This window comes from Gossypium raimondii, chromosome 6 (genome assembly GCF_025698545.1).
Source record: "Gossypium raimondii isolate GPD5lz chromosome 6, ASM2569854v1, whole genome shotgun sequence".
Lineage (NCBI taxonomy): Eukaryota > Viridiplantae > Streptophyta > Magnoliopsida > Malvales > Malvaceae > Gossypium > Gossypium raimondii.
Window position 1 is genome coordinate 57,238,431 of NC_068570.1, and position 118,306 is coordinate 57,356,736.

A 118,306-nucleotide genomic window follows, 5' to 3' on the forward strand; every position below is an offset into this window, starting at 1 on the left:
ACAAAGAGTTACCAAAACATCATCAACACAACCATGATTTTTAATGACTTGATCTTTTGCGAACATGGAAATAAGTTGGTCATAATAAGGAAAATTGCAATGCTTGAATTGATCGCTTCTTTATAACTCTATAAAAAAAAAAAGAAATTTACATTAGATATAAGTTTGGTCAAAACGAGATAATAAAGACAGGAAATAATTCTTACACTTATATATGAGTTATACACATTATTAACTTCTTCTTCTTCTTTGGGAAGAGGCTACTCCTTTAACCATGAAAGTAGAAAGAAAAAGAAAAAAACAAGAGTAACAATCCTCAGCTTTTCCATGGATCTTCAGGCACTAATCACAAGTGGTGCGATCTCTGGTCAACAATCCTCTATATACATACTTGGAAATATTCATAACAATCATATATGAACTACAGAACATGTGTGCCTGTAATGAAAGCAATTGTTTCCCCAAGAGCTATAACATCACCAGGCAAAATGTTCAACAATGTGAACAACAAACCTAGTGCAAATTCATTAGTCACTAATAATGTAACATTCAGTGCAACAACAGTTGTGCACTAATAACTACTAAAAGAGGAAAAAACGTAAAAGCAGAATTTATGGGGGATTAAACAGATTAGACCAGATTTTATTTTGCTCAAATACTCTCAATTTCGTTTAAAAACTTTGAAAGAGACCCTATCGTTGAATGAAATATACAAGTGAAATGCTAAAAGAAGAGAAAAGACTCATTTCATAAGAATATCATAGTATTGGGGATATAAAGAACGGATCATTCCTTCAACATCTTTTATAGTCATTAATGCTTTATGCACACCTATCCAATTCACATACTACAAATGTCAATATCCATATTAAAATGAAAAAAAAGGGACAAAAAACTTTTTCTTTTTAGGGTACTAAATCTTGCATCGTTTGTCTTGGGGAGGAAAACCCTCAAGTGCAGTTTTAATAACTTCAATGAGTTTATACTTGAGAAAGAAACAAACCAATCCTATAGAATTAAGGTTTTTTTTTTCCTTTCAAAACTTTTAAATGGGAAACTTGAATTCGTATTAGAAATTTCAATTGTTTAATTAAGCTCTCAATCTTCTGAGATTTGTTTTCTATTTTTGTTCGTATATCCTTGGCGTTATCAGATCCCACAGATTTCTCTGCTTTTGCCATTATCACTAATTCACCCGCTCTCTCTGATCAATCACCTGCCAAACAAAAATTTTTATTGTTTCATTCAAGACTCTTCGTTAGAGTTAGAGGGATGGACTTGATATATAAAGAAGCTTAGATTTCTAAGCAGAGAAGCAAAGTGATGAAATTGTAACAACGAAAGTGAGATTGATGGGAATAATAACCTTACCAGGATCAACTTTAGGGAAGCTTCGAGGATCAACTCTATCGAGTATCTATATTGAATTTGTTAATCATGTTGAATTTTTATCAAATTCTGTTAAAATTGAATTATTGATGATGCCATAAAATATTCGTGTTGAAATTTTCTGTTAGCATCAATTTCACATTTTATCATTAAAATAACTTTTATTAAAAAATCATATTTTTACATTTAATATATTTTTAATTTCAAAAGACATGGTGGCAAGAATCATAAGATAATTGAAGCAACTATAAGCAAGCAAAGAAGCTAACCCTTATATAAAAAACCAATAAATAAATTATGAGGGATGATAGTTGATAAAAAATTGATAATGGTGGGTGGAAATGGTTACAAGGACCCAAAGTCATTTTTTAATTTACTTGAACAAATATATTTGATTCGATTCGAATTCCATCTCACTCGACTCAATTCGAGAAAATTTCAAATCGAATTAGGATGATAAAATTATATTCATGAACTCGATTAACTCAAAATTTTTTTTATTCAATTTGATTCGATCGAACGCTCACCCCTACTTGTATCACATTTTTTTTAGTCTTGTTTATGCATGTAGTCTTGCTTTTACAAGCGGTTTTATGGATGGTTTTCTCTTCGCCCTCTCCAGTTTAGTGGATGCTTGATTTTTTTACCAATTTTCGCCTGCCGTTTGGACCATCCGAGACTAATTTCCTTATCGCATTAAGTGCTTGCAATCACTCCAGATATGTCGTTTTTGAGTCATGACAAATTCAATTATCAACATGTTATAATGTTCTATTGATGCGGAGGGTGAAACTTTTGTGGTGTTGATGGAATTTGTCCCTCACCACCTACTACAGATATTTGTTGTAACGCCCCTAACCCGAATCTGTTGCTGAAACATGGTTACGGAGCATTATTGGAGTTTACAAATTAATTATCAAACATTTTATTTCATCTAGCATTCATATTTGAAACCAATCAAAATCAAAACATTAATGAACCAACGTTGGCCAATTTAACTTATACATGTCATTATAACTAGAATCAAATCATCCAAAATTATCGATAAAACCAATAGATAGTGTGATATATCTCTGACAAGCTTCCAACCCAATCGAGCTTCTGATAATCTAAAAAGTAAAGAAAAACAAATATGTAAGCAATAAATGCTTAGTAAGCTCGTATAAACTTTAATCAGGTCTGTTGACACCATTTTTTGGATGAAAACGGAGTCGACTTGGGTTTTGACGAAAACGAAAAAAAACGGGAGTCGCCACCAATCCTTTTCGATGAGGTGTGATTGGGTCACCTCGTAAAAGTGGTTGTTTTTAATAAACGGTTTAATTAAAACAACAAGTTTGGTCCACGAAATTCAGAAAAATGGGTTCGGGAGTCTGTTACGTACGAGGAAGGATTAGCACCCTCGATACGCCCAAAATTGGTACCTAGTTGATTACTTAATGTCTTAGTGTTGAAAAAACTGAAAATTTTAAAGAAATTTAAAAATACGATCCTTGTATTAAAATAAAATTTTTTGGGAAAAGTAGCATATTTCACGTTAATCGAGAAAAAATCATATCCAAGAAGTTAAGACACAATGTCGGAATTCCAAACGCGAATAAAATGCTTATTTAAAAGATATTTAACTATCTTGGATTAAAAGGGATCACGACCAGAAGTTAGGACACGATCCTTTTAATTCCGATATCGTTAAAACACGAGTTTGAAAAGATTCGTGTTTTAAATTTATTGTGAAAATCGAGACCCAGAAGTTAGGGTACGACATTCTCAAATCTAAACACGAGATTTTACTTATTCAAAATCGTAATTTATGCGTTGAAATAAATTAATCTAACATGAAATAATAAAACACGATGTTAATACTGTAACAAGACAATATTGAACACAATAGTGCAAAAATAATACGAACAATTGCAACAAAAATAAGATAAATAAAAAGCACAAATCAATATTATACGAAATAGCAATGTATATGAGCAAATAAAATTAAGACATTCATTCAAATTAATAACGAAAATGAAATAAATAAATAAATGAATAAGATTATAAAAAGTAAAAAGACATATGTGTATTTGTAAAAATTAAACGTATATTGATATATGCATTAAAAATATGTGTATGAATTATAAAATATAGAAAATACATAAAAGAAATAGATTTTAAAATATAACGAATATGTATAAATATGTGTATGTACATATATAAATGAATTATAAAAATATGTGAGTGTGCGTAGATATTATAAAATAATAATGCAAATATATAGGTACGTACATATATAAATGAATTAAAAAACATATGTATATATACTTTAAGCTTATAAAGTATAAGAGTATGTAAATATCTATATATATATATATATATATATAAAGCTCAAATAAAAAAGGTAATTAATATATTAACAATAGTAATGAAGAAATAAAAGGGAAACAAAATTGATAATAATAATAAATAGTAAAAATAATAACATTATTAAAATAATTAATTAAACAATAAAACAGCTAAAAACAGACTAAATTGAAATAAAAACGAAGATATCGGGTAAATTCGGAAATAAAGAAAAAGCGAAAAGGACTGAAGTAAAATGTGCGTCAAAAGGAAGGGACCAAGGGGGGAAATATCCCTACGTTGACCAAACGACGCCGTTCCAGTCTAATGCCTGCACATGATCTATGGACCACATTGAAACAGACGCGAAAATTCATGGCCGAAATTGAAAATGGTAAAGGAACCAAAGTGAATACACTGCAAAGGCTGAGGGATTTATTGCGCAAATAAACCATCTCATAAAAACGCGCGGATCCCCCTGGAGCGGGTCGGGTCACGCGCGGGTCATGGGGGCTAAAACGGCGCCGTTTTTCATTTGATATAAATGTAAAAAAACCTAAAAAAAAAAACAGATTCATCTCCCATTTTTAAAAAAAAATTCAGAGAGCTTCGGGCTCTTTCTCTCTCAAACCCCAACTCCGACCATGGTCTCTGCCTTAGTGCCACCGTACACGGTGGCCGGTGTCGCGAAATGGCCTGTATGCCCCTTTCGCACGGTGTCCTTGAGATCCCAGATCTCTCAACCCACGAAAACAACAAAGAAAAGAGGGGAAATCTCAGCCCCTTTTGGATCCGAATCGGCGACGGAGGAGAAACCCTCCGACGACGCAGCCACGTTCGTCCTCGGTAAGCCCCTTTCTCCCTTTTTCTCATTTTTTTATGTAAAAGATAAAATAAAATAAACAAGCAGAAACCCAAATATGAAAAAAAAGGAAAAAGTCACCTTCAAAAATCTATTTTGGTTTTTTTATTTTCCTTAATGTTCATAGCCAAATGAAAGAAGAGAAAACTCTTCTTCTTTTACAGTAAACTCGGCTCTTGCCGAAAAGGAAAAAGAAAAATCAAAGAAAAAAACCCCTGCTTTCGGTTTACAAATTGATTTTTATACCCAAAAGAAAATAAAATAAAAAATCAATCTTTGCTATTATCCTTTAGGTCTTTGCTTGTTTCTCTCTGTTTGGCCTCTGTTTTTGCAGGAGTAGGTGCGGCGTCAGAGGCAGGAGCGTACGGCACACATGGCCCTGGCATGCGGCGCTGGAGAAGGCAGGGAACCCTAGGGTTCCTTGATTTTTAATTTTTGGGCCTAATTGGGCCAATTTAGTTTTTTTTTGGGCCTGCTGTTTTTGGGTTAATGGGCCCCGGGCAAATTTGGGCTTGTACAAGGTCCATTCATTTCAAATATGAAATTTATAAATATCAAGAATAATTTAATATTGTTACCACAATACTCATGTGGCTATATTCATTAACTCACAAGGTAAATAAATCCACATCATCACTTGTACATATTATCCCTAGCATAATAGGATTTTAAACAACTTTATACTCTTCCGAATTTCTTTATTTTCACTTGCATTTCTTTACTTTCTACACTCATTCCATATGCATAACACACCAGTCATAAACATATCATTCAACCATAGCCACAAGCTAATGCATTTAAACATAGTCTTTTTCGAATTAATCATATAATAAGTCTTTTCATAAGAAATTACATAACTTTAAACTTACTACTCTTTCATGAACACAAACATATTTTCATTTGAGCACTTACCATTTTAATGCATCTTATAATTAAACAAATTACATTCAACCAATAGCTTGGCATTTGCCTAAGCATCAAACAACAACACTTGTTAGCGTACTTAAACATATTTCATATAATTTCAACATCGATAACCTTACTATCTCAACATGTTACACTTGAGTTTTTTACTTGTCTCCACTTACATAATTTCCATATATCAATATATCAAGATATTGATATAAATACATATCATTTTCTTACCATTTCTTCATATACATATATATATATCATTCAAGATGACTCCTGATATTTTACCTTTTGAAAAACGACTTATGGATATGAGTACATCGTTTTCAGAAGCCCGAAGGCTGACCAGAAGCTCATGAGAGCTAAACAGATAGTAAACACGAAAGTCCGCAACAAATTTTGAACCTCGGTTTACTTGGGTGATTTGCCGTCAATTCATCCTTTACATTCGTAGTGTCATAACCCAGTTATGCTCTTATCATCAGAATGCCATAGCCCAGCTATGGTCTTACATATAAACACAGCCATGGTCCAACCATGGTCTTACGTTCATAGTGCCATAACCCAATTATGGTCTTATCCGCCAATTCATCATTTGCCACAGAACGATTGTACTCAATCCCACATTCAATCCAAACTGAGTATTAAATTCAATAATATATTTCCAATAATAATTCAATTCTAACAATAAAACACATTTTATATAATATTCATCACCAAATAACATTCACTTTAATCAAAATTATACGAATATAGTTCATATGAACTTACCAGGCTAAATTACAGAAATATCAAAATTTAGGGACATTTTGGTAATTTTCATTTTCCTCAATTTCCACCCAATTTTGATCTAAATTAATATTTCATTCAATTTATTAATTTAAATAATAAAACAATTCATTTAATGCAATTTGGTCTTTTGACATTTTACAAAATTACCCTTAAAATTTTATTTTTATTCAATTTAGTCTGAACCTAAAACATGCAAATTAGCCATTTTAATGAAAACTCATGCTAGTTGAATATTCATATATTTTCCTCCTCTTCCTCTCCATTCCACATCCTTAATGTATATAACATGCTTATATGTAACATTATCTATAATTTCACTATTTATTTATATGTTCATTCAAAGCTGTCCACTTGAGTCATAGTTACTAAATTATTTATATCTTGAGCTACGGAACTCCAAATTAAGATCCGCTAAATTTATTTGAAGCTAGACTCACATATATTCTTACATAAAATTTTAAAAATTTATGGTTTAGCCAATAAGTATAGTTTATTCTTTAAAGTCATCCCTGTTCTGCTGTCTGACAGTTTCGACCCTTCTTCACTAAAAATTAATTATCATGTCGTACGGTATTCAGATGATGTTCTCATTTATTTATATTGAAAATAGACTCATTAATAATTTTAAACATATAAATTCTAACCCATAATTATTTTTATACAATTTTTAATGATTTTCCAAAGTCAGAACAGGGGAACCCAAATTCATTTTGACATTATCTCACAAAATTTATTATATCTCATGATTTACAATTTCATTACTTACACGTTTCTTCTATAAGAAAATATACTCAATAAGCTTTAATTAAATATTTTTTCATCCTCTAATTCGATTTCCACAATTTATGGTGATTTTTCAAAATTAGTCTACTGATGCTGTCTAAAACTGTTTTAGTGCAAGATGTTGATAATCAAATTTATAACACCCTCATTTCCTTTCTCTACAATATTTCTCATTACTTCCTCCTTATTTCCTTCACTAACATATTAAGAACATAGAACCTTATATAATAAAACTCTACATTAACATCAATTTCATACTTTTTCAATAATATCAAACTCAAAAATATATTAAAATCTTGATGTTCTTACCTTGCCCTACTAATTTCAATCTTTAACTTGATTTTCTTTCTCCCCCAGCTTCTATTTCTTGAATCTAACTTGATATCTAGCTCCCCATAGTCTCATTGTGGCTATGGAAATTTTTTTTATTTCTAAGTGAAAATGGTGGATTTTTTGTGAAAGAACTAAATTATAAAGAAAAGAAATTTTCTTTCTTTCTTTTTCTTCTCACATTGGAGGCATGAAAGATGATAAATTCTCTTCATCTTTCCTCCCTTTTATATTAATCATTTAATAATAAAATAATACTAAAATCTTAATAAAATATTAATTAAATAACATTTATCTCATTAATTAATTAAAATATCACCAACATCATTATTACCTTCTAGAGTTCTCTCTCTTTTTAATTGACCATTTTGCCCTTTATGATCTTTTAAAATTTCATCATTGAGTCATCACTTAATTTGGTAAAATTATGATTTAGTCCCTCATAATTCTTCACATTTTCAATTTGGTCCCAATTCACCCATTTTCCTTAAAATATTTACACTATTGGTCCTTCACCTTTTTCATATTTATACTTTAACCCTCAAATTTTGAGCATTTACTCTTGAGCAACAAAACTTTTCTCATTTTTGCGATTTAATCTTTTCTTGAATTAATATGTCATAATATACTTTTCAATGTTGACATAACTCAAAATTTCCTTTTGTCACTTTATTTCCTTATTTTACTATATCAAAATAATTACTTTCTTCTGTAATAATTTTCGGGTATTACGTTTGTGATTTTTTCTCTAGATTGTATAATCCATTCATGAAATGATTTAATGAATTTCCTTTAAAAAATTGTAGACTTGTTCTATAAAAAAACTCAAACATAATCTAGAACAATCTAACTTATGAAAGTGAATTTACAAAAAGAAATTAAACTATGATTAATATTAAAATGATCTAAATTAAAATATTTATTCAAGAACTCCATTTGAGTCCCAAAATCTTGCATGGTTTTATAATTAAGCTATGATTTATATTAAAACGAAAAATTCCATCCAATAGAGGGGAAAATAAAATAAATAAAATTCATTTTTCTTGGGTGAAGCAACTAAACGACATCCTTTACAAAATTTTCTCAGTCTTTTCTCTTGGGTTTAGAAAAAAATCAAATTGAAACCCGAATCGAAATATTTAGACGGTTTATAAATTACAAGTTTAGAAATCGTGGTTATTGGAGTTGAATCAAAATTTTTATTTAATATATAATTAATTTTATTTTTTATGATATAAAAATAATTTATATTTAAAATGTTGAAAAATTTAAAAGTTTTATTGGTTTTAAGAATTATTTAAAAAGTAGTTGAAATTTTATTAAATAATATTTAAAATTCTAAAATAAAGTTTATTTTATTAAAAATTTTAAAAATAAAAATAAAAATAAAACTGAATGGAACCAAATTATAATTAAGAATTCGGAAAATTTAAAAAATGGAGATGAACCGAATGGATATAACCCTAATTTGTTACATAATTTTTTCTTTCCTAGAAGAAGAAAGCTAAAGAAAATTAAAATTTAAAACAGTAAAGCTCTTTTTCATTTTACTCACATTTTATTCTATCTTTGAGATCCCAAATCTAACAAAAGGAACACCAAAATGCAGTATCCTCCGCTTTTAAACCCGAACCCGCTGCCACCCATTCCCTCCAAACCCAATGCATCATCCACCACCCAAACGGCGTTGTTTTTCCCCAACTCTACCCCATTCTGTGGCTCCCACCACAGGCGAGCCCATTCCGAAGTCCAATTCCGGATTCCGGACGAATTGGATCTCGGCTCCGACACTTTCGAAGGGTTGGGATCCGAGGATGACTTGTTTTTCAATTACGTGGATATCGAGAAGCTGGGAGGATCATCGAAGGGACCGGAGGAAGGAGGAGGTTCCGGGTCTTCGAGTGGTGGGTCGGGTCAGAATCAGAAAGGAGAGGAAATCAGTGGTGGGTCCGGGAAGGGAGAGAAGAATGATGGGAAAGGAAGGCATAGGTATAGTAATTCAGTTGATGGGTGCTCGACAATGGAGTTGATTGAAGCTAAGAAAGCTATGCCTCCCGATAAGCTTGCTGAATTGTGGAATATTGACCCAAAGAGAGCCAAAAGGTTTGAGAATTACTTAATAGTTTACTCCAACTTTTTTGGGTTTTTTTTTTTTAAAGTGAATTTGGGATTCGGGTCATTTGGAGTTGTAGAAAGAAGTTTGAAATTTATGGCTTTTAGTGGGAAGTTTGTGTTTTTTGTTTGATTTCGATAGATTATTCCGTGAAGTTATTAGAAGAAAGTAATAGCAACTTGTATTCTAGTTTATAAAGTTTGCGGCTTTTTGTGGTTGGTTTTATCCTTATTTTTTCATGGCATTATGATTGTCTTGTTGAATTGTTCTTTTTTATATCTCACTAGTGAAGTTGAACTTTTTCTCTTTTCTTGGGTGCGCATGCATGGGGGTATCGAGCACTTTAGGAAGCAAGTTCAGAGTTGGAACTTGAAAATAACATTTCCTTATGTGGGGAGGGTAGTGTTTGAATGAAATTCAGAGTTGGTAAAATTAATGAAAAATATGAATTTTTTTATGATCTAATTGATGTCAATAATATGAACTTTTATGATCTAATTGATGTCAATAATATGAACTTTTATGATCTAATTGATGAAATATATGAGTTTTATGATATAATTGATATCAATATTAAGTGTTTTTTCCTTCCAATTCTAGGTGCATTTGTATGGATCATGCATGCTTTTTAGCTCATCCCTTGTTATATGAGTTAGTATTGAGTAGAATGAATGAAATATATAAATTTTTAAGATCTAATTGATGTCAATAATATGAATTTTTATGATCTGATTAATGAAAGATATGAGTCTTTATGATATAATTGATATCAATTGTAAGTGTTTTTCCCTTCCAATTCTAGGTGCATTTGTATGTATTGTGCATGCTTTTTAGTTCATCCCTTGTTATATGAGTTAGTATTTAGTAGAATGAATGAAATATATGAATTTTTTATGATCTAATTGATGAAATATATGAGTTTTTATGATACAATTGATGTCAATTATATAGACTTTTCTCCCTTCCCATTCTAGGTGCATTTGTGAGGATGATGCATGCTTTTAGCTCATCCCTTGTTATATGAGTTAGTACCTAGTAGAATTAATGAAATATATGGATTTTTTATGATCTAAGTGATGTCAATTATATGGGGGTTTTCCCCTTCCAATTGTAGGTTCTCTCGTATGGATCATGCATGCTTTCTTTTTGGTACTGTACAATTAGCGGGTTAGTACTCACGGACACACAGTAGGGACATACTCACACCACACATGCACGCACTATGTCCAAAGGGAGCTTCCCTAATATAGGCTTACCGCTTGCTCCCCTGGAGGCTTGAACCCGGATGGGTTTTTTGGGTGAATAGCCCTTGTCCATATAGTTGTTTCATTGACGATCTTTCTTAGCATCGTAGTGCTTCAGTTGATTTTTCACACCCCATGGTGAAGCGAGTTTTTGTTATTTTAGGAAGTTCAGTTTTGCGGAACTTCCTAAAAGTTTGCATTTTTAAGAATAAATTCAAGTGAATTACATTGTGTCATCTATATTTATGTTGCTTTTTTATAGAGTATGTTTTTGGCTTTTTTTGGGTTAAAATATGCTCCTAGTCCCTATGCTTCACACATTTGGAATTTAGTATCTCTATTTTTATTTTTAGAAATTTAGTCCCCTACTTTCGAATTTAAAATTTTAGGTCCAATCGTTAACACTATTAAAATTTTTCTGTTAAACGTGTTGGTGTGATATTTTGAAATGAAAAAGCATTCACTTGGTAGCCATGTAACCAATAAAATGGCGTTATAATTTACATGAATTTGACAGAAGAATTCTTACAATGTTAACAATTAGACTTGCATTTTTAAATCCAAAAAGTAAGACTAAATTCCTAAAAATTGAAGTAGGGGACTAAATTGCAAATGCATGAAGAGTACGGGGACTTGGAGCATATTTTAACCCTTTTTTTTCATTTCATTTATGAGGAAGTTTGCTGCATAAAAATTCTTTTTCCCGAAATTTGATGCTTGTTTTGTACTATGATTAGGAGATGTGGCTTAAATGTCCCATGAAAGATATAATTAACCGTAAGTACCAAATTGCATAATTGTATTAGTAAAGCACATCAAAATTTGTATTGCATTATCTCTATAGAAAATTGCTAGCTATACTTTTGTGTGTCTAGTGAATTTTAGCATGTTATGGACTGTTTCACCATCCAATTTTGTGCTGGTACGGTCTTGAGTAGGACATATCTCGTGTCAGTATTACCCAACATTTGCTTCATAAATACTCTCAATTCATCTTTGTTATTTTTTCTCTGTCTAAATTATTGTTTAATTGTTTTTCCCAATGGTTTTATCTTATTAAAATTTGGTAATCAGTTTTATAATATATATTTTATCATTGCAAACTTGCCTTTTTAGAAGTTTTTGTTTGTAAGGCCCGTTTTGTCACCATATTTCATGCCCTGGCATACTGTAATCAGAGCATAGCTAAAAATATTGGCGTGTAGAATATCACTTAAACCATCAACAAAATGACTTATGGACAGTTATGGATTTTGTTGAAATATTTCTCTTTTTCTGCACATTTGACCGCCGTTAGTTTTGTTTGAGTTTTGGGCAAATCAGCTGTTCTTTCCGAACTCTGGAACTTGCAATAGCGGGTCTAGTAAGGTCATGTGTGCAAATGTTATAACCTTTCCTGGTTCATATTTCTTAGTGTATAAAGCTTCTAAACTCTTTTTGTTCATATATTAATGCTAAGGTGTATCTTGTCTTAAATGAATAAGCATTTAGTGATGTGGCTGAGCTAGAGCAATCTGATCTCTCCACTCAACGCCCCTCAACCCCTCTCATAGATTTGACAATGTTGGATTGTGTGGTGAGCGTGGGTTCACACTCAGGATTCTGCTAAGAAATTACATAAATTTTGTAGGATCATGGCAAATAGGCAGTCAGCTGCTCGCTCTAAGGAGAGGAAAGCTCGATATATAACTGAACTGGAGAGAAAAGTCCAAACACTTCAAACGGAAGCAACTACTCTTTCTGCCCAACTAACCCTATTCCAGGTTTTTCTTGAACACTTACCTCTCTCATTGCACAGGTTTGGAGCCCGTTTGTGGTTACTATTTGCATTCATTCCTATGAGAATGTCATATCTACATATTAAACAATCAAGGAAAAGTATGTTAACATCCCTTAGTTCCGATACGAAAATACATTTACTTTAAACTAAACGAACTGTATTTTCTATCAACCTACGGGGGGCGAGTGTCTTTTACAATATTTGGGGGTTCTACTTTGTAAGCAAATAAATTGCTTTTTCACAATTGGGGTTTTAGTTCCTTCTTATGTTGTGAATGAGGATACATTCCATCTTATGTTACTCTCATCTTTTGTTTTTTAAACTAAAATCTGAATTTTAATAGTTCATGTTTAATTCCAGAGAGATGTAACAGGCTTGACAACTGAGAACACCGAACTTAAGCTTCGGTTACAGGCTATGGATCAACAGGCTCGACTACGTGATGGTATATCTCATCCTGACTCTTTTATTTACCCAATTCTCTCTAAGATTGCATGCTTTTTGTAAGTGTATACTCGGCACATCTTGGAAATGCCAATTTGTTACACAAGTTAAAGCAGTTTATTATACCATATTTACTCAATGATAGGATACAATACAAACCGGAATCGAACTAGTTTATTTGGATCGAGATATTTAGTCATGTTTTCCCGTTATCTGTTTCCGATTACAGCTCTGAACGAAGCACTGAAGAAGGAAGTAGAGGGGCTGAAGATTGCTACCGGAGAAGCAACGACACCCACAAACACATTCAATTTGGGAATGCACCATATACCATACACCCAATCTTCATTTCTCCCTCCCCAGCCTCAGCATATGCAAATCGACACCCAAAACATACAAATGCCACCATTTCAGCCCTTACAATCTAACACATTGACAACTAATCCGTCCGTGGTAGGTGCCACCAATTCATATGCCTTTGCCGATATGATGCAACAGGATCCTCTAGGCCAATTGCAGGGGCTTGATATCAGTAGCGGTGGTTCCCACTCAGTGAAATCCGAAGGACCCTCGATTTCCACCAGTGAAAGCAGTGGAACATTATGATACAGAAAGTGTTTCTCGTCTGCAACTTGCTCTGCCTTATTTGTTGGATTGTTTATAGGCTCACCAACCTTTATTGACATCAAAAGGTACTATTCGTTTGAATTCAGTTCTTTTAATGAATTCATATTCATTGTAGGATTAGAATTTTTTGATCCATAGGAAGTAATGGGTTAATGCAGCATCTTGGACCAGCTGCTCTGATTGTATTATTTGTTAAAAGTTCTGTTTAAAAAAGTTGTATTGCTGGTGAATTTCTTCAAATGGCTTTTGTTTGTTTTCAGTTCCTGAAGCTTACTTACTGTTCCTTTATTAAAGTTCTCAAATTTTCGTATTGAATGGTTGAATCGAGAATTAATGATTCGACAGTGATATATAATTGGAATTAGCTAAAACCATTTTGAACTGTGGTGAAAAAACTCAAATTTGGGAATTGAAAAATCGGATTTTTTGTTTTTATTATTTTTATTTTTAATAAAAAAATTTAATTTTTGTCAATTGAGTCTTTTAACTCGATTGGCATGGGTGTTGTCAATGCAAAATGGTGTGGGTTTGAGTGCGTTGAAGCGCATTATTTTTCTATTTTTGAGTTAAGGAGGAGTTATAAGTTGATATGATCATAACTTATAATGAGATTATTAAAAAATTAATTTTTAATTTATTTATGATTTTTATTTTATTTTTACAGTATTGAAAACTAATTTCATCAATTCAAACTCGAATTTAGTAATAAAATTCACTTAATTTACAATTTAAAATGAAAATAACTTCAATTTAAAATAATTATATGATTTTTAAAAATAATTCAATAAAATTTAAGTTCATATTATGCAGATCCAAATTGACTTAATTTGAAACAAACTCGAGTTGCTTAATTGATAAGTCAAACTTTAATTCATGGGATAATATAATTTTGACTCTTAAACTTAACAACTAGGTTCACTGTGGTATTTGCACTTTTTTTTAGTATTTATTTTGACACCTAAACTTAACAATTAGATTCATTTTGGTCCTTAGACTTAAAAAATATAAAAGTTTGATAACATGATAGTCTAATTTATATAAATTTTTAGGTGATGACGTGGTATAATCTTAGAATGTCACATACAATGTTCTAATAATCAAACCAATGGTTGAACCATTTAGACCACTGGTTTCCAATTCAATCAGTTTGATCGATTCAATAGATGACCAACAATAATTAAAAATAAATAAAAAATATTAAATCGGTTCAACATGTTCAACCTAGTTTTTGTCTCAGATTCTTATTTTTAGGTTTTGAGTAGTTTTCGATTCAATTGGTTTAACCATTTTGTTTGGACTAATTTACCGGTTTGTTCTTGGTCCAATCAGTTTGATCGATGGATCCAATCATGTTCTGAGAACACTAGTCATATTATTAAATTTTGATAGAATCCAAGTTTAGGTACTAAAATAGATTAAGTTGTCAAGTTAAGCTACAAAAGTGAACCAAAAAAGGTACAGCACCAAAGTGGACTAGTTGCCAGTTCAGGGACAAATTTATATTATCCTTTTGGGTACAATTCAAAACAACAAAAACGTACAAAGGACTAAATAAGAATTTAGGGTTTTGAGACTTCGGTGGAGTGATTCTTCGCCTATAAAAGCAACATTTTCTTGTCCAAAAGTCTAACTTTGGTCAGCCGGCAGAAGCAGAGAGCCTACACTTAAATCTCAAGCAATGGTTAGATTTCGTTTCATCATTATTTTCTGCATCTGGGTTTTTTACCAAAGCTTAAATCTTTTTCACAATACTGATCTCTCTAATTGAATCCTTTTTTTTATAGACATTCAAGCGTAGGAATGGTGGCCGCAACAAGCACGGCCGTGGCCACGTCAAGTTCATCCGCTGCTCTAACTGTGGAAAATGCTGTCCCAAGGTACTTCACATCTGGTTTTCTTGTTTGGCTCCCTAGGTTTTCCCATGTATATGTTTCTATTGAAGTTCTTTTCGGGGTTTGAAATGTAATAGGATAAGTCGATCAAGAGATTTCTTGTGAGGAACATTGTGGAGCAAGCTGCTGTCCGAGATGTCCAGGAAGCTTGCGTCTATGACAGTAATATTTTTATTTCATTTCATTTTCTTAATTATATTTGAACTTAGCTTCTTATTCTATGCATATATTTGGATTTTTATTATTTGGTGATTAATTGGTTAATGTTATGTAGCCTACACTCTGCCCAAGCTGTATGTGAAGATGCAATACTGTGTTTCGTGTGCGATCCACTCGCATGTTGTGAGGGTCCGATCCCGTACCAACAGGAGGAACCGTGACCCTCCTCAGCGCTTCATTAGACGCAGGGTATGTCTTTTTATAACCAATTATTTGATGCTTTTTACAATGATCTATATTGATGTGAATAGAATTTCCCCATTGCTTGCCTTGTTTGTTCATCATTTTCTTGTATCCTATGATAAAAGCTTAGTAAGCATACAATTTAAGGGTATGCTTTTGTTATTGCGTGGTGTAGGGATGTCAGTGGAATATGTGCTATTGAAATCCTTTGTGTATATATATCAACCTATGACCATTGTTAAAGTAGTGTGATAGGAGGGTATTTTTTGCAATTCCTCAGGGACGTATGCCTCTGCCCCTTGGAAGTTTTCAGTGGTTTATGGATGAACTAGTTGGATGTCAGTGGAATGCTGTTGAAATCCTTTGTATATATATCGACCTATGACCATCGTTAGAGTAGTATTATAGGAGGGTATTTTTGGCAATTCGTCAGGGACATACACATCGGGCCCTTAGAGGTTTTTAGTGATTTATGGATGAACTGGTTCCTGATACCTAATAGCCATTTGAATTACTTAGTCTGTTGCCTCTCTTGGTGACTTATTGATCATTGGGATGGAACACGCCTTGAATCTGGTAATACTGATATATTGGAGTCCTTCATAGGCAGGGTAGAATTGGAAACATTTTGCTGGTTGGCCATCATTTGGAGAACTCTCCGTAGTACTCTATAGCATGCAATTCTTTAAGGACTTAACCCTGCTCGTTCTGCAGATTATTGATCATTCTGGGGCAGAAAATGCCTCAAAACTTAATATAAGAGATACGTGGAAGTCATTGGGAGATATTAGAATTTGGCTACACCCGAAACCTAGAGACTCTTACTTTTCAAATGGTGATCCATGAGCATCTTTATAGTGGTGCTTTGCATTTTATTTAGGGACTGCATGTAATGCCCCTTTAGCTGAAATTTTAAGTGCTTTAGGGATGAACCGGTCCCTCATATGTAATATCCATCTGAATCACTTTGTCAGTTGCCTTTTCCCATGGCATGCTGATCATTATAAGATGGAAAATCTCTTAATTAGATATTATTGTTCTTTTGACTTCGGGTCTTTGAGTGGTTTGCTTCTGTGACACTAATTGCCTGTTCTATGTTAATTTGCTTGTTTTCATTATTTCTTAAATAAGTGATTTTTTTTTACCAGGATGACATGCCAAAGCCTGGACAGCCTGGTCAAGCTTCTCATGGTGCTGCGAATCCACCTCGTGCTTAAGGTTCTTTGAGTTTCGAATGGATTTGTATTTTTGTTTTGTCTCGCTATAAAATGGTTACTTGAGTCATGTGAAACTGGGAGTTGTGTAGGAAGTTTTTGATCAAAATTTAATTGTGTCAGACACATTTTTGTTAAGCTATGAATTGTTGAGAAAACTAGTTGGAATCTCATTGTTTCTGCTTAACTTGTTCTTAAAACATCTCTTACCATTTGACATATTGATCTTTATTTGACATGAAACTGTTTTATCCATGATGGGTTGTTCGGGTATGATTGACCCAAATCAAAGTCGAAGCTTGAGCTTGACTCCACACTCAAAGTTGAATGCTTTGCTTGAACTCAACTTGGTAAGCAACTTGGCTATTTCTTCTCGACTCTTCAGTATGAGCTTGTTTGAGTTTCGGTTTAACTCAATAAATGAGCTCAGCACAATAAGAAAAATGTTTAGCTATTTGAGCTTCTAGCATCTCTCCTCCTACATCCTTAGATTCCCATATCTATGGTTCGGAATTTTCAGCGTTAGTATAATTCCTTGGAAATCTGATGCATCCTTCGACCATGACCATGGAAGTCTGCCTCGATTACATTGGAGACATGGAAGGGTACTTGCAGCATAACCTGACTGCTGGTTTTTAGCAACAACATAAATAAACTTTATTCTTAAATGCAAGTATGGTTCTATATGTATGGGGGCAAAGACCACATACAATTTGATTTATCCAAATGGTAATTTGGGGTTTTCTTTCTAACATCCATTTCAGCACCATTATTTTGCCATTGCAGTGACCAGGGGATGTAAAGTAAATAAACGGAATATGTACATGCATACATGCACACATGATGTAAATAAATGTTATGAAAGCCATATTATGCCTTTGATCAAGTTCACCCCATGAAACTGCTTTAGAGTTTTCCATAATGGGGGCTACAGCCGCAGATGGAACAATAATACCTATCATTTATATGAAAACTGCAGATCAGCACTAAAAAAGAAAAAGAGAAGAGTTTAAGGACAGGTTTTTTTAGTCCAATTGAACTTGTTCTATATCATGTCATTTGTAAAGCAAATTAAAAACCATCTCCAAACGTATAATTCTGCCCCCAGTTCTTCTACTATTTATATTTTTGAAATTTAGTCCAGTTACTTTTAATTTCATGGATTTACCATTCTAATTGTAAATTTTAAGAGTTCAAGTATCATTGGCAACATTGTTAAGTGATTTTGTTAAATTTAAACATGTTTTTTCTATTAAAATTTTAATTTTAGAACACATCGTGGAATATTAAAATGATATAATATTGATAGTTTGAATATGCAACTATAATATTTTGAAGTTTAGAGACCAAATTAGAATGAAAGTTATAATTTGGGGACATCTTATGGAATTAACTCTTTATGGAAAAGAATAGATTACTTAACAAATACAGAGATTGAGAGCATAATTAAACCCTTTTGGTAATCACTCTCTAATTTGGATTTCTAGAGAAGTTAAAATTAACCCTCCTACTTTTCTTATCTAAAAACTCAATCACATCATTAATATTATTAGTATTTTTCGTTAAAATCATCAACTTAGTATGTTGATTAGATTACCTTTGTATAACGTTATATATGATTGACAAAAATAAATATATTAAGTTGATAAGATTTTGATGAAAAATACCAAAAATACTGAGGATTGTACTAGGTTTTTTAATTGAAAAAGTAGGAAGATTGAATTTTTAATTTTTGAAGTACAGGGACTAAATCTTAAATTCTGGATAAGTACAGGGACTAATAGCACATTTTAACCTAAAAGAAAATGTTCTTCGGCTCTAGTTCCTTGAAAGCCTCTTCTTTATTTGGCTTTAGCAACAGCCATCGGCAATTCCCCGCCGCATAAAACGATGAGCACCGCCGCTACCGCCACCACATCCGCACTCACCAACCTCATTTTGAAATCCACCAACAGACAGTCCCTAATCAAGTCTCTCATCTGCCCAACTATCCACTGGACTCCACTTTTAGTAAACACCATCCTTAAACATCTATGGAACCACGGCCCGAAAGCCCTCCAGTTCTTCGACATCCTCCTCCAAAACCACCCCACCTACGTCCACTCCGCTTCCTCCTTCGACCACGCCATCGACGTCGCCGCTCGTCTCCGCGACTACGCCACCGTCTTCACCCTCCTCCACCGTATGCGCTCTCTCCGCCTCCATCCCACTCCCAAAACTTTCGCCATCATCGCCGAAAGGTATGTCGCCGCTGGAAAACCCGATAAAGCACTTAAAATCTTCTTGTCAATGCATCAACATGGTTGTTTTCAGGATTTGCGTTCTTTTAATACAATTCTCGATGTTCTATGTAAAGCTAAACGTGTTGAGAAAGCATGGAACTTTTTTAAAATACTTAGAGGAAGGTTTCAAGCTGATGTTGTTAGTTATAATACAATTGCAAATGGTTGGTGTTTAATTAAGAGAACAAATAAGGCTCTTGATACTTTAAAAGAAATGGTGGAGAAGGGTCTGAGTCCAAATTTGACTAGTTATAACATAATGCTAAAAGGGTATTTTAGAGCTGGTCAAATCGAAGAGGGTTGGAAGTTTTTTCTTGAAATGAAGAAGAGAAGGTGTGAAATCGATGTTGTTACTTATACCACTGTAGTTCATGGTCTTGGTGTTGTCGGCGAGGTTAAAAGGGCTCGAAAAGTTTTCAATGAGATGGTTGATAAAGGCGTATTGCCCTCGGTTGCGACTTACAATGCTTTGATTCAAGTTTTGTGTAAGAAAGACAGTGTAGAGAATGCGGTTTCGGTTTTTGAGGAGATGTTGAGGAAGGGTTATGTGCCGAATTCGATTACTTTTAATGTGGTGATCAGGGGGTTGTGTCATAAAGAACAAATGGAAAAGGCTATGGAATATATGGATATGATGAGGGATAACGATTGTGGACCGAATGTGCAGACTTACAATATTGTGATTCGATATTTTTGTGATGCCGGTGAGATTGGAAAAGGTTTGGAGTTGCTTGAGAAGATGAGTAGTGAGAATTGCTTGCCAAATTTGGATACATACAATATTTTGATAAGTTCAATGTTTGTAAGGAAGAAATCTGATGATATGGTGGTGGCTGGGAAGCTGTTGATTGAGATGGTTGATAGAGGATTTATGCCTCGAAGATTAACTTTCAACCGGATTTTGGATGGACTTTTGTTGACAGGTAATCAAGGTTTTGCAAAGGAGATTTTGAGATTGCAGACCAAATGTAGCCGTCTTCCTCGACAGTTTAAATTGTGAAGCCTATTTCTATCTAAGTTTGGCATATCGATCCTTTGGATTGTTAATGTCATAGTGAAAAAATTCTTGCTGATTTTGTTTCACTTTCAACACCGATTGGAGGACCGTGAACTCGCTGCTCTATCACGTGCATTAGAGCTTTTTAGATAAATTCTTCTGTGGCGCAAAATTCATGGCATCTTTTAACAAAAACCTGTTTCATTTGAAATTTTGAATGCTGTGGGGAGAATATAAGATTGCTTTGAAGCAATATTGCCATTTTTATTAAGGTATGTTCTGGTGACAAATTCATGAAGGTTACAAATCCATTTCTCAACAAGCTTTCGTTCTAGCTCGTTTAGAGATGCTTGAACTGAACATTGATAATGATAAGATTAGTATTTGAACTGTGATGGTTTTTTGTCAGGTTTATGACCAGGTCTAAGTGCCTCGCTCTTGCTTTAGCTTTTACGATGTTTTGCAAGCTTAATAAATTTTTGCCGATTAGAGGTGTTTATTCCATTTATGTGTGAATGTCAGGTACAGGCCTGTGTCCAACACTCTAATTTTTTTTCTGAATTTTTTTTTAGTGACCGTTTATCTTTTGAATATGATTGAGGTTTACTAAAGGTATTATTTTTCAATTTAGCCTTGTGTTGTGTCCATATTGAAAACATTTTCTTGATTTCTTAGGTTGCTGCATCTTCTCTGGTTGCATGCAGCATGGTTAGAAGTTTGAAGGTTGGTCTAGTTATATTACGTTTTGATAACTGTTGTCTGCAAAATATCCTATATATGAATCATACACCACCTTGTTTTTCAGCAGTGTTTCGATTTAGCTACTAACATGTGTTGAAATCTGTTCTTTACATTTTTCCACTGTACAATTTGAATGGAAGGTGTATATTTAGCAGCGGTCAGTCAATAGTGTTGACCGACTATTTACAGACTTGTTAATCAAGGCTGATCTGATTTCTTAAGGCTAAAGTATTGGGATTTTATTTATTCTATTTATTGTGAAGATCGTATTTCCTTGAGTAGTTCAACATAGTTGTATATATATATCCATGTAAATACTTAAGTTAATGGACAAGGAAAAAGAATTCTTATTTTCAACATGGTATCCGTAGAAATTAGGGTTCTATTATAGTTCGTTGTTGGTCATCATGTTCATGCTTTGGAATAAATATATCTTCGATTTTGTTTATCATATTATTGTATTCAATATGCAGGTTAACATGACTGAGAAAGATTACCAAAGAAAAAAGAACCAAGTTCTTATCAAAGATTCATGGTCAGTATGCTCTCTTCCTTTGAGTGTGTTTGTGTAGTGTACCAGAGGTTCAGGTTCACATGTGCTTGTTACATTCTATATAATACCAGGAAATATCAAGACAATGGCCAAACTCATGTCTGTTATTTTCTTTGTGTTTGAGTTAACATGTAATCATTTCTGTTCGTCTTTGTCTTGAAATCTTATCCCCTGAGTTTTGTTCCGATATTTAGGTTGCCTATCGGCTTTTATTGAGGGAAGACAGAAGGGAAACAATGAGAAGCTAAAGATTACACCTAAAATTTGATTAAGGTTAGGATTTAAGCTCATAGCTCTGCATGGATCATTTGATTAACTTGTGAAAACATGCGATCGAAGATGAACTGCAAATTTTAGGATTTAGGCTCATATGCAAGATTGAGAGATGAGATCTTTGCTTGCAGTGTGCTTAAGTCATAGCCTTTGGCCTGATAGTGTGATTAAAGGTTGGATTTAAGTTCATTGCATCTTGAGCTATGGATGATCGTCCATGGTTCATATACAAAGTTTGCATATTACCAGTTATTTAATATGTCAAAAATTTCCTTTTCAATGTCACCATTCTGACCTTGATGCTGAAATTTCATTTTTCCTTTTAACAGGTTTTATCCAATAATAGTGCCATTGTCCGAATAATTCAATCTGTATTTCTCCTATTCTCCAATGAGACCTTGGTTTAATAGCAATGTCAAGGTTTGGGATCTCAAGGTCGAGGCTCTGCGAGGGTTCTCTTTCAAATTTATTTTGGTTTAGTCAGTTATTCAGTTTAGTGCTTGTAATGATGGATTCTATTGGAACTGTTGTGACTTTAAAAAAGATCGGCTTGTGTTCAAGGATGAGTTGAACCATGATCCCAAATTTTGGTTTGATGCCATAGATTGCTGTTTGTGACTTTTCTATTGTTAATGTGATTTTGTTTGTGGATTTGTCTAACTTTTGGAAACTAATTTATTGTCAATCCTAAGAGTAATTTCGAACAAAAGATTTTATCTACTGAAATATAAAAAATTTAAAAATATTAACTTTGTTGATCAGGAAATAATATTTTTTAAATAATAAATATTAATTTTACTCTAGTTTCGCCTTATTTGATAATTTTTTTCTCTAATAACTACAGTAGGAATGATGAAATGATGAAATAACTTGATGACTTTATACAAACCGTAAGTGAAAAAATAATTATGTAATTTTTTTAAAAAAATTTAATAATAATCATAGGTGAGAAATTGTAGTAAATCTTATTAAATTTGTGTTTAACATTTAGATATGTGGTTTTTGTTTTTTTTATTTAAAGATTACATAAAAACATTATAATAATATTAATTATAGTTTAAAAGAAAAAGTATATAAATTTTCTAATTGAGTTGGTACTCGGTTCCGTCCAAAAGGAAGCTGGTTTCACGATGGCAAAAGGAATAGTGTAAGATCTAGGTGGAGCTTTGGATTCTTGAATTTAATAAATAATTGGAGAATTTGCTCCATTTTTACACTGAGTCATGGGGTATTCTAGAAGGAATGTCTCTTCTAATTAAGCGGGGCTACGATAGTGTATTAATTCAGTTTGATTGTCTTGAAACAATTATGAATATCTAGGAGAGTCTTCTGAAGGGTTCCATTAAAATATTTAAGCAGAGAACTGATCATTAGACACATTTCTAGGGAGGATAATCAGGGAACAAATCATTTGGTCAAATTAGTCCAATATAAAACTTATGATAGATGCTTGTTTGAGACCTCCTCGTTGGAGGGGTTAGTTGAGCTTATGTAATTAGTTTATTTATTTTACTTTTTCCCCCCAAAAAATAAAATATTTAAGCAACATATAAAAATTAATGATTTTAAATATAATGAAACAATTTTTATATTCGCTATCTATTAATATTTTAACTAACAATATTTTTAAATATTACAATGTTTAAGCTCATTTCGATTAGATTGAGTTTTGAAAATTAGACTCTGTTTATTTGATTGAAAAATGACTTCTAGAAAATGATTTCTAGACAAATGACTTACTTTTCCGAAAAAATTAATATTTTCGGTGTTTGGATGGATCTGTAAAATATTTTTATTGTTTGATGATTTTTGAAAATATTTCATAAAAGTTGTTTTCAATTAAACAAATATACATTTGAGATTTATTATAAGTAGTGAATTGATTATGAAGTGATATTAAGGTGAAATTATAGTAAATAATGAATCTTCATGATGTTAAGGATTAATTTGTAAACTTTGTGAAATTTATAATTGAAACAAGAGAAGTGATATGCATGAAAATTTGTTATTTGAAATAAGATATTATTATGAATTATTTTATTAAAGTGCTTATATGGTGAAAAATAAATTACATGGCAATAGGGACTAAACTGAAAAATGTACAAACATTTAAGTGTGAAACAATTTAATATGTGAATAAAGAAATTATGATAAAAGTTTAATGAATGTGTTATGAGATGATGAAATATGTATAAAGTATTGTAAAAGTGAAATTATGGAAAATATGGAATTTTATGATGATAATGACCAAATTGTTAAACTTGAGAAAATACATAAAAATTTGATATGTGAAACAAAATATTGAGATAATTTATGTGATTAAAGTGTAACAGAAAGAAAATTGATTTAATATGATTAATTAATTAATATTAAACTTTTACGATAAAAAAGGACTAAATTGAAAAATTATGAAAGTTTATAAGAAAATATTTGATAAATGAAGAATATAGTAGAGAATGTAACATCCTGGTGCTTTGACCCGATGTTCGGGTCAGGTATGAGAGTGAGTGTTAATGTGAACAAAGTCTTATCAATTTAAAAAATATCTTACGGAAAAAATTTAATAAGATATTTTATAGGAATAATGGGGTAATTATATGTTGATTAAAAAATTTTTTATATTGACATTTTAATTTACTTGAAATAAACATCGAAAAAGGCTAAAAATATTTTTGGGAGCCTAAACTTCAAGGTGAAAAGAATTTTTTTTTAAATTATTGTTCAACGATCAACTTCCTTTTGGTTTAATTTTATTTTTTAATTTAATAAAATTTAATTATTTAATAATAATTAAATAAAAAATAAAATAGGATGAACATTCTTTGACAAGTTTTGATCAATTCTTCCTTAGGATTTACTATTATTATACTTACACATGGCACATTTCTTACTATTTGATCTCACAGGATAATGCCACGTCACCATCCCTCCCAATATAGGGGGAGAGTTAGGTGTTGGTTCCTTTTCCATTTCTGTTTTTAGAAAGGATTAGGGTTTTTGATCATTGATTGATTTGTACAAGCATGTGGCTTTTTTAGCTTTAGATTGAGGCAAAGAATCAAAGATGTTGTGCTTCTTATTGTTCTTGTTCTTGCCTGAATCCATTGCTGTAAAAGCAGAAACAGTGTTTACGGAAAGCAATATAGAGAAAGAAAGAACCAATTTGGAAACTTCCTTGAGGTAAATGATTCTCTCTCCCCCCTGAAAACCAATTTGGTAACATACTTTAAATTTGCTCTCGAATTTGTAATAGCTTGATGTTTTTGTATTCAAATTAGTGTTATTGTACCCATAAAAAAACACAAACAAAAATGTCCTTTTGATTTTGATATTCATACTTTGCTTATATGATTAGGTTCCTTAATCCTCATTGCTTTACTGTGCACCGATTTACCTTTCACCATAATGTCATTTGTGTTGGTTAAATTTATTACATTGTTATTGTGTTAATGTAAGATGTAAGGTTCCCTGTTTTAGCTCCTGGAATTGGTATATTAGCTTAGATTTAGTACATTATTACTGTGTTAGCCTGTTGAGTTTTTGGTATGAGCTGAATTTCATAGAGTATTTGAGTAGGAATCTTTGAAAGTTGGTCCAAGCATGGGGTTTAACTTAGTTGTTTATTGTGAGTAGTGAAATTTATGGACCAAAAAGGTAAATAACCCAAGTCTTTGGAATTTGAGGTTTAACTTAGTTGATCTTGTGAGTAGGAATTTTGAAACTTAATGGACCAAAAAAGTAAACAAAACTTGGATTTAACTCGGTTGATTCTCGTGAGTAGGAATGTTGAAACTTAGTGGACCAGAAAAGTAAATAAAACGAGTCTTCGGATTTGGAGTTTAATTTAATAGGTTCCTGTGAGTAAGAATATTGAAATTTAGTGAACCAAAAAATAAATAAAACAAATTTTCAAATTTGGGGTTTAACTTAATTGATTCTGGTTGTTACTTTTAAAATATGATATAAAATCGAAATTCTAGCATATGCTATTAGTAGAAGTATTTACACATGCACATGTATGTAGTGGTGAATGCCTTGTTTGGTAGGGCAACAAATTAGTGTTAAAGTTGTGTTTAGAGTTACTCCATTTGATTTATTAATATGATTATTTGAATACACTCGTATTTCAATTTACGTTAATGCTTTATTTGGGAAGGCAACAATGTATTGTAGCAATTGTGTCTAGGTTTAGTCCATTTGATTTACTAATATGATCATTTGAACACACTAGTATTTCAATTTATATTAATGCCTTATTTGAGAGGGCAACAAAGTATTGTGGCAATTGTGTCTAGGCTTAGCCCATTTAGTTTATTAATATGATTATTTAACACCCTTGTATTTCAATTTATGGTAGTTGTGTCTAGGTTTAGCCCATTTGGTTTATTATTATGATCATTTGAACATGCTCGTATTTTAATTTACGTTAACGTTAAGTCAAGTGACACGTATATTGAACAAATTCTTAGAAATTGTCGGTTATGGATTAAGAAAAATTTAGATACGAAACGTATTTCTCAAATGATTAATATTAAATCGATCGGAAAATTAAGAATATTAAATCGATCGGAAAATTAAGAATAGGATTTTAAAAAATTGAAAGTGGACGAAGTGGTACAATTTTTTTTTCATTTTCCATACACTTGGTCACAAATAAGACAAGTAGTGTTGTTACTATCACCAGAGAATTCCATTGAAATAAATGCACTTTATGGTTATATTTAGTAATAAAAAAGGGTATTTACTTTTATAGTTAACCACGTAATTTGACTTAATTATAATTAAGGACCAAAAATGAAGAAATGGTTAAGAATACTTTAACCGTGCAATTAATATAGGCTATGTTTTTATTCTAATATGGCAATATGCTGACCTATTATTATGACCTGTTAAACATTTTGACGAAGAATACATTTTTTGTTGAGAGAAACTCAGCAACTTGGTAAAAATCCATATGGTGTTTGCTTTATTTTGATACTTTCTATTATACTGCAAGTTGCATTCACCTTTTGTTCCTCCCCTTAATTTTATCCTTTACATTATTTTTCTCTTTTTTTTTCTAATCCCATTTTTGGTGCTTCCTTTAATGGGGGTGGGGGGAGATTTTTTCCTATTTATTTCCATATTTGAAGGGTCTTGGCCATATATTTCTCTTTTTGTGGAAGGGCCTAATATTGTTGACTTTTCGAAATTCTTATTTCTTCAATTATTATATAGATTGATGGTGAGGCTTTTAGCGTATACAAATAGACTAAGATTTTTATCACATTTCTATTGAATTTAATGATTAATTTTACTAATTTGTATAAGCATATCTCTAATGGTACATATATATCTGTTCCTAATCACCCACACAAGGATTAGTCTAATCAGTAAAGAAACTGATATGTTACTCAAATTCAAGCAGATAAGGGTGTATTTAAAATTTTTAAATTTTTTATATATTTGGAAAGTAGCAAAATTTATTAAACACTAATAAAAAATACAATGCTTAAAAAATCAGAACAACATAAAATTTCCTTCTTAGTCAAAATTTAACCTTTTAGGGAGCGCTCTAAGAGTGAATCATGAATGCACCTAAGATTTATATAATTTTATATATGTCAACTCATGATTTTAATATGAAATTTACAACTTTAATTGTGCAAGGGATAGATAAATTTCCTTATTTTTCTCCTATGTCTCTTTTTAATACAAATATCGAATATTTTTTCATGTTACCAAACAAGTCCCAACATTATGCTTAAAATTTCAGTTACACCCCAATTTTGATTCTATATAAACATATTTGTGCTTACCAGAGTCATTCTGAAGACGACAAAAAGATTTCAGGGGTACACACTAGATGTCAAAACCAGTTTGCAACATATGTTTCAACTACGTCTGTGGCTGTTTTTCTTTTCATCTTTGTGCCATCTTTGCACATGCTTCTACTTTGTCAACACTTCTTGATGTCTTTTTTATCATTTAAACGGAAAAACTTGTCTTTGTTCTTCTGCCATTCTTATGTTCTTTGGCTTTCCTTAAAACCCCTTTAATTGTCTCATCATCTCTCTCAACACCATGCCATCAGTTTTTTTTCCCTTCAATTTTTCTCTGTAATTTCAAAGTTTTGTGGATGTCGGTTTTCTCTTTGGTCTGGTTCTGAATTTTGTAGATGGAGCATTTGAAATGGTGAATGTTCCTAGGTTGTTTTAGAGAAAGCTGATCTTTTTTTGTTTCAGAATGGAATATTTTCAAGAGTGTGTGTCACCTTCTTCCTCTTTGTCTTTGTCTTCTACTTCATCTTCTTCCCCTCTCCCGCACCCTTCATCACCTTCATCTTCTTTATCCTTCTCTTCTTCTTTCTCTTCATCTAATCCCCATCCATTGTCAATTGACACTGAATTATGGCTGTTGTCTGAGCAAAGAACCCAGGAGATACTTTGTATCATTCAACCTTCTTTGGTTTCTGAACAAAATCGACAAAATATTATTGCTTACTTTCAGAGGCTAATCAAAGGTTACTATGGAATTGAGGTAAACTTAATTTTCCTTCATATTTTTAGCCCTGGGTGTGTAAAATGGTCTCATTTCTGTGTGTTGGTGTTCCTTGTATAACTGGACAAATTCTAGAAATTGTTGGTTCTTGCTTTGTCAAATGCCTTTTTAGGAGTGAAGACTTTTATGTGAACGTTACACCTAGGGAAATTCAATTCCAAAGTTTTCCACATTGAAGCATAATAAACTAGCCTCTGAAATCGGTGCCTTCATAAAAGATTGCTCTGTCAAATGCCCTTTTAGGAACATCTTTTGGTTTCAATGCTTAATGTTTCTCTTCAAGCTTTTTATTATCTATGTTTTGTTGCTTGATAGGTATGTGTTGTACCCATTTTAATGCTTAGCAGGAATAGAGATGCCAATGGCTGTGAAACCATGTTATGAGTAAATTTTGCTGGTTCTTTTATGCAGTGAGCACTGAGCATGTATATACTCTGCTTGTGAGCATGGATATCAAAGTAGTTTACTTGATACTTTAAAAGGCAGAGAGTATCTGACAAATATTTCTTGTCTCATACAGTTGTAGCCTGACAAGCAACCAAAAGTGAAACCCAAAATCACAGTGATCTTTTAGAAGCATAATAAACTAAGACTTATTTTGTTCAGTCTTTTGAATAAGATTTTACTAGCTTCTTAATGCTAATTAGTGTGTATGTTTTATGGTCTGCCATCTTTTAGTAAGAGAAAGGCAGCTTGCATAGCTTTGGATTCAAGTGCTGGGATCCAATCGTTGTTCTGCCTTGAGGGATTTGATACTGAACCATCTTCTAAGAACTCTTGTATATACACAGGCATCAATGTTTTAAAAAATTGTAGTGTGTCTCAAGATTGTTTTTTGGTTGGACATAGTCATATAGCTATTTGTTTCTTTAACTTTTAACACAATTTGGCATCAGTTCTGGAACCTAATAGGCAGTCCTTTTAGTATCATTCGCGAAGCACATTTGGATTAAAGGTATACACATATGTGCAAGCTTTTTATCAGCCCTGATTAATTTTTAAGTTGCTCCAAAGGCACCATGACCTTGTATGGCTTGAGGTGTAAATAGAAAAGTGCAGATCTAAGTGAAGAAAGGTGCATATTCCTATAAAAATCTAATAAAGACATGGCAAAAGGTAAAGGAAATGCATAACCACTATAGCTTACGGGTGTTAAAGCAGTTGACTCCTGCCACTTGACCGAGCTCAAGTGGTATTGATAAGATTCAAGGTATGAGTTGTAGTAACTTCTATAGGTTCAAAAGAAAATAATCATTGGAGTGGATCAAGGTCAGTTCGTTTCAGTAATTATATACCTTTACATTTTTCATTCCATTGCAGTTCTTTTACTGTCCCACACACTTTTCAGGTGTTCCCATTTGGCTCAGTTCCGTTGAAAACCTTCCTTCCTGATGGAGATATTGATTTGACTGCTCTTAGTCATCAAAATATGGAGGAAAATTTGGCAAGATATATCTGCAGTATCTTACAAGATAACCAGCAGACCTCTGAGGTTCTAGTACAGGATGTTCAATATATTCGTGCACAGGTATAACTGTTTCTGATTGATTGTATTCTTTTTTTTTTTTTTGTGATACCTTGTAATTCAATTAAAGATATAGTTAACTTCCACTTTGTTACTTTGCATCTTTCTTGAATTTGGCACTTATCATTTTTCTTTGCTGTCCAATGGCTGTTTAGTTGCCACCATGATTTATGTTGCTTCAATCTTTCAAGTTTGAAAGATGCCCAGAGGTATGAGAAATTTAAGAATGAGATATGTAGGATTGCTCCTCATAGGTTAGCTAGTTAACGTAAGAGATGACCCCATGCCTTGGATCTAAAACTTGTGTAGTATATTCCATTTATCAGCTTGTTATCGTTTCATGTGTATGAACTAGATAATGGCAGCTGTCATCAAGTACATCTAAAGGATTGTGTTTTTCATCTGATTTGTTTCTTTCCTTAACTTTGCTTTTATTGGACATAGCATCGAATCTGCATCCCAATGCTAATCGATTAAGGTAGCTCCCTTTATAACTTTCTGTCACGTGTAAAAATTTAAAAGACGTTCCTGTAATGTAAATAACGGAAATTAGGGTAGTAAACGACTAGGCGCTTAACTGATATTGAATAAATCCGCATAAGTCATATGCTGTTGGACACTTGGCACCAACTTCTACTTGTGCTATTATGCTGATAGTAAATTTTCAGCTGCATCTTTGTCGTTGTTCCCGTGCAGTTAAATGGTATTTATTGCATATTAGTATTTGTACGTAAGCATCAAATATGGCCTAAAATCATCTTGAGCTCGTTTTGGTTATTTTGGAATTTGATTTCAGGTTAAAATAGTGAAATGCACTGTGAATGACATACCGGTGGACATCTCTTTCAATCAAACGGCTGGTCTATCTGCACTTTGCTTTCTGGAGAAGGTATCATCTAATCCTATCCAACATTGATATGTTTAGAATTTGTTTCCATTCCAAACATTGTAGATGTGGTAATCATAATTTATATAATTCACTTGATGCAAAAGATGATTCAAAAGTATAATTCTAAATGGTACATTGTTTCATTTTCCGGCATTAAATTCTAAGTAGTTTGATGATCTTCGTTTGGCTTGTGGCGTTTTATCCTTTTTGTTTTCCATATCACTACTAACTGACAGAAGTGAATTTTAGCTTTTCCTCTTTTTTCCCCCTTATATTTCATTCATTTCTAAATCCTTTAAGATTTTACCGGATTTAAGAGAAATTAATGTTTCTTTAACAATTATGTTTGTTTGTTTGTTTTCATTTAATAGAAATTAATCTTTGGATTTAGTCTAAAATCTCCCATTTCACCTTTTTCCACACTGTTGCTTAAATTTACTGCTGCAGCTTTGAGGAATCCCCAATCCCATCTCCATCTCTCTCCATGCATTATTTCCTATAGCAATATCAAGGGTGGCAAGTTTAATTGACACATGACTTCTTTTGAACTGTTTGTTTTTCAGGTTGACCAAATAATTGGAAAAGATCATCTTTTCAAACGCAGTATTATTTTGATCAAGGCCTGGTGCTATTACGAGAGCCGGATCCTTGGTGCACACCATGGCTTGATTTCTACATATGCATTAGAAACAATGATTTTATATATCATTAATGTCTTTCATTCATCCTTATTTGGTCCACTAGCGGTAAGTTATTCCCGATTAGCATTTTCCCTTATTGTCTGCAAAAATTTGAACGATGAGATCTTTCTATAATTTGTTTACAGGTCCTTTATAAGTTTTTGGACTACTATAGCACATTTGATTGGGCAAATTACTGCATCAGTTTAACTGGTCCGGTTTTGGTATCTTCCCTTCCAGCAGTTGTGGGTAAGTAGTGCATTATTCTTGGTTCATATAAATCTAATTGGTTCGCTTATCATTTCTGTAATCTTTGCAGCTGAGAGTCCGGAAAATGATGGAGATGAACTTCTGCTTAGTAGGGACTTTTTGAATCATTGCAGAGTAGCATATTCTGGTTCAATGCAACCACTTGAGATTGGGCCCAACGTTTTTCCCGTCAAGTATTTGAACATCATTGATCCTTTGAAAGAAAGCAACAACCTAGGCCGAAGCGTAAGCAAAGGTATTTCCAAAAAGTGAATAGGGTTTTGATAGTTTTGAATTTTTACCAAAATCATTAAGCATGTGTGTTTTTCCCTTTCAGGTAGTTTCCATCGAATTAGATGTGCCCTTTCCTTTGGGGCCCAAAGGCTAAGCGAAATCCTGATGCTACCGGGTGAAAACATGGGTATGGCACTCGAAAAGTTCTTTGTTAATACTTTGGATAGGAACGGGAGAGGACAGAGGCCGGATGTACAAATTCCTGTACATGCCTTTGGTACTGGAAAATCTGAAGTTTGTGATCTTAGTGGAGACTATAACAGTTACTATAACGGACTACTATATAGCCAATGGTATCATAACTATGCATTGAACCTTCCTTACCATCCAACCGCTTTATCATCGTCATCATCTTCTCAGACACATAGATACAGTGCGTGGGATGCCTTACGGCGGCTCGTTAGGTGCAAACGCAACAGTTATTACCGTAAGGGCACGAATGTATTTATCCCAAGACCACCATACTCTCATCCTAGTGCTCTCCAGTTACCAGCTGCTACATATGGTACGACAAAGTCGAGAGGAACGGGCACTTTTTTCCCCGAGATGGTATGTTGTTTTCAAATGAGAGATCTACTTGTTTGCTAATTGATGACATGAACTGAAAAATTAAGATGGTTGAATTTTTTTGCAGAACCATCTGTCTTATAGAAAGATGCAAGCAAACGTCTCTTCTAATCCCGTTCTGGTGCAAAACCCTCTGAAAGAAACTGATCCCACTGGTGACAATGGTGGAAATGGTGACAGTCATGATCTTGACCTTTCGACCGAACAATTCCCTCATCTTCCAACCACCGAAAGGACCATGATAACCCATCAATCTATTCCTCCTGCACCAAAGAATCCACAGGCTAAGAATCCCTCCCAGTGCTTACCGGTTCTCAAATTTGGTAACATTTATGAGTCTTCATCTCCAACGGACACATATTCCCCTCCACCTGTGCTGACAGAATCCAGGTTATGCTTGCCTCCAATTGAAAAGCCAAAGGGCTTCAGTGAGTTCGACAGGTAAAGCATCATAGAAAACTCAAGCCATTCATCAATTTTCATTTTTCCCCTTTGTTAAACTGGTAACCCTGTAGTGCAGGACTATCACAGAACCTTTCCAACTGAAAGATAACAATGATTTCCCTCCTTTAGTAACAATGTGAACCCAGTTTTCAGGGAGACTGCAACTGCAAGTTGATTGAACGAACAATTGACGTATCCGAGCTGTCGGTAGTACCACAGTTTTGTAAGTTAGAGGGACATAACCAAAGATGGGACTTTGTTTTATCATTTAAAAAATCTTTTAGGGTGATTCTAATCAAACAGTTATAAACCCTTCTTATATTTCAATTGCGATATAAATTTAAAGTTTGATTAGCAATTTTGATGGGTGCATGATACTGTGTATGAAGATGAGTTGTGGGTAATGTGGAGCTCCCCATGCATATGCAGTGACGATTACATGCATGATCACATGCATCTTTGGTTATGTGTTTTCATGCTTAAGTGAATTCTCCCACCCCATGTTTGCCATCCATTTTAAACTTTTAATTCGGATCTTAACCTGAATTTAAATATGATTCAATCTAATTTTAGTATAAAAAATCAACCATAACTTGAAATCAAAATAATCTGAACTTTGAAATAATCTAAATTTAGATTGACTTGAAATGATTTTACCAAATAATACAAAATGACTCACTTTGAATGACTATATATCACAAAATGACTCATTTTGAATGGAATTTACAATGAACTCAAAAAGTACATTATTTGAATTTAAAATAATTTAAAATGATTTGAAAACTGTGAAAGCTATTGATATGATCCAAGTACACACTATTAAGGAAATAAATAGCTTGGAATTGTCAATTGTTAGGTCTATTACATTAACAAACAACCCGAACAAAATAATATTTAGTGTAGGTTAGTAGCAAAGTTAACGAGCGTTAAATTTTATCTATGTTCGGGTTATTTAGCAAAAATAAAAATTTAAATATTAAAAGAGATAAAAATTATTAAATATAGAATTAAAATGATTATTTTTACAAAATTGGAAGGCAAAATAATCATTATGTCAATCTTCTATTTTACATTTTCCTTTTCAAAATTAATATTTTATCTCGAATAAAGTTTATGATATTGAATCCAATTTTCATGTAAAATTACTTTGATTTTAAGTAGGGTTAAAAACTAGTTAAAAATAAAATAAAACTAATTCTTTTTAGTAGTACAAATAGTTGCCTTCTACAACATCTAAAGTTTTTGAGGCTAGATAAATTGTGTGGCTCCTTTTCAATTCTTTGTCTAATGACGGCTCTCACACTGAAATCACTTGCATCACACATGATTTCAAATGGAAAGTCTTAATTTGGTGGTTGCACTATAGGAGCGAAAATTAATTTTTGCTTCGAAGTACCAAATGCGCCCTTATATATCTAATCAAACTCAAATCCCTTGCTAAAAAGCGACAGTGATTGTGAAATCTTGGAGAAATCCTTGATAAAACATCTATAAAAACCCACCTTGGCAACTAAAATTTTGCCACATACCTTATTTATTTATTTTAAAAAAATTCATATATAACTTAAAACACATGGCAAAATTTCAACTTTGCTTGTAGAGTTAAAAACTTTCACTGTCGATCTACCAAATAATTATCCACTTTAGTGTATATATATTAAAATAATTTAAAAGGAAAAATAATAATTTTAAAGATGAGCAAAGCGGTAAAAGTACCATAGAGGTTCTTATACTAGGAGTCTGATTGTATTTTGCCGGCTCTACTAAAAAAATTGACAAATTAATTCTTATTTGTTAGATGAAAGAGAGAATCAATCATTCTATTAAAAATTTTATTTATTTCTAATATTAAAAATTGATCATTGTACATCAGCATGAGCTACACATTGCACACCAAATGTAGCTGTTTAATTATTCTGTCAGCCATATTAGTTTTAAACAATAAAATTAGACAATTTTTAACAAAAAGAATCAATTTACTCTATGATCTAATATATATAAGCCAATTTACTTATTTTTTAAGTAGAAAAGACAAAACGTAACCTGACTTTAACTACAAGAATTTTCATGATACTTTTACCAACAAAATATTTAAGAATAATGAATCCTCAAAACTTTAAGTACACCAAGTGTATAATAATGAGGAGAAGGAGAAGGAGAAGTAGAAGAAGCAATCTAAAGGAGTAAGTGGTGAGTAATGATATAATCAAAATAATCCAAACTCGGGTTGGTAGGAAATTTGACTTTAAAAAATAGAAATCGACTCACCGAATTTGTTATAATTCCCTATACAATCCGAGAGTCTTCCAAAGCCTAGTTTCTGTTACCTGCATAATATGAAGAGTAAATCAAACAGCCAAGATTTTGGGATTAAAAAGAAGGATATTACAAATCAAATAATATATATTGTTAGCAACTACAACTTGGTGACAAAAGATTCGATGTTATTTTAATGTGAAACCAGTCACCATAAGAGAAAAAGAATAAAAAAAAATGTACAAAACTTTATATATATATTTTTTCCTTTTTCATCATTTATGTTGTTTAACATGGCTTGTGATTTTATTGCATCCCAGATGAAGATGTTCGGTTTATCCTCTGTGCACCCAATTTGGGCGCAGCAGCTTTAGTTCCTCTCCCTCTTCCGGCCGATAACGGCTTCGCCTTCGTCGTAGGAGGGGGAGCTGCAATGGCTGCCCAAGGATCATCATCCTCAACTGCTCCACTTGTTTTAACTTTCAATGATTTTGAAGCAATTTTCGGAGTAGGAACCGCTATCGAACCCCACAAGTCATCATCTTCATCTTTCGTCGCCACCGCCTTCACTGTACTTTTTGATCTCAAACTTGTAGCTGCTAATTCAAAAAAGAAAAAAAGAAAAAAAAAAGACGAAGATTCAAACCACATACATACATATATAAATCGAACCACATATATCTACACTAATATACATGAGAAATGATGATCAAAGAAAATCCTTCAAGCATTCATGGTTCGGGTAAACTACACCCTAATATCACTAAACAATTTGTAAGTTCACATTTTGGTCACTCAACTTCAAAAAGTTACAAAATGACCATTGAACTATTTGAAAGTTTTTATTTAAGTCACTAAATTATTCGAAAATTTAAGTCATTGGGTTAAGTTTCTTTTTCTACAAAATCCGGCTAGTGAATTCTAAGCGACGATTCAATGATCGGTATGGTTAAACAGTGCCTATCAACAAGTGGAAGAACATATTTTTTATTCAAATTGATCTGACAATCAGTGTTGGAGTTCAAAGAAAACAATTATTTAATTTTTGTTTCACAGATTTGTGACGTTCAAAACTGTTTCATGAAACAATACTAAACTATAGAATAGAAGGGGAAAGTGCAGGCGGTGCGAACGGAAAAAAGCCATACAGTAATGATTTCAACAGTCCAATGACTTAAATGAAAATTTTTGTATGTTTCAATGACAATTTTGTAACTTTTTGAAGCTGAGTGACTAAAAAGTAAACTTATTAATAGTTTAGTGACATTGGTGTAATTTATCCTTACGGTTATTTACACACTACTTGGACTAAATTTAAAATATTTATTATGAAATTCTCAAAGCATAAGATATTTGTATTCATTTCTTGTATTTTTCCAGCCCTGGACCATAAGCATTAAAACTAGAAACTTAACTCCTAAATTCCATAATTGAATGAACAATATTTACCTTGAGGTTTAGGTTGTGACACAGGACGTTTCTGAGCTGCCTGAATGTTTGCAAGGACTGAAGATGGTTTTGGCTCTTCGAGGGGTTCGATATCATCCCATCCGTCTTTGTCACTATATTGTTCTTCATGAATGCCATTCTCGATTTCACCCCACCCATCAGTTGAAGTAGGGGATGGAGGTGCGGGAGCATCGGCAAAGTCCGAACTGGAACTTACACGGACTGGTGCCATACTTGGAGTTTCTATTAGTCCTAAGATTGTCAATGAAATGGGTTTTATCGAAAAAAACACCGCATATAATCAAGCAAAAGTAAAGACCAAAAGTAAATACCTGAGCTGGCTGCAGTAGTGGTAGTCACAGGTCGGACAGAATTGGAAGCGGCAATTGGAGCTTGGTCCGAAGGTTTACCTTTAAGAGTCAAGGAGCTCATGGCCCATCTGCAAAGTCATAATCTTAGTCATCAACAACAAACCTACACCCTTGGTAAAAAGAACAAACGTAACCCAACTACAAGATTTTTAAGACATGCCCTTATAAATGATTTAACTAACAAAGCTAGCTGACAATGCACAATATTCCAATGAAACAAATTGGAATCTAAAAATTTGCATAGTGACTTTCCAGGTTCCTCTTGTGGTAGATTGCAATCAATACGACCCCCCTACGGTAAACATTGTCAACTTACTCCAATAAACCAGCATTTCCCGGCATTGATGCGAGCCCTAAACTTCCAGCGTGAGCAGTATCTCCAGCATTACTCTATAAAGAATCATAGAGAAAAAGCATCACTATAAAATAAAACAAGATAACAAAGACAATAGACCATAGAAAGAATAATAGGAGGATGAGAAATAGACCATAGAAGCACTAGGATATATTTTAAATAAAAAATAAGTATGCGTAACTAACTACTATATGTTGCCTACATGCTTGAAGCACGTCAAATTCGATGTTACCACCCAAACATAGCCATACACTGGTTGCCAGCAAATGGTTTAAACATGAAGACCATAGAATTAAAATTTAATAATTCAAGGATGTAAGCAGCCAAATCAATTAATTGCAGCATCATAGCATGAAGCTTTTGCCAGGTTCAAATCATTGTTTAGTACTAAAAATCTATAAACCAAGAGCTGCAAACTGTTTCATTGAGGATGTAAAATTCAAGTTGATTTCATTAGAATCAGCAATAAAAAGAAGCAGAAGGTAAAGATAAATGCATGATATACGAGTATCATTTAATTTTGTCCTTGATGGCACAGCGTAGTAGTCAGGTCACGTTTGCCTATATTTAAAGGAAAAGAAGTGGAAGAGGAAAAAGCATCTAAAAGCTCACCTTCTCATTAGATTGCTTCAGTATCTGCATAAATTGATCAACTGCTTGAAATACCTTTGACCTTACATCACTATTTAGAATACAAGAGAGCACACTTTTCATGCACACTGATGAATAAAAAGGCAGAAATAAATAAACTGATCAACAATAACATAACCTGTCAGGATCAATGGTAAGTACAACTATATTTGGAAGAATCCGAGTTGCAATCTCAGTTGTATCATAATAAGAACTGGTGGCACAAAGAGCCATAACTCCTGCCATAATGTAGTTTCATATTAGTTTGATGCCACCTAGAAAACCAAGAACATATTGCTTTGAAAATCAAAGAAACCATTTCCAAAACCAAGAATACCAGACATTAGCAATACACATGTATACCTGCTCCTCGGGCAGGAGAGAAGGTATCACGCAATGCACGGACTGTAAATGCATTAATCAAAACTCTCTTCCGTGTCTGCAATTTTAGGGCAAAGGAAGACACTTTTCAACAAGAGGTAGTTAACTAAATTTTAAAAGGAAACAGACACAGTGGAAGAGAAAGAAAGGATCATGCTACCAAATAGTAATATCTCAAATGTAAATGTAAGATAATGAAAACACATGAGGATTGGCCTAGAACCTACTAACCCCGTCATTTAGAAAGCTTGCAATGTTTCCCAGTAATATGGTGGTATTTGTTCTAATTGCAGGCTCTTCATCAACCTGCCCAAAATTGCCATGATGTACAGAACATAATGAAGCAAATGATTTTGTTATGGGAACAATGCTCAAAAAATTAAATGAAAACTTTATGTTAATCACACCTGTAACTTCGAAAGATACTTCAATAGGGAGCCTGACAAATTACGTTGTGAAAGCTGCAATGAGAAGAAAAAGCAACCCTTAGAAAAGGTTGAAATCAGAAATCTACAGTAAAAATAGAAAATTTTCACAAAGCTTCAATAGTATGGAGAATGAAACAAGATTGAAAGATGGAAAGAATACGGAAACATATGGGAATTAAAATCACAAGTTTGTGCAGAACTCAGCCTAGAGTTTTTTTGGGTTTTTTTTGACATAATCTGTTCCGGAGACACTTTCAACATGAATAAAACCATTGGACTTTGCACACAATAAGACCTTCAACACATTGTTGTCCTCCTTTTTTGACATCCAAAAAATAGGTGAGACCAGTGGCATATAACAGGGAGTTTACTTTTAAATTTTTCTGTTCTTGTGTTGACAGCTGACACTCATGTGAAGGTCCTAATTTTAGTAGTGATTAGTTGGGAATGCGTTCCCAAACCACTCTATGGAGCACAATGAGTTATGGAAAGCAATTTCCAAATTGTTTCCAGCAATCTTTTGATTAACTCTAAAGTCAAGCTGTGAAAAGTTTATGAACCCTAAACATTTCCTCGTATACTAAGACTTTGGCTTGGCAGCATGGAAAGAAAATCAGGAAGACAAAAAATTAAAAGATTAGAAAAATAGAAATATTGAAAATATATCTTTCTTTTTATTAGTGTGCTTGGTAGTAAAGATGGAAAAATGAAAACAAAAAGTAACTTTCTTTAAATACATTGCTTGGTAGAGTAGGCAAATGGGAGGAAACAAAATGCAAAATTTTAAAAATAATAATCCTATGAAAATGCACACAACATCAAGAAAGTCATTTTCTTTCCATTTTCACTCTTCTCTTTCCATCCTCCCACTTTTCCATTGAACCAAGCATACCCTAAATGAATAGCATTGCGAGCTTGTAAAGAGCAAAAGAGTAACTTAAATATGTCAACATCAAGAAAATCAACCAGCAGAATTGCACCAATAGCTGGCAATGAGAAAGAATCTCTTCAAAGAGATATAACTCTAGAAAGAATTCACTACCTTCAAGGCTTAGGCTGAACAGTCAAACTCGACAAAAACAAATGACAGAAGTATAAATATCTATTGTAACATTTTGCACTAAGGTACCTCCTTCCATTAGAACAATCACAATTTTCTTCATTGCTAAAAAAAGATTCGTGCCACCCTATGTTAGCCCACTCCTGGGTTCAAGGGTTGAAGCTGGTGTTTGCCCAAGATGACTATATTCGTTTCTTTGTAAGCTCTTCATTGTAATTAGAGGATTATATCCACAAACATGTGTCTACTTTGACTTGTCAAATATATGATTGACAGAGGCACATTAGGAAAATAATAGGATCAAGTAACACAGCTGCTGCCAGCAATAAAATTAATGTACCTTAGGAGCCATTATAAGCATGGACTTAAGAGTTAATTCCCGGAGAATTGATGATGTGTCCACAAATCCGGTAGCAACATGGGGGTAGACCTAGTTATAAAAATTGAAATGAACAGTCAAAGTCTATTATAATATCAGGAGTTCCGAGTTAAGCAACAAGAATCTGCCTAAATGAGGGAGAAACATGAAAATCACTTTGCCATGATTTGCTTACTTGCTCATCAACAACTCGCGCTGATAAAGATTCTCCATATTGATCAATATGCTGTAGGAGAGCAACTCGAATGGCTCGGTCATTAGAAGCAAAAAGTTTTATAATTGTAGGCAGTACCTGGAACGAGAAGCCTAATCCAGTCAGCCAAGGTTACATGATTAAACACACACTGGACTTCTATAAGCATAAAGTAAACAGCAATGAACAGGAGTTTGACCTTCAGGGTATATTCTTCAGCTGAAAGCCAAGAACCAATCTTCAACAGTGCAGTCAAAGCAGGGGCAGCAGCCGAACCATATTCAAGGGCAGAGGTTAATAAAGGAAATAACTGCAGAGAAAATTACGAAATCATAAATTGTCATGAAATTGTGGATGAATTTCTATATTTAAAAAAAAAAGTTATAGAAGATTGGTCTTAATTGACTTATCCCACTTGACTTTCAAAATAAGTACCTTCTTCAACACAATTTGGCGAGGAAGCTGCTCTGTTAAATTGGGAAGCTTGCGAAAGAAAGTATCCTTCTCAACACTATCTTTCAAACTAAGAATTTCCATGAAATGTATTGTATCCACCAACTTATTTTGGAAATATTCTGGGGGAAAAAAGCATTATAGAATGTGGTATTGCCACAAGGCAAAAACAAGACAGAAGAAAGAACTTTAGAAACAAATACTGGTGGTGTGAAAATATACAGAAAATATTATATTCTTAGATGCATAGAAAAAAGTATAAGATGATAAAGCAGGAGAAATGAAAAGAAGTGCCTCATGAAACAGATAGCTCCGTGTGGAACCTTCTGAATAAAAAAACACTATCAAATAATGAGGAACTGCAAGATCCCTGTTTCTAAGCAGAAAGCATCCAACATTACTTTCAAGTGAACCATCTGCCTTCATTACCACAAGTCATACTCAAATCCTTCCATTTGCATCACCTTATTTTGGATGACTTCTCACAACTCAAATTCAGATCTTCATTTGTCTTATTTCTTGGGGTAGATGGATCACTTTAGAACATTTATTTTATCTACTTAATCAACGGGTTGTTTCTCTTTTATCTTCCAATGCATCCCACAAACTCAAAGTAGTAATAACCAAAAATAAAAGGCTAAAAGTGAATAGGAACTTTCAAGTGTCTTTCAAAAAGTAGAATCAAATGTCAACTAAAAAGTACCAAAACCTAGATATAACAAAATGAAGATAACATATCCATTAAAATGGTTTAGATTAACTTAGCAAGGACAATAAATGAACCACCCACTCACCCAAAAAACTGCATTGCATTCAAGAAATAACACATTTACTATGTTGCAAGAATAAGGAACAGTCTATGACACTCCAAAGAGGTAAATAGTTAGGTGTAGTCAGTCAAAGAATTAATGACTAAATCTCATGCTTATAAAGCAAACTGCTTTATTGGACTTCCGAGACTGTTGCCAAAACTACAATAGACTAAAAAAAGGGGGCACTCAGCCACTCACCACTATTCTCTATAAGTTTTGATGCATTCAACCTGCGTGAAGGTGTGGAGCTCAAGAGCCGCTGATAATCTGGAAGCAGAGACTGTGAGACAAGAAAGTAGTCAGATAAATATGAGAAGAAACTTGCAAAGGATCAACACCACCCGACATACACCATGAGTACTCAGGAACACAAACACTAATATTAGACATTAATTTGAAGTATGTTGCAGGCATCTGGGTTCAAATGGTTTATTACATGCATTATCATAACAAGAGCTACAAACCTTTGGTATAGAAGCAGTGTTTCGCAGCTCCTCAGTTTTTCCCAACTTCATGCCAGAGAAAATCTCATAAATAAGACATCCTATCAAATTATAAAAATGTTCAGATTGTATAGAGAATTGCATGGTAAAAGAAACAAAGAAATCAGCAAAATAACTGAAATTGAACCAAATCATGGATTTCTTTCCTTCAGTCACTTTAGACAAGCATATATGACTATACTTTTTTGAATGTCATTGTAATGCACAGTGTATCAATAAGACAATTGAATTTTTTTTTTTTTTTGAAAATTGAAAAGAGAACATAAAGCTAAGCATTCTCGGTCAACACAGGAATCTAAGAGACAAGAATAATAGCCAGTATCAACTCGAACAAAAGTCAAAAGATACCCATGCCAAGAAGTATCCTCTTCTTGAAATGAAACATTACAAGGAAAGTACACCCAAGAGATCAATGTCGCAAGAAATATGATCAAAGAATTAGTGCAAATTAAGTGATCACCCGTTGACCCACCCTCATGTAATTCATTACACCAATATATCAAAAGAAACAATAAAAACTTACCCAAACCCCAAGAATCAATAGCCCATGGTGGAGATTTTCTGATTGCAACCCAGTCAGACTTCGCCAGCTCCACCGACTTATATTGTGATCCAACAAGCCATTCATACGGCTGATTAAAACAAACAAAGAATCAATTACCTATGCACAGGCAGTTTTGACAAAAAAGAATGAAAAAGTTTCTGATAAATATGCACATAACATAATTTTGTACAATAATAGAATGAAACATTTCATTCGTGAAAACTTTAAGCTGAGAAAAGAAATAGATAACCTGCAATTATTCTGAACTTAATACATGAATATACTGCCAATGCCAAAATCTAATGACTACTAAAACTAAATAGGAAGGGCTATGTTTATGAGTTACATCTCTAATGATCTACTCAAAAAAAAACTTGGCTATTTTTTAAAAAGATATTTAGAATTCAAAAGTTATGTTTATAAGTTGCATCTCTAATGATCTATTAAAAAAAACTTGGCTATTGTATAAAAAGATATTTAGAATTCAGCAAATGAAAACCTACACGAATTTTAAGATTGCAATAATATATGTCATATTGAGATTCAAAAATAACTTAAACACTTTGCTGACATCCAAACACAAGCATTACCAGCATTGGTCCTGTAGCAGTTCCACTAGTCCCATCATACTCAGATAAAACATCAAATGCATGTAGCTTCCAGTCCAAGGTCTGCGTTACAACAACACTTTCCAGACAAACATTGCCGTGAACCTGTACCATCCAAAGCTAGTCAAAAAAGTGATCTTGAAAGAGATAAGAGGGGATTAAAAATCCAGACTTATCAGCAGCTTCTACAAAAACACTTTAGATCAATGACCTACACAGCAACAAAAAAAACACTCAAACCCGAGTGCAAGCACATTGAATAAACAAATAAGATTCAAACTTTGCTATCATAGAGGACTAAAGAGAAAAGCTGGCACATTCTTCTCATGCAAACTGGGTGGCATAGTTTCTGTAAATGCATTACATTTCAAAATGATTCCAGTCAACATCTTACTATCGGTGTATGCATGATTGTACTACATTTAGAGTGAAAAGAAAATCCAAAGAAAAATAAAATTAGAAAATAATAGTAATAGAAACAACTTGTCTATCTTAAAATGATGATTGGTTTGATAAATATGATGGGAACAAAAAGCGCAAGCACTCAATATGACTCTTTTATGCTAAATCCACCGAACCATATTCAGTCTATTTTAAATGTAGTAATACAAGAAAAAAATCCTTCGCTTACCTCGGAAATTATGTGTCTATTTGTATAAATGCATGGGTGACAGAATTCATGAATGGCTTATGCAAAGTGTCAATCTCTTAACATATGTTAATGCAACACTGACATTTTTCCAGCAATCACGTCAGATAGATGCTAAATCTAGAGTCACAAATTTGTCACACAGATTATTATTAAGATAACTAAGCATTTTTCAACTTTCAACAACTAAAGATCTAAACTTGCAGCCCTAGTTTGAAATACTTACAAGTTTGCAGTCATTATTTAAAAAGCTCACAGCTTTAGCTATTTGGTGCAGACCCCAGGCGTAATACTCATCTCTACCAACAAAGAAATCACACCCCAAAATTATTAAGGTTTTAAATAACATACAGTGTTTTCAATCTCCCATGTATGATTGCATAAAAAAGGAAAGGAACTTTTCAAATATGGCATAGGTGAATTCCAATGTCAGAAACTAAAACATGTTATGCATTCTCGGAATCAACAAAAAAAGAAGAGCAAAGACGAGCACGGAATTTAGCAAAGTGGATATACCTTTGTGTACCTTCTAAACTTAGTTCCTTGATCTTCTCAGATAATGGCATAGCAGGCTCTGTGACAATATAGATGGTAACTTTTGTACCGGAACCATCAACAGTTTCAACCTCAGTACTGTAAAGAAATGACAAGATATTCGGATGCCTCACCTGTAGAAGGATCAAAAATACCATCTCAATGTCCAGAATCCAGCAACTATTCTAACACAAGTGAGACTAAACTTTTGGCTGTTGTTTTTACTACCCGCTTTTCGCTTCTAAAAAGCAAAAGAGAAAGCCAAAAAGGGTGTGCTTTATATTGAAAGCAAATATAAATTTAGAAGAAATAACACCTTAAAATCTAATCTAGCTCGATCACTAAAATGCACTCTCATATAAAACAAAAACATAGTGATACTAAAAAGCAATAATGGATTATCATCGCAAATGCCATAAACAAGGAGAAAGCAATTTAATTGAGAAAAGAATAGTTACAGTTCGAAGACGCTTGACACCATTCCGACCAGCAGCTAAACGGCCGTCCTGCGGATTACTACCGGAAAGAGAAAATATAGACACAGGAGATCCATCATCCTGGAAGAAAAACGTATTAAAAATAAGTGGATTCAAGTACAAGATCCAATGTGATTATGAGTTAGGCAATGTGATTAAAGATTGAATTTGATTCGATGGTTAACAGTAAATGGAGAATTCAGAAAAAAGAATACCTTGGAAGTGCCGCGAAAGTGAGACCACGAGGACCAAGCGGAAGGGTAAGGATCCCCTATATTGTAAGGTAGATCCTTCTGGCCTCCCCCTGATCCGCCCACCACTCCTTTCAAGAAATTGAACATCTTTTTCTCTTCGATTCTTCTGAATCAGAGATGATGATGATGATCATGGATTGGTCCGGCAAGGAAGAGAGGGAGAAAGGAGTGTGCCAATTTGTTTAAATTTCATTGGAGGGGTAATTTTGACAATTTCTTTTTATTAATATCAATTTTAAATTATAATAATAATGTCCAACAATTTTTGTTCCGATACAAGTACATATAGATGTATCACCAAAAGTGAACATAGGAGGAGAATGTGGTGATGTTGAGAAAGTCAGCGTGGAGACTCGGAGGAGATAAGTGTGCAAGAATGTTAAGGGTGCAAAAGTGAATACTGAAGACAACATAAAGGTTAGACTGCTTGAGGATCCATCATTTCTTCATAGTGTTGTGCGTATTTATAGTAGAGGTTCCATGCTTTGAGATGTTGCCATTATTGCGAAGCGCATGGGGAGAATACTCGTGATGGAACTTATTCTGTTATTCCTTCTAAATGACAGTATAGAGTTGTTACATTCAAGTGAGATTTGGAAGCCTAAGAGTCACGTTCTCAATAGAAGAGTAGTTACCTTAAAGAACGAGTGACTTGTGCACAGAAGTGGGTAGGCGAGACCGTCTTGGAAGGAACAGATAGTTTATTTGCAAAGATGAGCAACCAAGATTTTCCGAGGAGAACCGAAGGTAAGGTGGAAGTAGGCCTCCCGAAACATTGATAACTTGGTGACCTTCCAGACGATAAAGAGCGAAAGAGTCATTTACAGGTTTCTTTCTGACCATTCCTCATGTTACCAAGTGCCAAAAGGAGGAGGGGGTATGAAATATGCATTGCCGACGAAGACTTGAACGAATGGTCTTGACAAGGAAATTTAGGCGTGTTGAAATGGTCCTTGAGTAAACCAATATAGTGATGGCAATATTTGAATCACTCGATAGATTCTAAATCAACTTGTTTCAGATGGAGCAGATTGATTTTGAAAAGTAATACAAGGTAGGGCGGATTTTCTTTTGGATAATGTGTATAGAATGATTATGGTAATTGTTTGCCTCACTACACTCTACCCCGTCTCATTACATGAAATTATCATTTTATCTTTGTGTGAATATATATAACTATTAAAATGATAAAAATGTAATGATGTGTTATAGAAAATACTCATATGTCTTATACTTAAATAATTTTTTGAATAAATATATTTAAATATTTACTTACCTTTAAAAAGATTGAAAATATATATTAAAGATAAATAATAAAAATTAAATTGAAGAAGAACAAGGTGGTGCGACAAAAATAGATACATTCAATATACATGAAGATGGTTGTGGTTGTAACCACATTTAATGAGGAGATAAAAAGGTAACTTCATTTAAAGCACTTTCTCAAAAGCCAAAAGGTACAAATTGTCTTTTAGAATTGGGATAAAATCAAAGTTTAAAATCAAGCTTTGGTTTAAAAGATTGATTATTTACTAATTTTTTTTATGTTTTTAAATCATGGTTTGAGTTGAAAAATATTTGCCAACCTCAACAGTATAAAATAACGGTACGCCCACCGGTATATATTATTTTGATAAAAAAACAAATTATCATATATTATATATACTTGCAAATATATCTCAATTAGATCCATATAAATATATTTATATGTAAATATAAATTTTAAAATTATTAATTAGGTTCAATAATTTAATTCAATAGCTTTTAATTTTAAATATAATTATAGAAAAATTAAAGTGTTTAAGATAAAAAAAATTTAATTTAAAATATCAAAATTTTGTACTGACTGGTATGGATTGGTACAAATCAATAATAGTCGAAACACATTAAAACAGTTGAAATACATTGAATTTTAACCGGAACAAAACAAAAATTATTTGATACTGATTTAAAATCAAAACGGTACAAGAGATGTTGGACCCACAGATAATTTGATTCACAAATTACATAAGTGCATGCACTTAGGGACTGCCTCATAGCTATAGAGACATTGTAATTGGGTGGCATGATAGTGTAGTGATGTTCTTTGAGGAAGTGCATGTCCTTGGAACACATTTTTCCCACCTACAATTTTTCATGTAATTCTAGTGGAGAATAGGATAGCTTTTGAAAACTTTTCCATATTATATTATATATATTTTAGATTTTTTAAATAATTTTTTATAATTTTTTTTTTTAGTTTTTCACTTATCTAAGATGAATTTAGACAAATGGTTACGATCCATTTTATATAAATAAAAAAATATTTGCATACCACGTCAACATACTGTCACGATCAAATCAGTCAACTAACGATTTCCACTAGCAGAAGGGGTCAATTAATTTTTTTTACATCACTAAAGGTTTAATTGGATACACTCTTTTTCATAATGACTAAATTGATTTTTTTTTTAGGGTTCTCTTGACCCTTTAGCATAAATTATATAATATATATAACATAATATAATATATTATAAACATAGAAAATGGATCGGGTCAAGCAGCTCGGACCTTGAATGTTTAAGGTCAAGCCCAATTCATATTTTAAACCAGTTTAATATTTTTTTTGTCCAAATTCATTTTTCGAACCTAATATTTTTATTCATATCTTTTTAAATTTTGGATCAACCTTTAAGTTTAATCTAATAGCCCGGCTCATGAATAAGTTTAACACAAATACATCAAAATTTATAATTAAAAACATTCTAAAAAACTCTAAAGTGCCCTTGCTGCATGCCATCATAGAGTAAATTTTTCCAAAATGTCATTTTTTAATAAAAAAATTTATTGGATTAGTTTGTATTTTCTAAAAATTACGGGATTAGGTCAAAATAACGAAATGTTAGCGGATTTGCAGAAAAACGCTTCTAGCTGAAGAATTTTCAACGTATCGACAGAAAAACGCTTCTAGTTAGAATCGCTTTCTACCACATTAGTCGAAAAAGTTTCCACCTGAAAACTTTTTCTGCCACATGAACAGAAAACGCTTCCAGCTAGAAAAGTTATCTTGTCAATACGCAGAAAACACTTTCGGGTAAAAGCGTTTTCATTATTGAAATCTGATATTATAATTTTTCAAAAAAATAACCTAATCCAATAATTGAAATTCAACCCATCCTATTATATTGTAATTGAAATCCACGTCTGATATATGCAAATTTACTTTTCTTTTGATGATGGAAACTAGTTTTGTCCTTTTATTGCGGCAAAAAATAGCATGTGCTCTATCCTTTTCCATTTATTGTCTCACCCACGTGTCAAATTCTCAGCTTTTGTTTGTTCATTTAATTTGCAAAGAAGTCCCCCAAAAAATTCAATTTCCCCATTAAAAGTTTGAAAGCTCATATTTTTCAGGACCCCATGCTGTTGACGTAACATGCAAACCAAACAAAAGAGCACCTTGCCTTTTTTTCATTAGGGTTGTAATCGAGCCAAACTGTCAAGCATGCTTGAAATTTATTGATTGAAACTTAACTCGAGATTAAATAGATATTATTAGGGAGGAAGTTGGGGTAGGTACTCAACCCAAAAAATGAGTAATTTTTTGTCCAAATATGGTCTAATTTTAAAAAATAAAATAAATATAGACTTAACCCGGCTCGTCTATATTTGAATTTTTAAAATGAATTTTTATTTAAAGTTATTTTTAAAAAATATAATACACTAAATATACTAAAAAGACAAAGATAAAAGTTTTCTTACACATTAAAAATATTTATATTAAAAACACTAACATAAATATAATAAATATTTTATTGTATTAAATATAAATTTTAAAATTTTATATCTTGAGTTGGGTTATTTAGTTGGGTAAGTTTTTTTTAGGTCTTAAGCAATGAGTTTAATTGTTATTGGATTAATGATTTAATATAAATATAAATATAAATATAAATATATAATTATTATTTAACATATATAATTAACATAACATTATTTTATAACATAATATTCGGGCTGGACTAGGCTGAGGTAAAAAAATTTTACCCAAGCCCATTGTTGGGCCTTGTGTTTTGTCCAAACCCTTTCATTTTTTAGTGGGCCTTTAAGCCTGAGCAGGTGGCCCAACCCATGAGCAGGTTTAGGCAGGAGTAGACTTGTTCATGGGCTGGGTTATCGTCCAAGTCTGAAGGCTCACCCAAAATTTAAGAGTGTTTGGAAAAAATATTACACCGGAAAAATGGGCTCAAGCAAACAAATTAAACCAGTTTAAAATATGAGTTGAGCTTGAGCTTGAACATTCAAGGTCCAAACTGGCCCGGCCTAACCTGCTTTTAAGTTTGTAATGTTTTATATTATATTAATTTTTTATATATTATGTAATTTATAACACATAAAAATTAAATCTATAGTAATATATAATACTATAGTGTAAACATTAAAAAATATTAAGATAACTAAATATAACATTTTAACAAATAAAAAAATTTATAAAATCATTCAATATTGAATTAAAAACAATATAAAAATATTTTTTTAAATAATTTGGGCAAGCCTAAAATGGACTTGGATTAGCTATTTACAAACACAAGTGGGCTTAGGCAAAATTTTAAACTCATATTTTGAGACAATTCGGGCTTAGACAATCATAAAGTGTGTTAATATCATGTTTAAGTCCAACTTGAACTCGGCCCACGAACACCTTTAGGTAAGAGTAAGGGAAAGCAATTTTTGGTTAAAATAGAGAAAATCGACTAAACCAACTCAATCGATTTAATCGATTTCAGTTTGGATGATTTTTTTCAGTCAAGAGTTTTGTTTTGTTGATTATTTCGATCAGTTATCAAATTTTGAATTTTCAAACTGACCCTACCAATAAAATCTACTTAATTTAATATATTTTTAATTTATAAAATAAATATTATTCAAGTCCAATAATTAAAGTCAATTAACTAACCAAACAGATTGACCTAAAGTCGATTCGATTATGTTGGTTCTTGAGCTTTAATTTGGGCGGGTCGTTCTTTTGTAGATTATAATAAATTATATCGATTTAATAAAAAAATTTGACCAAACCGATCAAAAAGACCGAATGTTCTCCCGTAGCTAGGAGTTTTGGCTTCCCTTAGTTAAATGGTATAATTTCTCTTTTAATTCCACTTAAAATTAAGAGTTCAATTTTAATCCTTTTTAGATTTGGCCAAATGGAAAACTTTCATTTTTGGTCCACACAAAGAATTATTTATTCAATTTAGACCATTTTAACTCAAAATATCTAATTTTATCTCCATCATTTAATCAACTTTTGAACTTATCCTAGAATTCAATTATAAAAATTCGAGCTTAACCCAAAGTAAAATCCAACTAATACTATTATTTGGATAAGGATGTCTTACAATCACACCCACAAAAAAAAAAGTGTCCACAAACAAAGTTTGAAAGTTATATACTTTTTTTAGGGACCCCTTGGTGTTGATATAACATGTAAACCAAATAAACTAAATAATTACAATGACTTTACTTATTAGCTTACGGGCCATTTAGATGGGCGTTTACTTTCTTTGTGGTGCGCTTAACTTTCTTTTTATCTCACGCTGTAGTATCGTTACAGTATCTAATCTCAATGCTACCGCTATTTTTACACTAACCACAGGTAAACACATTGTTCATTAGTGGCGTATCTAGGGGACTGGCAGGGGCCCTGACCCCCCGTCCATTAGACCATTTAGAAATTTTTAAATTTTAAATTAATAAAGGTAAAATTACACTTTAGCTCCCCTAAAATGATAAAAATTTTATTTAATTCTTTAAAAATTATAAAAATATAAGCTATTAAAAATTAAATTTTAATTTCGGCCTCTCTAAAAAAATTTTTGAGTTCACCTTGCTACCCATCCAAAAAGGTCTTAATAAACCATCTAAGCACCAAGGGAGAAAAAATGAATGGATGGGGTTCCTCATATTTACACGCCTACAAAAGTGGTATTTTTAATGTTTGGCATTACTACGATAAAAAAAAATTTAAGTTATGAAAATAATTTTGAAAATTAACATAAATTAAAAAAATGATTTCACCTTAATAATACTTTAATTTAATAATTTTAGAATTTGTAAATATATTATAAGCTAGTATTTTTATATATAAAATAAAATATGAAATATAATTTTGTAGATATTATGAAAACATGTTAATATGTGATTATTTAATTGATATAAATGTGCTTTTGATTATCATTTAAGGGATGAAATTAAAATTATTAATTTTGAGAGGTTAAAATATAGTTTTCATCATGTATTAATTTATGATTTCGTTGTTTTTAAATGACTAAATAATTTTTTAATTTTTGAGGTCAAAAGTGTAATTTTATTATATATATTAAGTTATATATTATTATTTATAAAGAAATTAGATTGCAAATTTTCCATTTAACAAGATTTCCTTTAGTACATCAATAGCAAAATTCAACAAAAAAAATACTAAAAAAGTAAATAATTAGAAGACTCTTGTGGCGGAGTGTAGTGGAGACAGCCCTTCTAAAATGGTAAACTTCTAATTTAGGCCATTTATAATTTATAAAATTTTAAATTAGTAATAGTAAAATTACACTTTGACCCCCAAAATGATAAAATTTGATTAGTCCTTTAAAAATTTTATAGATATAGGATATTAAATTGATGGAATTGCTTTTTTACTATTGTAAAAATATATAATTTAATTCCGGCCCCCCCAAAAAAATTACTCTCCACCCCTGGAAGACTCGAATTTTTAAATTTAAAAAGGAAAAAATAAAGTTTAATTTTTAAAATAAAAGAACTGAGTCTCAAATTTCATTCAAGTACAGGGACTAACAACATAATTTGCCCGTCGATTACATAATACAAATAGGGAACATGGCTTATAATATTAACTGTACAAAGAAGCCAAAGTTTTACGAAGCAAAATCAGGGTAATCAAACTGCAAACCATTTTCAAGCTCAACAGGTTCTAAATCCAAACAAGTGATTTCAGTGCATGAATACATGTTGGACACCGCATCAGCTTCAAAACCAACACCACCCATCATTACATCCGTCCACATGGTCATCGAATCCAAATCCGTAACATCGCTTGGTGTCGTCGTTTGTTCCTCGGATTCGAGTTTTAATATCGGACTCAGACGGTCGATTCGTGGTGTAGCCATGGATGGGTACTGGCCTCTGCAAGTGTGGGTACCAATGTATGTGATGTGGTACGTTTGGGTATCATCTTCCATTCTTTGAACTTGTTTGATAGCACTACAGCCTTGATCATGCTTGTGACTGCACCTAAAGTAACTCCTGTTGATCACAAATGGACCAAATTATAAGGAATAGTTTCAAGGACGAAGCCAGAAATCTATTTTTAGAGGACCAAAATTAAATTATAGAACTTTAAAAGGGTTAAAGTACAATTTTATCTTTGTATAGGCTTGTTATTTTAGAATTTTATAAAGATTAAACTAATTTTTTTTTCATCTTTTGACAGCCAAAGTGAGTTTTTATCATTAAACTAATGATTTTTTTGGTAATTTTTCATCTTTTGAGAGCCAAAGTGAATTTAAGGAGAAATGTAATTTCCTACCACATCATTCATGATTATTAACACATAATTTTAGTAATTTTTTTTACCCTAAACCCTGAACCCAAAATTCTGAACCCTGAATCTCGAACTCTAACTCAAATCTCGAACCCTAAACTCAAACTCTGAATCCCAAACCCTGAATCCTGAATTCTGATCTCGAAACCAAATTCTGAATTATGAACCCTGAACTTGATTTGGGTTCAAGGTTCAAGTTCTGGGATCAAGGTTTAAAACTCGATATTCAAGTTCGGGATTAAGGTTTGAGTTCAAGTTCAAGTTCAAATACCACATTAAACAAAATATCAAATGTTTGCTTTCATTAACTTGATGAGTAAATGAATTAGTGAAACAAAAAATGAGTTTACCTTGGATGTTTAGAATTTAGGATATTTTTTTGTCCATATTTCCTCCATGCATGCCCATCTTCAATTTTATCAGACACCACTGTGCTTGTTTGAGCAAACCTCCTACAAAAATAACATCCAATTAATACCAAAAATAATTATGGAAGACTTTGTGCTATATTCTCACGAGTAGAAATACAATAATCAATACTGCTCTACCACACCTCATGGTTAATATTTAAAATAATTTACGGTAGAAATTACTCAAGTATGATTTTTTTTATCCAACAATGAAAAGATATAAAATTAACACTTAATTAGTTAAAGTTAATTAGTGACAAAAATACAATATTAAATAAGGGTAAACTATAAAAATAGTCACTTTTATTTGAAATGTTACGTTTTAGTCACTTAGGTTATCGTTTTGTTATGAAGTGATCACTCTACAGTTAAATTCCATTATCTCCTTAACAACAATCTTACGTGGCAGTCCAAACGGGTTTTAAATTCTAACATAGGTGTCCAATTACTGAGATAAAAATAAGTTTTTAATTAAATAAATTTAATTTGGACTGCCACGTAGAACTGCTGTTAGGGAGGTAACGGAGGATCACTTCGTAACAAAATAATAACGTGACTAAAGCATAACATTTTAAATATAAGCCATTAAAATGTAATCTAATACATATAAAAATAAGTATTTTTATAGTTTACCCATCAAATAATTAGGTGACAATTTATTTAATTATTTGGTTATTGGGAAAAAAAAAAGAATCTTTCTTACTTTCTCTTGTAACAGCCCCTCTTGTCCTTAGTGAATGCTGAAAGTGATCTCTTGCTGCTCTCACTAGAATCTTGAGACTTACAATCATCATTGCAAGTAGCCTGATTCTGGGAAATCACTTCATCATGATGACCAGCTTCAGATAGCATAGAAATTGTTTGATTAAATGACCACAGGATCTTTTGCACAAGCTCCTCAGCTTGTTGAGAGGGCTTGTTGTTCTGGAGTACAATAACTTGAAGCTCAGTAGCACACTGTTGACCTTCCGCAAGTTGTTGTATTACCCTTTTCTTGTTGCTTGATAGTGTTTCAGGTTCAGGCCATGGATAAAGAGTATCCATAGTTCTTATCACCCCCCCAGAAAAAACCCCTCTTTGGCTTTTATTTGTTGCCTCACTTCCGGTCTTCGTAAGTGTATGTATATATATATATATATATATATATGTATATGTGTGTATGTAGGTGAAAGGAGCAGAAGAGATAAGATCATAAGACGCCTTTAATAAGGGAGGAGAAAAAAGGTATAAGAGATGAGAAATGAGGAAAGGGGGAAGAATGTCAAGGGAAATTGTAAGGAAAGGGGGTGTAATGCATTGATGAAGTTAATTGCTGACAAAAGCAAAATGACGTTTAATCAATGAGGGAAAGCTGATGTCAAACGTCTTCACTTTTTCCCTATTCTTCTTTTGTTGTATACGCAGGATTATAATTTTGCTATTAGGTCTTGTAATTTATGTAAGTTGTAAATTTAGTATTTACACCTTAATCTGGTCATTTTCAGTTTTTATATTTTTATAATTTTAAAAGGATAAATTATACTTAATGGAATTAAACTATTATTAAGTTTTACGTTTAGGTTACTCAACTTTAAAAAGTTACAAAAATAGTAATTGAACTATTCAAAAGTTTTCATTTAAATCACTGGGCTGTTAAGGCATTCTTTATTCGCATTGTCTCTACTAACCGAAAACTTTTCTTCCTCTTCTTTTCTACGATTCAATTATTTTTCATGAAACAACTTTGAATATTACAAATTTGTAAACTAAAATCCAAGCAGCTTTCTTCTCCTATTTCGACACTGACCATCAAAATCGACTTGAATCTAATGTATGTTCTTCTACTCGTCGATGGGTATTGATTTACCGTACAAATCATCAAATTGTCGCTGAGCTCATTAGTTGGACTTTGTATATATATATATATATATATATATATATATATATATATATATATAAAAGCTTGATAGCCTAGTAACTTAAATAAAACTTTCAAATAGTTCAATGACTTAAATGAAAACTTTTGAATAGTTTATTGACCATTTTGTAACTTTTTGAAGTTGAGTAACCAAAACGTAAACTAACTAATAGTTTAGTGACCTTGGGTGTACTTTACCCATTTTAAAATTTTAATCCTGACCAAATTGTAGCTATTAAATAGGTTGAAATATGCTCCAAGTCATTATACTCTTCATACATTTAGAATTTAGTCCTCTATGATTAAAGTTTCAAAATTCAAGTTCAATTGTCAATACCATTAAAGTTTTTTTTTTGTCAAATTCACTAGTAAGACATTTTGAAATAGAAAACTATTCACTTGGTAGCCATGTAACAAAAAACATGATGTTGTAATGAATTTGAATTTAATAGAAGAATTTTAAGAGTTTTTGCAATTAGACCTAAATTTTGAAATATAAAAAGTAAAAGGACTAAATTCCTTGAAAAAAAAGTAAGACTAAATTTTAATGTACGAAGAGTATATATAAGGGCTTAAAGCATATTTAACCTATTAAATATTGCCGCATGTGTAATGTTATGCTAACTTACTATTTCCACATATTACTAAAAAAACAACTAGTTAATAGATTTAACGACTATTGTTTACATTAAGATTTAAAATTTCAAAAATTCAAAAAATATAGCAACCGGACTAAATCTATAACTTTACGCAATATTAAGACTAATAGTAGAATTTAACCAAATATATTTAATCGCTATCGTTTGGTCGAACTAAAATTTTAAAATTTGAAAAGTAAAATTAAAATTGACCAATTTAAAAATACATAAACTAAAAATGATCGATTAAAATACAAATACTAAATCTATAACTTACGCAAAAAAAGAAGAAGAAGACTAATAACAGAATTTGATCAATCATAATATGCAAAAACCGAAAAAAAATATCTTATTTAAGTTGGAATCTAATAAGCATAATGAAGCTTAACTATCAATTTAATCGAGACTTAGATGTAAGTATTTAATATTGATAATTAGGGGGACCATTTGTCGTTTTGCACTTACTTTTGTTTGATGTTGGTAAATATGGGACCCAAAATAATTCTATTTCAAGTATGGGACCCAAAATAATTCTATTTCAAGTCATGCTTCGATTTTAAAATAACTATAGAAAAATCATATATTTGCATTTAAAATTCGAAATTTTTTTATATAAAGCTTAGAACTACCTATAATTCCTCCCCAACCATTAAATGGGAATATAATGTGTTTTAGCGCACATAAACTCACGTTATCCTGCACTGACAGTAATACCGATGCTAACTTTACTTTGAGGCAGTGGTACTAGTTGTTGTGTACTATTAATTAGATTGAATATTTTTACCGACAAGTGATTAGAAGAAGTAAAAATGAATTTTTTTTTCAAGTATTTGGATCAAATTCGAATTTCAAAGTTGACATTATTAGAAGGGTTTTACTTGAGTATCACTTTTGATCCAAACTAGACTAGGCTCATACTGTAAAACAGATGAAGACACTTACTCCTATAAAAAAAAGTTAAGAGTGAATTTTTTATGGAATTTAATTAATTAGTGATTATAATGCAACAAATAGTAAAGAAATTGTTAGCTCGAAAGGATCAACTCGAAATCGACGATCGGGAGGTTGAATTGGCCTTTGAGAAATTTTAATGGAAACAATTAAAAATATGCAACTACCTTAACTTACTACAATTAAGGATTTCCTAAATTCACTAATTTGGCAACCTTTGAGGGCAATGTTTAACCTTACAATCTCTCTTAATATTTATGCCCCAAAATCTTAAGATACAGCTCGCTTAAGGTTTCTACCAAAACCTTAAGAATTAACCCTCTCTCAAAGATAAACAAATTAAGTAAACAAAGAAACAATTCTTACAAGATTAGGATGTTTGCCAATTAAGCACAAATATAAAGAAGAACACTTGAGGTAAATGAATACAATGAAAGCTCACAAGTGTTTACAAGAAAATGTATGAAAGAATTAAGCTCTAAGTTGTTTTGATTGATCTTTAAGCTTTGCACATGTCTCTTGTTATTGCTAAACCTTTGGAAGATGGTATTTATACCCTCTAATTGATTTCCAACCGTTGTGATTGTTGTAGAAGTAATTATAGTCGTTGGGGATTAAATACTAGGTCATTAACTTCACCTGTAGCAAATGTAATTAATGCTGATTTTAATGACCATTGGAGCAAGAATATCGATACCTGGGAGATTTATCTTGTAGAATATCGATATCAGATCGATACCTAGCAAATGTTACAAATTTCAGAATGTCAATTTGGTATCGATTAACAGAGGGGTATCAATATCTTGTAGAATATTGATACTTAGACAAAAAGTATTGATACTTTTTGTCCTGGAGCAATTCTAACTAGTTTGAAAATGATTAAAACATATTTAAAAATGTTTGATTCAATTGAAACCATTTCAACTTGATTTTATGAAATTGCTCAATTTTACTTTTATTTAAAGATACTTTAATTTGTTATATCAAAATATATTATCCAATAAGGCTTAGTTTAATAGAAATTTAGTAAAATTATGGTTTTGGTCTTTAAACTAAAACTCAAATTTGAGATTTAATCTTTATAATTTGGCATAATTTAGTTTCTCTCCTTTTATAATGTTATTAGTTATTTCTTAAAAACATCATTTTCATACCAAGATTTTAATTAAAATAGGTAATTGTTGGGAATAAACTCGTGTAAGCAACGAACAAGAACGAATAAGAGAAAAAGAAAATTTGAATAAAGAGGACACGCAAATATTTACGTGGAAAAACTCTTCAAAAGATGATAAAAAATCACGGGAAAAAATAATTTCACTAAATTGGCAAAAACGAAAAGTACAAAGATTGAGATAAAAAATAAACCCAAAAATCTGAAAATAAGAACTCTCAAAACTTAAACACAAAAATTCTCTGAAAGCTTATAAAAACTAATACTTAAATGTGTTAAGTATGACTCCTATTTTCAGTCAATTTTGAAAAATAATCTTTTAGTTAAACTCTGTTTATTTATTTCAATCAAACACTGATTAGTTTAGATTATTTTTATTATTATTTGACATATGAATTTAGCCTATAAATAGACTCTTTTACAACCTTAGTAAAAAAACACCTCATTTAGAGATTAGAACTCATAACACATTTAGAGAATTTTGTGGTTACGTTTTGAGAGTTCTTTGTTTTTGGGGTTTGGGATTTAGTTTTATCTCCATCTTTTGTACTCTTCGTTCTTTTGCCATTATAGTAAAATTATCTTTGCCCGTGGTTTTTTATCCTCTTTGGAGGGGTTTTTCCACGTTAAATTTGTGTGTTCAATTTTTCAATTTATTCCGCTTTTTTGTTACTTGTTGCTTAATCGGGTCGATCGCATGAACAAATGGTATCAGAGCTAGTTCAATTTTTATAGATCAGCCCATTCAGATATGGTAACAATAAGGTTTGAAATTGAGAAGTTCGATGGTGAGACAAATTTCAATCTGTGGCAAGTTCGGATGATGGCAATTCTAGTTCAATCCGGTTTGAAAAAGGTTGTTATCGGGAAAAAGTCAGAGAATCTAAATAAAACAGAATGGGAAGAGCTTGATGAAAAGGCCTTGTCTGTAATCCAGTTATGCCTCGCGAATACAGTATTGCAGGAGGTATTGATGGAGAAGACCTCATTCGCCTTGTGGAAAAGGTTAGAAACTCTTTATGCGACTAAGTCTCTTGCTAACCGTTTAGTGTTGAAACAACGTCTATTTACGTTTCGCATGAACGAATGTGAGCTTCTTAGAGATCACATCAGTCAATTCATTACTCTTTTAAATGATTTAAAGAACGTTGAGGCTCATATTGATGATGAAGATCAAGCTATGCTATTATTATGCTTTTTACCCCATTAGTCTTTCAGGGAGATCCTAATTTATGGCAGAGATTAACTCTCGTTCGAATATGTGAAGGGTCATTTATTGAGTAGAGACAAACTCGACAATGAGCTTCATTTGGATAGCAAGGCAGATAGGCAAGCTTCCGTTTCGATGGCATCAAAGAAACAAGACAAAAGGTGTCGCTATTGTAAAAAGTTAGGTCACGTCAAAGCAGATTGTTATAAACTGCGAAATAAAAGAGCTGCTGAGAGTAACGAGGAATATGTAGCTGGTGCTAATTTGATCGATGAAAGTGGTGATGATTTCTTGTTAGTGTCAACGAGTGATAACTCCAAGCTCACGTTCGAGTGGATCCTAGATTCGGGATGTTCTTTCCACATGTGTCCCGATAGAGAATGGTTCTCCACATACAGTTCGGTTGAAGGTGGAGTTGTGCGCATGGGAAACGATTCATCTAGTAAGGTAATTGGTATTGGTATTGTTAAAATTATGACACAGGATGGGACGATTAGGACACTCTCAGATGTTAGGTATGTTCCTAATTTACGAAAGAATCTCATCTTCTTTAGTATTTTAGACTTGAAAGGATGCAGAATCAACATCGAGTCGAGAAGCATTAAATTATCTCGTGGAGCTCTCGTTTTGTTCAAAGGTTAAAGAACTGGCAGTCTTTATATTCCGGAAGGTTCTACAGTGACCAGTGAAATCAGACGTCCCTCGTCCGTTACAGAGTCGAAGTCAACTCGTTTGGAGCGGAGGCAACTTGGTCATAGGAGGGAAAAATGTATGACCGTTTTGTTGAAGAGATGTTCTCTTTTGGATGCAGGTTTTGAAAAGTTAGGGCATTGTGTTCGTGAAAATCAGACCCGAGTTAGTTTTGATTTGGCAGTGTACAAATCGAAGACTAGAAGTCTTCCAGTTTCTAAGCACATATTCGACTTAGTTAATTCCCTGCATAGTTCAAGATAGGCTAGTGGCGGGCTTTGGGAAAGATGGAATTGTGGAAATATGAGTCAAGGTAGAGATTTGTTAAGTATGACTCCTATTTTCAGTCAAATTTGGAAAATAATCTTTTAGTTAAACTCTATTTATTTATTTCAGTCTAACACTGATTAGTTTAGATTATTTTATTATTATTTGACATATGAATTTAGCCTATAAATAGGCTCTTTTACAACCTTAGTAAAAAAACACCCCATTTAGAGATTAGAACTCATAACACATTTAGAGAATTTTGTGTTTACGTTTTGAGAGTTCTTTATTTTTGGGGTTGGGGTTTAGTTTTATCTCCATCTTTTGTACTCTTCGTTCTTTTGCCATTATAGTAACATTATCTTTGCTCGTGATTTTTATCCTCTTTGGAGGGGTTTTTCCACGTTAAATTTGTGTGTTCAATTTCTCAATTTATTTGGCTTTTTTGTTACTTGTTGATTAATCGGGTCGATCCCTAACAAAATGTGTTATGGGTTAATCTTTCTAGGGTTATAGAAGACCTATTTATAGTCTAAATTCGTAGGTCAAATAATATTAAAATAATCTACATGAATCAGAGTTTGAGTAGGAAACTAAAACAATATTTAACTGAAAGAAGTAAAGCCGAGAAAATTGAGGAACACGTCGCCACGTTGCGACATGGCTTTCTTCTCGTCGTGACAAAGTATGGTCACGTTGCCGGGACGAAGCTTATTTTCTCATGGGACAAAGAGCTCATTCTCGTTGCGACATCACATGCTGTTTATGCTTAAATACGAGGCATACTCCACACAAATGACTAACTAATGATTTTAAAAAAAAAAAACAACAAAATTTAAATTGCATCAAATTAACATATAAAAAAACTATATTTAAAAATTAAGGGACCAAACTATAAAAATTTAAAGGTAAAAGAACTTTATACAAAGGCACTTTAAAATATCATATTAGGATAATGGTTTCCCAAGGTAGATGTAAATGGATTATTGGTTCAATGGAATTAAATAATATACTTTAAAATAATGATTGAAGGTGCATGCGAAGAATGTGCCATGCCATCAACAATAATTCAACATATCTTTGTTAGATTGATTTGAAAAAAATATCTTTGAAGATTTGTCTTAAATTTGACACAATTTGGGTAAAAGTATTAAATTTGAAAAATAGATTTTAGTAATAAAATTAGGCTGGTTTAAAATATGAGCTAAACTCGGATTGAAACATTCAAGGCTCGAGCTCAACTCATTTTTCTGTGTATAATATCGTATATTATGTTATTTTTATATATAATATAATTTATAACATATAAAAACTAAATTTATAGTAATGACAATACTATATATACTGTAAATATTTAAAAAAAAACTAAGATGTTTATATATAAAATTTTAATAAATGAAAAAATATTAAATTAAAATAATATAAATATTTTTAAAAATTAAAAAATAATATAGGAAGGCCTAAAATGGGATTTGATTAACTATTTACAAATATGAGTTGATTTGAATAAAATTTTAAACTCGTATTTTGAGTGAACTTAGATAAATATAAAGTGTGCTAATGTTACACCCAAGATCGATTTAACCTATGAATACCTCCACCATATATACATATATATATATATATCCTATAATCTTTAACTATATATGATTTTACTAATAAATGATTGGGAGATGCGAAATTAAATTTTATTTTTCAAATATTTGAATCAACTTTGAATTTTAAAATTATCATTATTGAGAGAACTTTACCTACATTCCGTCTTGATTCAAACAAAATTAATCTTAAAACTATAAAACACGTGATGACATACGTGATTATTACATGTGATGAGAGATCAGTAGATGTTTGGTCTTAATTTTATGACATGTAGCTTTTGCTTTTGCTTTTTGGGGGAAACATGAGGTCACTAAAGAAAGACTAGAAATAAAAAAGGAAGGAAGAAAAGAAAGGAATAACAAAAAGGTCTAATTCCGTTCTTAGTCCCTATATTCTTTACATGTTTGAAATTTAATCTATTTATTTTTAAATAAAAGGTCAAATTTTATAACTAACTCCTCAAGACATCGATTATTACAACATCATGAGTCATATTAGCAAGAAAGAAAAATAAATTCACTAGAAAAAATACTACTAGTAAAAGAATCCGAGCACAAAAAATAGTAACAAAAAATACGTTGTATAAAGTAGATAGTCTCGTACTAAAACTTTAATCCTTCTACTTTTAATTTCAAAAACTAATCTCCTCTCTTTTTTATTTTAATGGTTGAAGTCCAATCGATAACTTCATGAAAAAACTTTAGGTAAATTAGATTACACAGCATTTAAAAAGAAAATTACTCACGGGATCAACCTGTTTGAAGCCACGTAGAAGTCATGTAAGTAAAAAAACAAAAAAAGGGTGATGTTCACTCCGTTTTTCTGAGTAGTGCTAAAAAATCTTACAACTCTAAAATCTAATTAGAAACCTTACAACCCTAAATTCGACATTTTTATTTGCTTATTTGACATTCCACATGTGTAATATTGGAGTAAATTTCTTTATTTTAAAAATAGTACATAATCCAATTTATTAGAAGTCCTTCGGCTATATTGGCATTTCAAATTCAAGTATTAAATCAAAATAGTGCAGTGGCTAAATTTAGTGGCGAAGTCGGGGGGCTGGCAGGGTCCCCGATCTCATAAAATGGAAATTTTTTCATTTAGGCCCATTTTAAATTATAAAAGACAAAAATATCCTCATAATAATATAATTTATTTATACATATAAGGGTTCTTTCGTAAATTTATTAACTGATTTCATGATCGATTGACCCATAACACTAATTCAATTAGGGTTTCAACATTAATATACATTATTTACTGATAACTTTTTTCTTTTAAAGAAAAATTATAAAAATGTAATTACCAAACATTAATATTTCTTTCTTTCTTTCTTTTTTCTTTCAAACATATCTCACTATAGACTAAATATATATATGTCAGTAGAAAGTAGTCTAAGGGGTAAATTAATAATTTTATTTGAGGAGTATACTTTGCATTTCAACATAAATAGTGTGTGACATCGCAATGAGGAAGAAGCGTCCTCTCGACGATGCGACCACCGACGTCACGATCAGAAGATTCGCCACGTCCCAATGACACGATGAAGGATGTCCCGATGTGGCGACGTATTCCCAAAGCTTCTCGATTTTTTCTTACGGTTAAACTCTGATTTCTCTCCCTACTTAAACTCTAATTATTCTAGGGTTGTTATAGTCAAATTTGTACACGAAATTTAGCTTATAAATAGACACTTTTCTACCCTAGAAAGATTTAACCCATAACACGTTTAGGTATTAGCTTTTACAAGCTTTCAAAGAATTTTGTGTTTAAAATTTGAAGGTTCTTATTTACAGGTTTAGTTTTTATCTCTATTTTTGTACTCTTCGCTTTTGCCAATTTAGTGAAATAATATTTACTCGTGGTTTTTTATTCTCTTCGTAAGGGTTTTTCTACAAAATTTGATCTTTTCAATTTTTTCGTTACTTTTATTTTTTATTGCTTACACGGGTTTATCCCCGACATTATCAAAAACAAGAAAACAGTTATATTTAAAAAGTGTTAAAAATGCTTTTTGAAAGCAGCTAAAAGCTTTTTTTTTTTTTTGGCTTAAATTTTGGATGATAAAAGCTCTTTATTGACTTATTTGTTTTTGTCGTTAAAAAGTAATTTTGAAAAGTAAAAAGAAAAAGAGAAAAAAGAAGAAGAAGTTAAATACTCTCTTAATATGACACAACTTTTGACCTAAAAAATAAGGCTTAAAATGTTTCCATATTTGGTCAAAGACGAGTCATCGCTAACTAATTCTAAGTTAGCATGATTAGTCAGGGTTAATCACCTTTAAAATTAATTTAAAAAGGAGTTATGGAAAATCTTAAAAGAATAGACTCGATTTACGTTTGAGAGTATAATGATGTGTAAAGAAAGATTACAACTTTTATAACCTTCGTTCTAAGACTGTATCACCATAACTTTCCATATTTTTATAAAAAAATTTTAGTTTCTAATTAGTATAGAGTCGAAAATTTTTGGAGGATCGAATTAAATTGTATATTTTTATGATAATAAAATATAATTTCACTATTTTAATAGTCTCTATCTTCATAATTTTTAAATGATCAAATCAAATTTTTATCATTTTTACGAGGCTAAAATATAATTTTATCATTATTAATTTAAAATTTTATAAACTATAAAGAATCTAAATAAAAAAATTTTCCGGGTGCGGGGATAGAGGTGTTCATGGGCCGGCCCGATGGCCCGCCCGAAATTGGGAGGGTTCGGGTAAAAATATAGTCCCGAAATATGGGTTTGGGCAAAAAAAATAAGGTCCGTTTAGAAAATGGGCCGGGCCTAGGGCACCACTTTTTAAGCCCGGGCCCGAATATAATAAATATATATTTTTTATTTTAAAATATTTTTAAAATACTTTTTTTAATTTTTAAAATAAATTTATGGTGTTTATTAAAAAAATGGGCCAAACTCGGGCTTAGAAATTTTTTTTCGGGCCGAGTTTGGACAAAATTTTAAGCCCATATTTTGGACCGGACTGGGCTTGAGCCTAGGACGTGGGCCGAACTTTTTTTAGGCCTTACCCAAACCCGGTCCGGCCCATTAACACCTCTATGCAGGGCTCTGCGGCTGCTTCTAATTAACCTAAATTATTCTAGATTTGATGGCTCCATTATTCTACCGATTATGAGGAAGATTACCTCAACCTAAAGTGATGTCAAAATAGTTATAAATTTAAATAAATATCAAATTATCAACAATTAATTAATTTTCGACGATAAAATCAATCAAAAATAGTAACAAAGATAATTACAAAATCAAAAATAAATAAAATAATCATACAATAAAAATCATATAAAAATAATCTTATGGCAAAATTAAAATAAATAAATAAACAATTGAAAGTGAATTCAAAACCAATTAATTTATAAAATATAATAATTATTTTAAAAAATAAATTTTGAGAATTTTTATTGTAAAAAAAAAACAAAATCAAATCAAATCAAATCAAATTAAACTAAATTATACTAAACTAAAAAAGCTTAATTTTTAGATTTCAAAACAACCTGAAACTAAACTTGATTATGGACCGGATTATTTGTTTAGGCCCGAAGGCCCGTTTGAAAAGTAGGAGGGTTTGGGCAAAAATAAAAGCTCGGTAAAGGGACTTGAATAAAAAAAATAAGACTCATTTTCTAAATGGGCCAAGCCTCGGGTAGGATTTTTTGCCCAAGCCCGGCCCGACTCGAATCAATTGTTTTGTTGTTGTTTCGCTGTTATTTCGCTATTATATTACTATTGTTTTGTTGTTATTGTTTGGATATTGTATAATTCTTATTTTATTGTTAATTTTGCTATTATTTTAGAGACATTTGCTTGTTAAGTTGCAACTATCTTGGTGTTATTTAAGTATAAAGACATTTTTTAATGTATTTTCAGTTTATGGGAAACATTTATTTTAATGTTTTTATTGTATTTGATGTATTATATTTTTTAAACTTATTTTTATATAAAAAATAATCTAAAAAAATTAATACAAATGGACCGAGCTTGAGTTTAGTATTTTTAATATAGACCAGATTTGGATAAAATTTTAGACCCATTTTTAAGTCGAACCTGAGACTAGAAAACAGACCTAAAATTTTACAGTAATCTGACCCGACCCATTATCAAAACCTATGTGAAACCAAAACCGATGTTAAATGTAAAATAAAGTTTTGTTTTTTAAGTCGAAGATAAGTAGTTTCATAAGTGGGATCGATACAAAAAAAAAAAAGGAGATTATGGAGATTACGGAGATTATGTAAAATAAAAATAAATAGCAAAATAGAGATATTAATTACTTTTAATAGGATAAAAAATGAGTTAATATGATTTTTTAAAGCTACTCCATACTAGGATGAGGATCGAACCCTCAGCCACTGCTTAAGGAAGGTAAGAGATACTCTTGCCGGTGGACTTAGTTGCCCAGTTTAAGTACCAAAGTGGACATAATTGTCAAGTTTATGTCAAGTTTAGGGACTAAAAGTTACATTAATCCTAAAGAAAAAGTAAAAGAGGGGAGGTGACATGGAAAAAAGGTATTGGACGCGGGTGTCAAGCTGATATCCACCGTTGATGAGAAAATCAGAGAATCAATCGTAGGGTCCAAAACAATCCCTAGACAAAGATTGAAAGCGAGCAAGCCTTAAAATGTTGAACTTCAAACATTTGACATTAGCTCAGAGACGGATCATTATTTACTTCAAAAAAAAAAAAAAAGAAAAAGAAAAGAAAAGTTAGGGTTTTAATTTGAAATCGGATTCGGTAGAGATTAAGCAATGGCTGGAGAAAGGGCCTTGTTCAAGTTCCTTAAGCCTGGGCAACGTCTACAGCCCGCCGACGTTCAAGCTGCCGCCATGTGGGGCGTCGCTGCCACTACCGGCGCTCTTTGGCTCATTCAGGTTTCTTTTTTTTTTCAATCATTTTTTCTTTATTGCTATTAGATCCATAGAAAAATCGATGTCATTGTTTATCATCGGATTTCCCCTTCTATATGTATTAAATTATTTTTTGGATCTGTATCCGTGTTTAGCTTACCTTGAAATTTAGACCTTGGAATAAATCTTTGCTTTAAAAAAAAAAGATCCATTTTTCGCCCATGTTAATGTAAAATGAGAAACTGGACCTTAGAAGATTCAAAACTCCAGCTTTAAAGAGCCTCGGTTCAATATGTTCCAAATATGGCCTTTTTTTTAATGGATTGATAATATTTGTTCAATCATCTTATATTTTTGGAATAATAGAAACATTTTCCCCCTTAATCAATAACATATAAGTTTAATTTTAGGCTTTTAAATCTAGGTATGGTTTAGTTTAATGGGTTTGTGATTGAACATAGATTGCTTTAAAGCACTCTTGTTTAATGTCATTATATACTTCTGCCCGTTCTCGCTTTTGATACTTTTAACTAATGCTCTGTCTTTTTCTCCTCATGGAAGTCTCTTGTGCCTACTTTTTGATGTAACACCACTGTCTCTCCAAAAGCATCATCTATGATATCATGGTTCCGATTAGATGTTAATCTGTTTGTTTAGGTTTTTTGTATGCATAGTGTCATGATCCTAGGGAGAGGTCATAAATCTCACAATGGTTGTATACTAGAATTGGTCTTGGGATTTAAGTGTTTACACCAGTTTAACTTGTGAGTCACCTTTTGTGGATAAAATTGAGGCCCGCTGAGTTGAAGTGGACAATACTTTGTAGGTTTCTGTGGACCACAACACACAGCTTCCCCTCTAAAACACTTGTAAACATCTGATCTATAAATACTTAAAAGGGTTATATATGACTGGTTTACATTCGTGAATGCATGTTCTATAAAGGTTGTAGTTTGAGCTTGATTTAAACAATCGGTCAATTAAATGAAACTCATTGAGATGTTATATTTGGTTGATTAATTAAGTGGTTGGCTGTTTTATGAGGGTGAGAACTTGGTGTGCAGAGTTGTGCCTGTCTTTGAAGCTGTGATTAGAGATTGCAGTTGTTTTACAAGTTTGTGAATCATTAGCTAATGTTTGAAAACTTTTCATTCCAATTTCGGCAGCCTTTTGATTGGTTGAAGAAGACCTTTCTGGAGAAACCAGAGTCGGAGTAGAAGCAAATGGGACATCTTGCAACTCATTGCGGTTTTGTCTATCAGGTTTGCTGATGAACAAATCATGGAAAGAATAAAAATAATAATGTAGTAAGTGTAATTTTTTGTGGATTATTGTTACGAGAACAAGTCTCTTTGCTTTTGGCATCAATTACTGGGAAGTTTTGAACCTTTCACCTTCAGTCTGAACTGTTGTCTCATTTCTACTTGAGTTTATGAATTCATGCATTCATAAAGAGGTTTAGTTGAGATTCTGATTGGAATGTAAATCAAAAGGGAAATGAATGGTATAAATAATTGAATTAAACATTATTGAAATTCAGATGCTTATTTTAGCAACTCATGATGTTTGAATGGAGTTAATGTTTTTCTAGGTAGTAAGTTAGAGTTCATGTTTTCAATCTAGTAATGAGAAAACTACAAAATATAATTTTTTGCATTGAAAGAGCAAGTTGTGGGATGAATGTTGCGGAAAGCTTTGGTTTTGGGGGGAGTTAATATACTATTTGGCAGTTAAGTTTGGCTTCAATTTTCAATTTGGTACTTGAATTTTTTTTGCCAATTTGGTACATGAGTTTGGCCACAATGTTCATTTTGGTACCTGAGTTGAGTTTGGCTTCAATCTTCAATTTGGCACCTAAATTCTTTTTGTCCCAATTTGGTACATGAGTTTGGCTAAAATGTTCATTTTGGTACCTAAGTTTTTTTGTTTTGATACTTGAGTTTTTCTCTGTCTCAGTTAAGTGTTTGAATTTGACTTCAATGTTCAATTTGGTATTTGAGCTTTTCTTTTTTATCCCAATCAAGTACTTACGGTTTTTTACTAGAGCATATTTGTCATAATATTCATTAGGTACTAAATTGAATATTGAAGCTAAACTCAAATACCAAATAGTATCTTAACCTTTTTTTAATAGGTGAACTTACTTGCCAGTAGCCAGTATGCTAGTGCCACATTTTGGCTATCGATGGTCATAGTTTGAAAACTTATTCAAAAGTTCCAATGTGGGTTGTTGTTCATGAAACGAGTAGGGTTGGACTCATTAATCCTATCAACACTATATGGTTGCTCAAGTTTGGTGTGACTGAATCAGCTAATTAATAGTTTTGATAGCCTGGTCCCAAAACGTGCATTCGATCCTACCAATAAACTAAACCATGTTGAGCTACTTCCAAATGAAAATGAGAGAAGTACCAAGCAGAGTGATCTTGAACCGTTGATGCAAGAACGACGAATGGAAAATTCAGGGGTTAAATCATGAATGAAACGTTATTATTTTTTAGTACACGAGAAAAACATCAAGACTGTTGTTGATGAGACTTGAGAGCCTGAAAAACCTTGGAGCTGGTATCAAATATCTGAGCTCTTCTATTGTAATCCATAGGGTCCCTTCCCTGGTCTTCCCCCATAATTGCTTCAGTTTCCAAACATTCCAACAGCTCCACCATTCCCTTCCTTCCTTTGCACCTTTCACTCACCCTCTCATCTCTCATCCACTCTTCTTTTTCTTCTTGTTTCTTCTCAGCCAATAACCCTGAATCCCAACCCATACACCCAACCACTACTCCATGGCTTTGCACACCTCCATGAGCTGACGATGGTATCCTTAACAGACGACGGCAGTGGCTCATTTGGCTTGATTTTGGGAACTTTTTGATGATGGTGTTGATGGAGTGTGTTCTAGTGTGACAAAGACAAGTAAATTCCATGTTGTGTGGCTCTAAATAGAGCTTATGAGACTACTTGGGTGTGGTTTTTATATAGAAAGAGATTGGGAGCTGAAAATAAGGGCCGATCCACGTATCCACAATGAACCACTATTCTAGTCGTGGTTGTAGAGTTGGGATATATATGTGTATATATATAAATACCATAGAGGTTACTCTATTAAAAGTCTATTGTATTTTGTTCTTTTTTTTAAAAAATAAGTAAATTAGTTCACTTATATTAAACAAATAATAAAAAGATCAGTCTATTAAAAATTTACCCATTTCTACTACAAAAATTGATTTATGTACATAAACACGAGGTACATGTTAATTATCTAATAGAAAAATTAATTTACTCTTTGATTTAATATATAAAATTAATCAATTTATTTTTCAAGTAAAAAATAAAATATAATCTAATTACTAATACATGATTTTTTTATGATAATTTCATGTATGTATGTACAGAAGGCACACAATTCAAAGACCAATATTTCACTAATAGATGTGTTGTCTTATTTTACAGCTCAAGATGGTCCTAAATTCCTCGCACAAAGGCACACGATTCAAAGGCAAGACATGCCTTTGTCTATACTCGATGGGGCTTTGTCCATTTTTAGTTTTAGCTAATTGATCAGTTGGTGGACATTCTCACAGCTTGTTCATTGCAAGGTGAAGGTGAAATAAGAAACATCTACGCTTTATATTTGGAGGCTTTTTTTTTTCTTTTTTTTTTGTCGAATGTTAAAATCCGTTCAAGTTTAGCGACATAAAGAAGAAATATAATAGTCAATTATAAAACTATGGAAAGAAAATAAATAGGCTTAAAAACGCGGCTAATTAGAATGTGCTACATGACACTTCAATCTAAGAAGTGTCATGTGACATCTATATGTATTAACAATAAAAATAGATTTGAAAAAAAAATTATAGAAAATTCTAAAATAATTTACAATATAAAAATATAAAAAAATTACTGGGTCAATTACCGGTCAATGGTCGTTCAACACCTGGTTAACGTTCGGTCAATATCAATCAATGGTTCGTCAACACTAGTCAAAGTCAAAGGGTAATTTCTATCTATTATATTGTTATTTTTTTAGAATTTTTAATCTATTTTTATTTTTATTACATATGGATGCCATGTGACACTTTTTAATTGGATTGAAGTGTCATGTGGCACATTGTAATTGGGCCACATTTCAATTGGTTTTTTTAACGGTAATGGGTTTTTTTAACGGCAATGAGTTTTTTTTTAAATGGTAGTGGAGTGAACCTATAACAAAATATAACTTTAAGTATCAGTCTGAGTCAAAAATAATTGAAGTACCAAAGCAAGAAAAAGAGTATACTTTAAGGACCAAATGATGCTTTAAGCCGAATAAATAGTTCATAAGCTTCACAATTTATTTATTTAAAATTATTCTATCCGAAATTTTTATTCCATTGATATAAATTGATTAAAAAACTTCACAAACTGGATTAAAAGTTAAGTCATTAATATATGTATTTATTATATGTCAATGCATTAACTCTATTTGTAGATTTTTTTTATTTAATTGATAGTTGACAAGATAATAATCCTTTATCATCTTCCATATCTTTAAGAGTTTTCTCTTAGTTTCTATAGTTTTTGAAACAACAAAGTCAATAATTGCAAAAATAGAGGAGTTGTGTTAAGAGCAGTGGCAATTGTGAGTGGCATTGTGTAATAACAACAGTCAACACAAAGTGCTTGTTTACGCAATTTTGTTTCTTTATAATTGCAAGGTCTTATCTAGAGAGATAATCCATTATCAATTAACCTTGTACAATTAGTGATTTAAGTCTTATCACAACCTTATATAGTAACATCACTATTACACATAAGATCTAGATCACCCTTAGAACGTTGATTATGAGCAAAACATAAGCAACCAAACACACGAATATCTTCAAACAAAGGAGGGCTACCAAACAACATTTCATAGGGTGTTTTATTGTGAAGTAGAGGTGAGAGAGAGGTGAAGGAGTTCGATTAAGGAGATGAGAAGCAATCGACACACATTCCCTCTAAAAAGATATAGGCAGATTTCTCTAGAAACAAAAAGCACAAGCTACATTTAAAATATGCTGATGTTTCCTCTCCATTCTCCTATTTTGTTGAGGAGTATCAACATAAGATGTTTGAAAAATAATGTTATTTGCAAGAAAATAATCCTGGAGACAATTAAATTCCATCCCATTATCACTTCTAACATATTTTATTTGTTGAGAAAATTGACAATCAACCATAACAATGAATGACATGATAACTTTGAAAACCTCATTTTTATTAGCCAATAGATATACCCAAACAACCTAAGAGAAATCATCAACCAATGTCAAAAAATATCAAAATCCACAAATGAAAGAGTGTCACAAAAGCCCCATAAATCACAATGTACTAACTCAAAAATATGAGTGGCTTTTTGTTTACTAATTGGAAAGCTATTTCTAGTCTACTTAGCACAATGACAAATTTCACATGCTTTATTCAGATGATCTCTAGAGTTACTAACATAAGGAAGTAATTTTACTACTTTCTCATAAGGGTGACCTAATCTTCTATGCCAAAGTTCCAAAGAGGATGAAACTTCAATTGAAACCGCTTTGACCGTCGAAACCTGCCAGAAGTAGTAAAATTCATCCCATCTCTCACTCACTCCAATCAACTTCCTCGAATGAAGGTCCTAAATAGCACATATGTTAATAGAAAATTGGACAAAATAGTTCATATCATCATTCAACTGGGAAACCGAAATTAAATTACAGTTTAATTTAGGAACATAAAAAACGTGTTTTAAGTGAATTTTACCCGTCAATTTAACCATTCATTCTTGGGTAGCCACCACTGTTTTGCCATCAAGGAGTCCTACGTAACATGCTACAACATCTCTCACCTTTGTCAAACATATAAGATCATCCGTAACATGATTTGAACACCCCATACCAATAATCCAATTATTCTTGGACTTACCATTCAACTGAGTGGAAGTTGACTGTTTATTACCGAACACCATCAAAAGAGATTGTCATTGCTCAGCGATAAAACTAGGAAGTGTCGCCTCCCTGATGGTGGAGGAGGAGGAGACTCGCTGCCAGCCATTTAGAACGATGAAGAAATTTTTTTTCAAAAACCTTACTCAGATGCCATGAGAAGAATAGGTAACCTCCCCTATTTTATTGATAGACTCAAGGGTATATATATCTATACAGTAGTAGTTACGTTAGAAATCAAATTGATAAAATATAATACCCCATAATAATATCCTATTATATCCCATTAGAAATCAAATTGTTAAGAGATAATATCCCATAATAATATCCTATAATATCTGTTAGAGTTGTGTGACCCAAATTCTTGTTAAAAAAAATAGTGGCAAAATAAGGGGATTTGTGGGTACTATATAGGCTATACAAGTGGAATCCATATAAAAGTACACTTTTTTCTATTTGATATTGATTAGAATGAAGTGTTTTAACCTTTTTACACTGCTTCTATTTGACACTGATTAGAATAAGAGTTTTCAACTTATAAATAGACGCAGTCTAAACTCCTTTTATATCATTCGAATTCGACATTATTGAATTTTCTTCTCTTTTGCTCGTGGCTTTTTCTCGAAAGGGTTTTCACGTAAAATCTGTATGTTCTATATTGTTATTATTGACGTTCAACTTTTACAATATCCCATTAGAAATCAAATTGCTTAAAAGATAATATCCCATAATAATATCCTAACAACAAGCCTACCCTATTCTAAATTTTGGTTACCAACTTTAATATATTGCAATATAGCCTCTGATCTATGCAATATCATAGAAGTTTTTTTCTTCAATATTCTGCTCCTCAATAAAATCTTTCTTGGTAAACTCCAAATATTTGTTGACACATTTTGTTGTAAGGAATGTTTAACCTTTCCTTTTGAAAAGCTTCTCACTTTTTTTTTTCTCTAGCCTTGTTAGGAGCCTCGTTCATCATAGAGGGAACACCAACTTCCTTCAACTTTTTGTTCTTCTATTTAGAAGTCAGCAGATCATTTGGCCTATCTTTTCTTGCTCATGATGCGATTTGTACTTAAAACCCTATAATTTTAAGATTAATATATGTCACTCAATTTCAAAAAGTTATAAAATGGATATCGAATTATTCGAAAGTTTTCATTTAAATTATCGGACTGTTAAAATCACTATTGTATGATTTTTTTCGTTCACATCGCCTACACTGATTGAAAGCTCCCACTCTTTTTCTTTTCTATAATTTTTTTTTTCATGGAACAACTTTAAATGTTATGAGTTTACGAATCAAAATTCAAATAACTTTCTTCTTCAATCTCTAACATTGACCTTTAAATCAACTTAGATCTAAGGTATGTTATTCTACTCGTCGATGAATACTGATCCACTGTACCCATCGTCGTATTGTCAATTAAGGGTGAGTTTGGATGGGCGGTGCGTTTACCTGCGGTTAGTGTAAAAACAGCGGTGGCGGTGAGATTAGATACTGTAGCGATACTGTAACGTGAGACAAAAAGTAAGCTAAACGCACCGCACCCAATCGCCCATTCAAACCCACCCTAAAACTCACTAACAGGACCCATTACAATTAGTGGCTTAAATAAAAACTTAAATTATTTAATGACTTAAATGAAAAATTTTAAATTATTCAATGAATTTTTTTATAATTTTTTAAAATTAAATAATCAAACAATATTATTAAATTTTTAACAACTATATTAATGCTCTTCAACGTATGTAATGAGCATACTAATTGAATTAAAGCTGAATTTACTTTTATTAATGTCCATTTCAGAAGGTCTAATCAGTGCTTTTACCAAAAAAACGTATAGCCGCATATATTAGAATTAACTTTTTTTCTCTATGGACCATTCAAAAACTGCCACGTAATTGCGTATCGAAACGTGTTTTCGCATGGAATCAAAGCAGTTTTAATTCGAGCCGCCTCTCCTATTTTATATTCTTTTTCATTTTTTCACAGAACGCCTTCTTCTCCGCGTTGCCTCTGCAGTTCACTAAAGGTCTCTTCTTTTTCCTTTCCCTTGATTTACAGCTTTTTTTTTATAAAATTCTTGGTATCGTTGTTATTTCTTTGGTCAGTGGTGTTTCTTTTTTAATTTTTTTTTCGAAAATCTAATATTGAACTTTGAATTGCTTTTCCGATTCGTCATTGGGATCTCCGTTTATGATTGCCCTTTGAGCTGCACAGATCTCGTTCTGGTTTTGTTTTTTTTCTTTAAATTTTATATTTTTCATGTTGAATTATATACTGTCAAATTGAATTGGTTTTGATAGGTCAATTTGGGGGTTAATTCAGATTTTAAAAATTTTGAATCATTTTGGGTTCTCTCTTTTTCTTTTTCTTTTTTTCCGGTTGGGTTATCTTTAGGAAACTTAGGCTTACTTTTTCGGTTCATTTTGGATTTGGGTTATTTGAGTTTGATTTTTTTTAATGTTAGGATGATTTCAGATTCGGGTAATTTTGGGATTGGGTTGTGCTAGTTCGGCTTTTTGCCTTTTTGTCAGGTTGGGTTGGTTTGGATTCGGTTAATTGGGTTGGGTTTTGATTAGGGTCAAAATTGACATTAAGTTATAAATTGTTGAGGGGGATCGGCTCCTCTGCGAGAAGTCCTCGAAGTGTTGGGGAGGCCAACCCGGTTCCTCAATAATAGAAGGTATTGTCTCTGGGGAAGGGTTTTGTCCCCCCTCCACCGAGAGCCGTGTACGGTTGCCTCTTGGTTGGTGGCCATAGGGTCGAGGCGCTCTCCTCTGTGCACCGTACATGGCTCTCTGTGGGGGGGGGGGGAACCCTTCCTTACGGGACAATACATTCCATTATTGAGGAACAGGACTGGATCGGCGTCCTTGAGGACAACATTTCGAAGACTTCTCTTGGAGGAGCCGATCCCCCTTCAACAAAAATGTTACTGAATTACCTAATACCATGTGTGAGGCAGAGTTTTCTTCTGCTTTAACTTTTGGGTTAAGGTAAAGCATTGTGTTGACATGAATTTTGAGCTATAAATCAAATAGGAACAAAACTTGCCTTAGTGTGTACCCTAATTGTTAGATAAAAATGTATCTTATGAATCAGATAAAAACTGAGTATTATCAATGATGAAGTGAATATTTAGGAAGATTGTTTGAACATATAGCAATTATTGAAGTAAATTTTGCTTTACTTTTGCACTTGTAACATGAAGTTGAATATTGACATTAAGTAGAAATTTTCAATTATTTTAGTTGGTGAGGTTTATTTTCAGTTTTAAAACAGTGAAACGAAAGAGGTGGTGTTTGTCAAATAAAGATGTGGTAATGCATTAGTTTTAAGCTCATTTGGGTTGTTACAGTGTTTGAATGTTGCAACATAGTATACATTTTAGCTACTTAAAGTCCAGTGTTCAACACTTCTTTGCATGTTGTTCTAAGACACAGTTGAATGTTCTCTTTCTTTCTTTCTTTTTTTAAAGAATATATCTGCCTCTTCTGCATTAACGCTTTTCTTTCCCCAACATTCGTACTAAGTTAAGGTGATTAATAGGACTGCCATTTATAGCTGGAACTGACTCTGTGTCACCTTGGGCTACAGATTTGTGAACCAGGTCTTAATGAATTCAAGAAGCACTGTTGCATCCACAGTTTCCTGCCAATCGGGAAACAAGAACGACTTTCTCTTCTGGATTTTGGCCTGCTTGCTTCCAAGTTTCCTCGGAACCCTTGTTGCATACGTTAACTTCCAGTTGTTTAAGGCCATTGTACGGTGCCCCTCTTCATCTATTCGCATCTTGGAATCTTTACAACTATAGCCTCAAAGGATTTTTAAAAGTAATCTGCGTCATTTCTTAAAAGCAGCATGGTTTCCTCTCACTTATCTAGTTTAAATGGGTCCCGCTTGCGCAAAGGCTTCCAGAATCAGTTGCTTTTTCCCACCGGACAACCTGATACCCCGACCTCTGATCATCTTGAGTTTGATTTCTCTGATGTGTTTGGACCTGCTTCAGTTCAAGCCTCAACTGAAATCAGCACAGAGATTACCAAAAATCTGATTGTGGCAACTGAATCAAATGAACTGCTTTATGATGATCCAGCTGTTATCTGTAGCCGCTCCCACTCCTTGGTTGGCCCCTCGACTTATGTTAGCCACTCATTGAAACATAGCAAGCTTACATTACGTGAAATAGGGGATTCCTTGGAACTTGTAGAAGGAGCTAGGGATGAGGCTCAAGAAGAGCTTAGGAAACCATCAATTGATGATGTTATTCCGGAGAACCCTCAAGGTCTTGTAGAGAGCCAAAATCAGTCTGTAGGACTCAAAGATTTTGAAGTTTTGAAGGTTGTTGGCCAAGGTGCTTTTGGAAGGGTTTATCAAGTAAGGAGGAATGATACCTCAGACATATATGCAATGAAGGTCATGCGCAAGGATAAGATTATGGAGAAAAATCACGCTGAGTACATGAAATCTGAGAGGGATATATTAACAAAAGTGGATCATCCCTTCATTGTGCAGCTCAGATGCTCCTTCCAGGTAATGATGTTCTAGCAGAATAATGTTTTGATATTTCTGGTTGCTTTATTCTCTTATGGTATTCACAAGTTTAGATGCTGCCACGCTAGCTGAATATTTTGGCGGTCCAAACTTTTTGTACCCCCATATTTAGTATATATGCTAATTTGTTCACTTAACATTTCCTGCAGACCAAATATAGACTGTACCTTGTGCTTGACTTTGTTAATGGGGGGCATCTTTTCTTCCAGCTTTATCGCCAGGGCTTATTCAGGTACGGCATTGTAAGCTATGACAGTTTTTGTATTTGTCTTTATAATTTAAATTTCTGGAGTGGACCAACATTTTGCATTTCCTTCTTCAGGGAAGATTTGGCTCGCATATATACTGCAGAGATAGTATCAGCTGTTTCTCATCTCCATTCTAATGGCATAATGCACAGGGATCTCAAACCTGAGAATATTCTTCTAGACGCAGAGGGACATGTAAGCGTTTGCAAAATGCTGTGTGTGGGTGCAAATGTTGTTTTTCATGCTTATACCAGAATTTGAGGTTCTCAAACTCCAAAATAGTGTTTTGTATGTATTTGCATGTGACCTGATGGTTGGTTTCTGTGGTGGTCACAACCTATGTGATTGCATATGATTGCTTGACTCTGCATTGCTGACTCATTTTTAACATTGATTGCATTGATTGATTTCTAAACTACTTTCATGGTGGTTGGTGCTACCTCTATTTTACCAGGTTATGCTGACTGATTTCGGCCTGGCAAAGGAATTTAATGAAAGTACAAGATCCAATTCCATGTGTGGAACTCTGGAATATATGTCCCCAGAAATTGTTCTTGGCAAAGGCCATGACAAGGCAGCTGATTGGTGGAGTGTGGGAATTCTATTGTATGAAATGCTTACTGGGAAGGTTGGTATTCTTGATTTATGATCTTGAGTGCGTGTCATTCATCGCTTTGTCATGCTTAGCTTATTTTTGTTTATTGTTCACTGTTTTGCAGCCACCCTTTAGTGGTGGAAACAGACAGAAGATACAGGATAAGATAATAAAGGAAAAGATAAAGCTGCCAGCATTTTTGTCTAGTGAAGCACACTCAATTCTCAAGGGGGTAATTTCACTTTCTTACGCCTTTATCGTACCGTTACATGCTCTGAAAAGTCCAATACTTATCTAGCTGTAATCGCTCCACCTGGTGATTCGGTTTGAATTTTTCTTGCCTCTAGATGACAAATCATGGTATAGGTTGCTTCAAATAATTAATGTGCAATTTTAGATATAAATGAATTTTGTTATTTCCTACAGCTGCTGCAGAAAGATGCAAGCAAGCGTCTCGGCAGTGGACAAGGTGGTAGCGAGGAGATCAAACGGCATAAGTGGTTCAAGTCCATTAACTGGAAGAAATTAGAAGCTAGACAGATAAGGCCAAGTTTTCTCCCTGAAGTTGCCGGGAACCAATGTATTGCGAATTTCGAGGAGTGCTGGACTAACATGCCAGTTCATGATTCTCCGGTTGCTAGCCCAACGTTCGGGGAGAATCCGTTCAAAGGGTTCACATATGTGAGGCCTGCAGCCTCATTTCTTAACAGAAATGCTTGATATCAACTTCGGAGGTTCCCTGTTCACCTACTATTCCTATTCCCAAGTGACTGCAGATGGCTGTTCCACTGGCAGCAGGCATCTGTTCTATCATTTAAGTTTGATGTTTGTCCAAATTGTCAATTATGAACTTTTGTATTTTTATGTTGTCATTTTTGTTTCTCTAGTTAAAACATTGCTGTCTGCTCTTAAACATGTTTGTTGAGAAAACACCAGACAAACTTGATGTTGTTTTAATGTTTCCTGATATGAAAAGCAAATATTTTTAGTTTCACCTAGATTATTTAGATTATTTTCTATTTACTTAATTACATGGTTGATGATAATAAGACAGAAATATATAGCAAAAACCCAATTAAGGGTTTTACTTCTCATGTGTGTATATATAAAGGCAAATTATGATTTTGGGTTTTTTTTAATGCTCGGATTTGGAATCTAGTACTTATTCCTTAAATACACATAATTTAGTCTTCAATTTTTATAATAGTTAATTTCAATAGCTAACGCCATTAACATATTAAACTAATGAAAGGGTGTTCTTAAAACTTCATGTAAGCATTATGATGGGGATGGTTAATGTTTTTCAAAAATTCATGGAAGCATTTTCCTAAAAACTAACCGACATGGTTTTTTTTGTGTGTGTTTTTAAGAAAGGCTCGTGTAAGTATTTTAATCGCTGCTAATTATTTGAGTTAATTAATAATATAAAGAAATTAAATTATGCTAAATTGAAGTATTTGTTAACATCAAAGTTCCTATTTAAAATTTTTTATTTCAAAATATTACACTAACAAATTTAATAAAAGAATTTAATAGTATTAACAGTTAAATCTAAATTATAAAATCTATAATATTTTAATTAAATTCTTAAAACATAAACATATATCCCTTTATTTAAAAAGCTCCGATAAAATTATCGGATTTTACATTAAGAGTTAAATTATATTTTATTCTTTTTATTTAAAAATAGATAAATTAATTCTTGTACGTTAAATCGAGAGTAAATTGGTTATTCGATTAAAATTTCATACTATTAAAAATGGTCCCTATATATCAATATAAATTATCGTGGCACATCACATGTTTACTTATTCATTAGCCATACCAATTTTTAATAGTAAAATGATGAAATTTTAATAGAAATGATCACTTTATTTTTTTATCTAAGTAAGATTAATTTATTTATTTTTTGATACAATGAGTAAAATGCAATCTAACATTTAATACAAAGACTTTCATGGTATTTATACCTAAGCATTATCTAAAAATTCAAACAAAATTTATAATATGAAAGATCTTACTACTCTTGAACACACATATATAAAAGAAACAAAGAAGTAATATAAATATTTCAAGAGATATAGTTTCGTTTCGTTTCATTCCATTTCCTTTTTCTTTTTCTTTTCTACTAACAGAGCTATCCAAAGGGTTAAGAACTAGGGAAGAAAGGATTAGGCTGAGAGATGGTCAAAAAATTAAAAAATAAAAAACAGAATAAAATAAAAAGAACACCATGATTGTGGTTTATGGGAAAATGATGCCAACAGTCAAACCCTGGTGGCTTTAGCCACTGCTGCTATCTTCTTTGGGAGTTGTACCTTGTCAGCACCCACAAATTTGTCCACTTGCCTTCCCTCCTTTATGAAAAAGAATGTTGGTGTAGCGCTTATCTCCCATGATGTACTAAACTCCTGCATTATGGCAACAAATAGCTTAATCATGGTTATCAAGATTTGAGGAATAAAAATAGGGTTTCATCGTACAAAGTTATCAAAGATTTTGAAAAGGTCTAATCATGTTTTTAGCCGTGTCGAAATTTGAGATTTAATCTCATTACATAATTTGGTGTAAATTAATAACACGGTTAATTGTTGTCATTAACATAATTTGGCATAATTCAATATCTTTACCTAATTATGTTACTAGTAGGTCCAAGAAAACTCCATGTCATTAATATCAACAAGTCGTAGTCAACACAATTTGAATTTACCATATACAAGTAAGGTCAATAAAAACCAAGAAAGTATATTTTAGAGGCCCTTATATTAAGAGTTGAATTATATTTTGCTCCTTCTACTAAAAAAATGAGTAAATTAGTTATTATACATTAGATTAAAGAGTAAATTGATCATTCTGTTAAAAAATTTATCCATTTCTACTCTTAAAAACTAATCCCTATATGTCAGCGTGTTTGGTTATTTTGTCAGCATGCTAATTTTTAATAATAAAAATGAATAAACTTTTTAACAAAAAAGATCAATTTACTCTTTGATCTAATATATGAAACTAATTTGCTCATTTTTTAAGTAGGAGGCAAAATGCAATTTGATACTTATTGCAGGGACCTCCATGGTATTTTTTCCCAATAAAGCCTTAATTGTGCTAATAAGGTCGAAGTCTAAGGACATTGACCGTCTAAATTCAAGTTTCACCTTATAAAAAACTGTGTGTGAGTTTGTTATACTTAAATCTCAGAGCCTATTTCACATGCCTATGACTTAAGATCTTGTGAGCCCAAACTATTGAGACCACATATTTGAAATGGATAGGACATTTGTCATTCACATGTCAGATATATTTATTCCCTAATCATGATAGGCCAAATATTAAGACCTACTTAAAACAATTTACGACGACAAGATATTAGTAGACCAGTTAACTTACAAGGGGGTTTGGAATCAATACGTGAGCGACACATGATACCTTGGAAACTATTAGGGAGAACCCAATAAAGGCTTTCGAGCACCAAGAAAAGGGGTCAAGACTCCCCCTCACCTAACTAGACTCCAACTCTCTCCTCTCCTCTCGAATATTCTCTTAACATCCACATTCAGAGAGTTAATCAATTTAATGCTTATAATGATTGATTCTGATTGTATAAATGCAGAGGATCAAATTATGCTAAATTAAAATAAAATAATTATCTTATAAAATTAAACAGGAATACTATTAGAGGGACTAAAACCATAAGACCTCTAAAGAAAGGGAAAAAAAAAGTGATTTTCACTTACTGCAAGTGTATCGACATCCACAGTAAGGAACATGAGAGAAGGATATTTATCTGCAAGTTCACCGTAGGTTGGTGCTATCGATCGACAAGGACCTGACCATGGTGTACTGAAATTTGCAACTAGCTGTTGGAAAATTCAAGAGAAAAGTTAGACCATGATAAAAGTGAGAAGAAGTTCAAGTGGCTCTAAATGGTAAATCATTGCATTATCGATAGTACTTTCCAAGTTCACCATTAGCATTCACATATCAATGGATCCATCATTCAAGTATGTATGCATTGCATAATTTTAGACATGGTTGATCAAATGACGTAAATGAAGGTAAAAGTATCATTGAGGCCCTTGTACTAAGAGATAGATTGCATTTTGGTTTCGCTACTCAAAAAATGGACAAATTAGTTCATATATGTTGGTTCAAAGAGCAAGCTGGTCCTTCTGTTGAAAGTTCCATCCATTTCTACTGTTAATAACGTATAAGGACCAGTTTTTAACAGTAAAAATGAATGGAATTTTCAATAGAATGATCATTTTACCCTTTGACCTAACGTACAGGGATTAAATCAATTTTTTTAGTAAAAGGGGTAAAATGTAATATGACTCCTAGTATAAAGGCCTCCATGATACTTTTGCTTGTAAATGGCATTATGGAACTTACTATCTTTCCATCTCTGGTTGCCTCTGTTAGTTTTTCCTCCCAGCTCTGTATGGTAGTTATAATGTGAACGTTTTTGCCGGTAAGCTCCGAATACAATTCCTCTTCGTCCTTCGAGTCTCCGTACAGACACTTGAAGATCCGCAAGAACTGCGTGCCACAGTCAATTCAACAAGGATCATGGAACATATATATATGCATATGTATGTATATACGCACAATATTTACCATCAACAAGAACACCTAACAAATGAGTACCATATAGGAGAAGAAACATATATAGGTTAGTACACTATTTGAAACAATGCCTATAAGAAATCAAAGGCATATGCTATCAACTGCGGGGCTATTTAGCAATGACTTTTCTCCTAACATATTTACGATCAATATTTATATGTGTGTGTGCGCCCGCGCGTATGCATGCATGCATTATGTATGTATGTATGTATGTATGTATGTATGTATGTATGTATGTATGTATGTATGTATGTATACAGACCATATTTACCATTAACAATAACACCTAACAATGAGAGTACCATATGGGAGAAAAAACATGCATAGGTTGGTCACCATTTGAATCAATGCCTATAAGAAATCAAAGGCATATGCTATCAACTGCAGGCCTATTTAGCCATGACTTTTCTCCTAACATATTTACCACCAACAGGTATATATACATGTAGGTATGCATGTATGTGTGTATACACACCATATTTTCCGTCAACAAGAACACCTAACAATGAGAGTACCATATGGGAGAAGAAACATGTATAGGTTGGTCACCATTTGAAACAATGCCGATAAGAAATCAAAGGCATATGCTATCAACTGCAGGCCTATTTAGCCATGACTTTTCTCCTAACATATTTACCACCAACATGTATATATATATATATGTAGGTATGCATGTATGTATGTATACACACCATATTTTCCATCGACAAGAACACCTAACAATGAGAGTACCATATGGGAGAAGAAACATGTATAGGTCGGTGCACTAATTAAAACAATGCCTATAAGAAATCAAAGGCATTAATATCAACTGCAGGCCTATTTAGCAATGACTTTTGTCTTAACATATTCATCGATATACCGTTGCAGGGTGCACTCGATGGGATCGTTGCTGTTTCGGAACTCGGTATTGTTCAACATACATGCACTTAATGAAGGTTTATCTTTGTTACATTATCCAGGTAAAAATTGATTGATTAAAATGAATGAAAAAAATAAGAGGAGAGAAAAGCAACACTCTTTTTCAAAGGACATTTCATGTTTAGAAGCTTTTCAGAAGTGGCTGCCGCCTGTAAAAATGTGGGGAAAAAAAGGCACCAGAATTTTACACCAAAGCCTTCTCTATTTATTTGATTGTAGACTGTTTTTTTAAAGGACTCACCTTGCTCCAACAATGTCCCATTTGCCCAACTGAACCTTATTTATGAAGTTACAGCAGGCCCCTGCAAATATGATAAACATTACTCGATTTTTTCTTGAAATGTGATTATGGTAATTGTTTGCCCTGATCCATTTAACTTAAAAATATATGAGTAAAAACTCATACAAAGGATGAGACGAGGCGGATGATGGATTTAGTAATATCCGTCCTGTTCCATCACCATCCTATGAACAAAAAAGAGAACTCTGCTATGAACCCTGCAAATCTCTTGATATAGCCTATCATTTTTTTTAACTAAAAAACATTTGATTTAGAGTTCCCTCTCTTCCTAGAACATTGTCCAAAAAAACCCATTCTCATTCAGTATGCCACCTAATGAAAATGGGAGCTGTTTTTTTCATTCTCCAATGGAGAATTTAAGGATGAAAAATCAACATGAACATGATTGAAATTGATTACGTTTATGAATCAAAAAAAAGAAAAGAAAAGCAAAAGAGCATTTACCTTGGGATCCTTTGGGATTTGATGTTCTTTGTAATCAAAGCATTTTGAATAAAATCATGTGATTACAACCGGGAAAAGTGAGAAAAAAAGAAAAGAAAAAAAAGAAAGAAAATTGGAGCAAATAACGAGAAATAGAAATAAAAACAATGGATGTGAAGCGAGAATATAGGATTTTGAGTTCATTTTAAGGAAATAACTAACACCTAAATTTAGCATTGTGTTAAATAATTATGTCTATCCTTTATTACATTTCATCACTTAGTCTATTGAAATAAAATTTAAAGTTAAATATCGATTGTGTTCTATAGGCATTGTTGCCAATGCAGGAATGCGCAAGTTCGAGTATCTTGAATATAGGTTGAGAAGGGGCCATGGGTAGTTCTGAGTATTGTGTAAAAAGAATCCATATATGATCAAAATTTATAAGGAAATTGTTCAAAAAAAATTTGTAGCTATATATATAAATTATGAATATATTTTGAATTTGGTTAAATAGGCTATATCTGCCAAAATTTTTTTGTTAATTGTTCAAATAAGCCCGTCTTTTTGAAATTTTAGGAAAATAAATCATTTTTGGAAATAATGTGTGACAGCTCGTCATGCTCGCCCAGTTAAAAGCGTTTTCTGAAAATTTCAAAAAAAACACGTCCAGCTAAGCGCGCTTTCCCTAACATGTAGAAATAATCAAAAGACCAAAATATTCATATGTAGAAATAAACTAAAAGGACGATTTTAACCTTATTTATTCCAATCGCTCTCAAAGGAGCTGGTTTTATATTATATATAGATTAAGTGGCAATTATAGTGAGAACTTTTTAAATGAGAACTAAAATAATTTTAGACATTCAATCAAAATAAATGTTTTAAACCCTTAGGTTTTGTATTTTTTACCTTGTTAAAATAAAATAATAACACCCAATTTTTTATCTTAGGGTGAAAATATTTTGGATAATCTTTACTTTCAAATTTAATTTTTTTGAGAAAAAATTGAAATGGAAAGCAAGAGATTAAAGTTATTAAGATTAATCAATTTGGGTATTAGGTATTTGTTTGTCTTAAATATGAAACCCTAATACTTTATTACACAGTGAAAAGAAAAAATGAATGTTATTGGTTTTATTTTAATAAGATAAGATGAATACAAAATCAAAGACTTATAGCTACAATCATTTTAGTTTTCATGATCCTCATTTTAAAAGTTCTTACTATAGTTGCCGTGTATATATTATTATGTACTTAATTGCAATGAATATGAACTTTTTATACTTGATTGATAGCATTGATGAACAGCTTGTAAGTCAAAAGTTCATGAAATTTTCCCAGAAAATGAAGGGAAAAAAAAAGCTTATTCTCCCAAAGATTTTTTTTTTCTTTTTAGACAAACAACATTAAAGACTAGAGAATTTGAACAATTTAATCCAAAAGAGAACATGTTTTTTTGCTTTGTTGCAAATCATGGTGTTTGGATGTTCGATTCAGCCTCCGAGGACGTCCTGTTTTTGGATTCGGATTGTCGAACGTCTTCTATCATTCTAATGGCTTCGTCCATCGTCGGACGCATGTCCGGTGTTTTCGCCACGCATGTTAGTGCAATCTGTAGCATTTGCACCATTTCCTCTTGGAAAGTTTGGAACCGTAACAACTCCACGTCGAATACTTCGGCGGTCCATTCTTCCCGCACGACGGAACGGACCCATCTCGGAAGATCAACCACGTCATCTTGCCCCGAAGGTTGGAGGGGAGCTTTTGCGGTCAGCATTTCTAAGAGGAGGACACCAAAGCTGTACACGTCAGACTTTTGAGTTATTTTGCGTGTTTCAATCACCTCCGGAGCTCTGTATCCAACTATGCGAGACGTGGTTAAAGGAGCATTCATTAGAGGGGTCAAGCCAGCATCAGAAACACAAGCCTCGAGTTCATCGCTGAGGAGGACATTCGAGGACTTAATGTTACCATGGGTGAATTTACCGCCACCTTCCGTATGAATGTTCGCAATCCCTCTAGCAGTTCCGAGAGCAATCTTCATTCTCGTATCCCAATCCAATGGAGTTCTGTCCGAAGTCCTATTCCCTGCCATAGTTGGAAACACATAAATAAGCCTAAAAACATAAACAAATTCACAAACAACCAGTTTACTTGTACATAAAGGTAAATAAATTCACATACCATGCAAGAGTGCGAACAAGCTACCGGCCGGCATGTAATTGTATACCAACAGCTTCTCGTCCTTCGAATAGTAATAAGCACGAAGCGGTACCACATTTGGGTGTCGACCGACCCTATTGACGACTTCCATTTGTTGTTCAAACTCCTTTTTACCAACAGCAACTTCCTTCAATCTTTTCACCACTACTTGTGTCCCTTCCTCTAAAGCAGCTTTATACGTTGTTCCGTAACTTCCTTTACCGAGAACTTCGGCCGAAGCCTTCAACAAATCCTCGAGATCAAAGTTATACGAACACCCTTCGAAGAAGAACAGTTTATTCTTTTCAGCTTCTTGAACCCCACTTCCAAAATCATTAGGCTTGTCATTTTGAGAGATTTTACTCTTCAACATACCATTACTCCCACTATGTTTCCTCTTCAAACAACTTACAAAGATCACTGCTAACAATAAGAACACAAATGCTAAGCCCCCTACTACAATAGCAATGATAGACCCAACACCTAGTTTGTTCTTTGATGTAGCATGTTGGTTTTGAGAACCCGTTTTCGGGCTCGGAAAATCAGTTAAAGGGGAAGGTGAAGGGGAGACCACGGACTCGGAACAAGGCTTTAAAGGTTCCGAACCACATAACAACGGATTCCCAATGAATGAAGAAGGAAACCTTTTGAAAGAACTTGGAATAGAACCACTCAAGTTATTATAACTAAAGTTCAAAACTTTAACACTAGGAAGATCAACATTTGGTATAGTACCAGATATGGAGTTGTAAGAAAAATCCACAATTCTCAACATTGGAGAAAAAGTAACAGGGAACTTACTAGACAAGTTATTATGTTGAAGGAACAAGCATTGTAAAGAAGGAATAGAAGGTATATCAGAAGGAAGACTACCATTGATGTTATTAGACCTAAGGCTAAGTACCTTCAAAGCTTTAAGTTTACCAATGGTGTTGCTTGGAATTGTACCGTAAAGTCCGACACCGGGAAGCCGAACAGCGATCACATCGGTTCGATTAGTATTACAAGTTATCCCCACCCAAGACGTACAAACTGGAGTTGCTAAATTCCAATTCAGTTTCTTCACATGTGGGACTCCATTAGCAAACTCAAGTAAAGCTTGCTTATCAGAATCCAAATCTGCCACAACTTGAACAAATTTTTGTTGAGGCAATAACACAAACACAAAGAAGGCAATGAAAGGATTGAACTTCATTGGAAAACTCGACTAGTTTTTCTTTTCTTCTTCAGCTTTTTTCCTGGTTTCAGAGAAAAAGATACAACATAATGTGAGCTAGCTCATAAACTACAACACTAACATAAAAGATAAAAAATTTAAAGCATTTTACAAATTTTAAAAAGAGGGTCTTTCATATTAAAAAAAAAAAAAGAATCCAATGGCCAAAAAAGAAAAAAAAAGCATCATTATAAAGAAAAAGCAAAAGTTTTTCAAAGCATTATATTCTTTTGTTCACTAAAGAGAAAGGCTTTGTTACACTGTACTCAAAAAGTAAATCTCTTTAGCTCTTTGGCAATATAGGTGTCACCAACTTATGGTATACATATAATTAATTTCCTTGACTTTTGTATGTAAGCTAAGGGCTAGAACATTAAAGAGACAAACCATTGCTTTAGCTGTTAATACCCTTTTCTTGCAAAAGTAAATAGCTTGATCTGAATGTATATTTACCTGAGGAAATATAATGACCACCACTTATGGAGGAGATCAGTTACCCCTAATAGTAAATCATATGTAAATATATATGTATATATTCTGTGAATGTATTTTTGGAGATGGATACTAATTTTGATTCCAAAAAACAGGTATTAATGGAAGAAGGATTAGGTGTTTAGCTAAGAGCTCAAGATCTAAGTTAGCTGTGGTGTCCATTACTAGCTTTTGAGATGATATCCAGGTTGGTACATGGAGTGGACTGCATAGCGAATTCATTAAAAAGAACTTTGAACAATAATAGGTTTTTGCCTTGAAATATATGGTGGTCAAATATGAAATAACCTCTCTACATGCAATATATACATATATATATATATATATATCCCTTTCACTAAGCTAGTTTTGTTTTTTTTTGTTGATACTGATAGGCAGAGTCCAAAGAAAAGGGATGGCAATGTTAACTCCAAAGTTGATTCATCCTAAATATTATAATATTTAAGGGATAATATGTATGGAGATACTTGAACTTGGCAATTAATTTTTTTTTGACTTAAAGCAACTTATGTACCTGACTAATACCGTTAAAACATGCTGATGTGGCACTAACAACTAATAGTATGGTAACATGTGACAGTCTCATATTTTGACACGAAGATTTTAAATTTTTTTTGTCACATGTCAAAATATGAGGCTACCACATGTTACCATGCTATTGGTCGTCAATGCAACATCAACGTATTTTAACAGTGTTAGTTAGGTACCTAAAAAAAGTACCAAGTTAACTTACGATTTTCAAATTTAGGTACAAGTTAAGTCCAAAAAAAAATGTAAATACTAAATATGTACAAGTTGCCAAATTCAAACACTTTTGTATATGTTAACCCAAAAATAATTTAATCAAGTTTATAAATTTTCAATTTTTAATTTATATAAATTTTAATAATTTATTTAATTAAAATCAAATAAAATTAAATTAAAAGTAATATTTTAATCAATTCAACCATCGATTCAATTCTAAGAATATTCTTCATACTCTAAGGAAAAGGGATGAAGAGTTTAAAGGGCATTACAAATGGACCACTATCCATAAAAATAAAAGTTATGCTTGCTTTCCTTATCACTACATCTTTTTTTTGCTTTTAAATGTATGAAAGCTAAAGTGATTTTCTTTTTCTTTTGATGGATTTAAAGTTAACCAATTATTCATGACATTTTGAATTATTATTAGGAGGTACTATGACATTTGAATTTGAAATATAAATGTGTGGGGGTATGCCCCATTTTCACTCTCTCTATATGTAAACCATGTTTTCATTGAGGTCCTTAAATTTAAATGTCATTCAAAAACATAATGACGGATTTAAAATTTTACTATAATCAAAGCTTTGGACCGTGATTTAATTTTATAACCGATCGAACTCAAAATGATCCGAACTTAACTATCAAAACCCAAAATGTCCCGGTCCAAAAAATTATAAAATGATTCAAAAATTTCAAGACTTAAATTGAATTGACTCAACCTGGAGCTAGCCCAATTTGCTAAATTTAGGGTGGGTTTGGATGGACGATTGAGTGCGGTGCGATGCGTTTAGCTTACTTTTTGCCTCACGCTACAGTATCACTACAATATCTAATCTCACCGCTACTGCTATTTTTACACTAACCGCAGGTAAACGCACCGCCCATCCAAACTCACCCTTAGTAGATCTACTCTAGGCCTTGCATAAAGAGGGGGACAAAACCAATGTTTTAACGAATCAATCATACCATCAAATTTTGTTTGATCATCTGTTCAGCAATAATAGTTTTTTTCAAACCAATTTATCTTCTTCAATCTATTGATCTAATTCAGTTCAAAAAAACGCTTGGCAAAGCTTGGGTAGGTTGCTTGGTTGAGGGGGCAGTTGGATGTGGTTAAGAGTCATTTTCCAATACAAGTATATTATGTGTGCAGAGAGGGGGTAGTTAAGGGTTACCACCCAGTTTTTAATGTGCCATGTCCATCTTACTGTTAACATCAAATGTAAATTATTGGCATCCATAGCCAGAGGCTGTGCTGGTTGTTCCTCACTTTATCTGCCTTAATTTATGGTTGATTGATTGCCTAGGTGTATGTCGTACCAAAATATGGATTCCATATGTTTTGTTGTTCATGGTTTGGTCAAATCACAACTCATTATTAATAAATATTTATTTAAGTTACTGCACTGTTGAGGTTTTTTTTTTTAAATTCGAGTTCTAAGCAACAATTTGACAATTGGTACAGTGTATCAGTATTTATCGACAAGTAGAAAGATATACTTTAGATTCAAGACGATCTGACAGTCAATGTCAAAGATCGAAGAAATATTGTTTGAATTTTAGTTCGTAGATTCTAACGTTCAAAACTTTTTCATAAAAAAAACTGAACTATAGAAGAAAATGGGAAGGAGAGATTTCAATACAACTATGATTTTTAACAGTTCAGTGACTTTAATAAAAACTTTCAAAAAATTCAGTAATCATTTTTTAACTTTTTAAAGTTGAATGATCAAAACATAAATTTACTAATAATTTAATAACTTTAAATATAATTTACTCTTATTTTTATGTTAAAACTCTGATTTTTCGAACATTAACCCTACTTAATTCGTCCCATAAACACCTCTAATCGAGATATTGAAAATGATTATAGAAAAGCATATGTTAAGTTTTTCTTATGAACTAAGTAATGTATCTACTTGAGTTGACATTTGTTGAAACAAACTCATCCAATGTCGGTTAAATGTCTTTGCAAATATTGTAATGGGCCAATCATGTAAAAGACTTGGCCCAATGGGCCCACGCTTCACAAATTAATTTTCTTGGTTATTATGTATTTATTCTAAAATTGTTCGTAAATTGTCGATTGAGTCTTAATTTGATTAGTATCGGTATTGTTGTTAGTACAGGAGGACGTGAATTTGAGTGCGCTGAAGCATGTTATTCTCCTATTTAAGAGTTGGGAATGGACTATAAGTAGTTCTAGGCATTTATAAAAAAGAACAGATATGATAATAACTTATAATATATGTTTCAATAAACATTTCAATTTAATTTTTTATAAAACCATAATCATTGTTTAATATGTGTTTGAAATATATTCAATTACGTTTTATATATACTAAAATTTGTTATCATAAGCATATACATGTGAAAACCATGTATTTAAAACACGTGTGTGTTTATAAATAACATATAATAGATAATAAAATGTAAAATTTGAGATTAATAATAACACATATACAATATGTATGGAATTAAAATAAAATAATAGTCTAAATTATAAATAAAAGGAAATTTAAATAGGTAAATGCATTATATTAAGATTATTAAATGCATTCCAATTATTTATTACGTTATCAATAAGATTATGGCATACCCACAATGTGGGTAAAAATAATTATATAATTAGGAATTGATATGAAAACTAAATGTTACTAAATGAAATGGTTAAGACAAAATACCTTTAAATTAATATTTTTTACTTTGTTAATATAAGGGCTTTTTGATAATTTAATAATTGAGTTGGGACTCAGTTATGGCCTAAAGGAAGAAAACGGTGGTTCTCTTTATTGTGGTGTGTTAAGAGACCCTTGAGGTAGAAGTTGAATACAATGAATAGAGCAATGGTAGAAGACGAGGAAGAGGTTCTTCCGAGAGAGACCCTTTATTTTTTTCAATTTAATTTATATGATTGAACCACCAAATCAATTGATCTTGGTTCAACAAATTGAATCGACTAGTTAGATCGGAGTTTTTACAACTATTGTTGACAATTAGATTAAACAATAAACTAACTATACTCATATCTTACACTTAACCCCGAGTTTGAGTAACATAACCGTATTAAATCTCTTCATGACTTTCTATAAACTTTGTCAAGATATATACTTAATTTTGAAAGAACATATAATCTTTGAAGGAAATTAAACTAAGATGACATCAACTTTTTTTCTAAAACACCGAAATAGCTCAATTAACAGAACAAAACACCCATATTCATGAATTAATCCAGCACTAAACATTTCAACTCATGCTATTATTGTTAAGTTGTGTTCCAACGTCATGCTGATAATATGAAAATATTGTCCTACCAAGAACTTAAGGCGACATTCGAAGCAATGAAAAGGGCAAGAAACCCATCAGAGAAGCCAAGAAAAGTGTTGGGAATACCGAACATAAACCTCCACAGCAGAAACGATGCAAAACCAACAGCCTCCTTGTACCTCGACAAAGTGGACTTTGGGCTCTGAAAATTACTTTTAGAGGAAAACCCAATTGGGGAAAAGGGTTTGGGTTTAAGTTTAATAATGATTGGTTTGATTAATACTCAAATCTAATAACCATTAATTGAGTCGATTGAATCTTAACTCAGTAGGCATTGGCAAGAGTACGTGAGTTTGAGTGTATTAAGATGTATTATTCTCTTATTTAAGGGTTGATGAGGGGTTATGAATAGTTCTAGGCATTGCATAAAAAAAACAAAAATTAAGAACCATGCTGCTACACTCATATAAAATGAAGTAAATAAAAAAATATTAATTGAATTAACTGAAATTAGGGTTAATATATAATTTAGCCTCTAAATTTATCCATTTTTACTAAATTGGTTTTTTAATTTTTTTTTTACTTAGTTCTTGAACTTGTATTCCATCAACCAAGTTCGTACCTGACATTGCTAGCTAATCCGGCAGTGTCACATGGTAAACATAAATGAAAATAACATAAATATAAACTATGTTTACCACTAGATGTTTTGAGAGGCTGCTATGTGACATCATTAAATTGGTTAAAAATGTCATGTTAACACCAACTAACAATGTTAGTGTGGAGGGACAAACCTGATTGACTGAATACAAGTTTAGGGGCTAAATAAGTCAAAAAAAATGTTTAGAAACCAACTAGGTACAAATAGATAAGTTCAATGACCAAATTATATATTATCCCTAATATATATTAGACTTATCTATAATATATTGTGATTGTAGTCATAGTCTCGTAGATACATAATATATTATTATTAATTTCAGTTAATTATCGAGTTTTGAACTAAATTAATCGATGATCAAAATTTAAAAAAAAAACTTTAGTCAACTTCCGACCGAATTAAATTTGATGATCGATCAATTAACTAAACTAATTCGATTTGATCGGGTAATTCAGTTTTAAGCAAAGTTTGCACACTCTTAAGTTAAACAAAGTAAAAGTTTCTCAAATGAGTAAGTAATAATCGCGATTCATATTATGTTTTACGAAATTAGAGATCTCTCAAATAGAGCTTTCCTCGTGATTAAAGAATTGATACGTTTAGATTTCATCAGAAAGATCATAAAACCATTGAAAAGCGAAAATCATAACCACATGTGCTCCTCAGCTGTGCACTCTCGCTCATCGGCGGCCATGGTTTTGCTCCATAATAGTTTTAAGAGGCATCCTTAGAGTTGGGAGATAAAATCATAAAAATGTTTCGGTTCTTTAACCGCGTCCAAAGAGGACAATACCAATTTGTTATTGGTGTTCTACACCAACAAGTAGCAACTCTAAATGCAGTGTGCATCTCATCAGCAGCTGTAAAACTCTTTCTTTAAGTCATTTATTCAAACAGTTCGTGGATGCAAAATATATACAATGTGATCAGTACCAGTTCTTTCATAGTAAAGCATTTAAAAGCCAATGCAAAAAGGATACTTACAGTGAAAAGGACAAAGAAGCCATACTTTGCCATTCCTTCAGAGAATCCAAGCAATATGTTGGGAATGAAAATGTAAAACAGAAATACAATTGCACCATGAAAAAGGACTTGGTTTAATTATGCTCTTGGTCCCTGTACGCTTCAGACTTTTAAAATTTAATCTTTTTATTTTTAGTTTAAACAATGCTTAATATATCATTTGATATCCGAGGTTGACACTTTTATTTTCTAACGTGATACCTCTATTTTTGTTGTCCAATCTAGAATCTGTATTTGACTAAAGTTATACCCAAAAATAATAGTGTTAACTTTTAATGTTATCTTCAATACTAAAAACCAACTCTATTATTCAAATTAAATACTAAAAAGTTAATCCTATTATCTTGATACATATACCACATTGGACAAAGAAACACAAGTGCAGGCCCGTTCTTGACATTTTTAGAACCTTAGACGAAATAATAAATTAGGGTCCCTTTAAAAAAAATTATAAAATGTAATACAATAAAATAAAAATATATACTAGTAATAAAATAAAAAAATTGGAGCCCCTTTTATTTTTCTTCTACATGCAATAAAGCGTAAATCAGAAGACTTAAAAGAATGGAGATTGTTTTTGCACATTAAAAATTGAAAAAAAAAATTGGAGCCTTCGGTTGGACCTATACAAGTGTCACATTAAAAAAAATATCAAAGTCAAGTATTAAATTATATATTAAGCCTTTTAAAATTTTAACTCTTATGTGTTTTATTTAAAAATTTAATCGCCTTTTAAAAAAATTAAGATTTAATCATTGTTAATGAGCACTTGGTACTCTTAGGGTGGGTTTGGATGAACGATTAGATGGGGTACGTTTAACTTACTTTTTATCTTACGTTACAGTATTTAATCTCACCGCTACCATTATTTTTACACTAATCGTAAGTAAACACGCTGTCTATTCAAACCTACCATTAATTATGGTCGATGTCCTAGAAGGCTCGAGATAAAGTGAATTAAATATATATATTTTTACTTTTCTCTCCTTTGATCTCTTCGATGAAAAAACAACTAACACATTTCTGTATTGGTCTTTTTGTCTTTATCTTTATTGAATCAATGCCTGCATGCTGCGATTAAATTCCATTATTGTACTTCTCTTTTTTTATTTCCTTGCAATAATTTTCAACATTATTCTACTTTTTTTATATTTAATTGAATTTTTTTATTATATTATATTTTTTTTTTGAAAAGAACTTGGACCAGTTTAAACTTAAATTTCTATTTTCTCATTGAAGATATCCCCAAGGCCGAGTCATGGCTGAGTCGGACCAGGCCTGTGGACCTAAGAAGGTCACCCGAATTTTTATTTATTTTAAAAGCAAAGGGTGATTTGCAATAAATACCCTCAAACTATGGACTACTTTTAGATTAGCCCTTAAAATTTTAAAACGTTTCAATTGAGTTGTCGAACTAAAGTATTATTTTTGCGGGATAAACACCAAAACTATACATGAACTATAGTTTAATGTGTAATTGTATACAGGAAATTTTGATTTGATCCAGTTCTCGTAAATTATTAACATAATTATTAATACAACATCATTTTATGCTTATATATTGCATACATAAATAATTATGTTATCCAATATAAAAATAAATTGATATATTTATCTCTTTAAATTTGTATGATTAATTAAAAATTAAAGTTTCAAGTATACATTTGAACTACAATTAGAGTTTCAAGTGTATAATTGCACATTTAATAAAAGTTTATGCATAATTTTGAGATTTATCACTATTTTTGCCAATCGCTTTGATGTTAAATACCAAATTGAATTTGATGTGTCAAACTCATATGGATTAATTTGTCAGAATTCGGTCTTTGTACTAGACCTGATCAAGGGTCAGGCCACCCGGTCCGGCCCGAAGGCCGCTCGAAATGTGGGAGGGTTCGGGCAAAAATATAGACCCGAAAAATAGGCTTGGATAAAAAAATAAGGCCCGTTTAGAAAATGGGTCGGGCCTCGGGTAAGACATTTTTTGCCTAGGCTCGAATTCACTAAAGGACAAAAAAAATATGCTCTTTTTTTTTAATGTTATTTTCTTGTTATTTTCTCCCTATTTTGCTACTATTTTACTATTATGTTGCTACTATTTTGTCGTTATTGTTTGGATATTGTATAAAACTTATTTTATTGTTAAATTTGTTATTATTTTAAAGGCATTTGTTAATTTTGTTATTATTTTAGAGGCATTTGCTTGTTAAGTTGAATTTATCTTAGTGTTATTTAAGTCTACATATTTTTTAAATTTATTTTCAGTTTGTTGGGAAATATTTATTTTGATGTTTTAGTATTTTGATGTATTATATATTTTTAAAAATTATATAAAATAATATAAAAAATTAATACGGTCGGGCCAGGCCTAAGTTTTAGCATTTTTATCTTGGTCGGGCTTAGATAAAATTTTAGGCCCATTTTTTTAGTCCGGTCCTAGTAAATGGGCCTAAATTTTTATTTGAGCCCGGCCCGGCCCAGCCCATGAGCACCTCTATTTTGTGCTATAAAAAGACTAAAAAATTATTCCAATTGGGTAACATTGTTAAATCGATGACTTGAGAATAAGCAATTCAACAATTTATATGCATTAAATTAGAAAAAAAAATCATGAACGCAACAAATTATATGCAATAAATTAACAATATAAGGAGCTGAAGTTCATGTGTCCGTAAACTACAAACACTAAATTACGACAAAATAAAATTAAATTTTTATAAAAAAAGCTGACAATTAAACTGACTGAAGTGGTTAAATGAAAATAATCCTTTAGTTTGAGGGTTCAATTGTAACATCTAAAGTTCAGATGCCAATTTGAAATTCGATTCATAATTGAAGGGGCTTTGATGGAATTAACCCAAGAATAAAAGAAAAGGAAATAAAAATGAAAGTAACTAGGCTGCCGCGGGCAGAATCGGCAATAGTCAACGATGAGAGGTGTGAGCCTGCGCGTGGAGTTACGCCAAATACGCGATTTCATTTGATTTTGGAATATTTCTTCTCCAATTTTTCCCCGTTTCTTTTTCCAACGATTTCGCATTATTTTTCATTTTCATTTTTGATTTTTCTTTCTTCCATTTCAATTTTTAATTCCGATCGAACACCAAAATCCTTATTTCCTTTTCATTCTTTTGAAAATTTTAATTGATTGATTAACTGTTGCAAAGTTGAGTTTTTGATCGGCAATGGTGAAAGAAACTGATTTCTACGACATTTTAGGGGTCAGCCCTTCTGCGACAGAGTCTGAAATCAAGAAAGCTTATTATATGAAGGTATTTTTTTTTTGTTTGTTATATTCTATTAGATTGGATCATCTTTTTCAGGCGTTTTTTTTAAATGATTTTATGTTGGTAGATCCGTTTCGGGTTCTAACTGGTTTTAAATTCAGAGGTTCCGTTACAAGTTTCCCTGTTCATGCTACATTTTTTATTCAGTTCTAATAATTTTCCCCTTTTTTCGGGATGAAACAGTATAACGCTCTTCAGATGACTACTCTTCACTTTCTTTATTGTATGTAGGCACGGCAGGTCCATCCAGATAAAAATCCTAATGATCCTCAAGCAGCTCAGAATTTTCAGGCAAGTCCTTACATTTTTAAATGTTCAACACCTAAACAAGAAAGAAATAGAGAAAGAAAATGATAGTTTAAATAATCCTTTATTGTTTTCTTTGTTGTTTAACCTTGGCAAAGTTTATGACACTTGTTTAATACCTTTTCTTTTAGAGCGTAACTAGTCAGACCTCTGCTTGGAAAGTGAAATTGAATACTATACTCTTGTGTAAACTGTGGTTCCTTTTATCTGCTTTCTGCTTAAGTTGTGTGCTTGTAGCCTTCAAGATAGAAAATTCTGCTTTAAACATCAAAACGAAGTTCAATTTCTGCACTTCTTTTTTTGACCTTGACCTGTTACAGATTTTATTATCTTGATTGAACCAGAATTAACCATTTCATCATCCTGCCGTGAAATTCTTAGTTGTATGCGATTGTTATTAAATCACTTAGGTGGTGTTTGGTATGGGGTGATCACTCCAAAAACCATGGTGATCTACGCATAGGGATAAATCATCATGTTTGGTAAGTGCTCAATTATCTTACGTGGCAATGATCTTAGATCACTGAGAGTGATTATGTCTTGGAGGGTAATCTATTTCCCATCTAAAAGGGTGGGAAACTTTTATCACCAAAGTGAAGTGTTATGTTAAATTTACTATAGCCAAAAATAACCATTTAATATTTAAATTGAAATTTTACTTTCTCTCAAAATATATATATATTTTTAAGTAATTATTGTATTTTCAAACCAATATCCATTTTACCTATTTCCAAACTGAATGTAGTGTTTTCTTTTAACTTTTTTATTATATATAACATATTTTTTGTTTTCTTTTTATATGATTTTAATAGATCTAGTTTTATTTTCTAATGTTTTCTTACATTATATAATTATAAATATTAATTTACTTATCAATAAATATATTTTTTAACTTAATAATTTAATGGTACTTCATTATAATTTATAAAATAAATAAATTATTACTAATTTTTATTTAAATAATATTAAAACCATTAACTTGTATAATTATTACAATATTCATCGCTGGTTTGGTGCTTTCAACAATATAATATTTAATTATTATAAAACCAACCAGAATGATCTTTAACTCCTAGTTGTTTAATTAATGATTGTTAGCCAAACATGGTGATTTAAATCTCTAGGGACAAGATCACTCTTGTAATAGTGATTAGGTTACCATGGTAATATTGCAAATCATACCGGACACTACCTTAAAGCTGCTTGGCTAAAGAATAGTGATCATGTATCTTAATCTTAGTGTTCTTGTAGAAGAACAACAACAGCAAACATAAGCTATTTCTGATTATTTCTGATTATTTGAGGTTAACTTCAATTAAAACCATATCATCGTATCCTCAAAAGGACCCAAAAAGGGAAGATGGAAATTGTTTAAATGTACAATTATATGTGCAGCCTTCTGAACATTATAAGTCTTAGGTGCTAACTGCTCTACTCTGTCTGTACTATTTTCATTGAATCTAATAATGACCTTGATTTTTTTTATTTTTATTTTTGAGAATTTTTATTTTCTTAAGTTCTATTCAGGTGTTGGGAGAGGCTTACCAAGTATTAAGTGATCCGGCACAACGACAAGCATATGATGCTCATGGGAAAGCAGGAATCTCAACGTCAGTTCCCTATTCTTATTCTATGAATATATGAATTTCAAGGCTCATACACATTTTTAATCAGAAAATTGAAAGAAATATAATATTCCTCCATTCTATTTGTTTGATGGTTTTGTTTGCTTGCAGTGAAGCAATTATTGATCCTGCAGCAATATTTGCAATGCTCTTTGGTAGTGAGCTTTTTGAGGAATATATAGGTCAACTTGCTATGGCATCAATGGCCTCATTAGACATTTTCACAGAGGGGGAGCAGTTTGATGCTAAAAAGGTGCAGGAAAAAATGAAGGTAAAAATACTTATCTAAGCATGTAGACTATAGACTTTTACTAAGAATTTCAATTGTGACGGGGTGAGTGATTGCAGGAAGTAATAGGCAAAGAGATGTTTATGTCAGTAAATAGTGAATTGTCTTTTGCCTTAGTTGTAATTCCCAAATTGTTGAATATAGAATTGGAATAGGTTTTTCTAATGCAAGATAGTTTTCGGAACTGACTCATAGTACTTTCACCTGGGCTAGGCATGAAAATCTCGGGGGATCAAGTATCTTATCAAAGAGAAACTGGATCAAACCTGATGCAGGACTACACTTGGCTGTGTCTGTGGAGGACAAATAAGTTGTTAGAAATAAGGTACAGGGTATATGAAATTTTAGGAGAGAAATTAAACTACAAACAGAAGCATTTACTGCAGTGAACTAAGCAGGACACTCGTAAAGAGAGAACCGTAATAAATGCAAAGATGAAGCATCTTTTACCCAGTAGTGAAGGGCTTGAACTAAGATTTCTAGATGGATGGGATGAGGTATTAGTGCCTCTAACACATAATTTAAATGTAAGAATTTGTCCTCTAAAAAAGGAAATACTGAATGAATTGATTGTACATTATTTAAACCATGATTTAAAAAAAACATCAATTTATTTAAACCATGCTCATGAGCAAGTGCATAAATATACTCCAGAAAAATTAGTGGGTATAGGGAATCGTGTCGACGGGATCTATTTAGTTCTAAATATACTTGAAATTCCTCCATTTCAAATTTGATTTGAACCAAAGATAGGGGATCTATTCGGTTATTAAATGATACATAGTGCGATACAGTCAAAACAAGGTATTATAGTAGAAAAGAATAGATACCTCGGAGACAAGCAGATTCATCAACGGATTCTCTATCCCATCTTTTGCCATCTAATTGATTTATGTTCGTTATAGGATAAGAAGATGGTTAGATTGTCGCTATTATTTTTAAGGGTGATAAATGGTTGTCTGCCTTGTATCTAACCTCTGTCAACTTATTTGTTGTAATTCATAGATACGGTAGAGTTGTAGATAGGGGAAAACTAATTTTGACTTGACAAGTTTTCCAAAACCACCTGATATTTTCAAGGTGACACATACATCCATTTCATGTCTTCTGTTTTATATATACATTGGATTGGGGTTGTGGTTCTAATTATTTTATGAAAAGACAAATAGACCTTGATTTCTCAAGGGATCTAGGTCTTGGTCTGTTAGTGTTTTTCCTCCTTTACCAATTTTGGAAGAGAAAGGAAGCGGTAATTGTTACTTGTTCTTTATTCTTTATCAATTTTAAATGAAAAAGAAGTATTTTATTAAATAACTAGGCTAAATCATATGACCCTTCTAGACCTCGCATCGCAGGTGACTTCTTGTACATGGGCCTCCAACTTAGTACAATTGTCTAATAGTCAATGGTAAACAAAACCTTGTTCAATCCTAATTGGAGAGGTTTGAGTACATTTTTGTCTCACATTTTTTGTTCAATCCTAAGCTGTGGGAGTAAAACATGATATATTTGTCTCTATTCTTTCTTTTTCAATGTGAAATTGATCAACTTAATGTAGATGATTATTCTCAGTGCAATGATGAAATTTTATTTTGATGGCATTTTGTAAAGATAATTATTATTATCCCTTGGCCTCACCACTTTCTTCCTATTAAATTTATTCTGACTTTTCAGTGTTGTAGCACCAGTGTGAAGTAAAACAAAATCTTTTAAGGGGTGGTACAAGTATTTACTGTTTCTTGCACACTCTTTCAATGTTCCAATCACTTTCTATGCAAATGCTTGTCTACAGGTTGTTCAGAAGGAAAGAGAAGATAAGCTTGCACAATTATTGATAGATCGACTAAATCAATATGTGCAAGGAAACAAAGCGGACTTTGTTAATCATGCAGAAGCTGAAGTATCAAGACTCTCTAGTGCAGGTACTATGCCTTGTTCTCTTGGTGTGTATGTGTGTGTGTGTGTGTATTTGTTCTTGTACATCTATTTTCCAGCAATTCTTAATTTAGGATAGACACATTTGCTTTGTATTTTTTGTTTTCTCAGTATCTTTTTCTTTTGTATAATTTATTCTGAGTTGTGATACATTTTTCCATACATGTTTTACAGCATATGGTGTTGGTATGTTGAATACAATTGGTTACATCTATGCAAGACAAGCAGCAAAGGAACTTGGAAAGAAAGCAATATACTTGGGTGTACCCTTCGTTGCTGAATGGTTTAGAAACAAAGGTCATTTTATTAAATCCCAAGTAACAGCAGCAACAGGTTAGTAAATGCTGCAAACTTAAATGGTTTGTACACAGTAACAATGATTTATTAGTAGGTTAAAGTTCCTGAAAGGTCCCTGTATTATAGGGCCTGGATCAAATCAGTCCCTCTATAATTAAATGGATCAATTTAATTCCTATATTATTAAAAAGAATCAAATACGTCTAAATTGTAATAGAGTTAACATTTACTGTATAAAAAATGTCTTGAAAATTATTCTTTTTAATTGCAGTTCAATTCTAAACAAAAGATTTCATTTACAGAAAGATAAAAATTTAAAAATATCAACTTTGTTAAACAGTAAATGATATTTTTTAAACAATAAATGTTAATTCTATTCCAATTTGGACTTATTTGATTCTTTTTAATAGTAAAAGGACTAAATCGATCCATTTAATAATATAGGAACTAATTTGATCAAATCCCTAAAATACAGGGATCTCCCAGGTACATTCACCTCTATTAGTAATTCGTTTGATTTTCTATTGCTAACTTCAATAGTGGGTCATCTTTTCAATCCATTTCAAGAATCAATCAGTTGTGCTGTTTAATTATTTTTCTTCCCTTGTGAGTGTAGGTGCAATTGCTTTGCTTCAGCTGCAGGAAGACATGAAGAAGCAGCTTAGTGCAGAAGGAAATTACAGTGAGGAAGAGCTTGAGGAGTACATGCAATCTCACAAGAAACTGATGATTGATTCATTATGGAAGCTTAATGTAGCTGACATAGAAGCTACTCTTTCTCGTGTTTGTCAAATGGTTGGTTCATCAGTCTCTTACTGCTCTTAATAACACTGGTTTGGATATTTGTTGGTAAAAGTACCATGGAGGCCCCTGTACTAGCAGCCAGATTGCATTTTGCCCCTTCTACTGAAAAAATGGGCAAATTGGTTCTTGTACATTGGATTAAATAGCAAATTGGTCATTTCTGTTAAAAATTCACCCATTTGTGCTGTTAAAAACTGGCGCAGCTGACGGAATAACCAGATAATAACACATTACCTCATGCTGATATATAGGGATCAGTTTTTAATGGATGAAATTTTTAACAGAAGGACCAATTTGCTTTTTGATCTAACATACATGGACTAATTTGCCCGTTTTTTGAATAGGGGCCTCCATGATACTTTTACCGATATTTGTTGTATTTTTGTTGTAATCTGTCAAACCTTTGTTTTAGGTTCTCCATGATCAAAAATGCAAAAAGGAAGAGCTTCGAGCACGAGCAAAAGGGTTGAAAACTCTTGGTAAAATCTTCCAGGTGTGTCTATGCATGTTGTTTTTCATGTTTTTCGACTTTTTCCCTCTTATCTTACCATTTTCTTCAATTATTCTGAGCTTTCTTGGAAATGCTATGCTATGAATATAGAGTGTCAAGTCAACAAATGGAAATGAGAGTGATCCTGTGCTAGGCAATAATGCAAGACATAAATTAGATGGAGTTGAGCCAAGTTATAACAGTGGTTCTCCAAATGTATCAACAAAGTCCTCATCCCGGGAAGAACTATCTCCTTCTCCATTGGCACCACAGGTATGGTTACTATGCTGATTGATAAATTCTTTAGTTTATCCATATGATTGCCATAGCTCTTTCTTTGGGTTTGATATATTAGTTCTATTGTTGTTCAAGACTGCTGTTACCTAACTGAGATATAGTCCTGCATTGAAAAATATTTTTCTTTCTATAAATTGGACAACTGGGGTTGCATTTAAAGGATCTGAGATTGATCTTAAGTTTTCACAAGGCTTTAACTAGTTCTACCATGTCATGTATAATGGTAAAAGTACCATGGATGCTCCTATACTAGGAGTCAGATTGCATTTTCCCCCTTTACTAGAAAATTAGGTAAATTAGTCCTTGTACATTACATCAAAAAGTAAATTGGTTCTTTCTGTTAAAAAAATCATCAATTTCTACTGTCAAGAACTGATGTGGCTGATAGAATAACCGGACTACTACACGTAATGTGTCACGTGTACCTCATTCTAACATACAGGGAGCAGTTTTTAACTGAAGAAATGAATGAAATTTTTAACAGAATGATCAATTTGCTCTTTGATCTAAAGTTCAAGGATTACTTGCCTTTTTTTTAGTAGAGGGGGCAAAATACAATCCAAATCCTAGTACCAGGGCCTCCATGGGACTTTTATCCATGTATAATATATAAAATCCATCAATTGGAGAGGACTCTAAAATCTAATCTTAAAAGCATACACAATGTAGAATATGGGTTCTAATGTTGGAAGCAGGCAAATATTGATCTTAAGTTGAATACTTTTCTTACTCATCCGTATTGCTGCTGCTCTTGCATGGTTTAGCTATATATGTGTATGTATATTCTGAGTTTGAAACCATTTGACATTGTAGAGCCCATACGTGGAGGCCCCTAACTTTGTTAATGCTCAATTGCCGAGGCCAACAGCACCGCCTGGTGCACAAAGACATCCATGAATTACCTGAAGAGATGGAGAGGCTTTGATTCGTAAAGGTATACGCTTGTATTAGACAGCTATATCATCTTGTATCAATATTGTGGGAGCAGCTACAACTGGCAAAAGGTTTTTTTTTTTCTTTCAAATGTTACATGATTTAATCATGCATACTTTTTTTGTGTTTTGAGAGATTTCAAGAGCATATCCCACCCCCATAGTGAAGCATGCCTTCTATGATCTTTGTGACAGATTAGATCTCTATAATATCATAAGTAATAAATATATATATATAGTTCTTTCGATTGTCATACTGGTCTTTAATTGTAGTTTGTTTTTTTTCATTTATGTTTTGGTTTGACATGTTAATGATTTGTATATATACCTAGTTTCTATATGGATATATTCAATTTTTTAAAAGGATTATTTTTGTGTATTTTAATGATATATCTTGGCATTCATGTCTAAATACACATATAAGTTGAGTCACCACTTTTAAGTTCTTGATTGAGTTGGTGTTTATTTGAGAAATATAGAAACTCTTAAAATATTTTAGCAGAGTAATAATTTATTTTAGTGATATATATATTGGATGAATCTTTTTTATCATAATAAACCCAACACTTATAATACCCTTTAATCATGAAGTTAAAATAGAAAATGTTATTATTGTGGTGTTGATCCTCTAAAAATGGTATATTAGTATAGTTGAAACTTGATGTCTTCATGAAAATGGAAAGCATGGATTTTATTTAAATGTGTTCAAGTAAGAAATGAGAATGCTAATGAACAACGTTGCTTATGAGCCTCTTCTTTACCATATTGACTGCATGATCTATCAGCAAACTCCATCTGCAATTTAAAAAAAATCTATACTAATTGTCATAAGTTTGACTGATTTTAGTGCTTCGAGTTAACAGATGTTAACTCAGTTCATGAAATTACAAATGAGGACAATGTAATTATAATCTTAAAAATAAAACAATATATTTATGTCTTAAAATTTCATTTCATGTAAAAAAAAAAACAGGAACATTATTTAAAAATTCACTATTTTTACTTGTCTTTCAAAAACTTGAAAAAAAACTAAGAGAACTGCCATTTAAAAATATATATACATCATTTTCTTCAAATATAACTTTTAATAATAATTTTTGGTTAAATGCAACTATTAATTTTTGTAATGTACGCAAGTCATACATTTTTTTTTTGAAATTTGAAATTTTAGTTCAACTTAAATGGTAGTAGTTAAATCTATTTAGTTAAATTATGCCATTAGTCCCGGACTATGTTTAAAGTTGTAAATTCAATCCATATTCTCAATCAAATCATTTTTTTTTTTGTGAATTAAGCTAAAGATTACATAGGGACCTCTTGAATCTACAATTAAAGACTAGTATGACAATGGCAAGAACTTCAAACATGTGCGAGTCTTTATCATTTGAGAGAGCCATTTTTGCTAATGCATCAACAATCTTGTTAGTCTCCTTGGGGACATATCTCAAGCACCCCTTTTCTTCAATTAATAGAATCTGACGGATCCACTTAACCAGAGTGGAATTTGACCCTTCAAGTTTGTTATTAGTAATAGCAACAACAACATCAAGGTTGTCAGATTGGATGATGACTTCATTATATCCTTGCTTTTGGAATAAGTTTAAACTATCTAATATGCCTCAAAGCTCAACAACAAAGGTTGAACACTTCCCCAAGTAATGATTATACCCCAAGATCCAATTTCCTTTCTCGTCACGTATTACTCCACCTGCAGCAGAAAGACCAGAACAAGAGTGAACAACACTATCAGTATTGAGGGAAAAGCACATACCTGAGCTTGATTGAATAGGAGTCTATTGCTGTTCCATCACCAAATCTTCCTTGTGGACTGAATAAAATTGTTTTGCCCAGCTATAAGAGACCTTAATAATTTTTTCTGGATTCATAGATTTTCCTTGGAAGATGAACAAGTTTCGATTCTTCCAGATGCACCAGAGAATTAGCCCGAAAAAGCAAGCCCATGTTGACTCTCTCATGCTGTTCTCTGACTGGAATTGCAGATTTGAAAGTAACCATTCCGAAAGATCGCCATTAAAAAACCGCCTTTTTTTATTAGATGGAATAACTTGATTCCAAATATCCTTCACAAATAGGCAATCTCTAAGAACATGTAGAGTATCCTTAGTACTATGACCACAAAGGTGGCATGACTCATCTTGTCCAATCCTTCTATGGACTCTTTTAGAATTCGTTAAGAGTCTTTGTTTTAAGACCAACCGGATGAATTGCCTAACTCTTTGAGGTCCTGAGATTTTCCAGACAATGTTCCAAGTGTCATCCATTGGACTCCAACACTCCACCTTAAGCATCCAATAGGCGCCTTTGACTGAAAAGACTTCGATTGTAGTACAAGTCCAAGATAAATAATCCGGCTCGGCTGACTCCATGGAGGGAGGGACACTAATGATACATTGGACTATTTCTTTTGATAACCATACCCGAAACAAATCAATGTTCCACATGCCATTTTCCATTCTGACCTTGAACACTTTACAATCAGGAATGATATTTGCGTGTCAAGGGATATGATTCATTAAAGGACCAATGTTAGGAACCCAAGCATCTTCCCAATAGCGAATGGTGTGTCCATTGCCCACTAACCAAATCATGTTATTACATAACAAAGGCCAAACCTTAGCAACAGATTTCCACATGAAGGAACATCTACTCCTCATGATGCAAACAGGCATACTTTCAGTTAATCCATATTTTGCTCTGAAGACCCGAACCCTATAAGGCTTCTATCTTAGTAACAAGACTATACCCAATTTTCATCATAAAAGCTTTATTTTGAAAGCATTGGCTGACAAATATTGTCCCATCCAACTAGAGCCATTTTCCTTTTCCCATCAAAAGCACCCCAAATAAATTGCCTTGCCATTTCTTCAATTGAATCACAGATACCTTTAAGGACCAAAATAGATTGCATGAGATAGCTCGGAATAGAAAGCAAAACAGTTTGTGCTAAAGTGACCCTCTTTGCAAATAAGAGCTTTTTTGCATCCCAACTTGAAGGGCGATTACGAACTCTTTCCACCGAAAAATCCAAAATACTATTTGTAACTCTTTGGTGAAAAAGAGGAATCCCCAGATAATGTCTCAGATCATTAACTTCTTAAAAATCAAGGGTATTGTTAATCTTTCTCCTTAACTCTTTAACACCAACAGAACAAAAGATGTTGGTCTTCCTGGCATTAACCTAATGACCCGAGAGCTCACAAAAATTACCCAAGAAGCTTTTGAGAAGACCACTATGCTTCAACTCAGCTTTACTGAAGATCACTAGGTCATCTGCAAAGAATAAATGAGAAAGATTTGGCCTTGTGTGCGATAATTGGATAGGACTCCGCTCTTCAGACGAAATGGTTGATTGAAAATGGTGTCCCAACCATTCCATACATATACAAAGAGATAAAGCGATAAAGGACATCATTGACGAATTCTCCTTATCGGCTTGAATTTAAAAGTTGGAACTCCATTCCACAGGACCTGCATGGTAGAGGTCGAAATAGAATTCATAATAACCTGTATTAAAGAAGAAGGGATACCTACTACTTTGGGTGAGGCTTCTACAAAGTCCCAATGCACTCTATTATAAGCTTTCTCCAAATCAATCTTGATAGCCATCTATTCAGAGGTGGATTTAGGGGGGCTGGCAGGTGCCCCGACCCCCCCTAAAATGTAAAATTGTTATTTAGGCCCTTAAATTTTTTTAAAAATTTTAAATTAGTAAAGGTAAAATTTCATTTCGGCCTCCTTAAAATTATAAAAATCGATTTAATCCTTTTAAAATTTTTTTAAATTTTTCATCTGCCTCCCCCTAAAAATTTGTTCTGGCTTCGCCCCTGCATCTATTGGAGATTCTTCTTGAATCTCATGGAATGTAAGGCTTCCTGAGCAATGACAACGTTATCGATAATACTTCTCCCCGCTATGAACCCCGCTTGCTCTTGGATTATAAGCTTCGAAAAAGTACTCTTAAACCTGTTCGCAATGACCTTCATAACCAGTTTATATAACACTGAACAAAGGCTAATGTGTTTGAATTGCGTAAGGTTTTTAGGATTAGAAACTTTTGGAACTAAGATGATAAGGGTATTATTAAATTCCGAGTCTATATTCCCTCCTCCAAAAATCTTCTTAACCCATTCGCAAATAACTCCTCTTAAATTATCCCACTGATTCTAAAAGAACAAAGCGTGGAAACCATCACTGTCAGATGCTCTCAGTAGAGCCATATTGAACAGGGCAGTCTTTATTTCTTCATTTATGACAGATCTCCCAAGAAAGACGATATCTTGGTGGTCAAGTCTCAAAAAAGTTCTTGGAGGCATATTTCCCAACGGACCTGGAACCTCTCCATAGAGGCTTTGAAAGAAATTAACCGCTTTAGTTTTAAGGGCCTCGGATTCAAAAACCCACTCCCCATTGAGTTATACAAAGCAACTATTCTATTGAAATTTCTTCTTTGTATTGTACGTCTGCGGAAATACTTGGTGTTGCGATCCCCTAACTTTAACCACTCACATCTCAATTTTTGTTTGTTTCCAAAGCATCTCCTCATGATGTAAGATATTATTAATCTCCTCCTGAACCTCCAATTCCTATTGAGCTAGAATATTAGACCAAGTAGAGTCCATGACCCATTGTATGTTAGAGAGCTTGTGGATTAGCCGCCTTTTACGATGATTAATGTGACCATAAATGCACTTATTCCAATTCCTGAGCTTATCGATGAAATCAGCTAACATTCTAGTCATGTCTCCATCAAATCACCAATTGTCCCTTACACATTCTGAAAAATCGGGTGCTTCAACCATCTAGCTAAAAATGGAAATGGACGATGTTTAGAAAAATTAGAGATCGACTGTAAATTAAGTAAAAGCAGCCTATGATCCGATTTAATTCTTGGGAGGTGAGTTACCAAGCAATTTGGAAAGGACTTCATCCAAGCTTCATTACCCAAAGCCTAATCAAGTCTCAAAAATATTACCGCAATGCCAAGTAAAAGGAGGACCTTGAAATCCCAGATCATGTAGTTGAGCCTTATCCTTAAATTCACCAAAAAAACGGGTATTTTCGACCTCTCACATATCCGTCTTTTTTATCTTCCGAAGAGAGAATGGCATTAAAATCGCCAATGGCCAACCATGGACATTGCCTCACCGGAATAGAAAGGCTCAGATCCCTCCACAAAACTTTCCTTTTCTGCTTATCAAGACTGCCATACACAAAGGCAATAAAAATCGGTTGAGAGTGGAGAATGGAGTAAATGCGAACCAGAATGAATTGAGGATGATTACCCAACACCTCAACATCGACAGATTTTTCCAGCCTAACCAAATACCACCAGAGAAGCCAGTCGCTTCCACTCGATGTGATTTCTCCAGACCCAACTTAGCAATAATAGTATCGACTTTAGACCCACTAACCATAGGCTCAAGAAGATTGACTATATCCAGCTTATAATGGTTGTCATGCTCTCAAAATACTCTCGAAAAATTAACATTTGTGCACCTTGCACATTCCAAGATAGAATAGAAAAATTCATAATAAAAATTAAAAAAGAAGGAAAGGAGAAACTTATCTTACCTTCGATCATGGATAGAATTATCTAGCCGCTCTCCTTCTTCCAGCGACAAATCATTATCGACATATCCATCCAATTCTGACGTAAGAAGATCCACTGCCATCTTCATAGATTCAGCGCAAGAAACTCGCAAGTTTTCAGAAGTCTTGAATTTATTACCTGGACCCTTTAAGGTTTTATTTATTTTCCACCCTCCTTTCTGGCCAGGCGCTTTAACTCCACTCCCCCCTCTGTTCTTCATATTTAGACGATTTTCGAAAATATTTGGATTGCCTCCAACCTCTTCGCCTAAAGGTTTCGGTTGGGTGTTCTTTTTGAATATAACTGCTTCTTTTACCGCCACGTCAATTACAGTTGCTTCCTCAAAGGTGGGGATAAAATGAAATAAATGCTCCTCTTTAAACCCAGTAGAATTTGAAGGAATCATATTCAATCAAATCATTTTTAATGCTTGATACTTTTCAATTTTGAAATTTGTAGTTAAATCTATTAACTAACCTTTTTTGGAGTAATATATGAAAATAACAAGTTGACATGATAATATATTTGTTGTTTTTAGAAAATAATAAAACTTAATGAATTCAATTATTATCATTTGATTAAAACTGAAATGTAAAAATTAAAAATCATCAAATTAACACTTACCCATAGTAAATTTCTCCTACTTTTGTGGGTACCTTAAATCTTTAATTGTTGCTAAAGCTAAGATGAAGGCATTTTTGGCAACTAGAATAGAAGATTTTATATTAAGATTGTCGAAACCGTTTTTTTGAAAACAAAATTTTAGTTGTCGACTTTTAAAAGTAAAACTGGAGTCGCCACCGATCCTTTATTAAGGTGTGACCGGCCCACCTCAAAAAATTATTTTGGTCTGCGAATTTTGAAATCAGGCTCGGGAGTCAGTTACGCACGAGGAAGGGTTAGCACCCTCGTAACGCCCAAAAATCGGTACCAAATTGACTATTTAATGTCTTAGTGTCGAAAGTTAAAAAAGATTTTAAAATAAGTTTGAATGATGAAATTGGCAAAAGGATAATCAATTGTTCAAGTCATGTAAAGAAATCGAGTCCCAATACGTTAGGGTACAATTCCTCATAATCCCCAAACTTTGAATGTCACTTTTATTTTATACGAAAATTCTCATTTCGAGAAAGTAACATGCCACACCCAATACGTTAGGGCACAACAAGTTAAGTTCCCAAAAATGATTTTTATGCATTTTGAATAAAAATATTCTCGGTCATTCAGGATTGACAAAGAAAATCAGAACCCAATACGTTAGGGCTCAATTTCCCTCGAAAATCCCAAACTTCCAATAATGCTTTACTCAAAAAACCTTCAAATCAAGAAATTCACTTTGGTGAATAGTTTAAACCAAAATATAGTTTTAGATGGGTATGTTAAAAAGTTAATACAATACGATACAAATCCTAATTTAAGACCAAAATGAATAAATATTAACAAATATATATACGGGTAGAATATACAAGTAAATTTACATGCATGTGTACGCATACATTCAACGTGTAAATATAAGTGTACATATAAAATAGATGGAATGAAAGAAATCTAAATAAAATGCATGTATGTATTTGCAAATTGTGAAAATAACTTAAAAATATAAGAATATATATACATGAGAATTGTGAAAATAAAGTAAAAATATAAAAATATGTGCAATATGTATAAAAAGGAAAAATTTAAAGGAAAACGTGTACATGAATATATGAAAATGTATGGGTATCTTGAATTATGAAGCGAAAAGTGTATATGTTATATAATATACATGCATACATATATAATATAAAATTTATAAATGTTAGAAAAGTAAAAATATAAAGTATAAAAAAGTATATATATGTATATTATTTAAAACATGCGTATATATGTGCAGTAATAATAATGATAATAATAATAATAATAATAATAATAATATCAATAAATAGGATAAAATAAGACCACGCAGGTATGCCTCTCCCCTTTTCTTTTGTTATATAAAAAATAAAAATAAAAATAAAAATAAAAAATATAGAAAACGCGAGAAGAAAAAAAAAGAAACCCGAGTTCACCTAAAAGAGAATCTGTACTCAGTTTTTTCTTTTCGATTTCTTTGTCTATTTCTCTGTTAATACCCCCTATTTTTCCCCCTTCATTCATACAAATCTAGGCTTTTATAGCCTATGAAAATGCATTAGTTTACAATCCTCTCTTTTGTGGACTCTTAGTCCGCTTTTATTTTGGTGGTTGTGCGAATGGCGCGACGTGGAGGGCCGATCTCCGAGTCCTCTGGCGCTTGGAGAGGTTCTTTGAGGCGTTGGAAGTTCTTGGTGGCTTTCTGCACTAGGGTTTCCTTTGATTTTTAGTTTTCTTTGTGTTAATGCTAGTTCTTGGTCATAGGTGCAGGTCTTGTTTGTTGGTTTGGGCCCGAGCATATTTGTTTGCTTGGGCCCGGGCATTATTGGGCTTGTACAGCTGCCCCTCTTTGCTCATTGTTGTGTAACGGGAATAGAGCAAAGACTAAAAGCCCAATTGTGCCCGGTCCTACTGAGCCTCACCTTCTTCAGTGCTTTTCTTCTTCAAGTTGCACCATTCCAACCTACTACATCTTCAGAGGTATAGGAACTGGTGCTCCAATCTACTCCACTGGAATGTCTGGGAGATAAGATTCGCATGCTGTAGCTTCAAAATTTGCTATCTTTAATCTGCTCCACTGCAACTTCAGAGAGATAAGACTTGTAGCTTCAATTTGTTCTGCTACAACTTAAAGGTAAATCTGATGCGATCTGCTCTACTGCAACTTCAGACAGATGAGATCTGCGGTTTTAATCCTCTCCACTGCAACCTTAAGGAGATAGGATTAATTTCTTCAATTTGTTCAACTGCAATGTCGGGGAAACCAGATCTGCCGTCGTAGCTTCAATCTATTCCACCGCACCGTCAGGGAAGTAAGATCTGCTGTTGTGGCTTCAATCTTTTAAATTGCAATGTCAGGAAAACTAGATCCGCCGTCGTAGCTTCAAGCTATTCCATTGCACTGCTAAGGAAGTAAGATCCGCCGTTGTGGCTTCAATCTTTTTAATTGCAATATCAGGGAAACCAGATCCGCCGTCGTAGCTTCAATCTATTCCACTACACTGCTAAGGAAGTAAGATCCGCCGTTGTGGCTTCAATCTTTTTTATTGCAATATCAGGGAAACCAGATCCGCCGTCGTAGCTTCAATCTGTTCCACTGCACTGCTAAAGAAGTAAGATCCGCCGTTGTGGCTTCAATCTTTTTGATTGCAATATCAGGGAAACCAGATCCGCCGTCGTAGCTTCAATCTGTTCCACTGCACTACTAAGGAAGTTAAGATTACTGGCTTCAATGTACTCCACTGTAACCTTAGGGAGGTAAAATCTGCCATCTTTGATCTGCTCCACTACTGCTTAGGGAGACAAGATCTAAAATCTTCAATCTATTCATTCTCTGTCCGTGGAAGTAGAATCATTGGCTTCAATGTACTCCACTGTAACTACGATGAGGTAAAATCTGCCGTCTTTGATCTGCTCCACTACTGCTTAGGGAGACAATATCTAAAATCTTCAATCTATTCCGCTGCTGTCCAGGGAAGTAGAATCATTGGCTTCAATGTACTCCACTGTAACTACGATGAGGTAAAATCTGCCGTCTTTGATCTGCTCCACTACTGCTTAGGGAGACAATATCTAAAATCTTCAATCTATTCTGCTGCTGTCCAGGGAAGTAGAATCATTGGCTTCAATGTACTCCACTCGTAACTCACGATGAGGTAAAATCGCCGTCTTTGATCTCGCTCCACTACTGCTTAGGGAGACAATATCTAAAATCTTCAATCTATTCCGCTGCTGTCCAGGGAAGTAGAATCATTGGCTTCAATGTACTCCACTGTAACTACGATGAGGTAAAATCTACCGTCTTTGATCTGCTCCACTACTGCTTAGGGAGACAAGATCTAAAATCTTCAATCTATTCTGCTACTGTCTAGGGAAGTAGAATCATTGGCTTCAATGTACTCTACTATAACTACGATGAGGTAAAATCCGCCATATTTGATCTGCCCCACTACTGCTTAAGGAGACAAGATCTGAAATCTTCAATCTATTCCACTGCTCAGGGAGATAGAATTATCGGCTTCAATGTACTCCACTGTAACCACAGGGAGGTAAAATTCACCATCTTTGATCTGCTCCACTACTGCTTAGGGAGGCAAGATCTGAAATCTTCAATCTATTCCACTGCTCAGGGAGATAGAATTATCGGCTTCAATGTACTCCACTGTAACCACAGGGAGGTAAAATTCACCATATTTGATCTGCTCCACTACTGCTTAAGGAGGCAAGATCTGAAATCTTCAATCTATTCCACTGTTGCCCAGGGAGATAGAATTATCGGCTTTAATGTACTCCACTATAACCACGAGGAGATAAAATCTGCCATATTTGATCTGCCCCACTACTGCTTAAGGAGATAAGATCTGAAATCTTCAATCTATTCCACTGCTCAGGGAGATAGAATTATCGGCTTCAATGTACTCCACTGTAACCACAGGGAGGTAAAATTCACCATCTTTGATCTACTCCACTACTGTTTAGGGAGGCAAGATCTGAAATCTTCAATCTATTCCACTGCTGCTCAGGGAAGTAGAATTATCGGCTTCAATGTACTCCACTGCAACTTCAGGGAGGTAAAATCCGCCATCTTCGATCTGCTCTACTGTCGATGCAGGAAGGCAAGATCTGTTATCATCACTGATCTGTTCTCTGGGGAACATGACCTGTATAATGAACCTAATTATACCTAAAAATTAGGATGACATGATCGGAATGAATCAAATACTCCTAACTAGGCATGTATGAATGACATTTGAATGAATGCAGAATGTCATGAAAATGATATTTTAACGCTTGGGTTATTATTACTCCAAGTTTATTAAGGTTTCATCACTAATGTGTTATAACACCTTCTTGCTCAGCTGGCGTCTCCAAAGAAACACTTAGTCAGATTGCCCCACTGTAACCTTCAAAGTTTAATCCACTGGGATGCAAAATTTGTACCATCTTTCTCCCGTTGTAAACCAAGATGTAAAAGATTTGGCCTTTTCTTAATCATCTGCTATCACAATTCAAGGATACAGGATGTGAAGCTTTTTGGTCTCTTACACCATTCCCAGGGTGTCCTGCCAAATGCTCATGCACAACTGAAGAATTTTCTTATCCAAGAACAACTTCTTCTCATTATTCGGTGATCATTGCTTGCTTGTTCATTGAAGCTTTGTCACCAACACAACATCTTGCCGTATTGTTCAATCGATGTTTTAGACAGCAAAACCTCAAAGGGATAGTCTGAATTTAGACTTTTCCTGGTGCGATCTAAACAATAGTCCTGTTTCAGGTTCCTGTATTATTTAGAAACTTCTAGAGTAATATGCAGAACTTCCCTTGTGAAAGTTTTATTGGTCCATTAATTATTATTCTAATGCAACACACTTGCAAAGAGAACAAAATGATGGATAAAATTGAATTGGTTCTGAGCATAGCTCGAAATGAAATAAATTATCAAAGATAATAAAGATGGATAACAAAGACATTGATTCAGGAATGCATATCTTGGAAATGAATAAAGTGTTCCAAGAATAACAAAAATGGTATACAGGTTAGGTGCCCCAGATATCGCAGATTGAACTTTGCTGTACAGACTTTCTGAAGACCATTCTGCGTTTAACATGTGTTTAGGAGTACTTTGTCGATGCCCCAAGATGTCGCCTACCATTTTCTGTTGATTCAGGTATAGCAAGACCATTTGATGCCCCATTCGATCGAGATTTGAAATTGCTCTCGATAATCTCATGCCCCATTCTGATCAATATTTGAGCCGCCCTTTTTGGGTTTTCAACTCAAATCCCCTTTGGTCTAAGGCTCTCCATTTTTACTTTTTCATTTTTCATTTTCATCTTTTCATTTTTTCACATCACTTCTTCTTTTTTTTTTTGGACTCAAACTTCCCTTTGTGGGTTTTTACCTTGGTCCTTTCCTTCTTTGAGCGGAGAATTTCCTGACTGAATCAGAGTTTACAGGACTTCACAGGTTTATCATAAGGTTCCTCCCAATTTGGCATCCGTTTCCCTCCATAATATTTTTTAGATGGAGGATCTTCACATTTGGTCACCCTCGTGGAATTCTCTAGGATGAACCTTTTGTTATAGGCTTGCATCATTCATTTTTGGTACATCTGACCGTGATGAATAGCTTTTAATCTTCTTCCTTCTATCAAGTTCAATTGATCACATTGCGATCGGATCTATTTTTCTTCATCCAACTTGCTCAGCCAATACCCGGAGAGAAAGAATTTCAACTTCAATAGAAAAAACCGTGATGAACTAAAAAGGGTGGCATTGCCCCGGTAGAGTTTTCATTGCACCATTCATGATATTCACCTTGAACATACTGTAAATTTTTGATATCGTGCTGTTGTTCAGATTGCAATGACGGCGCTTAAACCGGGTACATCCTGGTATCACCATGCGAAGGCATCTTTGAATGCTTGAAGTAACCCAACAACGTATTACTTTTTCGGTCATGCATGTTCCCTCAAAGTCACAGTTTCTATTGTCTCCTCATGAGGTAAAATTTTCTTCCTGCTCTACCATCCTTAATAAGTCCAGAAATAAGCTACGATCCATGTCATCTTCAAAGTTGTGAGATCCCTCTAAACACATGTCTCACTCAAAAAGAGATTCTAAATCTGTAGCAGTGTCATTCATGTCATTGATATTTGGGGACCCATAGTGAGTACCAAAAAATATAAAAAAAGAATGTATGAATAATATGAATGAACGAATGAATGATTTGGCAGGAGAAATCCAATAGAATAAAGAAAACGTAAAGACTGAAAGAACATTTGCTCAAAGATGATTGCAATAATGTATTCATTAAAAATAATAATGTTCAGACATGAGCCTATTTCACAAAGGAGTTCTTATTGCTTCTAGGCTAAAAGCAACAAATGTGTTCTGAACATTACTCTAACAGACTCTAAATAATATAGGGGTTTCTTCTGCAGTCCCATTATTTTTAACACCTCCCAGGCGAATATCTGACCAGAAAGCATTGCATTCCCTCAATTATCAATCATGATTGGGTAATGGATTTTCTGCACTTGATGAGTCACCAAACTTGACAACACCCATGTCGATGAGTCTTTCAACTTGCTTCTTGAAGGCAGTGCAATTCTCAATCAAGTGTCCCGTAATTCCCGCATGGTAGTCACACTATGCGTTCGCATCATACCACTTGGGATACGGAGGTTGTGGAGGTTTTAAGTAATGAGGAGCAACAACATGCGCTTCGAACAAGCTTTGATACAACTCCTTATATGACATCGGAATTGGTGTGAACTGGAGCTTCTCGGTACCTGGTTTCACTCCAGATTCTTGTCCTAATGAACCTTGTTGGTTAATAGCCACCTTTCCTGGTTGACTCATAGTAACTGGTTTGGAGTAACTCGTGTTGTTCACTTCATTTTCTCTTCTCCTTGAGACTGACCTCTTGTTACTCTCCTCTGCATCAATTTTCCCACTCCTGATGGCATTCTCAATCATCTCGCCATTCATGATTATGTCAGGAAAGCTTTTTGTGGCACTTCCTAGCATATGTGTAATGAACGGTGCCTTTAGGGTGTTAATGAACAACATGGTCATTTCCTTTTCCAGGAGCGGTGGCTGAACTTGGACCGCAACCTCTCTCCATCTTTGTGTGTACTGCCTGAAGCTTTCACTCGGCTTCTTCTCCATGTTTTGAAGGGTGATTCTGTCAGGAACCATGTCAGTCACATGACTATATTGTTTCATGAACGATTGTGCCAAGTCCTTCCATGAACCAACCGTGGCATGACTCAACTGATTGTACCATTTGGATGCTGCCCCAGTAAGGCTATCTTGGAAACAATGTATCAAGAGTTGGTCGTTGTTAACATAACCTGCCATTCGCCTGCAGAACATGGTGATGTGAGCTGCTGGGCAGCTTGTCCCATTGTACTTTTCAAATTCAGACATTTTAAACTTATGAGGGAGTACTAGCTCTGGCACTAAACTCAGCTCTTTCGCATCAATGCCTCGATAACTCTCAGTGACCTCCATCGCCTTGAACTTCTCTTCGAGCCACTTGCATCTTTCTTCTAATTGTTTCGGTAGCTCTTCCTTTATTTTTTTCTTCTCAGCCACTTCATCAAAGTCAGGAACGGCAGAGTTAACAGGATTATTTTCGGGATTGGATCCCGGTCCAGCTTGGAAGCTCGAAACACCAGCTCGAAATTGCTGGGGCAGGATGGTGACAGTAGATTTACGCGGGTATTCAGCTTGAGCTCGCTCATGTGGAGGGGTGAAACCCGGAGGATATAAAAGTTCATCATCATTTCCCTCATCGGCATCTGC

The 118,306-nt window shown here is 32.9% G+C and overlaps 11 protein-coding genes and 2 non-coding genes across 26 annotated transcripts; 8 read left to right on the forward strand and 5 right to left on the reverse strand.

Moving 5' to 3' along the window:
• Nucleotides 1-8,838: 8,838 nt before the first annotated feature.
• Nucleotides 8,839-13,844, forward strand: LOC105772563 (transcription factor RF2b). Its single transcript, XM_012593906.2, has 4 exons — nt 8,839-9,499; nt 12,384-12,516; nt 12,894-12,978; nt 13,207-13,844. The coding sequence occupies exons 1-4, from the start codon at nt 9,000-9,002 to the stop codon at nt 13,581-13,583; spliced, it is 1,095 nt and encodes a 364-aa protein (XP_012449360.1). The 5' UTR covers nt 8,839-8,999; the 3' UTR covers nt 13,584-13,844.
• Nucleotides 13,845-15,129: 1,285 nt separating this feature from the next.
• LOC105772564 (40S ribosomal protein S26-3) lies at nt 15,130-17,331 on the forward strand. Its single transcript, XM_012593908.2, has 5 exons — nt 15,130-15,285; nt 15,389-15,481; nt 15,574-15,658; nt 15,771-15,904; nt 17,047-17,331. Exons 1-5 carry the CDS (start codon nt 15,283-15,285, stop codon nt 17,113-17,115), a joined length of 384 nt encoding a protein of 127 aa, XP_012449362.1. The 5' UTR covers nt 15,130-15,282; the 3' UTR covers nt 17,116-17,331.
• On the forward strand, nt 16,364-16,464 carry LOC128042205 (small nucleolar RNA snoR99). The gene has a single exon (XR_008197410.1). It is a non-coding gene; the product is annotated as a small nucleolar RNA snoR99 (small nucleolar RNA).
• On the forward strand, nt 16,815-16,917 carry LOC128042204 (small nucleolar RNA snoR99). The gene has a single exon (XR_008197409.1). It is a non-coding gene; the product is annotated as a small nucleolar RNA snoR99 (small nucleolar RNA).
• Nucleotides 17,332-18,945: 1,614 nt separating the features above from the next.
• Nucleotides 18,946-22,618, forward strand: LOC105772562 (pentatricopeptide repeat-containing protein At1g74900, mitochondrial). Of its 7 annotated transcripts, XM_012593890.2 has the most exons (6): nt 18,946-20,663; nt 20,801-20,913; nt 21,067-21,114; nt 21,606-21,667; nt 21,880-21,958; nt 22,288-22,618. In XM_012593890.2, the coding sequence occupies exon 1, from the start codon at nt 19,003-19,005 to the stop codon at nt 20,392-20,394; it is 1,392 nt and encodes a 463-aa protein (XP_012449344.1). In that variant the 5' UTR covers nt 18,946-19,002; the 3' UTR covers nt 20,395-20,663; nt 20,801-20,913; nt 21,067-21,114; nt 21,606-21,667; nt 21,880-21,958; nt 22,288-22,618. The 7 variants fall into 7 exon arrangements, with proteins under 7 accessions (XP_012449344.1, XP_012449355.1, XP_012449347.1 ...); XM_012593901.2 differs by lacking the exon at nt 21,880-21,958; XM_012593893.2 differs by lacking the exon at nt 21,067-21,114.
• Nucleotides 22,619-24,873: 2,255 nt separating this feature from the next.
• On the forward strand, nt 24,874-33,504 carry LOC105772560 (hypothetical protein). 4 transcript variants are annotated; one of them, XM_052632617.1, is made up of 10 exons: nt 24,874-25,138; nt 27,760-28,477; nt 29,847-30,026; nt 30,820-30,912; nt 31,476-31,658; nt 31,739-31,841; nt 31,912-32,097; nt 32,179-32,684; nt 32,770-33,143; nt 33,223-33,504. In XM_052632617.1, the coding sequence occupies exons 2-10, from the start codon at nt 28,184-28,186 to the stop codon at nt 33,284-33,286; spliced, it is 1,983 nt and encodes a 660-aa protein (XP_052488577.1). In that variant the 5' UTR covers nt 24,874-25,138; nt 27,760-28,183; the 3' UTR covers nt 33,287-33,504. The 4 variants fall into 4 exon arrangements, with proteins under 4 accessions (XP_052488577.1, XP_012449343.1, XP_052488578.1 ...); XM_012593889.2 differs by lacking the exon at nt 27,760-28,477 and having other exon boundaries at nt 24,881-25,138; XM_052632618.1 differs by lacking the exon at nt 24,874-25,138 and having other exon boundaries at nt 25,176-28,477; nt 33,218-33,504.
• A 1,986-nt stretch (nt 33,505-35,490) lies between these two features.
• On the reverse strand, nt 35,491-46,327 carry LOC105772559 (uncharacterized). 4 transcript variants are annotated; one of them, XM_012593878.2, is made up of 22 exons: nt 46,117-46,327; nt 45,443-46,036; nt 45,210-45,308; nt 44,734-44,885; nt 44,444-44,516; nt 43,551-43,673; nt 42,940-43,048; nt 42,378-42,457; nt 42,112-42,193; nt 41,084-41,223; nt 40,848-40,958; nt 40,631-40,747; nt 40,417-40,506; nt 38,996-39,049; nt 38,820-38,894; nt 38,571-38,646; nt 38,347-38,446; nt 38,190-38,259; nt 37,539-37,612; nt 37,184-37,290; nt 36,852-37,094; nt 35,491-36,001 (listed from the first exon to the last, which is right to left on the reverse strand). In XM_012593878.2, the coding sequence occupies exons 2-22, from the start codon at nt 45,566-45,568 to the stop codon at nt 35,709-35,711; spliced, it is 2,394 nt and encodes a 797-aa protein (XP_012449332.1). In that variant the 5' UTR covers nt 45,569-46,036; nt 46,117-46,327; the 3' UTR covers nt 35,491-35,708. The 4 variants fall into 4 exon arrangements, with proteins under 4 accessions (XP_012449332.1, XP_052488928.1, XP_012449331.1 ...); XM_052632968.1 differs by having other exon boundaries at nt 36,852-37,103; nt 46,117-46,324; XM_012593877.2 differs by having other exon boundaries at nt 35,491-35,998; nt 36,852-37,103; nt 46,117-46,321.
• A 5,922-nt stretch (nt 46,328-52,249) lies between these two features.
• Nucleotides 52,250-54,701, reverse strand: LOC105774341 (probable WRKY transcription factor 70). Its single transcript, XM_012596807.2, has 3 exons — nt 54,186-54,701; nt 53,423-53,524; nt 52,250-52,774 (listed from the first exon to the last, which is right to left on the reverse strand). Exons 1-3 carry the CDS (start codon nt 54,524-54,526, stop codon nt 52,387-52,389), a joined length of 831 nt encoding a protein of 276 aa, XP_012452261.2. The 5' UTR covers nt 54,527-54,701; the 3' UTR covers nt 52,250-52,386.
• Nucleotides 54,702-69,179: 14,478 nt separating this feature from the next.
• LOC105773964 (uncharacterized) lies at nt 69,180-69,941 on the reverse strand. The gene has a single exon (XM_012596215.2). It carries the CDS (start codon nt 69,704-69,706, stop codon nt 69,296-69,298), a length of 411 nt encoding a protein of 136 aa, XP_012451669.1. The 5' UTR covers nt 69,707-69,941; the 3' UTR covers nt 69,180-69,295.
• A 4,697-nt stretch (nt 69,942-74,638) lies between these two features.
• On the forward strand, nt 74,639-79,125 carry LOC105772716 (serine/threonine-protein kinase AtPK2/AtPK19). 2 transcript variants are annotated; one of them, XM_012594134.2, is made up of 7 exons: nt 74,639-74,763; nt 76,332-77,267; nt 77,438-77,520; nt 77,611-77,731; nt 77,991-78,164; nt 78,256-78,363; nt 78,558-79,125. In XM_012594134.2, the coding sequence occupies exons 2-7, from the start codon at nt 76,596-76,598 to the stop codon at nt 78,849-78,851; spliced, it is 1,452 nt and encodes a 483-aa protein (XP_012449588.1). In that variant the 5' UTR covers nt 74,639-74,763; nt 76,332-76,595; the 3' UTR covers nt 78,852-79,125. The 2 variants fall into 2 exon arrangements, with proteins under 2 accessions (XP_012449588.1, XP_012449587.1); XM_012594133.2 differs by lacking the exon at nt 74,639-74,763 and adding an exon at nt 75,378-75,730.
• Nucleotides 79,126-80,172: 1,047 nt separating this feature from the next.
• On the reverse strand, nt 80,173-84,554 carry LOC105772717 (thioredoxin H4-1). Its single transcript, XM_012594135.2, has 5 exons — nt 84,418-84,554; nt 83,914-83,974; nt 82,518-82,664; nt 81,863-81,985; nt 80,173-80,542 (listed from the first exon to the last, which is right to left on the reverse strand). Exons 2-5 carry the CDS (start codon nt 83,932-83,934, stop codon nt 80,399-80,401), a joined length of 435 nt encoding a protein of 144 aa, XP_012449589.1. The 5' UTR covers nt 83,935-83,974; nt 84,418-84,554; the 3' UTR covers nt 80,173-80,398.
• Nucleotides 84,555-85,663: 1,109 nt separating this feature from the next.
• Nucleotides 85,664-87,983, reverse strand: LOC105772715 (probable inactive receptor kinase At5g58300). The gene is made up of 2 exons (XM_012594131.2): nt 86,584-87,983; nt 85,664-86,487 (listed from the first exon to the last, which is right to left on the reverse strand). Exons 1-2 carry the CDS (start codon nt 87,794-87,796, stop codon nt 85,871-85,873), a joined length of 1,830 nt encoding a protein of 609 aa, XP_012449585.1. The 5' UTR covers nt 87,797-87,983; the 3' UTR covers nt 85,664-85,870.
• Nucleotides 87,984-96,912: 8,929 nt separating this feature from the next.
• On the forward strand, nt 96,913-104,523 carry LOC105772622 (chaperone protein dnaJ 10). Its single transcript, XM_012594005.2, has 10 exons — nt 96,913-97,279; nt 97,526-97,585; nt 99,128-99,210; nt 99,337-99,496; nt 101,307-101,436; nt 101,624-101,782; nt 102,363-102,541; nt 102,963-103,043; nt 103,152-103,313; nt 104,151-104,523. Exons 1-10 carry the CDS (start codon nt 97,193-97,195, stop codon nt 104,232-104,234), a joined length of 1,185 nt encoding a protein of 394 aa, XP_012449459.1. The 5' UTR covers nt 96,913-97,192; the 3' UTR covers nt 104,235-104,523.
• Nucleotides 104,524-118,306: the final 13,783 nt, after the last annotated feature.

Coding starts and splice junctions, on each gene's coding strand:
- LOC105772563 (XM_012593906.2), top strand. CDS start 9,000: ATGCAGTATCCTCCGCTTTTAAACCCGAACCCGCTGCCACCCATTCCC. Junction 12,517..12,893: donor CCCAACTAACCCTATTCCAG/GTTTTTCTTGAA, acceptor GTTTAATTCCAG/AGAGATGTAACAGGCTTGAC. Junction 12,979..13,206: donor ACAGGCTCGACTACGTGATG/GTATATCTCATC, acceptor TTCCGATTACAG/CTCTGAACGAAGCACTGAAG.
- LOC105772564 (XM_012593908.2), top strand. Junction 15,659..15,770: donor GGAAGCTTGCGTCTATGACA/GTAATATTTTTA, acceptor AATGTTATGTAG/CCTACACTCTGCCCAAGCTG. Junction 15,905..17,046: donor AGCGCTTCATTAGACGCAGG/GTATGTCTTTTT, acceptor TTTTTTTACCAG/GATGACATGCCAAAGCCTGG.
- LOC105772562 (XM_012593890.2), top strand. CDS start 19,003: ATGAGCACCGCCGCTACCGCCACCACATCCGCACTCACCAACCTCATT.
- LOC105772560 (XM_052632617.1), top strand. CDS start 28,184: ATGGAATATTTTCAAGAGTGTGTGTCACCTTCTTCCTCTTTGTCTTTG. Junction 30,913..31,475: donor CACTTTGCTTTCTGGAGAAG/GTATCATCTAAT, acceptor TTTGTTTTTCAG/GTTGACCAAATAATTGGAAA. Junction 33,144..33,222: donor GGCTTCAGTGAGTTCGACAG/GTAAAGCATCAT, acceptor CCTGTAGTGCAG/GACTATCACAGAACCTTTCC.
- LOC105772559 (XM_052632968.1), bottom strand. CDS start 45,568: ATGTTCAATTTCTTGAAAGGAGTGGTGGGCGGATCAGGGGGAGGCCAG. Junction 42,194..42,377: donor ACACTGCTTCTATACCAAAG/GTTTGTAGCTCT, acceptor CTTGTCTCACAG/TCTCTGCTTCCAGATTATCA. Junction 38,647..38,819: donor CAAGCTTTCTAAATGACGGG/GTTAGTAGGTTC, acceptor CTAAAATTGCAG/ACACGGAAGAGAGTTTTGAT.
- LOC105774341 (XM_012596807.2), bottom strand. CDS start 54,526: ATGGATACTCTTTATCCATGGCCTGAACCTGAAACACTATCAAGCAAC. Junction 53,525..54,185: donor AGGGGCTGTTACAAGAGAAA/GTAAGAAAGATT, acceptor TTATTTTTGTAG/GAGGTTTGCTCAAACAAGCA. Junction 52,775..53,422: donor CTAAATTCTAAACATCCAAG/GTAAACTCATTT, acceptor TGTGATCAACAG/GAGTTACTTTAGGTGCAGTC.
- LOC105773964 (XM_012596215.2), bottom strand. CDS start 69,706: ATGGAATTTACTTGTCTTTGTCACACTAGAACACACTCCATCAACACC.
- LOC105772716 (XM_012594134.2), top strand. CDS start 76,596: ATGGTTTCCTCTCACTTATCTAGTTTAAATGGGTCCCGCTTGCGCAAA. Junction 77,268..77,437: donor AGCTCAGATGCTCCTTCCAG/GTAATGATGTTC, acceptor CATTTCCTGCAG/ACCAAATATAGACTGTACCT. Junction 77,732..77,990: donor TTCTAGACGCAGAGGGACAT/GTAAGCGTTTGC, acceptor CTATTTTACCAG/GTTATGCTGACTGATTTCGG.
- LOC105772717 (XM_012594135.2), bottom strand. CDS start 83,934: ATGGGACATTGTTGGAGCAAG. Junction 81,986..82,517: donor CAACCAGAGATGGAAAGATA/GTAAGTTCCATA, acceptor ATTTTCCAACAG/CTAGTTGCAAATTTCAGTAC. Junction 80,543..81,862: donor TGGATGTCGATACACTTGCA/GTAAGTGAAAAT, acceptor GCCATAATGCAG/GAGTTTAGTACATCATGGGA.
- LOC105772715 (XM_012594131.2), bottom strand. CDS start 87,796: ATGAAGTTCAATCCTTTCATTGCCTTCTTTGTGTTTGTGTTATTGCCT. Junction 86,488..86,583: donor CTTGTTCGCACTCTTGCATG/GTATGTGAATTT, acceptor CAACTATGGCAG/GGAATAGGACTTCGGACAGA.
- LOC105772622 (XM_012594005.2), top strand. CDS start 97,193: ATGGTGAAAGAAACTGATTTCTACGACATTTTAGGGGTCAGCCCTTCT. Junction 97,280..97,525: donor AGAAAGCTTATTATATGAAG/GTATTTTTTTTT, acceptor TATTGTATGTAG/GCACGGCAGGTCCATCCAGA. Junction 102,542..102,962: donor TTTCTCGTGTTTGTCAAATG/GTTGGTTCATCA, acceptor CCTTTGTTTTAG/GTTCTCCATGATCAAAAATG.